Source organism: Chironomus tepperi, unplaced genomic scaffold (assembly GCF_022539635.2).
Source record: "Chironomus tepperi strain 1889 unplaced genomic scaffold, CSIRO-AGI_Ctep_v1 contig_219, whole genome shotgun sequence".
Classification (NCBI taxonomy): Eukaryota; Metazoa; Arthropoda; class Insecta; order Diptera; family Chironomidae; genus Chironomus; species Chironomus tepperi.
The window spans coordinates 2,252,358-2,359,418 of record NW_027226341.1 but is presented as its reverse complement, the minus strand read 5'-3'; the positions used below and the strand labels follow the sequence as shown (position 1 = coordinate 2,359,418).

General features: G+C 30.7%; 12 protein-coding genes and 1 long non-coding RNA gene across 21 annotated transcripts in view; 6 read left to right on the top strand and 7 right to left on the bottom strand.

Moving 5' to 3' along the window:
- The window catches only part of LOC139090784 (coiled-coil domain-containing protein 170), a 5,522-nt gene extending 4,148 nt beyond the window's left edge, over window positions 1-1,374 (bottom strand). Inside the window, exon 1 of the mRNA XM_070640607.1 lies at window positions 901-1,374. Coding sequence (XP_070496708.1) covers window positions 901-990 — 90 coding nt within the window. The 5' untranslated portion in view covers window positions 991-1,374. The remainder of the gene's footprint in view (window positions 1-900) is intronic.
- Window positions 1,375-6,363: 4,989 nt separating this feature from the next.
- LOC139090615 (galactose mutarotase) lies at window positions 6,364-7,970 on the top strand. The gene is made up of 5 exons (XM_070640393.1): window positions 6,364-7,020; window positions 7,081-7,325; window positions 7,398-7,497; window positions 7,560-7,769; window positions 7,833-7,970. The coding sequence occupies exons 1-5, from the start codon at window positions 6,439-6,441 to the stop codon at window positions 7,911-7,913; spliced, it is 1,218 nt and encodes a 405-aa protein (XP_070496494.1). The 5' UTR covers window positions 6,364-6,438; the 3' UTR covers window positions 7,914-7,970.
- A 6,105-nt stretch (window positions 7,971-14,075) lies between these two features.
- Window positions 14,076-15,540, bottom strand: LOC139090805 (aquaporin-like). The gene is made up of 4 exons (XM_070640632.1): window positions 15,138-15,540; window positions 14,854-15,076; window positions 14,613-14,665; window positions 14,076-14,554 (listed from the first exon to the last, which is right to left on the bottom strand). Exons 1-4 carry the CDS (start codon window positions 15,396-15,398, stop codon window positions 14,336-14,338), a joined length of 756 nt encoding a protein of 251 aa, XP_070496733.1. The 5' UTR covers window positions 15,399-15,540; the 3' UTR covers window positions 14,076-14,335.
- A 193-nt stretch (window positions 15,541-15,733) lies between these two features.
- Window positions 15,734-17,069, bottom strand: LOC139090806 (aquaporin-like). Its single transcript, XM_070640633.1, has 4 exons — window positions 16,574-17,069; window positions 16,294-16,516; window positions 16,184-16,236; window positions 15,734-16,122 (listed from the first exon to the last, which is right to left on the bottom strand). The coding sequence occupies exons 1-4, from the start codon at window positions 16,826-16,828 to the stop codon at window positions 15,934-15,936; spliced, it is 720 nt and encodes a 239-aa protein (XP_070496734.1). The 5' UTR covers window positions 16,829-17,069; the 3' UTR covers window positions 15,734-15,933.
- Window positions 17,070-26,395: 9,326 nt separating this feature from the next.
- Window positions 26,396-30,939, top strand: LOC139090825 (uncharacterized). The gene is made up of 3 exons (XR_011544461.1): window positions 26,396-26,512; window positions 26,581-29,877; window positions 29,980-30,939. It is a non-coding gene; the product is annotated as an uncharacterized lncRNA (long non-coding RNA).
- Window positions 30,940-33,663: 2,724 nt separating this feature from the next.
- On the bottom strand, window positions 33,664-37,275 carry LOC139090614 (putative inorganic phosphate cotransporter). Its single transcript, XM_070640392.1, has 7 exons — window positions 36,933-37,275; window positions 35,516-36,051; window positions 35,340-35,453; window positions 34,893-35,277; window positions 34,592-34,824; window positions 34,105-34,124; window positions 33,664-34,023 (listed from the first exon to the last, which is right to left on the bottom strand). The coding sequence occupies exons 1-7, from the start codon at window positions 36,937-36,939 to the stop codon at window positions 33,828-33,830; spliced, it is 1,491 nt and encodes a 496-aa protein (XP_070496493.1). The 5' UTR covers window positions 36,940-37,275; the 3' UTR covers window positions 33,664-33,827.
- Window positions 37,276-39,751: 2,476 nt separating this feature from the next.
- LOC139090582 (putative inorganic phosphate cotransporter) lies at window positions 39,752-43,226 on the bottom strand. The gene is made up of 10 exons (XM_070640342.1): window positions 43,002-43,226; window positions 42,879-42,943; window positions 42,303-42,480; window positions 42,113-42,238; window positions 41,944-42,048; window positions 41,849-41,889; window positions 41,674-41,787; window positions 40,849-41,003; window positions 40,355-40,793; window positions 39,752-40,287 (listed from the first exon to the last, which is right to left on the bottom strand). Exons 1-10 carry the CDS (start codon window positions 43,030-43,032, stop codon window positions 40,078-40,080), a joined length of 1,464 nt encoding a protein of 487 aa, XP_070496443.1. The 5' UTR covers window positions 43,033-43,226; the 3' UTR covers window positions 39,752-40,077.
- Window positions 43,227-45,182: 1,956 nt separating this feature from the next.
- Window positions 45,183-51,186, bottom strand: LOC139090581 (putative inorganic phosphate cotransporter). 2 transcript variants are annotated; one of them, XM_070640340.1, is made up of 7 exons: window positions 50,991-51,186; window positions 46,957-47,216; window positions 46,781-46,901; window positions 46,650-46,724; window positions 46,188-46,588; window positions 45,958-46,126; window positions 45,183-45,899 (listed from the first exon to the last, which is right to left on the bottom strand). In XM_070640340.1, exons 1-7 carry the CDS (start codon window positions 51,022-51,024, stop codon window positions 45,433-45,435), a joined length of 1,527 nt encoding a protein of 508 aa, XP_070496441.1. In that variant the 5' UTR covers window positions 51,025-51,186; the 3' UTR covers window positions 45,183-45,432. The 2 variants fall into 2 exon arrangements, with proteins under 2 accessions (XP_070496441.1, XP_070496442.1); XM_070640341.1 differs by lacking the exon at window positions 50,991-51,186 and adding an exon at window positions 47,328-47,345.
- A 2,160-nt stretch (window positions 51,187-53,346) lies between these two features.
- Wdr81 (WD repeat domain 81) lies at window positions 53,347-60,494 on the top strand. The gene is made up of 4 exons (XM_070640469.1): window positions 53,347-54,002; window positions 54,063-55,203; window positions 55,266-59,499; window positions 59,566-60,494. The coding sequence occupies exons 1-4, from the start codon at window positions 53,790-53,792 to the stop codon at window positions 59,798-59,800; spliced, it is 5,823 nt and encodes a 1,940-aa protein (XP_070496570.1). The 5' UTR covers window positions 53,347-53,789; the 3' UTR covers window positions 59,801-60,494.
- A 4,969-nt stretch (window positions 60,495-65,463) lies between these two features.
- On the bottom strand, window positions 65,464-69,122 carry rt (Protein O-mannosyltransferase rt). 2 transcript variants are annotated; one of them, XM_070640383.1, is made up of 7 exons: window positions 68,639-69,122; window positions 68,074-68,589; window positions 67,814-67,979; window positions 67,610-67,745; window positions 66,512-67,549; window positions 66,234-66,448; window positions 65,464-66,059 (listed from the first exon to the last, which is right to left on the bottom strand). In XM_070640383.1, exons 2-7 carry the CDS (start codon window positions 68,418-68,420, stop codon window positions 65,580-65,582), a joined length of 2,382 nt encoding a protein of 793 aa, XP_070496484.1. In that variant the 5' UTR covers window positions 68,421-68,589; window positions 68,639-69,122; the 3' UTR covers window positions 65,464-65,579. The 2 variants fall into 2 exon arrangements, with proteins under 2 accessions (XP_070496484.1, XP_070496483.1); XM_070640382.1 differs by having other exon boundaries at window positions 68,074-69,122.
- Window positions 69,123-69,584: 462 nt separating this feature from the next.
- On the top strand, window positions 69,585-94,531 carry Rgl (Ral guanine nucleotide dissociation stimulator-like). Of its 6 annotated transcripts, none has more exons than XM_070640400.1 (8): window positions 69,585-69,845; window positions 72,876-73,563; window positions 89,723-89,827; window positions 89,930-90,074; window positions 90,136-90,752; window positions 90,914-91,066; window positions 92,697-93,286; window positions 93,349-94,531. In XM_070640400.1, the coding sequence occupies exons 2-8, from the start codon at window positions 73,537-73,539 to the stop codon at window positions 93,869-93,871; spliced, it is 2,160 nt and encodes a 719-aa protein (XP_070496501.1). In that variant the 5' UTR covers window positions 69,585-69,845; window positions 72,876-73,536; the 3' UTR covers window positions 93,872-94,531. The 6 variants fall into 6 exon arrangements, with proteins under 6 accessions (XP_070496501.1, XP_070496500.1, XP_070496499.1 ...); XM_070640399.1 differs by having other exon boundaries at window positions 89,927-90,074; XM_070640398.1 differs by lacking the exons at window positions 69,585-69,845; window positions 72,876-73,563 and adding exons at window positions 75,927-76,147; window positions 85,837-86,546.
- A 3,191-nt stretch (window positions 94,532-97,722) lies between these two features.
- On the top strand, window positions 97,723-99,151 carry LOC139090577 (peroxiredoxin-1-like). Of its 2 annotated transcripts, none has more exons than XM_070640335.1 (4): window positions 97,723-97,874; window positions 98,058-98,171; window positions 98,358-98,548; window positions 98,611-99,151. In XM_070640335.1, the coding sequence occupies exons 2-4, from the start codon at window positions 98,087-98,089 to the stop codon at window positions 99,064-99,066; spliced, it is 732 nt and encodes a 243-aa protein (XP_070496436.1). In that variant the 5' UTR covers window positions 97,723-97,874; window positions 98,058-98,086; the 3' UTR covers window positions 99,067-99,151. The 2 variants fall into 2 exon arrangements, with proteins under 2 accessions (XP_070496436.1, XP_070496437.1); XM_070640336.1 differs by having other exon boundaries at window positions 97,765-97,874; window positions 98,067-98,171.
- Window positions 99,152-99,522: 371 nt separating this feature from the next.
- LOC139090760 (microsomal glutathione S-transferase 1-like) lies at window positions 99,523-100,241 on the top strand. The gene is made up of 3 exons (XM_070640576.1): window positions 99,523-99,812; window positions 99,872-99,964; window positions 100,028-100,241. Exons 1-3 carry the CDS (start codon window positions 99,565-99,567, stop codon window positions 100,128-100,130), a joined length of 444 nt encoding a protein of 147 aa, XP_070496677.1. The 5' UTR covers window positions 99,523-99,564; the 3' UTR covers window positions 100,131-100,241.
- Window positions 100,242-107,061: the final 6,820 nt, after the last annotated feature.

The following is a 107,061-nucleotide window of genomic DNA, read 5'->3' as shown; positions in this document are numbered from 1 at the left end:
AATTGCAATTTTCCAACTTTTTCTGTCACTTATTCACAAAGTTTTGGGAAATACTTTTGTAAATGCATTTTCTTAAATTTCTCTTAAAAAGCCAATTTTTACTCGAGGAAAAATGCTCAAGAGAAAATGTGATTAATTGCTTAATAAGGAAGAAAAAAGCTTCAACACTCTTGATCAATGTGAAATTCAAACAATGAATGAAGGAATTTGCCTTTCTTTTTCAATTTTAGGGGCAAAAAAAAAAAATTGAGGAAATAGTTTCGCATTGAATACATATAATCACATAAAAATGAAGCACCAATACATAATCAAAACAATAAACAGGAAGAAGGAAAAAGTTTGAAGTTGTATGAAGTTATTTCCAAATACATAGGTAGAATTTTTTATGCTTCGGTTTTTTATAGGCACTAATCGATGTAAACAAACTTCAATTGTTGCTAATATCAACGAAAACTTCACTATTTAGCATAGAATTTTGAAAATAAACTTCTTAGTTTTTGCACTATGCCATGCTGTTGAAGATTGATATTGAGATCACTGGTAATGTAAATTGGATCATTATGTGAGATGCACGATTCGCTGAACCGCATTTTTGACATAAAATTGGGTTGCCCTTAGGGCAATTCCCGTCTTGGCGTAAAACAACGACATTTGCCTATACGAATATGTTGTGCTGAATTGTTACTTTTACATTGAATCTAATTTCATAATTTATTCAAAATCATTAATTTCCATCAATAAAAGTCAGTCCCAATTTTTTCGCGAACATCCTAAAGCGTCAGTTTTCATTTAAAAATCACAACTTCACAAACAATCCAATGTTGATAAATGTAAATATGATGAATGTAGGTAGAGTTGCAAGTAATTTGAGGATTTAATTTGATCGCTCATGTCACGCACCTTATCCATATTTTGGCATAAAACATCGAAAATTTCCCAATCCTTTTCACTGTTACCCGTTCCATCGTCATAATTTGTCTTCATCGACATGGCTTTTTGAACTTTTTTTTTTGCTTAATTTTTTCAATAATTTTTTAGCACTACAATTTCTCTTATAATTGCACCACTTTTATGACCTTTTCATTCACTTTATCATTGAAATTTTATTCCAAATAGCACTGAGTTAAAAATAAAAGAATTCACCTTGTGGATTCAATTATTTCATTGATGCACCAATGTGAACTAAATAACGATTAATGAATGACTAAAGTTTGGGAAGTTTTTTTAAAAAGAAGAATACGAAGAAATGCACAATACTTTATGTCTCCTGAAATTGAACAGTGTGTGTCTATTTAGTGTTGGGGCTTCTCTATGGAGATTGTGTTTAAACTACGTCTAAAAAATTCCTTTTTTTTTATTCATAAATGTTATCGAAATCCATCAACCAGGAATTCGAAACAAAAATAAAGTTTCTCATGTATTTACTGTTTGTAGATATACACACTAGGAAAGGTTGCTGAATATTAAAAAAATGCAGTTCATAACTTTTATTTTCAACGTGCAGCATTTACATACATTCATGCGTAATCGATATTATGACTTATAAATTGCATACACAAAAGTTTTGCAAATAAAAATTGGCATTTGGTAAATGTCGGGAAGTTCAAAATGTTATAAAGGGCACTTCCGATTTTCTTCTTATTACACAAATTATTAAATGTGTTATAATGTTGCATGATATCAAGCCATTCTTGTCTTGTATTTTAGTGCGTTTTGTGATTTCTCTTTCATTTTTGTCATTTCTTGTTAAATCGATTTCGTCGTACTCCTTTCGTATATCATAATTTCCGTACTATGGTTTTATCAATTTCATTTTCCTTTTGTTGTCGAACTCTTTGACATGAAGTCAAATTATCCTTGAAATGTCATATACATACGCAAAATGACTGAAACTAAATTAGATTTTATCCGCAATGGAACTATGATTGAGAGGGTTGAGAACAGAATTGTTGTTACTGTCTTGGGAAAATTAAGGTCTTCTGTCAATTTTAATTTTATATAACATGTTTAATACTTCTTTGTATATGATTTTGTTAACCTGAATTTTACTCGACAGTTAATCAATGTTTATCCAGAAAAAAATTTGTTACACTTTTCAACAAGAAAACCTAAAATGTCAGGATAAATTCACAATTTTATTGAAATATTGATTAAATCCTTTGTTTGTGAAGCATGGTAGGAACGATTTTATGGAAAATAGTATCAGGTGATGGTTACAGAATTTTAAAGGAATAATTGAATGACATGTGTCATTAAAAATACTCGAATAAAACAATTAATCATGCAAAAATTCGGTCCGGTCCGGCATGAATCTGATTTTGTACCGGATTTGGTTTTAATACAGCACATTGACAGAGGTACTGTCAGAGGTTGACTTTGTAGATGGTTAAAGATGATGAGGACAGGTTAAGAATTCATAGGAGGAAGCTGTTGACAGAGACATTTACTATTGGTCAGTACAGTCAGCGAAGTAGCAACAGATTTGTGCTATTTAGGATAGTTTAATTAAAGTTTCAATTTAAAAACGAGATCAACAATGTTAAGTTTTTATTAAATTTTCAATATTTTTGTTCGTCATTTTATTTCATAAATTAGGGTGTGGTGAAATTGTTCTACATCATTATCAAATGTCTAGCGTTCTCTCGTTAGCATCAAGTGTAATAAAAATTCTATAATCATCATAAACATGATAGTTAGTGCTGCTATAAAATATATAATTCTCCTATTATCATAAAAAAATCTGCAAGTTTATGCAATTTTGTTACATTACATCTGAAAAAGCAACTGAAGTTGGAGTAAGAAGAAGAAATAGTTGAGCACATAAAACTAAGAAGCCCTCAATGAACGAAGAATACAGCAAAGGATGAACAACTTTTTACCTTTTTTACATTTCTCTTTTGCTCATCAATTCTTTAAAATTTTCGAGTTTCTTCATTACCTGCGGTCGAAGGTGCATTCTTTCGATATGTTGCTGCTGCGTACCTTATTTTTCGTTCAAGAAATGCATTCATGTTGCATTTTATGATTACCTAGCTGCAACATTATCCTACTCAACGAGTTGAAAGGGAATTTAAGGGCTTTTCTGGACAGTTCACTGACCATTGCTCAATACAGTACTCACAAAAACATTTTCTTTGAGAATATTGTGAGAATATCTTTCCTTAGTCCCTATAACAGCAATAAACGAGAGGAAAAAAAGTACAAGAGAAAAAAATGAGAAGGAAAAATTAAAAAGTGGGTGAAGAATTAAGAAGCTCGATATAGTCTGAGGGTTCATGCGATTTCTATACATTTTTTTCTTTTTCATTTAAAGCGCGCATTGTGTTCGCGGCACTGCGTTATAAAGAAGGAAGAGAAAAAAAAAAGTTGAAAACGACCAAGAGTGATTTTTTATAAATTACGACTTTTGTGAGTTTCTTTTTCTTGTCTTCTTTTTTTTTCGTGTCGGTGGAGAAAAGAAATCGACTTCGGATGTCGGACGGCATGCTTGCCTAATACATTTCTGCTTCCATTGGTCAAGTTTGACTCAAAATCTACACCGTATATCATGACCAGTCGGGAGACTTTTTGTGTTCCATTCGCCATCAACTATGGTATAATACTGCTTAAACCAATAATAAGTTTTGAATGAAATTTGTTTAAGCCCTAAAATTATTATATTGGATATATATTTTTAGGAAAAGAAAATATATGTATCAATGTAATTTCTCCTCTCCTTTTTGACTATCATATCTCTCGGACATGATTTTTCTTGTCATTATGGGCATGCTTCTTATTTAAATTAATTTTCATTTCCATCTAAATGAGGAAAATTTTTTGTGAAGATTAATATAATTTCAGACATAGAAAGGCAAAGGACAAGAAATAAACACAGTCAGTGAAATTTCATTTTAATCAGATATACCAGCCGTCGCATTCGCAGACAGAAAAAAAGAAGCAAAAAAAAGTAATAAAAAAGCAACAACAAAAGGAAGAGAAAAAAAAATTCATTTTAGCCAATGTGCGACTTTGGGTGAAATTGCAAGCAATTTTTTCATGATTTCCTGTTTCAATTTATTTAATAAATATTGCATTTTAACTTTTCTACGCTTATTTTTACCAACTATAGAGTGTAATGTGTACGATTTTATTGTCGAAAATGAAAATAATATAGAAACTTTTATACTAACTGCTTTCATTTTAATAGCCAGTGAGAGAAAAAGGATCACTGTATACAAAACTATTTAAGTATAAGAATAAAAGTTTTTATTCGCATCTCCCAAAAATAGTTTTTTAAAATCGCAAGTCCGAGAAAATCATGAAAAGTTGCAGTCCTGTGGTCACAAATTGCATTAAACTGCATTTTGCTTGAAAGTTACCAGCTTGAGTTGGCGCTTCTCTCACTTCGTCTCATAATCTCATCTCCATATACAGTCTCGTATTTTTTTATACACAAAATTCAGTGTGACTTGTTTTTGAAGCAATTGCAATTGATCAGTACGGATCCATGTACAGTGAGAATATTTTTGCATGCAGGACATCACAATAATTTTGTATTTTGCACCTAGTTCATATGTGTTTTTAACAAATGCATTTCGAATAATCTTTCTGAACAGACACACACATCAAATGCATGAGAAATGAAAAAAATTATTTTCCCGCTCTGTACATTCACATATTCATCGTTCATGTAAGCCTATTATTTTGTACATTCAAAAATTTTAAATAATGAAAAATGCTCGCGAATGTCGAATATTTACATGAGAGACAAGACTATTTCAAATTGGTTAGTTTTCGAATTACGCCAAAAAAAAAATCATTTCTCACTGAAAAGAAAATAAAATTTCTGATGTGTACTGAATAAAAACTCATCGTATTGAATATACAGTCAAGTTGTGTGATAGATGCTTAACTTTATGTGTGCTTGGTAAAAGTAGCAAACTGGAGACTCGCTCTTAAAAGGAATTACATTCATCAAGTCGCATTATTGAGACATACGGGGATTCGGTATGCGAATCGGATGTTTAACCATTACAGAATAGTAGTTTGGATCGTTTATTCGTCATGATTGGACTTTCCAATAACCAGCAATATTAAGGCATTTGATCTAGATATTATAGCTCAGATAATAACAAGATTGATGTCGAATTCTTCGACTTTAGTTATGTTTCAGCTTTTAGCACTTAGTACATAATAATTCTTAGAGAACTCAGCAACTTGTTTTGATTCACTTGACATTTTTTCTCCTTTTACTTTCCATTCAAGTGAGAGAAAATTCGTAATGTCCAACTTTTCTTCTAAAAGAAGTCAAACAGATGAACATGATTATGTGCTTCGTGCAATATCAACATCTCGAATATAATTGTCAGTCTAGAAGAAGGAGATATCCATCTACATTGCTATTGGTGCGATTTTGAAAAACTCAGTATAACGAGGGTTAGTTACATACTCTCGGAAATTATTTGTTGATTCCTAATAGAAATAGTCGAATCAGACTATAAGAATCATAGAAGGAAGAGTAATCTCAATTTAGAAAATCGAAATGATTTGCTATTAAAATATAATGTCTACATGTATACTTTAAGTACGAAAGATTGTCAAATCAATACTTTAATATCTAATAAAGGAGCAAACATGCCAATTCGGAAAGATGGAGTCATCGTACATCCCTGCGTATAGTTCAAGTATATGAAGTAATACTTGTGATGCGATCGAGTTTTGTTCATTTATGAGAATTTTCATAAAGATGTTCTTGTTCATTCATTTGTAGTGTAATTAATTAAGAAAAGCTATCCTCAAAGTGAAGGTGGCAAGGCATGTACGAATAAAAAACGATTCTTCATCGTCTTCTTCCAATTTCATTCATCTTTTATTAACGAAACGTTTAAAATTATTTTTGGTGTCAATTATTCTGAAGTAATAAGTAAATTTGCAATTCTGCTAATTATCAATTAAGAAATGATAAGGAACATGACGACTTTATTCAAAAACTATATTACAAAATAATAATTTCCCATAAATGTTTCGATGTGTAGTAAACAGTAATGAAGATTAGCTAATTCGAGATTAGCCGACAATCTGTACTAAATCAGTTAATGTACCGCTAAAATCTCTAAGAATCTTCCTAACGTATTTTAATAATTTGAATTTAATAATACCCGAACCAACTTATTTTCGTTCGATGTCGAGCATATACGTACAAAATTGTAAATGAAAACTTTTTACTCCATACAGAAATAAAATGTAGTAAGAATTTCATAGAGTAGAAAAATTCACACATACAGTCGTGTATTGAATACAACTATAGAATTCTTATCGTTTTGAATTTATTTGTAGTCAAACACAACGAAACTGTATAAAAGCAACAACATACTGAGATGAGTTTTTAGTTTATTGTTTTGTTGACATTCAAATAGTTCAGTTCAATTTCTTTTAAAATCCTATTTATTTTTATTAAAAATGAGCGGAGTTTGTCTTAAAGTTGATGGATTCGGAAGTGTAGAGAATCCAATAACTAAGAAAATTGAGGATATTGCTAGATTTACGTGGCAGAATGAAAACGGAATGTGTGTTCAATTAATAAGCTATGGAGCTATTGTAACATCAATTAAAGTTCCTGATCGCGCCGGTCAATTAGCTGACGTAGTACTAGGTTTTGATGATATTGATGGATATCGAAAATCCAATAATCCGTATTTCGGTGCACTTATTGGACGTGTTGCAAATAGAATTGCTCGTGGACAATTTGTTTTGAACGGAGAAATTGTCAATGTTGCTAGAAATTGGAATAATAAGCATTCCTTACATGGAGGAGTTATTGGATTTGATAAATTCAATTTCAATCATTATGTTAAAGGAAATGCAGTTTATCTGACACATCTCTCACCAGACTATTATGAAGGCTACCCAGGAGCTGTTCTATTAACAGTTAAGTGTGAATTGCTTAGTGATAATAGTCTCAGTATGAGTTTTAAAGCAACCACAACTCGTCCGACCGCAATCAATTTAACTAACCATTCATATTTTAATCTTGCTGGTCATGTAAGTTATCTCAATATTAAATTTGATAAAACCTACATGAAACTCTTTAATATCATTTAGGAAACTGGATATACAGAAATATATTCCCATGTTATAAGCATTAATGCTGATAAGATTACAGAGACTGATTCGGAGTCCATCCCAACTGGAAAATTACTTGATGTTGGCGGAACTCCATTTGATCTTAGAATTCCAAGAGAACTTGGTCCAGCGATGAAGAATTTAACTGGACCTGGTTATGATGATAACTTCTGTGTTAATATTCCAAAGAGTGCTAATGAACAGCCAGTTGTTTTTGTATCACGGTAAGTAGATTGATTAAGATATCAATAGAAAGTTCCTGTATTATGAAATGTTTGCAATATTTTCCCATACAGAGTAATTCATCCAACAAGTGGAAGATATCTGGAAGTGTTCAGTAATCAACCAGGCGTTCAGTTATACACTTCAAACTTCTTACCCGATCCCTGTGGAAATGTAATTTATACACTTTATCAGTTAAGTATCAATAATGTCTATATTTATATTGCCCTTATCAGATCAGTCCATCAGCGTTCAATAGCGAAAATTATTATGAAGTCGATGGAGTATTGACTACAAAATTGGAGAAACTTAATGTTCAAATGAAGGATGAAGTAAAATGCTTAGACGACGAATCTAAAGCTGTTATTGGAAAAGGAGGCGTTCACTATTTGAAGCATGGTGCATTCTGCTTAGAAACACAAAAGTTTCCTGATGCTGTACATCATGTAAGTTTAATGATAGGAGTCTTTAAGATCAGATTTATTATGACTTGTTTTTCAATTTTACAGGACAATTTCCCAACGACTATATTGAATCCTGGTGAAGTCTATAACCACGAAGTCATCTTTAAATTTGGAGTTGATGCTTAAAATTATATCCACTTGATTTTGTATCTCTTTATACCAAATACAATATTATATTCAAATCCTTCTATGTTTTATTCCAACACCTTCCTTGCAGTACTTTTTAAGCGCGACGTTATTATCAAAAAATTTTCCATGAGCAAGACAACATTTTTTCCTGGTATAATTTTCACACATCATACGTAACGGGTAGAGAAAGCGAGATAGAATTGATGAGAAATTTTCCATTTACTTTTATTTTTCTGCGCTCTTTCTCTTTCATTCGCTATCGTTGAATCGCATTTTTTTGTGTTCACTTCCATTCAGAATCATCGCAAAAAATTGTCTGGTTGCTGTTTTTGGAATATTTTTTCCGCTTTTATTTCGTTCAATATGGGACATGGAAAAATGGTTTTATATGAAAATGTATGTGGTTTGGTAGTATAGTAAATGTACATGCTTAACTATGCTTGCCTGTTTTCGAGGTTACAGAAGATCGAATGGGTTGAAAAATTTTCTTTCCTGTAAATGCTTTCATTCAGTAGCATATTTCCTGGGCGTAGCATTCTATGTAAAATATGGGTTATACTGTAGTATTTTACATCACTGAATGTTTATCCTCTATGAAAATGTAAAACGGAAAGAGGATAAAGATGTCAAATTTATAAAGGGTTGTAAGTATCTGTCGTACTTTTTTTTTGTAACAACGCATAATACGCAAGACAAATTTAAATGAATAAAGGAAATTGTAGGAGAAAATATTAAGGAGAATTTCTAATTAAAACAAGACACAGCGACAAAAAATTCCCCTTAATATTTTAATTGCAGACAGCACAGAGAGGAAAATGTAGGCAAGTGGGTAGGCAGGGAGAAATTTTATGAATAATAAGGAGAAAGGCATACAATTTGGTTGATGAAAATCAGTGGAATGAGTTCTGTTTTACACAAAAAAACAAGAATATTTTGTTTTAATTAGAAAAAGGGCAGAGTCTTTTAATTTTTGGTGGAGGAGGGAATAGGAAAAATAGAAAAAAGAACTTCCACGAATTTATGAAGCACTAGTAAGTAATTATCATTTTGGTAGGTTTAATTAATTAAAGCAATTAAAACAAAAGAAATGGGTACGAAATAAGAGTGAGATTTTTAATTACTATTCTTTTTATTATTATTCTAAGTATAAAAGTGCTCCTAGATTTCCTTCTTTTCTGATATTTCCTCACATTATACGAAGAATTTCACCTGTTACGCAGGCATCAATATTTTTTGTGTTTTTAATTTCTTCACTATTAATACTTCTTGCCTTCTTCATCTTCTGTTTGGATTTTTTTGTCTTCACTTACCCGCGCTCTTAAGAAGCAAATAAACGGCTAATGGTAGTATTTTCAAATCTCATGCGATCCTATTAGTAACATACAGACATTAAGTTTGACAATACGAATCGCAATGCGCACAATACGTTAATATTCTCCTCTCTCTATTCTCAGCCAGTATTTTTGCCAATTCTACGCTTCATTTTTCTTGTTGTTTTCCACAAGTTGGGAAAATTCTCATGCTGCTTGCATACGTTCTGTTTTGGTATGATTCATTTTCTCATTTTCACGTGTATTATAACTCGGAAAATTCTTTTACAATTTTTTTCTGTATTTGCGTATTTTTCCTTTACTCTACAGCGCAACTAAATGCGTCACATGAGGAAATTTTTCCCTCTTTCTCCCTACTTTTTTCTTTAGTCAATTGACACAGTGTAGATATTTATCGGTGGCGCAGTTTGTAAGGGAAATGTGCGCCACAAAAAAAAAGGCTACATATGAAATAAGGAACGTTTTCTTGCAACATTTGCCTACATAATAATTTTCTACGCGTTTGTAATGACGACTTTTATTCTACATGCGAAACTCAATCGTTCTCTGTTTTGGGATAGCGCGCTCTTCCACATTCTTATGTTAGCCTTGTTGTCATCATTTCGCACGCAGATGCAAAAAAAGCAAAATTTCACAGCGTTGACGTTGATTTTCACTATTTAAAAAAAATATTACAGTCAAAATGTAAGGTTTGGAACGATTTTTGTTATAACTTACTTTTCACTTTAAAAACGCATTCTCGTCGCTTTGAATATGAAACTTTGCTTCGAAGCATCGCGATGCGGTAAATATCAGCGAAAACAACGATTTTATGAAGCGAAAGTGACAGAAAAACATGAAAATGTGAACACTCAATGTTTTGATTTTTATTATTTTCATTTTGTGTCCAGTGGAGCTTTTTATGATTGAAAATCCACGGTTACTCAGCTGGTAGAGACAAGAAACAACTTTAGTCACGTTGTTAGTCTTAAGAAAAAAGTGGGGATGCCAAGTAAAAAGAAATCGTTACCACAAATGTTATATTTTGAGCACAGAGTTTCATTGAATATTGAACTTGACATTACTTTATTGAATCATTGGCAATAGTAGAGGATACATTCAGTCTGATGTTATGACCAAACACAAAAGAAAAAAAAAATACATTAATTTGTAAAATTTAAGAAGAAAAATAGCGCAAAACTTCTCCAATATTTCATGTCATCCAATGAAGTGATATACAGAATGCCGTCCTAACAAGCCAACGTCACCGCAACGTCGACACCTTTTTGTGGATGCTTGTCAAGTAAGATAATAATAAAAGAGGTAGATTGGTCGATGCGACGTTGCGTGTGTATACAGTAACCAATAATACACATTATAGCAAAAACATATTGAAACCCGGGGAGACCTCGCATGTAAACTTCGCCAAGGCAAGTGGATTTTAAGAGCAACGTATTCGGCTCACATGAAATTAAGAGTTTCGGCTGTAAGCAAGCGCCATATAAAAATGCTGTAAAGCCTTGAGTGGTCGATTTGTGAAGTTCAATGAGAGACCTTTACATTTTTTTTTCTACATTCAGTAATATATTCGATGGTTTAATGTTGACGTGTGTGCTGTCTATCCGTGATTGTCATTATAAATAGACAAGCGCGCGCAATGGAAATGGAAACAAAACATAGAGAGGGAGAGTAAACAGAAAATTCTTTCCTTGTCTCCTTTTCATTGTAAAAAATCAACCAGTTAATACGCCATCGCGTAATTTTTTTTTATTTCTTTGATTTCATGAAATTTTGAGGAGAAATAAAAAAAAAAACTTGCTGCCTATTCCATGCTCCAAATCATATACTTCTCTCTTTTCCTTCCTCTCACTTTTGCAACATCCATAGATAATATGACGGAGAAGCAGAAAATTTTTGTTTCATTCAATGACAAGTGAAAATGGTGAGACACGTTTTGTGAATCTACAGATCATAACATCCCATAAAATCAGCACGATATCAAAATTTAAATGCGATATTCTCCATCTTTCTATGTATATAAAAAAAGCGATTTTTTTACTATTTTCTACAGTTTTGCCACAGAATGTATAAAATTGACAGGAATAAGAAGAACGTAAAGATTTGCGATAAATGTTTTTTTTGGCGCGCATATTTTTTTTTCATATTTGTGCAAATAAGATGTGCTCCATATTCTTCCATCCGTGCATCTTACAAGACTGAAATGATGAAATGGTTGTGGACACCGTGTGGAATGGAAGAGAGAAAAACAAAATTTCTACAATCATATATAGACATAGATATTGTCTCGCATGTATGTACGAGATGTTTCTGCATTTGAGTGTAAAATTCATGTTGTTGGCCAAATGATGATCATTATCGGCACATTGCAATATGTGGGATAAAATGAGAAATTTTCATGGGATCCTATTGAAAATCATACGTCATGTTATATTTTACTTTGACTTTCTTCGAAGCAAAATGATTTCTTTCTATCTTTTCCTTCCTTCCCCATACATATAGTTTCTTACATTTTATTCCTCAAGTCTACTGCCATCTCATGATAACAGCATTTAATTTGCTGTGTGTGTATTGTAAGTCATGATAGGTCAATTTTATCTCTTGTTATCATTAGTATCAATCATTATCATAATCATTATTATGATTATTATTATTTGTCATTACTATAACGATGATGAGAAAGATAAAGAGAGAAGAATACCCGGCAATTTAATTTTTAAAGCGAATGAAGGGAAACTCATCATCATCAATAATCACATCTGTCAGTGTATGTGTTAGGTAAAGTGACTGACTGACTGGCTGACTAATGATGCTTTTTTTTGCCTTCTCTTTCTCATTTTCTGATGCAGGAATTTAAAAATCCACATAGGATACGTCAGTTGCTACTTCACTCATTAAATGACTTGCCATCAAGTGATTTCTACATTTTTTAATGATTTCCATTGATGTTGATTGTGCCTCATTCGTGAAACGCTTTTAATTTCACCATACGAATAGGCGCACATAGAAATGCGCACTATTCTCGTTGACAGTTTCTCTCTCATTCATATTATTGATGTTGATGTTTAAATGGAATGGAATATAACGATGATTACAAATGAATATGTGATGATGAGAATCATTAACAGAAATATACTTTTTTCTCACTTATTATCTCGTGCTCTTTCACAGTCTATCTCTTACTCGCTCTTTCATCACTCACTCATGTTGAAAAAAAAAATAAGCTCCAAATGGATGTAGTTTCTTTCTGTTAATGATGATGAGATTTTAATTGAATTTTTATGAACTCTTTTTATCCTGTCGTAATGATGTGAAAAAATTTATTTAAATTATCATTATCATCATCATTATTATAACAGCAAATGGTGACAATGACGTTGATGATAATTGAACCAACTTATTTAATGGATTTTAAATCACTAAGGAATGAAATCTCCTTTTCTTTAATACTATATTTATGTTTAAAAAACTTTATTTTATAGAAAGATTCATTTTAAGTCGTAGAAATTTCGTTTATGCAGGTTTTTGTTTCCTCGGAAAACGCTTTTAATTTCACCATTTAAATAGGCGTTCATAAACACCTGCAACTTTATTTTCGTACATCTTTGGAAGCAAATCCTCTTCTTTCTGCCATTTAATAAATAAATAAAGACTTTAAATGTTAAAAGGCATTAAAACAATCATTTGTTCTTGCATTAGAATCAATTATTTGTCATCAAACAAGATATTAAGGTCCAGATTTATCTAAATTATAGTTTTGCTTTGAAGGGTGAGCACTTTACTGGAACCTTTTTATATGGATTTGAATTATTTGGAATAATTCTAAAAAGATTTTAAGGAACTGTAACTTTTTTTGCTACCTAAATTATGTTACTTAATTAGATAAATTTTAATTAATTGGATACAATAGAGGAGGTTGAACCCTGTGGATAATATTTAAATTTAGAAGAATTTCTAATCAAGAATAAAAATTAAAATTCACCAACGTTCTCTTGTTTGTGGGCGCGTGCCTTTACATTGAATTTTTAATGATGATGCTCATTACAATTGAGGTTTTAATTCCTTTTAAGAGAAACATTCCAAATTTAACATAATTTCAAAGTAAAAGTAATCCCGATTTGATCATTAGTAGGAATCATAAATCTCATTAACTACGCATCAATCCTTTATTTTTAAATATTTTACTGCTTATTTACCAATAAATTAATTAAAATTCTCTTATATTATTCGATAAAATCTATCCAATCAAAATCGTAAGAAATGAACATATTTTATTATTGTGAGCCATCAACCATTTTACTAAATGAAAGTCAATGTGTTGAACATGCGGTTGCTCATGTGAGCCTAATGAAATAGTGAAACTGAAAGCGTTATACTCTTATGAGTGGCGTAAGAATGAACAAAAGTATTTTGAGGTATAAAACAGTATGAAAATATTTCTGCTGTTATTTTTAGATGAGTTAATCTAAACTTTATAGATCCAATTTGTGATGAAGTGCCTGTTTTAAAGTATATGTTGAATCGGATGGTTGAATTGTAAATAAATAAAGGTTCAATTTAATAATAAAAGAATAAGAATTTTTCAAGGACTTTTGAAATTACTGTCATGAAATGAACCTTTTCGGTGTTAATCACCTATTGTATATAGGCACTTAAGAGGTTTTATATGAATAATTGGGAATTTCTTTCAAAGAACACCGAAATTTATCATCAAACCTTTTCTTTAGATCTCCTTTAACAATCTATAAATACTTTCAGAATTATTAAGTAAATCATAATCAAAGCAGGATGTGGAACAATATTCTTAAACGTTCAGTACGTATGATATGAGAGTTTATATGATTTATATAATTTTATTTTAAGATATAGTTCGAATTTACATGTTTGTATTTGTTAGTTCTTGACGTATAAATAGCATCTAGAGAACATTAGTCTTCCTTAGAATTTGACATGCAGTTAGTCAAATAATAACCTGTCCACTCAGGTAGGTTTTGAATTCTTTGATAATGTGAGAATAATGTTAAAAGTGCAATAAATAAATGCAATAATATAAAATCAGAATGGAGATGCAGAGAAAAAGTTTTAAATAATTTAAGCATCTTCCTTATTATTATCCTCACTAACAACATTCTTTATAAAAACCTCTGTCTTCTCTTCTTCTTTATGAAAAGCATATCTAAACATAAGAGTGGCCGCAAGTCCTCCTGATGTTGGAGCTGCCCAAAACATCCAATGATTTTCCCAATTCCAATTATAAATAGCCGGTCCAAAACTTCTTGCTGGATTCATTGATCCACCTCCGAAAGTACCCTAAGGTTTAAGTAAATTAGTAAGGAGATTGGTTTTTTTAAGGATCTGTAGGTCTTACCCCAACAAAAGCGAGGACAACTACACAAAATCCGAACTTTAATGTGAAGGCATCTGTAAAAGACAAAAGTCATTTGATAAAATCAATAATGCATTTATTAAATAATATTTTCGCAGAATTGATTAGATTAAGTCAACAAACGATAATTAATAGTATACATATCAATCACGTAACACTTTAAACGTCCATTATTGACTTAAATCAGCTTAAAATCAAATTATTTGGCAATTCAATGACTTACCATGAACATGCTTATTTCGAGGATCCCAAATACTGCAAACGACAAGAACAAGCAAGAATGAAGTAATAAATTCAACGACAAATGCTCGTCCAACATCTAATCCAGGTTGATTAACGCAGAATCCATCAGGATTTTTAATATATTTATCTTCAATTGAGAGTCGGACAAGCCAATATCCAAAAAGTCCACCGCACATTTGTCCAACAACATAGAGCACTGAAGTCTAATAAATAAAATTAAATGTTTATAATTTTGTTAAAATAATCAGCAATTGAAATATTTACAAAGATATCAACACGTTTGTAAATCAGTGCTGCCAATGTAACTATAGGATTTATGTGAGCTCCTGACACACATATAAAAATGTTTAACGACATCATTACTGCGAATCCAAAACATAAGCATATTGTCAAATGTGTAGGTTCAAATCCTGGAAAATTGTCAACACATCCTAAACAACCAAGAAATACAAGAGTTGCAGTGCCGAGTAATTCGGAAAAGAATAATGTGATATACGTAAGAATTTTGTGTTGGCTTGCAATCATCTTTGAAAATTTTCTTGAATTTTAGTCGACTTTATCCACTTTTATTAGTCCAATCTTCATGAAATCCAAAGACCAACTGATGTTCTGATGACTTTCAATACAATTTTTGGCATAGGTCGCAAATATTCATTTCAATTGAGCCCTCATATACTCCGTTATCAATAAAACTCTTTCTCTATGTGTTGATTAATTTCTAAGTATAGATCGTTCTTATATTCGTTAATAAAAAAGTATATTGGATAGATTATATTGAATTATATTAAATAATGAGTTTGACGTAAAGATAATCATGGATAAAATATAATATAATTCATAATTAAGTGGCTAAGCGGAGATTATCATTAAGTACACTTCACAATTCGATTTTATTTAGTTCTTAGTATTACAAGATTTACTGGTATATTACCCAATAAATATAATTCATCTTGCCCAATACATTTAATGAAACACATTATGGAACAATATTACCTTATGTAGAAATTAAGAATGTAAAATAACATTTATTTAATCTCTTCCAATTGTTCTTCTTCACCACCTACGCGAGCAACGTCTTGACCTCCTTTATACTTTTCGGGTTCAATGAGAACTTTTTGAATAAAATCGATGCAGCAAAGGAGCCTGACATAGGGCCTACCCAATAAACCCAATGATTCTTCCAGTTTGAATTGTAAAATGCTGGTCCAAAACTTCTAGCAGGATTCATGCATCCACCACTAAAGTTTCCCTTAAAAATATATAATAATTGATTACTAAAACTTTAAAGGTCACAAATATTTCAATCTTACAGCTATTAGCACCAAAACAGAAACAGTTAATCCTATTCTTAAAGAGGCACTGTCTAAAAATAAAATAAATATTCAGTCATTGATGTTTAGTATTAAAAACTTAATTCAACCTTGAAATCTTTCGTTTTTAGGATCCCATACTGCACATACTACACACATCATAATGAATGTGATGATAAATTCTATTATTACAGCTTTTCCACCGTCAAGGTGCGAGGAATTTACACAAAAACTTTCAGGATTTGATAAATAATCAGAACTAATTAAGAATCTTACTACTGCATGACCAAAAACACTGCCAAGTAGCTGAGAAATCACGAAAAGTATTGCATCCTAAAATATTTACTACAAATTAATTATAAGAATACAGAAAATGATAATAAAACTTACAGCACAACTGATCATTCCAAATATCAAGGCTCCTAGTGTTACTGCAGGATTTACATGGGCACCAGAAATCGTAGCAAAACTGTTAATTGACACCATCAATGCAATTCCAGCAACAAATGAAGCACTAATAATTGAAGGCTTATAATTTTCTAAATTATCGACACATCCCAAACAGTTAATAAATAATAAAATTCCGGTTCCGATTGTTTCTGCGATAAAAATTCTTCCCAATCTCACAAACTTTTCACTTATCATTGCTAAAGCTTTACTTGGTACTTTTAAGGAATATAAACAAATCTTTAAAATAAACTTTTAACACAGAGTCTGAAGTGTTGAAGTGATTCGGAGTAAAAAATCATTGAAAAAGTTTGTTTAGCGCATTTTTGAAGAAAATACAACTTAATAATACACTTTGCTCGTTCAAACATTGTAGACAGCTTAGATTTGTTGCAATAGATCCATCACATCAAGTTAAGACATTTTAAAAGCTTTAAAAATCACATAAATACGATAATTAATGAATTTTTGATTCCACCACAAAATGTAAACTCAAGGTAAACTACTTTTTGGTGAAAATATTTAAAATTTTCAAACCCGTTAGATTTTTTGAATTCCAAAAAAACCGTTAGCATCTTAAGTATTTATAAATTCATTATATGAAGTTTTCTGGATGCTGTAATGTTTATTGAAAAGTTTTATGGAGCCTACTGGATCTTACTTTAGGCCGAGGAAGTGATCTCGCATTATTGGTTTTTACTTTAAGCCGAAGATGTAACCTGGAATCATGCATTCAAAATTTGCTATTGATTTACATTAGTTTGCTGACCAATTACTGATGGCTGCTACATAAATGCGTTGAAGTCATTTGAAAAGATCGAGTACTTAATTAAATTTTTAAATCATTTCTCAACTTATTTAAAAGATAAAATATATCTTATCATCATTGAAGCTATAAAGGCAACAAAGAAAAGATAATGCCCCACAAGTGGAGACAAATAAAGAAATTTTTATTGCTCACAAGTATATCATGGAGAAAACATCTATTTTTGTCACAAGAAGTAGAATTAAAGTGAGTACCTAATTGTTCATTAATTAATGCAATTTTATCATCCAATACTTTATGACTACTAATTGCTACCAATTAATTTCCTATAGCTTATGAGTCTTCTGCTTATATAGGTATTATACATAGCTTGAAACAGTCACATAGGGTCTTTAATGACAATTTTATTTGATGTCAGATTTTTAAGGCAATAATCTTATGATGTTTCGTGAATTTCTCATCACATGACACCAACATATGCTCACTACTGATTCTCAGAAGTCACGCTTTACCTTGAATATGACTAACGTGCTTGTCACGGATAAATTCAGGACATGTCAACCCGAATTGCACAAGTCGGTTAATCGATTCTAAATACGCCACTCGGCCGATAGAGTCACGTCAACCTGGAGCCGGATTGTTGATCGATTAATCGTTTTGTGGTATTCGAACAAGCAATATGGTCAAATGACAATTTAATGACAGCTTAATTGTGTTTTTGCATTCTTTAATTAAGAGAATAAACGTTCATGACAAAGATCAAGAATCATTAATCTAATGTTGCCATGAATAAATTGAATTAAGGAAAATAAAGCCTCTGAATAAATAAAAATACCAAATTCGAAAGAACTACGAAATAAATTTATCTCGAGTTGATTCATAGAAAAGCTTCAGCAAAGCGAATAGCCAACGAAGAAGATACAATGGAAAAAAGTTAACAGTTATAAGTTTTTAAAAAGTAAAAAGCAAAGAGGAAAGGTGAACATTCTGTTTCCATTGTCTATTTAAAAGTAAGAAAGAGAGGAAATGAAAGTTGCAGCAACAGCATCATCAAAAATGAGCTCAATAAAAGATGTTTGCCTGTTCCTAAACTCGAATTTCTCTCGGATGCTGGATCAAACTTCATCTTTTCTAAATATAAACGCAATGAAATTTAAGAAAAAAAATCTCATCTCATCTCGATGCTGTACAGCATTTTCTATTTCATTTTACATCTTAGTGCTAATCTTCTTCATTTCCAATTTTTTTATAAAGTAACGAAAAGAAATAGAGATATATGTGAGCAGAGCTCTGTACAAGCGTTTTGCTTTGTGCTAAGTGAGGGAAGCACTAGATGTTGCTGTGTATGATGAAGAAGAAAATGATTTTTTTTTGCAGCAGAAGCGAGAGAAACAGCTTTATTTGAATCCTCATGCTTTTCATGCATTCACTTGTCAATAATAATTTCTCCTGAATTTTTTTGTTCTGTCGTCTTTTTCTGATGTGATAAAGTAAAATAAAAAAAAGTTAGAAGAGGAACAGCAACAATCGGCATGTTGTGAAAAAGGCAGAAAATGATTTTCTTCTCGTTCTCTCTTCTTCCTGTATGTATATCTGTGTATATGCCATAGACATTTTTTCTTTCCTTTCTTTTTTATCCACGATCCAACCATGTTCATACGTATACTTCTCGAGTTAGAGGAAGAAAGGGCGACAAAAACGGAGAAACGAGACGGTAGCGAGCGGGAAAAGAAGAGAGGTCACATATCATCAAAATATATATTTCTTTCATTCTTTTATACGGACACGCTCTTCTTTTAGCGCATAAACTAGAGTTGTAAATATTGTGCTGTATTTTTCATTGTTCCTTCACAATTAACAGGCTTCGAGAGATTTTTGGTATCACTACTTTTGTCTGCTACTCAATAGCATCATTTTTCTGTGCGATTTTTCCGATTAATATTTTATGCTTCTCCGATGCTAATATATAGCTTCTTTTTAAAACTTTTTTTTACAATACAAGATTTATTTGTACTTTTATACTCGACTATTTCTTAAAAATAAATGACTCAATAGTCGAATCTAGTAGCTTTAAATGCTCTTCATTGACAGTCAATTTTAAATAGTTTTAAAATCATACATAACCTCCAATCCTTTATTGCTTTCCGATTTTGAGTTAGGATTAGAATTACTGATAGAGATGGAGGAAGCATGGCATTTGGTATTGGTAATTGGCAGACGAAAGCCAACAGGCAAAGAGCATGCTTTCTGGGTACAGAAATACCACTTTGGTACCTAAAAGCGGTATGTCAGGGGATAGAGTCAACTTTTTAGAGACGTCTAAGGGAGGTCATGGATCGCAATTGATTTGTATGACCAGCGAACTTCGCTATTCAGTAGGCTCACTACCAGTAGGTATTAAGATTAGAATTTCAACCATCAAATACAGTTTCCAAATATTGAATATTCAATTATACTTTTGTAAAAATCCTTGAAAATTTAAAAATTTAAATGCTATAATAAATTATTAAGTACGCTAAAGGATACAATGAAATCACTTAATTTTGTAATGTATTGTGGATATTTCGGTGTTTTCTACTGAATACTAATGAAATGCGTCATATACTGTCATAATCAAAACACAAACAAATAATTTACATTTAATAGTGAGACATGTAGAAATAAGTAGGATATATAATTATGGCAAAAGAAACACGTATAAGAGACACAATGCCTACTAAGGATTCATGAAATAATTGTAAAAGACTTTATTGCACGAAATTTTGAAAATTTAAATACAAAAACAGAAGCGATATTCATTTAGATTTTGCATAGTTGTTAGTAGAAATATCCCCTTTACACTAGTAACCTTGTATAGTACTTGTCGGTGATTTTTTCAATGCCGCAACAGCATCAATGACAGTATTAGGTGAACATGAATTTATGAATAAATTAACGTGAGTTTCTCAAAAAACGATCGTAGCGCGCTTTTTTCCTACTGGCTAAGCTACTCATCGATTACACAAACCCCGAACATTCTCATCGATGTGGCGCTGCGTTGCAATACGAAAAGAGAAGGAAGAAACAAAAATTATCTACATGGAAACTTTTCCTCGTTCGGCATATGAAATTTGCGAATGGTTTAATTTTGTTTTTTAATAGAAGAGGAAAAAGTCAGTGGAGTTGACGTAGACACAAAGTATTGCCTCACTCTGTGCTCTGTGCGACTTTAACGACATCGGCAGAAGTTTGAATTTTGCAGGAGGAATGAGAGTTTTTAGTTATTTATAACAAGAGACCAGAATAAACAGCAACGCATTGCCTTTGATGTAGAATTTCGTATTTTGTTTTGAATTTTTTTAAAAAATAAAAGATCGTTCATTGAGGTCTTTTTTTGTATAGGCAGAGAAAAGTGAAAATTTTCTGTTTGTTGAAAGGAAAATCGACAGGGAAAATTTCATTGAAAATTTCTGTGATATAAACTATAGAAAAATTTGTATTTTTCATTTCCATCATCACATCTAGCACACATATTTATAGAGATTTTCATTTTCTGCTCTATCATAGATCCTTCTTCTATAGATTTTCACTGCGAGATATGAGAAATTGGAAAATGTGTTTTCCACCTAAATATATTTCAATTACCAGAGGACAAGAAGTTGTGGACGATCTGAGAATTTTCCTATAAAATGTGTGTACGTCGGAGGGAAATCCATAAGGTGGTTGCTCAATTTTGTTTTTTCGATGTATAAATAGAACCATCAGAATAGAGCACAGAAGCAATCGTGCGCACGACGACTGTTTAATATCATAAAATTTGTCTCTCCTGCAATGTTCCTTTTAAACCATAAAATGTAATACACTTGAATGTTTACATGACATTTTCGTATTTTATTTAAATATTAATGAAGATTTTCTATACATATTTAGACTTAGGGATAGTAGTCATACTGAAAATCATATACGATAACGAATTATTCCAAAATAACAGACAGCCTGATATAAACAATAATAGCGTAGGGTTTATAGCACACAGCGCATGTGTAACATCTAAGTGGGATTTATTTTAACATTCATATACGTTCAACGACTGATGGTGTCATTAACATTATGATATCTAAAAATAACTACCCCTCTCAGTGCATTGCTGCTGCTTTTTCATATGATAATATAAATATTGAGGAGGAGGAGGGAAGGTTTCTGATTTTGTGCAGGAAAATTCTTGAATCTGTCAGGATTTATGCTAGGTTGGTAGAAATCAACGGAAAGCTATTCAATGTCGGAAAATTTCCTCCTCAAAAGGAATTTCCCACTTACTCAATTTTCACATGAAAATTTCCTTTCACATATTTTACGACAAAGAAGTTTTCCTTATAGAAGTAAACCACGCCGCATTGAATGTACAATTCGCTTACAAGAGTGTACAGTGAAAATCCAATAAGAATTTTCCCTCCCCAAAAACGCTATGACTGCTTTTCCATCCTTGCAACTTTTCTTTTTATTCTTCATCGCCTTTTTTTTTAAAGAAAAACAGAAAATCTCCAATGACTCATTCAGACTATCATAATTACCAGGCGATATTGCGAGAAATACCAGAAACACAGCATTAAAAAAAATTAAATTTGAAACTGTGATTCGTCATTTAAAGTATGGTAAGGTTACATATGAGGTATTATATTTATAAAATAATACACATGTGCCATATGCTCATATAAAAAATAAATATTCCTTTTTGTCCTATACGCAACATATACTGTAAACATAAGCACTGTATGATGCAAAAAGTTCATTCAACTCTCGACAATCGTTTAAAATGTATGCCATGTGCGCTGTCTGTATAATATGAGACAGAACGATACATCCGATTATATGAGAAAGAGCGAAACAGAAAGTAGCTTGTGAGGAACGAAGAGAAGCGACAATGTGAGAGAGAGAACAGAAAATGTTAAATGAGAGCTGCTTGCATGTTATGTTCTTCTATGAAATTAAATATAGCGGTGGGTTGCTCAAAAAATAAAATTTTTCTGTATGGGAACGTATTTGAAATGAAAAAAAGTTGCGGATCACGCCCACCCAAAATATCTCGGCGCTCCGGCTCTTTATGTCTTTATCAGTATATGACCAACTTGTGTATTCTGCTTTCTATCACATTGGACTTAAAATGATGATATCTTTAGGCGCTACCGCCTTAATGTCATTTAAAAAAGCAGCAATATCTTTTTGCTAAATTTAGTTTTTCTCTTGTGGACTGAATGAAAGGAGCAAATAGTCTATGACTAATAATATTAATTTTTATAAAATAATACATTTTCGTGCGTTATTTTTTAAAAATTAATTTTTTTTAAAGAACTTAATAATTCAAGTCATTGTTAATGAGAAAGGAGGGAACAAAAAAACACGCAAAGACAAATTATCCGAAAATGGAAATAAAGTTGGTCAAGGTTCAGTGAACTAAAAATCAATGTTTGGTGGAGCTTAGTAAAAAATATGATGTTGATGATAAAAATGTCGTATTTAATGCTGTTGGATACGCTTAAAAAATTTACTTAAATATTTATTAGAAAATTGCATTTGACACATGACATGCCTCCTTTTTCCTGCATATAATTTTCTCATAAGGTCAATTTTCTCTTCATACCATAAGGATGATCCCGAAATATGAATGACTATACATCCAATGATTAGCTTTAACAAATTAATATTTTTAAAGGAGGCTGATATTCATGCAGTATTAAATTTTTTTTATATGCTTATTGTTATTGTTATTTTTTTCGCACAATACACACCCCTCAAGTTTGAAATTCAAACGCGTTAATGTGATTTTATGACCAACCGTAAAATATTTTTTATATTCTTTATTGCTTTGCTGTTGGCTTCATTGTAGCAATATATAAAGAAGGTAATTTACTTTCGACCTTTTAATGCTTAAAGTATTATGAAATTGGGCGAGAACATTGGAAATGTAATCTTATTCCTCATTCATTAATATATTATTTTTTTGCATGCATTTCATGATACATTTATTTTAGGGTGATTTTTCATACTTCCAATTGTCTGTTATAGTCTAAAGTTTGTTCATATATTTATTTTTGATTAAACATTTGTATTTGTGTGTAAGTAGGCGAAAGTGTGTTAATTGGATCTTACAAGCCGCCCCTTTTGAGAGGAGTTTATTGTTGTTTTGAAACAAAAAGAATAAAAAAACTTTTTTAATAGTTTAGTTTCTGATAATGAGAATGAAAAACTTCCTTTCAAACATTTTCAAGCGGCATCGCATTTCTGACAGAATATGATGTTTAAATCTATTCCACCTATTATTTTTGATGGTAATAAATTTATGGTATTAGGTATTATTGAATTTTATTGTATTAGATGTATGTTGTGACGTACATCAGTCAACAAAACAAGTAATTCCTGATAATTTGTGTGTCATGCTTGAAAGCTAAAAGCGGATTGTCATAGTTATAAGTTTATGAACAAAGGTATTCATGAATAGATCAACCCCTAACAGCCACGAAAAAAGTTTCAAATTTCAAAAAAAGAAATACATCACATTATTGGAGGTTTCCTCCTTTGCTGGCAGCAGAGAGGAAAAAAGTTGAGGAAATATTTTCAACCCTCTTTTTCCCAACTGGCAATTTGCGATTTTTCTTCTTCTGCCCTCTTTTTCCTCTCTCACTCTCTCGCAGTTTACTGTGGAGGAAGGATATATGTGCATTTTCATTCAGCAGTGCTAGAGATGGGAAAGAAATTTATCCTCCTATTCCTCATGCTGCGAAATGCTTTTTTTTTCGTTGTTGAATACCATAAAGTGCTTGATGCTGTGGTATAAAATAGGCTGTGTTTCGGAACATCCCACATGAAACAATGCAAAAATATCTTTTTTTGGTAATTTTTTAAGCAATGTGTGTGTGTCTGTATGATCCAGCATTATCAAGTAGAATCAAAAGTCATCAAAAATATGATTTCGTGCGTGAACTCGCTACATGCTGTAAAATTTGTTAAAAAATTACTAAATTGTTATTTTTGGATAATTTCATGACTGTGACATAATTTGCGAACTACTTTATAAAATCAGCCTGCAAATCAGACAAAGCATGTGGGAGGGAAAATCCGGTTCTCTTCTCTGTTCACTCCAGTCAAAAAGAAAAAAAAAATCATCCTTCCTCTTTTCATTCTTGCTCTTTTTTTTGTATAGCATCATCAGGCCGAGAAGACGAGAGACACAAGAGGAACATGAAAAGATTTCCTTGTCGTGGCCCTCTCAATCATCATCAACAACAACATGCTTTTCTTTCTTGACTGAGTTTGTCGGTCTCGAGTATATAATAAAATATATATGTATATACGTGTGTACACAAATTTCACAATTCTCTCGATTTTCCTTCGTGCCTAATACCGCGATATTATTTAAAATGTACCTCAAATTATTTTAATTCATTAGAATATGATTTTTTACACTACAAAATAGTTCCTTTGCATTTTTTTCATTCTTTTTTCTTTCTCGCTTACATTTTTTTCACATTTTTCATATAAAAAATACATTTCAGCAGTTGTATACAAAAATCATATGTACAGAACAGATCAACGTAGCAGAGTTTCCACGTGGAAATGTGCGCGACATGCCCAATGTTAAATGTAACGCCTGAATTTTTCATACATTCACAGTGTGCGTCTCTATCGTAGATATGGTGAAGAAAAAAAAAGTATTTTCTGCTATTGCCACTTTGTGCCGCACATTTTGTGTTTTATGTTTTCTTTTTGTTGCTATACGTTTCGTTAGGTTTCCGGCGACCCCAAAGCACACACTTTATGCTTGCTTGTTACACCCAAATATGAATATGACTGACAATAAGATTTTGACTGAGAGATGTCATAGAATTTGACATGGAAAAGGCAGTATAATGTCAGACAGGCCATATAGATGAAGTGCCATATCAATTCTTGATTATTTTTGATTTTTTGCTATTTTTAAAAATCTAAACAAACTCTATTTGACTTTAATACCTTGCTATATTCCCCTTTACAAATATCAAACAAGAAAATTTCTCTGGGGAAAAAGCACTAGAAGCGCAATGTTAAACACCCACTGCCGCTACGGTCGCATTAGTCTACAAAGAGAAATTGTATTTTTTTTACATTGCTTTCGTGAAGAGAAGGAATTTTTTGGGAAATTTTCAGTTGTTCAGTTCAATGTATGAGGCAACAAGAAGTTACTGCACACTGAATATCCACTGAACAGTCTTATTCTCAACTTCTAATTCTACCATCTATGGGATATAGTAACATTAAAAGAACACTTTTTTATAATTTTATAGATGTTCATTAACATGATTAAATTAGTGATATGGCAATCCTGAATTACGATTTTTGTGATTTATTTTTATATGAGGAGAAAGTTTGAAAAGAAAGTGTGATTTTATTGTGATCTACATGACTTTCGTAGCTGAATGACTTGTCATATAACTTTTAATGATTATTAAATGCTATTCACACCATTTAAACATAAATATCCTTAAAAGTAAGTCAATAAGAACCCTTTTAAAATGTCAAACAGTATAATATATTGAGTACCAAAAGGCAAACAGCTATTTCACCTTTATTACCTCCTGTTAATTTAGATTTAACATTATATGAATTTTGAGTGTGACTGGACTGAATTTTTCATTTTATGGTGCCGTTTTGTGCTACTACTAGTCACTTTTCGTATACGAAATCAGTTGAACATCTGAGAATTTTCAAACTTCTCTATTTTGTTATAGGATGGCACTGGCTTCCAATATACACTGTCGTTTCCCATCGCACATAAAATTTTCCCATGAATTGAACACGACTGCACATCGGCCCCCTATATGAGAGCAATGTCTATACAACTACGACGATGAAAACGATGGTGTAAAGCGAATACGACTATAGCGTATCGTTTCGTATGCTTGTGTATTATATTATATTATTATTTTTTGTAGGATGGAAATGCTACTAATGGTTGGATCATGGATGAGAACACACAGTATTTGTATTGTGAACCTCCTTTTCGTCACACGGTCGCAGCAGCAGTGGGAAAAAAGCTGGGAAAATTTGTGAAGCTAAAATTTATTTTATATTTGAAATACTAGGCACTCATGACTTGACAGCATGTAATTTAGTCACTTCTGATACAACGAAATGGTATAGTAGATTATTTCATATAATTTTTTTTCTTTAGTTCTTCAGACTTGATCGTAGATGTCGCTTCTGTTTCACATATCCATTGAAGGAAAATATAAATTACTAGCTACAATAATTACAAGTGCTTAAAAAATTTCTAATGAATTAACAAAAGTCTTAAGAGGCGCGTAAAGCTCACAATTGGAATCCCAACATTCTTAACATTCTCTGCATACCAAACATTCCATAAATGCCATTCCAAATTCCTCATATACAATGGAAAATATGTGAAAAATTCCCACTCGGTTTTCTGCTTTCCTAAACAAACAATTTGCTGAAATTTTCTACACAAAGCGTTTGGAATTGCACTTATGCGACAAGTTGGTGGCTCGACATACAAGTACGTGTCTATACTCTATCAAAAATTTATCAAAACCACGCCTTTATAATAAAAGTACAGAAAGCACCAGAGAGATTTTGCCTTACGAGTTGGGGCGAGAATTTTTCTGTGTTCATTATGGTTTAATGTGCTGAGGCGGGAGACATAATTATGTGACGTACAACACATTTTTCTTTCGTCTGGATTCTTTTTTTTTTTGAAGGAACATTTTCATGCGTAAGAGGAACGAAATAGTGGTAAAGGCATAGTCCTTCCTCTTTTGTCTCACTTCAATGCTTACACACACACTTGTGTTTAATAGTATAGACAATTAGCCTTTTCTGGACTATAAAATTCTTGACTATTTTAAAACTATCCAGCATAAAAGTTGAAAAATACTGCATTTGACAACAAAAATATATAAACTGAAGCCAAATGCAAACCTGAATGTGCTGTCGCGTCTGCTTGCTTGATGAAAAAAGTTGATATAACCGCTATAAAACAAAAACAAATGTTGTGCGCGGAAAAAACACAGCGAGCAAATGTATGTGAATGAATAAAAAGTAAAAAGTTGCTTCACATTTTCATTTTTTCGATTTGGAGAAATACTTGTGAGAGAGAATTTCATTGTTCCTTTTTACGGATTTGCTTTTTATTATTTCCTATTAATGTTTTTTTAATATCTGAAAACTGACGCTAGCACAACAAAGCGTTTTCTTTTTCTCATTGTTGCTTGCTTATTTTTATCGTTTTTGTACTGATACCTCAATTTTAGACTATGTTCTATGCCGTTTTATGCTACGTTTAGTTTATTTTATTTTAACAAAATAGTCGATGATCCCAGCTGATCCATTGAACGGAATCGATTTTTTGGAATAGATTGGCAATCTGCATATGATATCGAATAGATAGAGAATTTTATGATTTTTCAATAGGAAATCATTGAAACTAATTTTACTAAATTCTGTGTGATGTTGTGCAAAAAACTGAAAATTAATTTTAAAACAACATTTTAATTACTGTATGTAAGTGATATCCAAACATAAGTACGAACATTTCAGATTATTCTTTATTGTGAATCTATTTTAGTTCATATATAAAATAGAAAAGTACCAACTTGTGGATTCCATGATACTTTACAAAAAGGGTTATCAGTGTGACCTTCAAAATAAATACAAATCCACAAATGTCCATTTAAGTTTCGCATATATTTAACATTTTATTTCATAATGAAAAAATAACATCAAACAAAAAAATCAACAAAGAAAAAAGAAGCGAAAATAAAAAAAGAAAGAGAAAAGAGTGAGTAGCTTTCATTCGACCTCTTGGATGTTTTGCACGCCTCATACTGCATGATCGAATATAATGCAGTCGCTAGATTTCTTCAGCTGCCGCCCAAAAGGACGAGACCCTCGTAATGACGAGACTTGTCCCTCCATTCATATTTTGAGCACCGCACAGCGTCAAAGCTCTATTTTTGAACTCCTCGTAATTTCTGATCGAAATATTACGTATGAGCTGATGGGGTATTTCCCTCGTCTTGCCATGTGCTTACTTTACTTGCGGTAAAGCGATGGAAGTCTCTGTCTATAGACGAGTCTGTTTGTTGTGAATTCATATAATTGTACAAAATTGTGTGCGCCTCGGATGAGGAAAGTATCGATGTTGGTACATGAATCGTATGTATACAAGAAATACAGTATGGCAATGAATGTACGATACGTTGTTAGCACGAGATATATATTTATAGTTATAATGGAGAAAAGTTGGAAGGAAGTAAAAATAGAAATAATTTGTTTTTTTGCTCTACACGTCTTGAGTTACTGTAAAACTACTCATTTTTTAAAACAAAATCATTGAATCTACCAGGCGATCAGAATATGCTGAACATCGTTTGATTTTAATTTCTTTTTCCGCTTCTATATTCTTTTTTTCTAATATTTATTCAACTTCGACTCATTCGTGTATTCATGACAGTGTTATTACTTGCTTGTTGTTCTTTCTTCTCGTCATTGTTGTTGTATGTCGGTATTTTACTTTTGTTGTTGAATTTCACAATTGTATGCAAAATCAATTCAGAATATTTGCATTTTTCCATGCATTATGAATACCTACTTTAAAATTAAAATTAAGACTACTGTAAACAAAATTCGGAAATTCCAATTAAACATGTCCTAAGCACACAACTTGTTTCTCTGTTTTTGTGAAATTCTATTTGTACGCGCAGCCGATTTATTTAGACATGTAGGCAGACAGATGATAATGGTAGACAAACACAAGAATAAGTTCTTGTTACTATCAAGTTTATTGACTGTATTAATTTCACTTTATACCTACTAATATTAAAAATTTTACTAATATTTAAAAATTCAAAGATTTTGACTCTATTTTTAGAAAATTCATAGCACAAAAGTTATATTGATTCTATACATCGCTGTTGTGTAATGTATGATATGCGCTGTGGAATATTATTGAATGAGTGAGTGACTAAGGTGTGTAAGGCACATGTTACGATACAATAAAATTTTTGTGTGATGGTGATTCATGCTTCACACATGTTCTTTTTAAGAGAATATTTATTATTATATGACTGCACACGCATGTGATCAGAACTCATTTTTCATTTTATTTAAATTATTTTAATAAAGGTTTTTGATCTCTTGATTTTGTATGGGAATTTAAATTAAGTAAATCGATATTAGCAAATATTAGAGACTTTGAATTTGAGTCCCTATATTTAAGCAGGTTCTTATGGACGACCATTTTTCAAATAATTTGTAAATTTAGGAATATTAAATACTATTAAAATGCCAAGTTCTAGTGAACGTCAAACGACCGAATGGGTCAGCAACACTTGAAGAACTTGATAATAACAAACAATCAAGACCTACAAAACACAACGTAATTGGAAAATTCATAAGATATATGACGATATTTTATAGCAGAACCTATGAATGAGATATACTATGCTTAAATGTAAATGCCAATTCTCCTACAAAACTGCAAGTTTTTTCATAGTATGTAAAAATATTTCAAAAGGACTTTAGCATTTACTCCCAAAATATTTCAATGTTATAGAAGCCTCAAACTGGAATACAATACAATAGTGTGTAGAAAGACGATGAAATGTTTATGCTAACTACAAGGATATTTTCAAACACGGAGCAATGCTCACTAACAATATAATATAAAAATACATTAAAATGTTCATATAATGTTCGATATGTGAATATAATGTATTTATTGTGTCACCGAGAACTCTGTATAAAATACACATGAAAGTGATTGAACAGGAACTCAAAATATCCCGCATCATCACAACACTTTCCCAAAAAAACATCATTTTACTGTATGAGAAACATACAAGGCACAAAAATATTCAGTTAGTGGTGGCCCTGAATCCCATCCATATATAAAATATAACATAACATACGAGCGGATCGTTGCTTATTGTACGTACGAGGGGGACAATACGGCACACACAAATATATATACATATAAATGAAACATACAAAAAAAAAGCAGAAAAAAATTTGCAGGCAAATGATTTGGATGTGAAGCTAGACCGTGCGCGCAAAGCAGTAGTATGAAAAGCTGATATGTAGTAGAAGAGGAGAAAATAAAATGTAAAACAGAATAGAATGATGTTATTTCTGCTTTTAAATACAAAAAAATTACAATACAATAATACTACGCAGTTGAGACAATCAAAAAGCAGAATACAATGTGAGAAAGATGTAATAAGACACTTGGTATTATTTTTAAAAAATATACATGCTCGTATGAAGTATTTAAGTAAAGAAGAAATTGTGTAATCTAATGCCACAAACAACCATAATCATGTGCAATAACAAAAACAACAACGAACTCACCTACAGAACGAATGAAAATTATAAAGACGAAGACAAGTACAGAAAGAGAGAACGTATGTTCCTCTACGAAAAATACACATTTCCTTCTTGATTGTGTGTTTTATCGCACATATTATTGAATTATAACAAAATATTGTATAATAATAAAGAATACTAATTTTATTCATTAAAATGTTTAATAGTAGTTACTTAATGCCATACTGACTGATATTACAACTTTAAACTTGTAATTTAACTTAACAGACAAAGACCATACTCATGAGTATACTCACTAAAGTGACTAAATTGAAAAATAAGTCATCACAAATTTCCTTAATACTAATTTTTAACCTAAGTAAGTATGACACAAGTATGCAGATTATATTGTAGAAATTAACCTAAACTTTAATTAACCTAAACATATGAAAAAAACCTAAATTACAGCCATAAGATTATTTATAAGGAGTCATAAGAAACTGTAACAGTCAAAAAACATGATCTTTGAGAGGAATCAACTTAAATACACTCTGAGTGGCCAAAAATAGGTTATAACTAGTTAATGTCCTGTTTTTGACTAGTTCCAACGTATTTTTGTCCACTCGAGCACTAATTGAGCATGCTCATGAACGTTGCTCTCAGTTTACTCTGTTCTAATCAACATACTCATTGTCTGCTAGAGCAATATCTCCTTATGATATGTTAATACTAAGTTTCCTCATCCTAAATTCACAGACTTCGAAAAGATGTGATGAAATGCTCAATATGTATTGAACAATCCTCAACATATTCTTAAAGGACAAAATGAAATCTAATCTAAAATTTGGATTTTAAAATCAAACACAAAAAAAATTTAAATCTACGAGCATATCTGATTTCAACAGATAAAAACGATTGCCGCAATCGTCCTGAATCTTTTCATCGAACATATTCGGGGTATCATAATAGTATGAAAGGCAATGTTGATCGTGACTAGTGTCAGCAGCAAACGCAGAAGCATACGAAATAGTAACATACTTTGTTATCAGGACTACAAATACAGAAGCAACTATGTAAAATACAAAAAGGAATTCCCATACAGCACACACTGTGTCAGTGACGTAGCAATGTTGATGTTATTTTTCTTTTTTATAGTATGGGGGTGTGAAAAATTTTCCTGTGCCTTCGAACTCTGTGTGAGTAGCATTTTCCCTCCTATATTTTTTTCTACTGTGAGAGAAAAAATGTTGCATATTACCGCATATGTTATGTGTGAAGAAGGAAAAAAAAGAGCAACAGGAATCCATTTAAAAACCAAAACGAATGAAAAAAGTAAAATAAAATAAAATTTTCCACAACATGTCTCATGTTTTTGCATGTAAGAAACCTAATCAAAGGAGAATGGCACGAGGCACAAATTCTTCAAAATATATTCAGTAAATAGGATCACAGAATATATGAGAGTACGGACGTATAAAGGATATATTTTTGTGTTGGGATATACGCAAATGTTTCTGTGTTGAGTTGAAAAAAGGCGGCAGGGACAATACATATCGCATGTATGTGTATATATGCAAAAAATATGTATACATTTTGGTACTCATATATATGTGACACACATAAAAGGATATGTTTGCAGCATAAATGCGAACATAAAAGGAAGTATGTGAGGACACTTTATACATGAAAAAATGTTCTATACATGACGAATACACCAGTTCCTTTTTTGATGTACTGTACTTATGGTATGCGTCTACGTAAGTACGAAAATAAATACAAGCGAGTCAAGTGAACAAAAAGGAATCTTTTGTTGTGTTATGAAGCGAGAAATTTCATACTTCTGAACATTTTCTCTTACTTGCGATAAATGGAAGGAAATTTAATACAAAGATAACTTTCCTTACAGTGACTGTACATTTTTATGAATTCGGAAGAATATTATTTCTATTGAATTTGATAATTCCTACAATTATAGACATTTAACTGTAGTTAAAAATGCATCATGTTAGGATGGGTGTGAATGACACAATTCTAACAGAAACCCAATAATCCAATTCTTGCTGTATTGAAATTCTAGAACAAAAATACAACATTTAATATTTATACATCATATATGTATGTTCTCGTTGTTTGTAGATTCACTAAACACTTAGTACTACATTCTGTACATGTATCTACCAATAAAAGTAAACTAAAAATGTGGAAACAACCACCGAAAAGAAAATTCAACAACAGCAGGAATAGCTGTAAAAAAGCGAAACAGAAGTAAAAATTTGCTTCAAATACACTAAATTTTTTTAATAATATACATATGTATGATGTAAGTCACTAGGCTTCCATAATAAACGGCACGTACATATACACGCGATAGCAAAACGAGACGATGTGACGGGCCTCTGTGTAGAGGTGCGGGATTTTGCTCTCTCTTTGTCTGTGTCTCGGAAGAATTTCATCGAACAGCACAAAAAATGAAAATTTCATCTAAACACATCTATAAACATTAATACACGAGAGGGGATGCGTTTCAGACTATTAAAATACATTTTCATAGGCATGGCTCTACTCTTACTATCCCAAATTAATATATTTAATTAAGAACTGTAAAGCATTAGTACAAAAGTCCATTAGTAAAGTCAAAACTTTGAAAAGCAATCCTTTGCAAAAAAATACGAAATTTAAAGAATTTCCAACCACTGCTATATATATAAGCATTTTCCTATATACATAAATGAAGTTACTACAACAACTACTAAAGCAAAGACATGCATTCGTAGATGAGGATAGAATAAGGAACTTTCCAAAAAAATGAGTATGTAGAACATCCAAAACAGAAAAAAATACGTCACAAGATATAGCTACATACAAAGAGTTCTTTTTCTCTATTACAGCTGTTGTGCCTTTGTGAGTCATACATGAGTGTGAAAAAATGAATCTGTTGTGTAGTTTTGTTCATCGTGAGTTTTTTTCTTTATTTTTATACAAATACACAAAAGTTTTCTATATATAAGTGGAGTAGAAAAATATTTTTTGTATATAAAACTACGCAACTTAGAAGCTCAATTTCATTAGTAATCAACATTGTTATAATATGGCATTTAGTTAAAAGTTTTTAATAAAATTATCTTTGAGTTCTTGATTTGATTCATCTGACTTATTTACATGACCATTCTCAACACCATTCGTATAGCTGTGTCTAGTGGTTGAGTCATTCCATGACTGAACTTTGCCATCAGCACAAATGAAGTAAAATATGCCGGTTGATATGAGAATTCCAAAGGCTACCCAGAATACAACTCTGATGATTGATTATATGAAAAAAATTAAAAAGACATATTTAGTTAAGGATCGATATTGTGGTTAATGCATTGATTCTTACCTCCATTCTAAAATGGTACTCTGAAATTTAAGTAAAGAAAAATGTAAATTTTTAGAATATTATAAACTAAATTTTGCTTAACTCGAAGTTTGTCTGATTTCAGGTCCAAACAAGCAGTAAGTAAGGTTATAAAGTTCAATGATTTCATATTTTTAACGACATTTTGCTTATCGCTTGATTTGTCTTAGATAAGATTTTATAGATGTCTAGAAAAACTATAATTATCTAAAGAAGTAGGCATTTAGAACGTAGTTAAGATTAGGGAGGGGGAGGTGAGGCACTTGAATGTCAAGTTCATGGAGTTAATAATCAAAACTTGAAAAATGTTTCAAAACAACAACCAAAATTATTTAATTCCTAGATGATACTGATTAATGAAAAGAAGCGTGCTTGTTATCACTATTGACCTACATTCTGACTGTTATACGATTCATTGAATTTTGAAATCAATTAATCAACTTAATTGTAATAACTGATATGAACTTACATTTGGTGTTAATAATCCTACTGCCATTGGTGCTAAAATGCCCATTATGCTGCCACAAGTGTTAACAATTGCAGTTATTGTTGGTGTGTAGTTTGGACTGAGATCCATACTGTTAATTCTACTATTATCTAATCCAGCAAAACCGGAAGCCAATGAGAAGAAAATCATAGCTTGAAGTCTATCACATCCAGAGTATGAAGCCATGATGAAACAAAAGGCAAGACCAAAAGTTCCTAAATGTGAAAATGTCAAAAATTTAATAAATTACGACATTTAACAAATTGTATCAACTTTTGCATACCTGTTGTTGTAAAGAATCTTCTAGTGTTTCTGACACTTAAAATTTTCTTATTTATACAGTAATCGCTTATTAATCCAAAACCCATTGCAGTGAAGAAATTCAAAACTTGTGGAATTGAACTGTATAAACCATTTTTCTCTACATCAAGTTTCATGACATCAGAAAAGTATTTTGGTAAATCGGTAGTCATCACATAGAATGAAAAGTCCATTCCTGTTTGACTTATGATAACTGCCCACACTGGAAGACTTGTAATAATTGCTTTGAAAGGTGTTGGTGGCAAATTGGTGTCACGCTCAAGAATACCGATTTCCTTGCGTAAATAATTCTTTTCATCTTCCGAAATGAATTTGTTTGATTCTGGATCTTTTGAGCAAAAGAACATCTAAAATTAAATATCATCATTAAATCTTGCATTAAAGTGACAATAAAGTAAGGAAAACTTACAAATGCAACACACCATATTAATCCAATAATGCTGTATATATAAAATGCCCAAGCCCAAGAATCAATGTGCTTTAACAGCACTCCTGAAAGATATGTTGATAAAATGGATCCAAGCTATAATGTAAAACGTTAAAATTAATAATGAATTTAATTATATTTTCATAGCAAATTTATACCTGCATTCCACTTAGCACGAATACTCCAAGTGTTGTTCTTTCCCTTAATGGAATCCATGCTGCTAGGAGCCCAAAAACTGCTGCGTAAATGAATCCCTGACTTAATCCCATGATTACACGATTGATAATCAATAATGTTGATCCACCATAAGTTATTGATGCTGGGGTCAAAAAGGTTAAAATACTTGTTGCTGCTATTCCAGCTAAAAACGTAATTTTTCCTCCTAACTTTTCGACAAGCATTCCACCAGGAATATGAGTGATGATATATCCCCAATAAAATGATGATAAAATAACTCCTTGAACAGCTTCACTCCAATCGTAGGATCCTCTTCCTTCGAAATCACTATTCGAATCGTCGGATATATCATTGTCTGCAGGACATACATCACCTCCAAGAATTTGACTTGATGAATAGTACTGTTTCTGAACTATTTGTGTTATGGCAATGCTTAGCAAATTTCGCATCATATACTCGCAAGTGAATCCAAAAAATGCCATAATGGCAAGATTTATTCGTTGAGGTAGACATATATCTAGACGAAAAAAAAAATCCATATAAACATTTTTGAAAAAATTTCCTGTAATCTCATTTAACCAAGCTAAACATATGAAGAAGACTTTGTCAAGGAGTTTTTGAGGCTTCGTCAAATCACTTTTATTAATAACAATGGAAGCCGTCTCCATTTGGTATCAATGTGGCTGCTTGTAAAGACTTTCATTTGGTATAAATAAAATATCTAAGCTAAGCATTAAAAGCTCCATCGATGAGCCTTATATATTTGCGTCGCTCGGGTTATACCAGTGGTGAGTAACCTAGCAGGAAATGGCATGAACCGTAGGTCTTGTGCGGTTTCAGTCGAGGCTTACCACCAATTTATACCGCGAAAAATAAAAGATTGCTCAACATTGGATTAGAGTTGGATTAGGGCATCATATTAATCTTTTAAAACAACCGGGAAAAATTTGAGAGTAATCGCAATTTTCAAACCCATTCAAAACTTGAAAAGTGAGAAGAGAAGAATATTGACCCAAAGAGCATAAAATGTTTACATTTTAATTATCTGGCGGTTAATCTTCTCTAAATTCAAATACTAGGTTTAGCATTAGAATCGATTTGAAATAAAATATTTTGGACTAAATTCATCACAAAATGTTTCAGTCACTATAAACTACTTGTTTGATGAATTCAGCCGCCAAACTTAAATTGCAGCACTTTTATGAATGAAATAATGTAGACGCTATATTAAGTCATATTGCTTCTTATTTCATGATTTAAAATAAATGTTAATTGATAATAAATTGTTTATTAATCACTTTTTCACAGCGATTTCCAATTTTTTCGTTCAGCCACGCGGTTAAAATTTATTTTTAGAAAAAAGTGTGAGTCGATGTTTCTTCCTATTTATATACTCACTTGTCATTTTGTTTCTCTTTGTGTGTATTTGGAATTCAAATCAGACTTTTTGGAAGATAAGAGATTTAATTGCAAACAAATATCACCGTAATTAAGAGCAACGAAAGAGTTGCTTTTTTGATTAAATAGTCAACTATTTGTATGACTGAGCCTATTGACAATATGCCTTCTGATAAGTAATTAAGCTCAGTGGTCACATTCACATCACTATCAACTTGAATGCGTTCAAGCGAAGAAAAAATCCAAGATTAAAAATAAAAAATCGAGCACGCAAGTGAGTGAAAAGATTTTCAAATTTTAAAGCTCAATCCTTGGATGATTGTTGACTACTGGCATGCAACAAATGTTTTAGCCTAGACTAAATTTACTTTAATTCTCACAGTTTCAATTTCTTCTCATGATTGAAAATTTTCATGAGAAAATGTAAATGAGTAAAATACTTATAATCAAAGCACATGGTACATACTCAACTCATTATCATTATTTGTATTAGTATTTTCTCTTCGCTCATTTTTCATGATTCCTCTCAAACATATTCACGTTTAGTTACAGCTGTAATGCAGTTTTATACAATCAGCTGATTGTAACTTTGTGTATCAATATTATTGTCAATAGGTGATGTCTCGCCTAGATAAAATACACTTGAATCGTTTCATGCCTAAGTACTTATACTCTTAAAAACGTAAAACTTTATAATTAATGAGTTACTCAAATAATGATTATCACAATAATGAATAACAGTTAGTATGTCATAAAATGAATTTATTCAAGACATTTCTACAAACATGTTAATTACAATTAACGCTTAGCTGGTACAACTCCATCAAGTATGAAAGGAAGAAATTCATACAACTCACAAAATTGGGTTTCTATGGGAATTATGTAAGAACTCGAAGTCGACTCAAATCTTATATGAAGTCGAGTTGACTTTTCCAAACAAAATCCGAGTCAACTTCGAGCTCTGGATTATATTATAAGTCATCTTAATTTGTAATCTCACTGTTGAGATATTTCAGCTAAAAGGGGCGGGACTTAAGAAACTTTACCTTATCAAAATTACCTAAACAAAACAAAATCTCAATTTGAGATTTCTCTAAACTAGAATGACAAATGTTCATGATTATATTAATTCATCTTGTGACTTTTCAGCTAAAATTTAATAGAATTTTTCAGAAAATATTGCAGCATGTCTGAGTATACTCCGTTAGCATTGTACCGTGGTACATTGATACATTGACACTGTTTAAAATTTAAATATTTTTTTCTATTAATACTTTGTCATCAAACATAATCTCGATTAATAATTAGAACAGAAACAAATCAGAAGTAAAGGAACATAACAAAATACATGGATTGCAAGAATTTTTCATACGCACATTTTTAATAAAATATTTTTCACCCTCCCAATACACATAGGCAAAAGCACACAAACAACTTTACAAAAAAGTCTATCAGGACTTTTTTTTCGATTGAAGTAGTGGGTTTTGTGTATATATGTAAATTCTATGCTACCAATTCTAATATCCTTCATTCTAAAAAATTGAATTAAATTTTTTATTTAATTAATTTATTGTATAAGATCTGAGTAGTTATATGAGATGCACCATTAATTATTTTAATGATAAATCTGGTAGAAATGAACAACATTTTTAACAAAACATGACCAAGCATGCTCGTATGTATTTAGGAGATATCTGACACATGTATGAAAGAGAGTAGAACTTTCTGTACATAGATAAAATGGAAAGCATACAAAAACATGATGTTATGATGCTTGCTGTATATATTATTTCATTTTCTTTCTTTTTTCCACAACAGTATCGATGATGGCCATGTTATGATGGTGGAGAAATGCGGTATGTGTACACAGAAAAAAAACGCATCCCTTTGTGCGCTCTCCGTGTATTAATGATGTTTATAGATGTGTTTAGATGAAATTTTCATTTTTTTTTGCTGTTCGATGAAATTCTTCCGAGACACAGACAAAGAGAGAGCAAAATCCCGCACCTCTACACAGAGGCCCGTCACATCGTCTCGTTTGCCATCGCGTGTATATGTACGTGCCGTTTATTATGGAAGCCTAGTGACTTACATCATACATATGTATATTATTAAAAAAATTTAGTGTATTTGAAGCAAATTTTTACTTCTGTTTCGCTTTTTTACAGCTATTCCTGCTGTTGTTGAATTTTCTTTTCGGTGGTTGTTTCCACATTTTTAGTTTACTTTTATTGGTAGATACATGTACAGAATGTAGTACTAAGTGTTTAGTGAATCTACGAACAGTGAAAACATACAAACATGAGCACAAATAATCGTGTTGTGTTATTGTTCTATACTGTTTATGTGTCATGCTCATCATTTTAATGAAAGATACAACTCATGTAGCATTTTTTTTGTATCACGTGTTTACGTTGCGTTCCATACAAAGCAATTAGCTTTTCTATGCGTATATACGTTCTGATTATGTTGTATTTGATATAAAATTGATTCTTTTACTTATTTCTTTCTCACTTCTTTCCGTGTGTCTCTACATCTCCTTCGTTATGTGTAATATACCAGTTCCTTTCGATTTTACGATTTTATACACAATTCTTTGTCTTCTTATTAAATCATTTCTTTCTTCGTTCTTTATACATTTCACTTTCGTATATCGGAGATACTCAAAGCAAAATGTATATATGTACTAATAATCACATAACATTAGTATGAACGATACTATCAAATTGAATGTAGAATAATTTTTTTTATATTAGTGAAATTTTAACACTACAGCAAATAATAATGAACTACATAATAAACAAAAAAATACACACGTGTAAAGCGCACACATCTTTTTTTATTTCTATACATCACTCATTCATTTAGTCATTCATTGATCCACAGAGCTTACACTTTATTCAAGCACTTATAAACACTATCCTACAATAAAAAACTACATTGATAACAACTAGTTATGTTTGTTTTGGTTTTGAAATTTACATGAGATATCAAGTGCTTTTATTGAGTTGCTTATTTGCTCTTGATTTCCTTTTATAGAAGGATTTTGATTGACCAAAGTTCATATTTCTTTTTACATTTCAAATGATATAAAACATCACTTATTAATAAATTTAATTCACCTAATATTATATTTTCTATCGGCTTATTTTGTCTCATTTTTACTTCTGTACAAGTCCTTATCACCAGTTTCAACTGACGAGCTTTCTTCTGGAGTATCCCATGGTTGTTTCTCAGCTGAACCCCAAATTAGATAAATAATATTCGTAAATGTAAGAAATCCACAAGAAATATAAAATACATTTCGCCATTCCGAAATTGTGCGATTTGGGGTTATTAAACCAATAATGTAAGGCTATAAAAAATTTAAAATAATTATTAAATTACGATCAAGCAATTCACACTTCACATCAATCACTCACATTTATTATTCCTACAATGGCTCCAATTCCATTTGTTAAAGCCATAATTGCTCCTGCAAAATTTGGACTTAAATCTAAATTGTTTGCCTTCATTCCTGAATAATAAGCTCCCATAAAACCCATAGCAATCGTAAACATGGCAACAGCTTTCATCCTATCACATCCACTATATGATGCAATTACTAAGAACACACCAGGCACTGTAAATGCAAGGGTTGTGAAAATTTTCCTTGAAGTTGTAAAACTGATCCATTTTTTCGTTAGCATCCAGTCACTAATTGTTCCAAAGAATATAGACATAATCCACATTGCAATATAAGGAAGTGTTGAGTATAGACCATTTTCTTTGATTTTGAATTTCAGAACATCAGCCATGTATTTTGGAAGATCTGTTACTACAGTAAAGTAACCGAAGCTGTGTCCAATCTGTGCGATAACTCTGAAAGTTGTTCATGTTAATAGAGAATGAACTACATACCAATTGAGTAACTTACAGTGCTATCATAGGTACACTTGTGCAAATTTTCAACCATGGTGTCTTTTTGATTGCTTTATCCCTTGATAGTTGTTGAAGCTCCTTTTTTAAGTAAGTTTTCTCTTTTTCGGTTATGAACGGATGTGATTCTGGGTCTTTGTAGCAGAGAAATTCCTAAATGTAAGAAATAGTGTGGTTAGTTCGGCTATCCCAATCTAATTTATATGAATTAATTTAAGTTAAATATGTTATATCACATGGCAATTTGTTTTTGTTTTTGTTTGCACAAAATATTCCAAGAATATCGGGGAATTCCATAATTAACACTTTATTATTTTAATCATTCTTTGCGTATATGCTAAATGTAAATGAGATGTGTTAAATAGCAAATATTTAAATTGATGCAAATTTGAGGAATGCCACGCGACAAAAGCGTAGTCAGAAACTTTTCAGAGGTGAAATTGAAATATTTTGATTTTTCTCTCAGGGAGGTTTTGACTCTCAGAGGATACGCCCCTGTCACATGTTGAAAATGTAGTATCATTTTCTATCTTATTAGATTGTTGGCATTTAGTCATAAACTTCCACGCCTAGAATGTATTTTAAATTTGGCTATTAACAATCATAGAAGTTTTTTTAGATTTCAGAATGTTATGGTTCACAAAGCAGTATAGTGACTTCATCATTAATAATCAAAACAGCATATTTTGATTGGCATAGTAAGAAAATATTTCACCATACCTAAGCATATTTAAACATGTTGCACCATATTTATATTTCACCATAATGCTTTAGAACATGACAATATGATTAACCACGTGTTATAAAAATGTATTATACTCACAAAAAGCAGGAACCATGTAACTCCAACAGTTCCAAAAAAGTAAAAGGGTGATGACCAGCCTTCAAAACGATCAATCAATAATCCCGAAATAGAGTGTGTTAAAATGTTTCCAATCTATTCAAAAGTTCAATGATATTAAAATGTCTTTAGAAATTGAAAGAAAAAGTATAATAACCTGTGCACCACCGTATACAAATGCTGCAGCCTTCGCACGTTCTGAAATAGTTTGAGATAATTTATGAAAATAAATGTTAATCAATTTTCGCAAACCTTTTGAAGGTATCCAAGCTGATAATAAAGTGTTTAAAGCCGGAAACGTTGTTCCTTCCCCAAAGCCCTCTAAAACTCTCAATGCAATTAGCCATCCAGCCCCGCCTATTTACATAACGTAAAAAGAAATTTGTAACTTCAACATAACACATTAAAATACTTTACCTACCGTATTGAATTGTAAGAGGCGTCAACAAAGTAAGAATTGCTGTTGATAAGATACCTATAGACAATGTGTATTTTCCACCATATTTTGCAGATAAAATTGCTCCAGGTATATGAAGAAGTGTATAACCTTCACGCAAAATTTGAATTTATGATGAAATTTTAGACAATTTTATTTGAATAAAATTTCTTACCCCAATAAAATGCGCCTAAAATTACACCTTGATATTCTTCTGACCATTTGTATCCTAGTCTTTCGTTTGTAAATTGTTTGTCATCTGATGGACATGTATCATCAAAAATTGTACCATTCTTAGCTGCTCGATATGTCATTTCTGTTATAGCAATGCTTAGGACATTTCTCATTGTGTACTTTAAAAGAAATTAATTTCAGGTTTAAACAAATATTCAAATATTTTTGACTTTATAGTTAAAGTTTAGATTTTTGGTAAAGCTTTCTGTAGCTATACAATTTTCATAATTCTGATGAGAGTCTGAGCAAGGTTCTGTTTCACTTTATAAATTGTTGTTTCACTTAATAAGAAAGATTCAAATTGAAGAAATTCAAAGAATTTTAATTACACCATTTAATCACTAGACTAGGTAATCCAAACAGAATTTCAACTATTTAAAAACTTTAACTTCTAAATAACTTTCAAAACCTTCATGTAAGCAGAATTATTTCAACATACAGTTTGAAAAAAGTAATTAAATAAGCTTTAAAATTTTACGAGCACTTAAATTTTTATTCATGCTATTTTCGTACTTACTGCATTAATTACTGCAAAACCTCCCATGAAAATAAGAATGAATCTAGCCGGTATCCAGCTGATTGCTAACAAAATATTCCAAAATTATTCAATGCTTCGAAATAAATTTTAAACTTTTCTTACAATTTTTTAAAATTTCTGTAGGAGATTTCATTTTTATTAACACTTAAAAAACTACGCACAAGATATAAAATAACAATATTCTTTTAATCAGCACTTAATATTATGTCTGTTGTTCTTGATCTGATTCTTTTATTATTCTTTCAACTCGAAAATGCTTTCATTGTTTCTCAACGATCTTCACACTTTAAAATATCTATTACAAATGAGCAGAGAAAACCGATCAGTTAAGCTTTTATAACTTATTTGTAGGCTTAGCGTGTAGATAAAAACGCAAAACAAACTAGCTTGTCGGCTTTCAGTGAATGATTATTGGCATGTGATATCAAGGAGGAATTTCCTTGCTTTATGCAAAAGTCAGATGCTTTTGGCAAGTTTAAGACTGTTCTGTAAAAAAGAAAATAATTCTTGGGTTTGGAAATCCCCAAATTATTTTTATTTACATATTTAAAGCTTATTTTTGCACATTTACTCAGTATTTTATTTTCACGGCTGGAATTCAGAAGGATCTGTACTGAAATGACTTTTTTACAAACAAGAAACAGATCACATTGATATGAAATATTTAAACAGGTTGTAATTACATTAGTTATTATGTAACAAATAATATTCTTAAATGCACAAGGTCAGTCGTCTAAATATTTGTCTATTGCGCCATGAAGAAATTATGCCGACGACAACAAACTATTAGCATAATCTATAGATATTTATAAAAAGGTAAAAAATGTCTCCGTTTGTGAAATATTTTAGCGCATTATTGGCAATCTGTTTTGTTCATGAAGCGTCATTAAACTGCTAATTTTGAATATTTGAATGTCAAAAACTTTTACTCAGTTCATATTTTTGATAGACAGTAAACGTTATTAAATAATGACCTCTAATGTTTCCTTAACAGATGCATCAATACTTACTTTATTTCAAATATTTCAAGTTCATTTTTTAAATAAATTTTGTTGCGTTTCTCACTTTTAATTTTCATGATTTATATCGACAGTGAGGGGTCGTTGATAAGTAAGGCTGAAAATGGGCAATTTTTAGCCACTACCTAAATCCTCTCTAATTGATATAATACCTATTTTTGTTCATACGATTTGATTGTATCATTCCGCCTTAAGTCGAGCCTTCTTTTTCTAATAATATAATTTTCTATTCAGAGATCGGAATCATTTTTGAAATTGACGTATGGAAACGGAAGCCGCCTAATCTGGGAGCCTTGCAGGCGGTTGATGTCTTCTTCGTTTGTGTTATTCCTCCTCCATCTCCTCCCAAAGGCAAACATAATAAGTGAACAATCCTTTTGTAAAAAGAATTTATTCAAAATATTTTCTCAGTTATGCTTGACTGCAACAGGAATTGGTTAATTGTGAAAAAATTCTCTTTAGCACATTCTTAACTTTAAGTTATTTTTTTATTGGTGTCATTTTATTACGAATGCTATATTGTGAGTTTATTGTTAATTAACCAGTATTAACATTCTGAGGTGATCTTACTAATTAGTACTTATAAATGCGTATATTTAAATATTAATTTTAAACTTGCAGCTCACAGGAATTCCCTTTATGAAACTTTTTTTACGTTCTAAGAAAAATTGAAACAAGTTTTTATATTTAAAGATAAGGAATATATAGAGCTTAATGAAAAAAATTTGTAGTTCATAAAATTTGCTATAGATGGAGGTAAAATCAATTCATTGATATGCTTTATCTAACGTATGTTTTTTTTCTCAATTTTAGAAAAGGTTCTGATGTGTTAGCTTTAATTACAAATAAAGCAATCAGGTAAGTTGTAGATTACATATTTTGTGATCCTCGAGAAGTAGTCGTCATGCCTATTTGGAGCCAGACATGTTTTATTTGCTATTGACATAAAGCTTAATTAATCTGCCCAAAATCAAATTTTGAAACATTTTAAATTTTGGAAACGATTCAGCTGAAAAGTTTAGTTAAAAACTTATAGTTCAGAATAAAAAGTTTTCATTTTCTAAAAATATTCTATGTTTTATTTAAATTATTTGTGTTAATAGATAATCTTCTGACTTCAACATGAAGTATTTTATTAGTATTCCAAAATAAAAATCAAAAATCATTTAAATATGCAATAAGTTTTTATATTCATTTTTCGGTTTTTAATCTCAAAAGAAAATATTTAAATATTTCAAAGATTTATATGAATCAAAAAATGGCAATATTATAGAGTTTTGTACTTAATTAAAATACGGGATTTCTATGCTAAATATAGGAAAATGTGTTTTAAAATTTCAATACATAGGAGCTTATTCAATTCAAATTTAACTTCTTTCCAGAGATATTTTTCATGCAAAGTTAAAATTATCTCAGTCTTAAAAGCATCTTGGTCTTTTCACCTCTCATATTTATAATATTAAAAAAGCTTAAAATTTGTTATTAAATGTTCAGCTCTTTAATTTATTCTATATTCATGACTCATTCTTATTTCCTTTAATTGGTAATAGTTTTGGTTTTTTTGCTTCATTGTGATTTGCTTCACTATCAGAATTTGCTAAGCTTTCTTTCGATCTTTTTAGTAGAGCAGGATCATTGAATGGTTGGATTTCTCCGGAAGCCCAAATAATATAAACAACATTGGTAACATTAAAAACTACAAAGGCAATCCAAAACACAATTCTCCATTCATAAAGTGATTGATTTGTTGTTATTACACCAACTAAATATGGTCCAACGAATCCAGTTGTAGCACCAATTCCATTTGTAATTGCCATCAAAGTTCCAGCATAATTTGGTGATAAATCTAATGCATTTACTTTCATGCCTGGATAAAAGCCACCCATAAAACCCATAGCGAGGGTGAATAAAATAACTACTAGCAAACGATCACATCCAGCATATGATGCAGCAACAATCAGACATGCGGGTCCAAAAGATGCTAAAATATATAAAAATTATTAATTCTAATTTTCAATGTTAAGCAATGTTTGTATTACCAATTGTTGTATATAATTTTCTCGAGTTAGTAACATTCATCATTTTTCTGTTAATCATCCAATCACATACGAATCCCATAGAAATTGATGAGATCCACATAAAAGCATATGGAAGTGAAGAGTACAAGCCATTTTCTTTGATTGGGAATTGCAAAACATCACTCATGTACTGGAAGAAAGAGCATTTAATATTAGGCTCAAATACATGGCAAATGACAATTAAAACCTACTTTTGGCAAGTCAGTTGCCATGATGAAGAAACCAAAATCATGACCAATTTGTGCACAAACAAGTGCCATCATGGGAACGTTTGTAAAAATGGCCTTCCAGGGTGTTGGAGCTAAAGTCTTATCTCTAGAAAGTGCTCCCATTTCTCTTATCAAATAATCTTTTTCTTTCTCAGTGATGAATGGATGTGACTCTGGATCTTTGTAGCAAATAACAATAAAAATAAGGAACCAGATTATAGCAAGAATACCGAAGAAATAGAAAACAGATTCCCAAGTATCATAATAATCAATTAAAACGCCTGATAATGCAGTTCCAATGATAGTTCCTACTTGTCCGCCTCCAAATACAAAGGATCCAAGCTTTCCTCTTTCCTTTACAGGCACCCAAGTTGCAAGAAGTGCTTAAATTAAAATATTAGTCAAAATATATCAAAAATATTGAAATTAAAGCGATTGTCTTACCAGATAAAGCAGGGAATGTTGTGCCTTCACCTAATCCTTCAAGAAACCGAAGAACGATCAACCACGTGGCTCCGCCTGACAAAAAAGAACAGCTTAAAAATTGCCTAAGTTACAATGACATTAATATCTACCCCAATTAATAACAACTGGTGTAATGAGCGTAAAGATTGCTGTTGATAGGATTCCTAATGCGAGTGTATATTTGCCTCCAAATTTTTCAGATAAGAGACCTCCGGGAATATGTGTGATAACCTATATTTTTGAAATAATTTTAACTTTAGCTTTTGCAGTTACAATAAAAACTTACATATCCCCAAAAGAAGGCACCAAGAATAATTCCTATTTGTTCCTCGTCCCATTCAAATGTACCTTTCCCACTGCTTCCACCAGAACTTCCACCTTCGACTAAACAAATTCCTCTGTCGATTCCATCATCGATAAAAGTTCTGTTCTTCTTTACTGTCATTTCTGTGATGGCTACATTTAAGCAAATTCGCATAGTATAAGCATTTACTATTGCCAGAAATCCCATAATCGATAAAACGACTCGTTGAGGAATTACAAAGCCTATAAAATTGATAAAAAAAGAATCAATAAGTAATTAATCATGTGCCAAAATCAACAAGCAATTAAAATGAGTTGATAAGAATTGATTTGATAAAGAAATCAATACTTGACAGAATCAAGTTGATAATTAGTATTTAATGACAACGAACTTGTAAACATTATTTATTGCTTGATGTATCGTCAGCTGTTAGTGAGAATCCAATTCAGAACTGCTTCAATTTTTTTTAAACGTTGAATTTTGATTGCTTTAGTCCAAAAAAAAAAAATTGCTAATAAAAACAATATTTAAAGCAATGTTAACTATGACGGAAAATACAAAACACCGTTTTTTTGACAGACTTTTTTTTTTCGTAAATATGAATATTTTTACTTCTGGCATATGAAGGTAAATCTCTCACCAAGCAATATTGCCAGTTTATTATCTCAATCTAGCACAATAAAATTTAATTGTTTAAAATCTTCAGCTTAAGATACATATCATGTCAAGTGGTGATAAATTTTTCAAGTGTCCAAGGATAATCGCTTCAAGTTCTGATATTAAGAATATGAAGTACTTGATTGGTGCCATTACCGATTTAGTATTGATTCATTGGTATATAATTGTAGGCAATCGGTTACCACCGGCAGCATTGAGCTATTTATAAATCCAATTGCAATTTGAAAAGTTAATGCGATCATATTGAGGATATTTTTAGACATGCTATTTGCTTTGAGCTACTTGAATATCCAAGAGAAAAGAGGTTTGAGGTCAATACACTTTCAGTTCTACCAACTCAATTTGTTAAGGTTCTAAAGACTAGAATCTATATTTTGCTCTTGGTTCAATCATGGATTTAATTGGAAATCGCTAAAAATAAGTTTATGAATCTGGATGTAACCGTGATATTTACTTCTAAAAATAAAAAAATGATTTTATGGCACTTTTCAACATGACTTTTACTTTTTGTGAATTGCCCATGGAGGCAAAAATGTCTTATCTGTCCATCAGTTTTATGATCCCAATAAAAAATCTTGAGTAGTTGATAAACCAACATTGACAACAGCTTTATACTTGAGCATTTCCACTTTGAAACCATAGCTATCGAAGTATCTAATCATATCTCCAATTATTGTTTCTGCTGTGTTAAATCATTGCACATTAAGTGATGTATATATTGTAAAATTATATATTTCGACTAACGCTTTGGAATGCTTGAATGATTTAAATCTAATTTCATTGCATGTTGCAAATTTTTTATTGGCTTTTTTTGTGCTATAATTTTCAAGGTCAGAGATTTAAGTAATTCAAAAAATGCTAAAAATATGATGATTTCATGATAGTTCTTTCTTGGTAAGAATTTAAACGTAAATATTGTCAAACTCTTAAAGAGTCTAAAAAATCGCATCCAATTAACAAATATCTCCTTTAGCCACTTAAAACCTCTTAATAGGTTAAACATTTCATTTATTATTGCTGTATATTTTAAGTAAAAATCATACTCTGTACATTCACAACATCTCGATAAAAATGAAAAATTGTACCGACATGTACAAAGACATAATATTGAACAATTGCACCTGTTTTTAATTAGAAAAGAACATAACAGGCACCGAATTTTTAAGCATGATGGACGTAAAAGAGGAGACAGATAATTGAAGAAAGTCTTGGAAATAATCGATGTATGTACAAAATACCAAAGGGAGATTGCACACGAAAAAAACTGTCTTGTAGTTAATAAGAAGAAGTATGTACCTATTGCGCTCATGATATTTTAAACTTTTACTTTGTGTCATCGAACTTGTCTTTTTGAAAAGTTAATAATTGCATACTGGTGACACAAGTTTATGAAAGGGTACAGATAAAGTTAACAGTTTTCAGCAATTTTTATATAACTTTGGATATTTCGAATCTATAGGAATAGTTTCATTGACTTTTCAAGAATTTTATGAATAGGTACTGAGTACAATCTTAGTGTATCAAAGAATTATTAAGTGCACTTAATAGTAATTTAATATTTTTTTCTAACTTGACCTTGGGAACTGGAATTTGCACGCTCAAAATGGTATTAACACCTTTAAATTCCAAGAAACAAAGTTTCTACAGCATGGAAAGAATAAAAAATTTTATTGCATAAAACTTAGTTCCATGTATTCGCAAGTACATAGAGAATATGAGAAAAATTAAGTATAGGCACTCTATATATTTTTTTCATCTTCTTTTGCACTTTTTTATCATCGTTTTTCAATGTTTATTTAGCTTTAGAGTCATTATTTCTCAATGTCGTGCATATCTCGGAAATATAAACATTTTTCCTTGAATAAACTCAATTTTAGATATCCTAACTCTTCCTTCCTATACTCTATCATCAGCGATCACATTTTTTAGTGTCTAATCCTACATAAAAACCACAAGAAGTATGAAAATCACTCTCACTATCGGTAGTGTCTGAATGCTATTCAATAACCTGATTGTTTCTTTTATGTCGTAGCAAAATTGATATGATAAATTACAAGATAACTTATAAATATTTATTTAGCGTAAGCATATGAATATTGCGCAAATATTCAGATAAAACTTATTGCGTAAAAAAATTGTCTTTAATGCTTTTATTTGTTCTTTATCATAAATTTACATTTTGTGAAAATTTTGCCATGACCCAGTGCACTATGCTAAGATATTTAAAAGATTTGTATCCGATCAACTCAAATTTTTCTTGGCAGTCAAGTGGCAGCCACATGACATTCAATTGTCAATTTGTATGACAGTTAACATGAGAATTGTCACTTAAATGCCATATGGTAGTCACTTGTTTGCCATGATTAATTTGTGTCAATCGGGTTTATTTATCCTTCGCAAAACTACGACATATTTATTGATTTCGCACGATGATGAGTTTAAAAACCGGCATAAACGATCGTTTAAATTACAGATGATTAAAGTGTAAAAGAAAGAAGGACAATATGCACAAAAAAAACCGTTTAAGACATCGCGAATAGACAATGATCAATTTGTCTTTAACGTGCGACAACACATCTCAATGTCGATGACTTTCGCAAAACGTGATTCGAAATGATAATATTGGCTATTCATATGCAATTCCTCTCTTTTAATCAGTTTATTAGCCCGCGATTTGACCGCGATGGTCAAGTTTAGCTTTGTTTGTTACCTTCAATTTATGATTTGTTGTGTGTAAATATTTAATCCATTTTACATATATTAACTCCCAAAATATAACTTAACAAGACAAAGATCTAAGATTTAAGGTGTAAATTAAGTATTCCCGAGGGAATTTCCAGAATTCCTTTACGAATTTCTTCTTCTTCTACTATTTAAATAATAATCCCGAACAGACAAGGAGCATGATTATTAGGTGAGCATGCTCATTATCTGTTATGAAATGACATGTTCGCAAATGCAGGAAGTAGAGATGTTCCGTTAAATTTACATTCTTGTCATGTTTTTGATATGGAATAAATTTTTAATTTTTAATTCAAATTATTATTGATATTCAGTCCAAATATGTAATTTTCTTGCTGTGCTGCTTGTAAACGAAATAAATTGAAATATGCCATTTTTATGAAAGACATGAAATTGAAATTTATGAAAAGAAATTGAAAGTTTTGCATAGATTCATACATAGAAGAAATTATTTATGCTGCTCATAAGTGTCTTAGACACTGATTATGAACAAAAATTGAAAGTTGAGAAAATGTTTAATTTTTATTTTTGAACTTTTTTAATTTTTACACTTTTTATGTCCATAATTGTTTGAGAAAAAAAAAATATTAACTCACATTTTGCAACCTTTTTTTGCCAATTGATATACATGGTAAAGCTTATTATTATTTAACAATAAATTTTAAACCACTTAATTCCTTTTTTCAGAAAATATTTATCCAAGGCACAATTTAATTTAATATTCAATATTTAACAACAATTTTTTAAGCAACTAATATCACAAAAAATTAATTTTTTACTGCTTTACTCTGTTAAAGCTCAAGACGCGCCAGCGACTGAAAATAAACTAAAATCGTTTCATAAAAAGTGGTTGCAATTTATATTCACTACGTTGATGACCATGTTAAAAGGTAGGAAACTCTCTAACTCAGCAGTAGCTAGCTAGCTTGGAGAGTAGAAATTCCACAAATGTATATGTGAGCATTTTTTTTTTTTTGAATCATATCTATAAACAATGAAAATTCTCAAATTGATAACAATACAATAAATGAAGCAATTTGTAAACGTATTGCTTTTACATTCTGCAACAGAGTGTTTCATGATTGATTGGAGAAAAAAATTTCACTCTGTTGCATTAAAAACGTTAAAAAGAGAAAAGTAAGTAGAGAGAATGCTGGAGAATACGCAAAAAACTGATATTAATTCATGAGAAATTTGACATTCATGTAAATTTGATTTTTTTCCTGTTATAGCTTGACGATCAATCGACATATAAATCTTGAAAATGTGTCGGTTATTACAATGAATAGTCACACTACCAAATTTATACTCAATACTTCATCGTATTTTTTTTTTATCACTCAACTACTTTAAATTGTCACATTAGAGTAATTTATGATAGCTGAAATAGCAAAATCGACTTCAGAAAAAATCCGCGCTTAAAGCACGATTTTAGGCAATTAAATTCGATAGTAAAATTTTAGATTTGAACATAAAATTTTGATAGAGTCACGTGCGGAAATGAGCAAAAATAATTTATTCACTCAACCTGCATTTCTAGCATTGACAGTGACATAAATGCAATTTTGCGATGCCTTCACAAACGTTATGATGATTTTATTTACTGTTGAAGATTCATCATGAATTTAATTTTTTTTTCAATAAAAACTCTAATTCAATGATTTGTCGCAAATGAAGTAATTAGTTGGTTTGCTAGAATTTTATTAGTAGATGTCAAAATGCAATAAAAATTTAATTTTTGTCGTATTATTACCGATTTATACAAGTTCAAATGCATGTAAGTTGTGACTTAAAGCACATGTTTGGTATCGAAGAATTAAATTGTTGAGTAAGAATCGAGGTCTAGGCTAAGCATACAAACTTGATTCTTGAGTAAAATTTGATAATTCTTTAACTACAAAAATTGTAGGCATGAGATACAGTTCAGTCTTCTAGAACATTCATCATGATTCAAGAGCCGTAATCAGGAGAACTGATGGGTTCATGCCGGAACAAGATAAATTTCAAAAGAAACCACATTAAATTGAAAGCATAAATATGATTAGAATGAATATAGAATTTGAAAATTTTAAGGACCCCTTTACGTCTCCTCCTTTTCCGTCAGCACTTCTAACATACATTTATTCCATGTGAACAGAAAAGTCAACTATTTACTTGGAACAATTATGTCCGTTGATAACATAAGAATTTTTCATTCTCTTTCATATACCTTCATTTAAAAAATTCAAAAAACAAGTTTTTAATGTATTCTGTGCATTGTCCATCCAGACATGGTAAATTGTATAATAATACAAATGTACATTGCATATGAGATAATTTCATATTTCATTGGAGCGAAATGATAAGAAAGAAACATTGTGTCTCATCTGTACATATGTATGAAAATGAGAATGAAAGCAAAATATTTAATAATCATTTTAAGATTGATAAAGTCGTGAGTCTGTAATTTTTTTTTTGAACAGTTACATTTTATGTTGACTTTAAATTAAAGTTTATATACTTACTTTGATTCGATCTGTTTGGATGAAGTAAACTAGTTGATTCATTTGACTCACTCATAGTTATTTAATTAATAAACTATTCAAGAATACACAGATCAATATAGTGATGATAATTGAGTGATTTTATAGTCATATTGATTTTAATATTTTCATATTGCGAAAGAAAACGTAGAGAATATTGTGAATTGATAATCACATTTAATTTAATTAATAAAGTGTAGAGAAATTAAAATTGATTCGGAAGTGATTGCGAATTAACATCCAGCTGATTATTGCAATTAAATAATTCGACACAGCTGTTTATGGGAAGGAAAGAAATTAGTGCATGTTAAAAGAAATTTCTCAAAATAGCTTCTGTTTGATTTTGACCTTTAAATTTGACATTATTAAAATTGCCTTCACTAAAAATATTTACTAAATTAATTATCACATCCCAAAAACAGAATAAGCGCAAATATATGTCATCCAATCTTCAATAATAAGTGAAATTATTACCGCATATTTAAGTTTATGATTAAGGCATGAAATATTAATTATATATTACTAAATATAATTCAGGTTGCCTTAACATTTATTAATTGCTTTTTCACATGATTCTAATAAGATAATCAGCTGATTAACACAAGGTTTGCGTCAGATTACATATGATTTTAAAAACCGGCAAAGAAAGAGAAACATTAAAAATTTCAAATTCTGTAACGGTCGAAAAAAATTCAAATAAAAAATAAATTTTTGCAACACAAGAAAAGTTTCATTAAACCCCTGGAAAAAGTGTAAACAAAAGAAACATTTTTAAGATATTTTTTTCTTTGTTATTTTAAACTATGTATTACTTTCAAAAGTGAATAGACATGGCATGAAAGACTTACAAATTGTCATTATTATCAATTAACAATGGAGTACATTTGCCAGGAATTAAGCATTCCAAGAAAACAAATTAAAGAAACTAACACGAAAAATCGCTTCAAATGCATAGTTCATAAAAATTTTCTAAAAGTCTTAATTAAAAGTAAGAAAATTGTGAATGCTCGCACCTATCCTGGTGCGATTGATGAATGGCCACAATCAAAAGACTTAGGATCAAACTGGGAACAAGTTTATCTTGTGGTATGCATAAAAAATTATCAATTTTACAAAAATTTAAATTAATAGTTTATTAAATTTTAGGCACATAAAAAATTCAACCATAAAGTGATTCCATTGCAAAAGTTTAAAAGTGATGCAAGTGATAATGAATTGCCATTGACATATTCCCAGCAACTGTATCAAGTTCAACAAACGAATCACAAATCTCTGTGGAAAAATGCCAACAAAAAATATTCCAGTGATTACCAACAACAGAATGAGTCTAATGGCAACAATGGCAAGCAATTTGTTGACAGCACTTTGGTTCCATATGAAATCGCGCTTCGTGAAGTGATCACACGAATGTATGGATGTCCAATCATTCACTATAAACTTGATAGAATTAAAAATGACTCAATATCTGATGATATAACATTCAATTGTCATTTTGATGTAGAGATGCACCACATAAATCAATATCCATTACTTGGCGCAATTGAATCAAATTCGCATTTTTATTTGATTTACCAAAATGTCATTGAGAATTCGCTACTGGATTGCATAAGTTATTCTCCAGGAATTCTAGAAAGGAGTTATAATAAGAATATGTTTATTATCTATCAATTGATAAATCTCCAAAAGTCAACTCATGATAAGGGACTAGTGATAGGCGATATTAATCTTAGTGATATTTATTTAACAGAAAATTGCTTACTACGTATTATACCAAAATTAGAATCGAATCTAATCAAATATGAACATAATGAAAGCACCGAAAATGAACAATTTGAATCGACATCTCTTCAACTACTCTCAAATCCGGAATTATCACTAAAAGATTATTGTCAAATGTGGTGCACAGGTCAATTATCAAATTTTGATTATTTAACAATTTTAAACAACTATGCTGGACGTAAAATTGATTCTCCTGATTATCATCATATTATGCCCTGGGTAACAGACTTTAATTCTAAAAATGGAAATTGGAGAGATTTAACAAAGACAAAGTATCGATTGACAAAAGGCGATGCTCAACTAGATATAACATACCAGCATATTAAAAATAGTGCTGAAAATTCAACAACTCCACATCATGTATCAGATGTTTTGTCTGAAATTACTTTTTATGTCTATATGGCTAGAAAGACACCAAAAAGTGTATTATGTCGACACGTCCGTCCAAAATTTGTTGCTGCTGAATATCCAGCTAGCATTAAAAGACTCCAAGAGTGGACTCCTGATGGTGAGTTTCTTAACTTCATACTTCTATACTTCATTTATTAAATGATATTCATTACTTTTCAGAATGCATTCCTGAATTTTTCAATGATCCGTCAGTTTTTAAATCTATACATGAAGACTTACCGGATCTTGAAGTTCCAGTATGGTCAACTTGCCCCGAAGATTTCATTGTTAAACATCGAGAAGCTTTAGAGTCTCAATATGTATCTGAAAATCTCCATCATTGGATTGACTTAACTTTTGGCTATAAATTAAGTGGCAAAGCAGCAGTAAAAGCGAAAAATGTTGTATTAACTCTTGTGGATGATCATCAGAAACTTTGTCAACGTGGAGTAATTCAATTATTCACTTCACATCATCCGCCAAAACAATTTAAAAATCCATGGTTTCAAAAAAATCCACCACGAATAAGTTCATCGGAAATGAGAAGAAGATTAACTAGAAGTACGGATGATTTATCAATGGATAATTATTATGCTATGGAAAGTACTACGTCCAATACCCCTCCGACAAGGTTATCTGCCAGTCCAAGAAGATCATCTTACTTACCTTATCAATCTGAATCTATTGAACGATCACCAAGTTACCATGCAAGTGCTCCACGTGGCATGCAAAATATCATCATCTTACCTTCTAATTACAATCCACTTCATCAATTAAAAGCTGTTGAAAATATGGGAAATTTTATCTCAAAAACATTCTACGAAAAACCATCGACAAAACCAAAAAAGTTGAAGCAAAATTGCTTAGATTATCCGTTGACATCATCATTCCAGAATTATTTATTTCAACATTATGAGCAAGAGTCAGACAATGCATTCACAAATATGATGTTCTTGGAAACATACGAAGCATCATTGAAAGATAGCAAAATGTATCAAAATTTCAAACAAAGAAAACAACAAGCATTAAATTCAAAGAAGCATTTCAAGCAACTAATGCAAGAGAATAAGGTAAAGGAATTGAAAATAATTGGATGCATTATGATTGAATTATTCATGAGTCGAAAACTGAGACCATTGCTGAAACAAAACCAATTATTTGAGGAACGATTTGAAGCATGTAAACTGCTTCTCAAAAACGATGAAAATCTTATTCCTGATTGTGTGCTTTATCCGATAAAGTTATTATTTGGAATGGAAACTGATGACGATACTCAAATCACAGCTTTAGGTCTGCCACCACCTTCTGCTAGTCAATTGCTTCAACCAATGCTCTCTAATATTTTGATTCCTTTTCCTGATAATTTCTTCAAAATTTATGCTGCAATCAAATCAATATCTCAGTTTGAATCGTCTGTAAAAATGTTGGAACTTTATTCATCATATGACTGCGATGGTAAAAATTGTGAAAAGTTTGAAGTTCAAGATAAAGCACGTGTTGCAATTCATCGAAAAATTGCTGAATGTAAAGTAAAAGCATTTTCAGTTTTGAGTGAAGGGTTATTGGAACCATCAGGATTTGAACGACTTCATGTAGTTGAGATTTTACTTCCACATATTATTGACATGTTTCAAAATGAAGAAACTGGAATATTATCAGCATGGTATTTATTTGATAATGTCGCAACTGCTATTGGAATCGAAAATACAAAGAAATATCTTCTGACACCGATTTTGGGGCTTTACGATGTACATTATGATGACAGAGCAAACTTTTTCAATTCAAGTTACGATTCTACTATAAGATATACAGCAACATCATTTCGTAGCAAAAAAGCTGTCAAATTGTATCATCACAGCTTTTTATTGAAACTCATTGTTAGATTCGGTTTAAAATGTTTCCTCGAGAATTTCATTTCAATGTTGATAGAAGCAGCAGGTGGAGCAAAAGATTCTGAAATTGAATTTCCGTATCACATTCATGACTCATCACAATTTGAAAATCAAATGTCATCAAAAGATTTTCAACCATATTCAAATGACTCAGCAGCAGAAGGCTCACCAACATTAGTATCTCCGGGGTCAAATGACGATGAAGATGATAAAACAATGGCTTCAAAGCTTGTACAAGATGAAATGTTTGAATTTGATAATGATGATGCTCAGACTGCTGATACTGATGCTGCAATAGCAAAAATCATAGATCAATTTGACATTAAGTCTGAAACAGGTTCAATTGATATAAAAATGGGTTTATCAGAAGCTGACGAAGCAGAAGAGGAAAATTCTGATGAAACGAAAAATGACAGTCAAAGTCATTTCTCATTGGGAGGAGAAAAGTTAAAAATAATTCCAAAGAAAATGGATAGTCTTGATCCTAAATCGCCTACAATTCCAATACCTTCAAGTGTTTACAAAAGAGGAATCAGTGTTGCTTCAATTGGTTGTGAAATTGGAAGTCGAAAAAGTAATGACTCCTTTGATATTCTTTCAAAAACACCTTTGGATCGAGATGAGTCCGTTAGAAGTAAGATTGAAGATGCAATAAGTGATAAAAGTGAAACAAAATCTTATCGAGGACGTTCAAAAAATCGTCAATCGAGATCAACTAGAATTTCGGAAATGAGTACTGAAAGTCTTTTGTGGCTTTCACACCGACTTGGGCCTGTTTTAACAGCACGTTATGTGACGAAAAATCTATTGAAAATGTTAACACTCTGTTATGTTTCACAAGAAAATCTTTTACCAAGCACAAACCCAAATTTACCACAGAATATTGGGTTTTTCTCGGTTGCCGATGGTCAAGTTGTTGGTGATGAAAATGCAACAAAAGTTCTCGATTGTCTAACAGCAATATCAGCATTATTTGGTGAACATTTCATACTATGTCAATATTTACCCCATGTTACCGAGCTTATTGCTCTTTGCAAGAAGAAAATAACAACAACATTAGAAGGTGGACTTATCAGTTGCATTCAATTAATTAAATTTGTTATACCATGTCTGAGTGATGCAACAATTATGGAGCAAATGCAAGACAATATATTGAAAAATATTATCAAACCAGTGATTCGACTTTTAAATTCAACACATTTTGCTATGCCTAGTGGATTTTTAGCTCGTGGAGTTTTGGCTAGAAAATTAATAGATTTATTTTATGTGCTAACTGTTAGAATTGGAACAGAAATAGCTCGTGAACATTTATGCATTCCACATCTTCAAAGATTTTTCCTAATTTTTGATAAAGCTTACGGATTTGAAGATCCTAATGACTCAAATACTGAAGACTTACGTGAAAAGGGTCTTGAGGAATTGAAAGAAGTTTTTACTCCGTCACTCGCTCATGCTGTTTACTTGCCATTTGTAAGACAATTTGGTGAAAATACTATGAAGCAGACTGTTAAGAATCTCATGTTAGTGGTTAATTTATGTCATGAACATGAAGTGCCAAATTATTCAACAGATACGGAATCAATAAAAGTTCAAGAACCTTCACATCTTACTTCAGATCATGTTGATTCACCACATAGTTTTGGTACTAATGTTTCAATTGTCGGAAATAGACTTGATTACCAAAATAATGAACAAATGAAAAATGATCAGTCTAGCATAATTGATCAAGTTGCTTATAAGTTACAGAATGTGACTTCAAATCGTCAGCTAAAAGGAAATTGGCTTGCATACTGGACAAATGAAATTGGAAGGCATGAAAAGGATCAAAACTTTAACCTTAAGCAAATTAAACTCCAAACATTCTCGGGTCATACAAATTCAGTCCGTGGAATTTTGTGTCTTGATAATGAAAATTCCTTTATGTCAGCATCAAAAGATAAAACTGTAAAGCTTTGGTCATTGAGAAGTGAAGGTGATGGATCAAAGATATCTCCTTGCCAATTTACATATACCGGTCATCGAAAATCCGTTCATTCTCTTGCCTTTTTAGAATCCATGAGATTAGCTGTGTCATGTGATTCAGGAGTTCATTTGTGGGACCCATTTGTTGGTGCTCAAGTTAATCAAATTGAAGGTCAAAAATATACTCCAATAAGTATTGTAAGAACTTATCCTGGTCCAAGTAGCTTAATTCTTGCTGGAACAGCCGATTCGACAATAAAAGTCATAGACTCACGAATTGCTGATTATGTTCTTGAATGGAAACTTACAAATACACCATCAGGCTCTGTAAGATGTTTGACTGTTGCGCCGAGTGGAAGTTGGATTGCTGTAGGACTTTCAGCAGGACAAATAATTATGCTGGATGGAAAAACAGGAGTAATTCAAGCATCTTGGAAAGCAAGTGAGGGTGAATTACTACAAATGCAAGCACCAAACGATGCGGAACTTATTACATCAAGCCTTGATAATTCAATAAGTGTATGGAATGCGCAAAGCGGTTCATTAGCTTACAATTTACGGTAATTTTTATACATTAGTTTCAACTATTGAATGAATATTAAGCTTTCAATAATTTAAAATTACAGGAGTCCAGCAGAGCCAGCGCATTGTTTACGAATTAACAATGATGAATTAATAGTCGGCACACCAGCAAATCGAATAGGAGCTTATAACTTAATGCAACATGATCATCCATTTAATTTTACAAAATTAAGGTCAGAGGCTTTCAGCAAAGGTGTCCTAACAACATTTTCATTGCTACCATTGAATAGACTTTTACTAGCTGGCAATGATAGTGGAAATATAATTTTGCTGTGTTAATTCTTTAGTTCAAGTGATATACCTAGAATATTTAAAATATTTTCTCTATTTGATTTTTTTAAAATCTCAATTAAAGTAAATTCATGATATTTATTTAGATTTAGGCAAGATGTAGATGTTGGTTTGAACAATTTGATTAAAACTATGATGCTGATTGAGAATAGATTGAAATTTCCATTTTAATAATATGAAGTCTAAATTAAAATTTTATCAAAATCAACAGAATTAATAATAAAAATTATACGTAGTCTCATTGTTCGTTCAGTTGAACGAAGTTCTATAGCATAACTAAATATTGATGAAAAAAAGCTTTGAAAACTCAATCATTGTGAATACAGAACATTTTATGTATTTATAATTTATACAAAACAAGACAAAAAATATAGAATTAAATATTTAAAAGCAAATATGAAACATTTTCATATCCCACATATTAATGAAAAGTTACTCAGAAGGAATTCATACGAAAATCTACATTATCGTAATTATATTTTATAGTAAAATTATAGAAAATTTTTGTTTACCTACCAAATTCATGCAATAATAATGAAATTATAATATTGTAATGTTCGCAAATAATTAAAAATTATGATACAGATTTCATTCCTTTATCTAATTTAATTTTGCAATGTCAATAAAAACGAGCAAACATACCCAAATTTAGATAAAAAGTTAGTGTGATTTTTTTCTTTTATAAACCATGATATTACACAATAAATATTCAGAAGAAAAGTAGAAAATTTTCATTTTTCAATTTTCCTTTCCATCTTCCAAAAGAGAAGAAAACTGTCAGAAAATGCTCTCTTTCTGGTACAAAAAATATAAAAGATGAAAAACGAAAACACCAAAAAAAAAATGTTTTAAGCAAAATTTAGGTCGCACACAGATGAAAAGTATTCCATCGTTGCCGCTTCTCTATTAACTTGCCTTAATGCCAATCGTTATTCCTCCACTTTCTTAGCAAAATTTAACCGATATAATTCGAAACTTACCCGGCTCTCATAAAAATGTGAAGCTATATACAACACAAAACCCATAGAAAATACAAAACCTTGAGCTCAATATTTTCATTTCAGCATTGAACTTGAATTTTTTTCCTTCATTTCGTTCATTTTGTATGAAAGTTGTGGTATAGCCCAATGACGTCGTGTCATTGCTGGTGCTTTGTTATAAAATTCCCCTTCATTGTTACCTCGAATTGTGCTTAATGCTCTCAAACATCAACTACCGTACTCAAGCGACATACATTATAAAGTGGAGGATTCTCTTTGCACCTTGGAAATATTATGTCATTGAGTTGAAGTTACTAGGAGCACATGAAAGTGAGCAATTTTATTTCTATTGAGTGCTCGATTAACGAAGTCTCGTATAAAAAAAAGCGTCTGCAAATGTATATGTGGCAAGTATAAAATTCAAAACATGTATGTGAGCATACATCACGTTATATTATGGCTAGACATCCATTGAGACATAACAGCGACGAAAAGGTTTCATTCTCATTATTGGAAATCTTTACCCTCACTTCGAATGCTTTGATCATCCCTCAATAATGAAAATAATTTTGCCAAAAAATTTTAAGAATAATGATTTTTTTAAAAAAAATCTTTATCACTGAAAACCTGCATTCATCCGAACCGGATGTGAAAAAATTCTTGGATTTCTTCAGCCGATAGTAGTCCCTCGATATCCTCAGCCAACCAAGTGATCATAAATATTCGCAAGACATCAAGCAAGCAAGCAAAAGTATAAAAAAAAATTAAATATATACATGTGCGGCAGCTCTTTATGTGGCCGAAAATAAACTGCAAAAAATAGCGCGGCATTGTGCAACAACAACAAAGAGCTAAATCGCTTTGCTGTGTGTTCACGGCGAAAAAGTAGTAACATGCGAAGAAAAAGATGAACAAGATTCGTTAGTCGAAAATATACCGAAATAATCAATTTTACTAAAATCATTTATAGTTTTTGAGTTTGTAGAACTTATGAACCCACATGCTGGAAATAATATTTCTATCCAATCATTTCCATCATTTCCTTTAATCGAAAATAAAACAAAGTAAAACAAAAACAAAAATTGAGAAAAAAATGTATGCACTTCTTAGGTTTCATTGAAGCTTGTTAGAATATATTTTTGGTTTTGTTAAAAAAATACTTTTGAATGTTTCATCGATACGAACGACTGTATATTTCTCTTTCGAAACACAGAATTTGCTCTTCTTTTCAACTAATTTTCATATCGTTTCTGCTTTATCCGAAATGCAAGAAATATAGTTTCATGACGAAGCACTTGAATGTTACTGAGCATGTGAATGAGACGGTTGTTGTGTTGCCTTTTTTATTTCACATTTTTTTCTTTACTCGAGAGAAGAAGGAAGTGCGATTCATATCTACTTATTATGTTCAATATAATGATGTGGTTAAAATCCTTTGTGAGAAAGAGATGAGAAGAGAAAGAGAGGGTAAAAGATATAAAAGGAATAAAGGTTGAATGAGTAATCTGTTGCTATGAAATTTACAAAAATTTTGATCTTGGAACTTGAAATTTAATTCCATTAACGAGAATAAAAATTCAAGGAAAATAAAAAAAATTATCAATTTAGCTTTAAAAAATCGTTTCCGTTCCTACAGCAATTTTGAAATCAAACATCACTGCTTAAATATTTTTAATAGTATTATTCATGCTAACTGCCTTCAATTCATATCAATTGTAAGTTGATGCAAATAGGCAACCATAAAATCTGAAGCAACAAACTAAGTAAAAAGTTTAAGCTTACGCTAGCTGATTTTTGACTAATGCAAGCTATTCAAGTTAAAATGAAAGTTTCTCATGAATGTTTTCAAATCACAAAATGCTTTTTTTGAAGCATATTGGCATTTGAAGTTTTTGCAGCTACGCTTATTGCTATAAAATAAGTTGTGAATACACTCAATATTCGTACAATAATATATAATATAAAAAATTAAATTTGCAATAATTTCACTCTTAAAATGAATGCAATATATGATGATTGCTTGTTAAGTTGAGGTGGACCTAAAGAAATATTTCATCCTCTTATCCTGTAGAACCCTTAATCTTTGAGCAAATTATAAACGCCTAAAGACCCTGCCACTGAATATTATAAAAAATAATTTACTTTTTCTTGCTCGGATTTTAAAATCTTAAGAAGAAGAAGAATAAATTTCTACAAAGGGAACAGAAGATCATCAAATGTATGAACAATCGAGTAAATTTTTAAAATTTATAGTTAAGTAATTTTCATTGAAATAAACAGGCATGAATGAAACTTTAAAATAAATTTAATTGGATGATATCATTGCTATTAAACTTTGTATCAGGATGATATATTTTATTCGCATATTGAATTTTTTAAAGTACGAACTGAGTTCAAATTGATTGAATTAAGAGCAAAATATTTTGTGGATGGACATGACTTTAAATTCCTTTTTTTTGGAACTGGATATAATTTTATTTGATTTTTTTTTTTTCAAATGTAAAGCTATCAAAAATTTAATTATTGACGAATTTTAATTTACATTCTAATTTTAGTATCAGTAAATATTACCAAACGTCGATTAATATGAAACTTTTCGTAATATGAAATTTTGAGATTATTCAAATAAACTTAAAATAAATTTAATAATTTACTAATACCTTTTTGCCTAAAAACAACGTATTTTGTAGAACATACACTAGCTGGTAGCTAGTGACCAAAAGCTAAACTGTTATAAAATACGATTTTCGACATAAAATTCAATAAATATCAATATTAATCAAATAAAGTATGTATACAACTATAAAGGACTTTAAGTTGGACATTTTGAATGAATCATTCCATAATACCTGAATATTAACGTCCATAATATTTAAAAATAACTTAAAATCTCCGAAAAAAATATTTTAAAAATTCTGAAAATGTCTTTAAATCCCAAAAGTTTAGTTTCCAATTCTTTTACAAAGTAATTCTAAAAATAATCATTTCAGCAACAACCATCTTAATATTGAGTACAATTTTTTGAAATATTTACGTGTGTGGAAATAAAGGAATTAAACCGAAAAAAAAATTGAGAAGAAATTGAAAACTGGAATAGTTACTCACAGCCACAATGTTTGTAAACCATGACACTGGAAACAGAATAGTACCATTGAGAATATTTTTTCTTTCTTCTACAATCAGTTGAACAAAGACGATGCCATTTTTCCATTCAATACATAGATTTGAGACTTGAAAGTGAGAAGAAATCGACTAGATACTAAAATGTGTATGTAAGGGAAGAATGTAGCACTGTCCTATTCCATGCAATAGCAATATTATTCTTTCTTTGTTGCTTTATTTAAAATGGAAAACGGATTTTCATAAAATGAGAGAGCAAAACCAACAAATTTACTAGGGCATCATGACATTCTTAATTCTTATTTCCTTCCTTTATATCCAAATACATTGTTTCTTAAAATTTGAATATCTTTTCAAGTTTTACATACCCAAAGATCTTCTTTTATTTATTCTTTCTATTTCATTTACGTCTCGTCTCGTCTATGCTTATAAAATGAGTCAGTAGTAGAAAAATAATTCAAGTATATTGAAAAGAGAAAGAAAGAAAAATGTAGTTTCTGATTTCATGTCGGTTTGTTTCATTCTAACTTTATAAAATATCGAAAAAAAATTTCTTTCTTGTATGTGCGCCTTCATAAAAGTATGATAAACTTTTGCTGCAGAATTATTTTTTTAAAAAAAATTCAGCTCCACAATTTTATTGATGTCTGTTAAAAATTTATGTTTCCACATTTTCTACCCATTGGAAAAAGATAGCTCAGTTGAAGTGAATGAATTTCCTGCACACTGTGTCTACACATTTTTCAATCCTATGGAACGCGCGAAAATTTTCATAGTGGCAGTTATGGGAACAACAACGAACACTTTTTATTCCTTTACTTATTTCGAATACCTACAAAAAATTGAAACACATCAAAGATATAGCAAATGTATGAAGTGAAAGGAAAACTAGTTGCTGCTGTTTCATGCGCGCTTAATATGTTTGGTGTAGAAAAAGTCTCTGCTACGGACCGAAATACAATAAGAGACAGTTTTTGGAACAAAATTGGAAGGGAGATAGCTTGCTATTGGATGGAAAATAATTTTTTTTTCGCCTTTTTCTTTGCTAATTTAAAAACAGACGGGACGTAGTTGCACAAATAAGCTGATCGCCCCTTCATTTCAACTGTGTTGCCTTTGATTTTTCTGCTAACTCACTGTGCTTATCGTTTTCTGTCGCATGCTATAAGTTAGACGAATTATTATTATTGTACATACATGGTTGCTTCAGGAGAAATGTGGCTTCCATTTGTTTCAATATTCCTTATAGTTTGTGTCATTTGATGACGATCTTTTCTATTTTTGGGGAGGTCCCATGATGGACAACAGGTGAAATCTTATATTTTTTAACAGGTTCTCAGCTTCTTTTCATTACTAAATTTATATTTTTCATTTTTTTTCCTCTGGTCCATTTTTACACATAAAAAAGATGGACAAAATATGATTTTAAATATATTTGATAGCAGTTCTACATAGAACTCCAGTGAATCGAGTATGTGTATTTTTCGATTAGTCTTTTCATTGCTCAAATCCAATTTGAGCATTTCGATGGTAGAAATAAAACATTCAGTATAAATAAAACAGTATTCAATAAGTTTATTTTTCATGTCTATTTTATACATTTTAGTTCGTTCCCATTTTATTAATAATTTATCTAAAGGTTGTAAAGGTATGAGTATTATAAGTACTTATGAGAAAATAAAGTCCCATGTGTCTTTCCATCTTAACTGTAAGATTGTCTCCGATGTCAATTTCGTGCGACCGTAGCTGATGGCGAGAAACGTCTGAAACACATGAAACACATAAGCAAGCCATACAAGAACTGCAATTTTGTACACAAAAATCATGAAATTCTGATTCATTTTTCTCAAAATGTCATAAACGTGTTCTACGAGAGCACACAACAGGCAGATTTTGTAGATGAGTGCTGGTAAGTAGTTGTGCAAAAACAGTGTACGTTCTACGAAAAAATATGGCGCAAAATTGATAACGTAACCAACAAAAAGTATACATCCGATGCTTTCAAATTTTATCCATTCCTGTTCGTTCAAATCATTGATTTGTCGACGACGTCGTAGTAAGTAGAAAACCATTAGCGCGGCGTAAACAAAAAGAGAAATTGTGCAGGAATACCATAAAGCAATGTTGCCAAGGAGATGAATTTGTGCCTAAAAGAAAAACAGATGTGAGAACTTTAATTTTTGATAGTTTATCTCGCTTATGATAGTATATAGTTCGGTAGGAAATAGGTCAAATAGTTTTTTTAGCAGCAAAAACATTTTTTCGGATGTTTTTTGTTATAAATTCATTCTTAAAGCAAAAAAGCAATTCAGCATTCTTACATTTGTATCTTTTTGATACCAATATGCAATGCCCTTTGACATCAGAGGCCATTCAAGTGGTTCCGATGAGTACATGTGATTTTGTACAGTTTCACTCTGCCAAAACATTTTTATTTGAAGTTCACGGAATTTCTGCCAAAATGATAATTGTGTTCGTTCCATGGGAATCATTTCAGATTTCAACAATTGTCGTTCACGCTCTTTTTGATCCGATGCTAAAAATGTATCGAATAAAAAATTAAAATATTTCATAATGAATTCATTAAAGTTGTACATACACTTTGTATATCGATGTTCTTCAACATTAAAGACTGAATCAGGATGATTTAAATTTTTATCCGCTGCTACTTCATGTTGATTATATCCCCATTGGGGTAGTTGGCGTCCAGTAAATCTTAGTGCTGTATTGGATGTAACATGAACAAGTCTCACATGTGATTTAATTGCATGCCACACATCACCCTCTTCCTCTTTATTTAAGATTTCAACACGCCATAAAAGTTGCCCCGGCATTGATATATTATAATCAATGTAACATGAGACCTCTTGAGATTGTGGTGACATGGGAGCTGCAACATCATGCGAATTGAGTGCACGACTTGTTAATCCATGAACTAGTTGAATTTCATCTCCATGTTTTATATCGTCTAGCTCATCACCAATTGAGAAGTCTGCCTTTGAGGGCCTCTTGACAATCCACCAATTGTTTACATCCTTGAAACTGTAGCATGTCACTTGCTGTTGATGAGAAGAGCCTCTTTTATCCTCATACTTGACTGGATAGACATCAGCATGGGAATGAAGCCAACATGGTCGACCATTTGTATGCCTTAATGTAATTTGTGATCCATGAACAACTTTGAGTGGCTGTCCATGTGTTATTGATGCAAGACCTCCCTCAAGTGATGCCTGAAAGGCACTTGTCATCACACTATCATGTGGCCCAGCACGATAGAGAGTATATAAATGAATATAGAATATTGATAGATAAATTACAATCGGAAGGCCGATTAAGATCAGTCCCTTGATAAATGTCTTAAAAAATAATTTAATATCCGATAAATTTTGATTCCTCATTTCACTCCATATATGTCGTGCTATAAGAATCATGCCGAGTACATATGAATAGAACCCAACATATTTTATACTCATTGAGAATGAATAGAAGGAGGCAGCAAGGATGCCATTAAGCCACCACTTAATGCTAAAATATTGACTATCGAGAAATCTCAAAAGGAATAAAAGTGCTGAGGTAGAGAAGATTAACAACATTGGTTCCATTAATATGAATCTGGATTGTGTCAAAAGTGCATTATCTAAAATAAATTGGATGTTTTTAGGCTGATGTCATGAAATATTCTAATCGATTATGTTACCCAGAACAATTAGTAATCCGCCCATTGATGCTACCCATTTGTTGATTTTTAATTGTAATAGCAAATTATAAATTACAGGCACTAATAGACTTCCACATAAAGCTGGTACAAGACGTAACCAAAAGATTGGTACATTCTGAAATAAATTAAAGGAATTAAGTCTCTAGATTCATTAGATGTAAAATGAGAATTTTTTAATCGCACCTCAGTGTATTCGCTTCCGATTTTATTAAATGTATAATTTCCATCATATCCAGCGAAATGTGCGACACCAGCAATAAGTTGTTTTCCCAATGGTGGATGTTTTTCAAAGAAAAATACATTCTTCATGTATAGGGAAACATACTTTCCATAATGGAGCTCATCAAAGCTGAAAATTGAAAGAATGGCAAAATGGAAAAAAAGAGATTTTTTTAAAGAGATACACAGAGGATGAAATGAATATTTTATAATCTCCATCTTACACAATATTTCGTGGCTCTGATAATCGAAAGAATCTTGTGACGATGGCAAGTGTAAACAGAGCAATGGACATGGGGTCAAATTCAATTTTGATTACAAAGTTTGAGTTGCTCTTGTCATTTGTGGTTACTTCAGATTCTTGTTGAATTAATCTTTCATTACTTTTGGGATTCTCTGATGTCTTTTTGAGTTCTTTTGATTTTTTTATATCTTCTTTATTTTCTATTTGTTCTGTTCCATTTGTTTGCACTTTTGCCGTCTTTTCTGAATGTTCAACTTGTGCACTTTTTTGTTTTCTATTCCTAACTATATTTTCACAATTTTCCGGTGCTTTCATTTCTGTTCCCATATTTTTTCATTCAGAATTGCACAAAATTCAATAGCCAACTAGTAAATTCTTCACAAAAATGATTTGATTCTTGTTGGAAAGTTGGATAGTATGATGTGTAACGGTATACGATCATGATTGTATTATTTTTGTTAAATTTAACACTCACACCAACTTGATTTAAATACAACTTAAACTTGCGTAAATGTGAATGAGAAAAAAATAGAAACCTGTCTTACCTGTTGATTTAGTGAATGGAATTTTGCCTCGTTTATTAATTTTGTTATGTCTGACTGACTTAATGTTGAAGCATTTAAATATTTATTTAAATTAGACTTTGTCCAAAAATACAGTGCTGCAACCTTCGACGAACTATAAGGTACAGCCAAAAACTGTAGGCCTACACATCAAAAATGCAAGAAATGTAGGTCGGGAGTTCTTATTCGAACCCTAATTTTAATGTTATATTGTTATTTATGAATTGACTGTTAAAAGGTCAACTTGATGCTGATAAAATTCTGTACAAGGTAGTGAAAAGAATTATGGTGTGTTTCAGCAATGTGATGTGTTCCTAAGTTAGACAAATAAACTACTACGATCCTAATCAATATGATAGCTATCATTGAGGCTATTCTTACAATCCTATTTTTAAGCAACTGTTTTGTCTTTGTCATGAATAAATATCACGATCGATAATGACTTACAAGGTTCCAAAATAGTGCATAAGTATAGCAAGTGGTCAACCCTAGTGTGTCATTACCCTAAATTTGTTTTGATGGTGTAGATGTGAATTCTTAAATTATATTGACAAGGTGACACTGCGGTACCAATTTAAAAATTCAGTAACAATTGCAGCTATAGAATAGAGTTCTAAAATTTATTGCAAAGGTATTTCATAAGAAAATTGAATTTAAAGCATATAATTTAAGCGTTTCTTGTATCCACATCACCAAAAATTTGTAAAGTTCCATTGATCTTTTATGTGAATTAATAACAAAAGAGAGAATCATATGAATGTGTTTAATAACTTTAAAAGTATTGGTAAATAGTTTTGTTTTTTAAAGTAATTTTGTTCCAACATTGTATTTTTTTCCATTGGCACTGCTGATGTGTACAGTAAGTACACATAAGGTAGAGAGTAAAAAACTGGTTTTTGCACCTCTTTCTTTTCTTGTTTACCATTAAAATCCATTCAGTTGAATTTTGGAAAGCGAAGTAGCTGAGTCGTGCGTGATTTTTGCGAGTGCTTGCTTTTTGAAGAAGAATTTTTTCCTATAAAACAAAATAATTACAAATAAATGGAAATGGTGAAACGTAAATAAAAATATGTAGTATTTTGTAAGCTGGAAAAAAGTGTCAAAAAAGCAGTGATTTTAAGCACCAGACGAGGAATAAAATAAATAAGATATTAGCATTTAAAAAACATCCTTGTACGTGCACAAAAAGGTAAAAAGAAGTGAAATTGGAAGGAAAATTATAAATTTTTTTCGCGTTTCGATTTCTTTGCGTTTTTGTTGTTTTCAAGTGGAAATTCCTAAGAAACTATTTGGAATGCATGTCGAAGTGAAACTTTAAATTTTTTTTATATATACACAAATTTTTTTCACACACAACATTCATCATATATGGAATGCTGATTTTTAAACGTGAGAGTAAAACAAACAGACCTCATCACCATCATCTTTATTTATAAGCTTGAAACAGAATGATTAGGCAATTGTTGATGTTGCTACTGCTGCTGATGCTAAAATAAATATGGCAACATCTTTACTGCTGCTTTTGGTTACGAAATAAGTTTCATCTTGTGATTTTGCTATAGCTATATAAATTACATGATGGGAACGCAGTAATTTCTATACGTTTAGCCTAGAAAAAAAATCTACATCTTGCATCCGCACGTCATTTTTAATTTCAAGCTGTGTGGTGAATAAAGGCACAAAAAAAGAGGAATGAGAAAAATAAGAGAAGCAAAAAAATGCGAAATGACGAAATAAAACAATAACTATGAGTGTGGAAAAAATAAATGATTGATGAAGTAAATTCGAATTCGCATACATATTCAGCAACTGTATGACTTTATGGCAAAATGAATTATTAAATAATTTCATTTATCACAAGATGTACTTCTTATGAAACTGTTATTTCTGTCTCATGTTGAATGTAATTACTCAACTAAAATTAAATTTTCATGTAGTCATTACTTGTGGATTGTCGCTTTACTTGTTTTCTGTCCGCATATTAACAAGGAAGTCTTAGCTGCTACGGACATTGGTTTTGTTTAATTGCTCATAAAAGCACTAAATCATAATTGAATAACTCCTTTACCGAGCGACACAAATGAAGAAGGCTAAGCCATGGATGATGCTTTTGCATTTGGCGGCCATATGGCTGCTTCTTCATTTGTGTCGCTCGGGTTTGAACTGCAAACTAAATTTAAATTTTGACTAAAATACATGCAGTGCCTTAAACTTTGTAGGCAAATGCAAAATTATTACTCAATATATTTAGATCAAGGCTCATAGACTTTCTATACTTTATGTTTTAACCTACTGCATTTAATATTTTAGTTTAAAATCGTTATTTTCTGCAGCACTTTTAATTTGCTTTTTAATATTTTAAAGCACGATTGGATAGAAAATTGTTAGTTATCAATATGAAGCAGTGCTTGCTCAAATGATTATAGCTTTAATTTAGAAAATAAATGAAATCGTAAAGGAAGTGAAAATTTTTAACATTTCAATATTATCCATTTTCCATAACCATGAGATAATTGACTTTTGCATGAAAATATTCAATTTTGTAGATTTAAGACTAATGCCAAAGTAATGCAAAAATACAATAGTGTTATTAAGCGCCCACTTTTTCATAATAATAATTTTCATCTCACTGTTAGCTCAGCTTATAGTCGTCATCGTCACGTCGCCCTCGCAAACACTATTATACATCACGTTTTATAATTATTGCTGAATTCACATCATCTCAAGACCTTAATTGAAACTTTTGGTTGAAAAATTTAATATCTACTAAAATCATAAAAAAGATTCTGATCTCCGCCAAAAATAATTAGTTAAAAGCCTTGGAGTGTAGGAAAAAAACATTCAAAGTCACATTTTTATATTGTATTCTAAATAATTGTATGTATGTATGAGAGTATTTCTGATTTGAAATTTAAATTACAATTTGCACTGTGAGTTGTCACCAATGTTTAAATTTATGCATTCTTTTTGAAATATCACGTATTTGGCTTTTTGTTACATTAGCTAATTTAAATGCCAAACATGAGGTACTAAAGTTTTTTGAGATTTTTCAACATCACTACTAATGAAATCTAGTATAATATGTTAATACTCCAAAAGTTATGACTTGAAGCTGGTTATGAATTCTGAAAGTAAATTTCAGCAGCTTTAATTTTAAGCTTATGATAATAATTGAGTAATTAAAACCAAACAGAAAATTCACCAAAAATATCCAATAATTCTTTTATAATAATGAAATCTCACATTTCTTTGTTGCAAAAGCATCATAAACAGATTTGCATACTTTCTTTTAAAAGCATTCAATTGCAAGTAGGACAAAAGAGATTTTAATGGTTCAACATCCAAACAAGTTATCAAGATCTTGATTGTCATGTGTCTGGTTTCATTACCGTTTTTTAAGGTGCAATCACATTCATTATCAAACGGATATAAAGTTTCACTCAAGCAATTAAAAAAGAAAAAGGTCGTTTCCTGAATTTACAACTTTGCTTTTAAAGTTCAGATATAAAATAAATTCCAATTCAAAGTTTAGTTCAATTTTACTATACTTGACTGCAATCATTCTCCTGTGCGGAGCTAAGGATACAACAAAAGGCTTTCCATTTAACTCTGTTGCTGGCTCTGTCACCTCACTTACTTACTTCGCTGGTCGTACAGATCAATTGTGATCCATGAACTCCTCAGACATCTCTTAAAACTGAGTCTATCACTGGCTTCCGTCTGCCAATTACCGATACCAAATGCCATGCTATCTCTATCAACAGCTTCTCTCCAGTTTGAACAAATTACCTGTTTGCACATTAAGCTGACATTCTTTCATCACTGTCTTGCGTCAAGTAGCTTTTGGAGTTCCTGGTAAACGTTTCCTTTGTAGATTCAAGCCAAGAGCGGTGTGGCAAATTTGTGTTGCTATCCCAGCAATGTCATTTCCTCTGGCATTTTTCTTAGGAAGTAGTTCAATTTGTCCTTTTAAAAATAAAAATTTAGATTGAAGATTCTACTGAAAACAGCAATTCTGCTTAACGCCAATTAAGATCTAGAAAAGTAGCGCTTCTTGAAAACTGTACAGCATAATTGATTGCTCTTTTATAATGGAATAACAGTTTTTGGCGAACGTGTTTTTAAATCTATTTTGAAAAGTACATAAACAGTCTACCTATTAGCATTTCTAATTGTATGCTTAAAAATTTAATAAACAAATATTTTTTTCTCATTTTAGGCTCATCATCAGCAGTTTAGTTTAAATCACTGTGGATATATAAAATAATGATTTTGGATACCAAAATGCTGTAGTAAAAATCCATTAGCAATCAAGTATTAATGAAGTAAAAAATTCAAATGCAATGAACCATGGAATATATGGTGCGGTTTAATTAAAAGGAAAACTGCTGGATATCTGTGTGAAAATCGAAATTTCTAGTTTGAGATAAAATGCAACTGGCAATCAGCAGTCAGTGAAAGAAAGAAGTAAAAAAAAATAGAAATTAAATTGATAAGTTGAAATGATTTGTTGTATGAAATAGGTGTAAAAAATTTTTGCCAAGCACAACAGGGAAAATTGCTGGCTGTTGAATAAGTGAAAGAGAAAAAAAAGCAGGAAAATTCATTTTGAATTTTACAACGGAAGTGAATTTGAATGGAATGAAAAGAAATATCTTTGTGAAATAATAATTTGTTTCTTGCTCAATTTAACTTGATGTGCATATGATACAATAAAATAAGTACTGCATATATACATATATAGGCACATCAAAAAGAGAAACAAAACAGTGCATTTTGTGAGAGAGTGAGAAAAAATTTGTGAGAATCGAAAAAAAAGGAAATAAAATATTATTTTGTGTTATGTTGCATGACGCAACGATGACATTTATAGGAGAGACATGAGCAAGGATGCTGCTGAGAGTTTGGTATGCTTCGTTTATTTTAGCCTATAACATACAAATATTTGACCATTGGAATTTGATGATACAATTTTTGTTTATATTTGATAATCGGAATTTTTATGTATATTTATGAAAATTGTATAAGCATAACAAAGCCATAGTCAGTCGCAAATCATGAAAATGCCTCCAAGCTTTTTGAGGAAAGAGAAAGTTTGTTATTTCATTTGAATTTTCAAACAATTTTACTGCCGACGACGTAACAAAAAGAGTCAACATGATAAGCGGATCTAATTATGATTGCCCGATTTAAGAGACACACAATGAACATGATTAACCCAAATAAGCTCATGATGTGGTCTTTTTGGCAATTACTACTTGATTGCATTTCTTTTCAACAAATCTGTGCCTGCTGTTATGTGTTTGTTATTTTTGTGGTACACATCAATCGAATTTGATAAGCATCCGATGCTTCCAGTTCCAAAAATAATATTTACAAAATTCTTTTTGTTAAGACAAATTTTTGGGTCAATGAACTCATTTCTTGCATTATTATTCTTTTCTTTTTGGGATTTTTGGATGAGAAATGTTGTAAATCGTATTCCATTTTTTGATCAAAGCAAATTGTTAAAAAGAAAAGAAGTGTGAAAATGTTCATGAGAACCCATAAAAACTAAACTTCGTGACGAGACGTTTTGAATCATTTCAAAATTTAATGAGAATTGTAGAAATTCATTAAAAACTAAACTAAATGAAGAAGACTGTTCTTCATTAAAGGCTCCTTCAAAGGTTAGAAACTAAACCTCTTTAATTAACACCAAATGGAAGCTGCTTTCGATTGGCTGTGATATGGCTCGAACCTTTAAAACTTCTTAACGAAAGCTTCTTCATTTGTGTCGCTCGGGTTTATATTAATTTTGTGACAGATATTTTCAATAGTTACACAAAATGATTTTATTATTATTTATATAAATCTAGATATAAATCAATAAGAATGACATTATGAAATGATTAACATACAAAAATGCTGATTATGCATTATTATCTATAATTGAAAATTAAAATTGACATAAGTATTAAATATCATTTAAAATGTTTTGCATGAGTTAATTTGATGTTTAAATGTAATAATTTTGGTTGTGATAACCTTCAAAGGTTAGAAACTAAATGAATTATCATTCGAAATTCTTCTAGTTATGTTCCATTAATACAATTGAAGACAGTATAGTAGAACTAGAAATCGACTCTAATTTTGTACGGAAAAGTCGAATGTGTTTTACCTTGAGTTGATTTCTTTGTACAAATTGATTTCGGAATGCTCGGAATGCTCGGAAGCCTTGCTGCCGACCTTCAGACAAGGTGTTTTGGATAGGTTTTTACTTTATCATTTAACTTACTTATCCCGGCACATAGCTTGCTCGGTAGCTATAATTTTAGCGATATCACCCAATTCCCCCTAAAGGAAAATCCAGTCGAATAGATTTCCCATCATAATTTAAGAAAATTAGAATTTTTCACCAAAGAATCTAAAAAGTTGAAACTCTGCTCGTGTAGTTTGGTCACAAATTCCATTAATAATATAATTGTCTTCCTGAATTAAATTTTATATTTTAAAAATTAACTCTAGAACACTAATGGATTTTAAATAGATCCATTAAAATTTATCAAATTCATTGCTTCCACTGTGGGACGAGGAGCATTCGTACATTACAAAAATTTGCACAGTATATTATTTGATTAAATGCCATTCTTCTTATTTTGCTTAGATTTTTGCACATTTATTCAAAAATATTTGACTTCCTCATACTTAATCGAACTTGTATTACTACATCAAATACTAAGCAATAGTTAAGTCGTCTGTTTACATTTTTTTATGCGATAGACAACAAAAAATCGTCTGCATTAAAATAAATCTAAACGAGTATAAATAACAATACATTTTTAATTTATTTTTGGTATTCATGCATATATGTATATATACAGTAGAAAGAGTAAGAAAAACTGAGTTTGAGTGAGTGAGGAACGAAGAAAGAAGACCATACACATGTAAAAATTTATCCAAATGAAAATGAAATCATTCAAATGTAAAAAAGTATAAAAAGCTTATAAGTTAGTGTGTGGCACACAGTCGCATGTTTTTTTTTGTTGTTGTTGCTCGAAGTCAAGTTTGTCGAAAAAAAATATCGTCAAAATTAGAATTACCACAGAACATACACTGAAAACAATGACGCAGCTAAATGACGTCACTTGGCATTCACTCATCGTTCAACTACTCTATAAGCTGTTTACACTCTTTACTGTGTGCTGTATACGATATAATTTTTTTCACATGTTATTTTTTATTATTGTGACCATAAACAAACTTTACTCAGTATGTGAGTGAACGTCGGTAGAGAATCTTCATTAAAAAATTTATTGTCGCTTGAAAGTATATTTATGCGTGATATTTTGTTCATTTTCGGTTCACGTGCAGTAATATGCATTAATGTGATTTTGATTTATTTGATTAGTGGACATTTTTACTATTTTAAATAAATTAAATTGAATTTAAGAAAGCCACAAAAAGTGATTTTATTGTAAAAAAGAATTAAAAAGTGAAAAGTCAGTTAAGGTAGAAAATTGAAGACGATATATACCTGACATAAAAAAATATTGCTCGTTTGCATATTCTGAAAAATATTAATATTGTTGTTGTGTTTTGCTGTTGCTACGGTTCATTCACTATCTGAATTTACTCGTGAATATCAAAAAAATATTTAAAAATAAACACGAATATAATATGAAGTAGTGGAATTTAAAATGTCAAATTTTGTGGATGGAATATAATCTCATCTTTACTAATGATGCGCTGAAGACATAATCACGAGTGAATAAAAATACGTTATAACCAGTTAATGGCAAGTTAAAGTCCAATTGATGACAAGTTCTAACGTATTTTTGTCCACTCGAGAATTATACTAAATTTAAGTTTTATATGGAAAGACATTGAACTTTTTCTTGTTATTTTATTGATTTTTTTTCTTGTTTTGTCATAAATAAGAAGTTCTAACCCGAGTGACACAAATGGCCCTCTAATCCACCTCAATATAAAATCCAAATTGAAGCCGCCACAATATGACACTCAATTATCAACCAAACGGCACCCACATGAAGGTGGTTTCCAGTTAGTGTTAATAAGAGTTCGTAGTGAATCCTTCTTCATTTGTGTCTCTCGGGAAAGGCTTTTAATCGATAATTATTTCAATGGATATTCAAAAATCAAACAAAATTAAGAATGTAGTTTGAAACTACTAAAAAATTCCAAAATCTAGAACTTTACTCTACTGTTCAAATATAGTTCATGAAATTGTGACTCATATGATTGTGTTCATATGAGATAATCATGAATAACTTATTTATGTATACACAAAAGCATGCGATGATAAAAATCGATAATTTATAAATAACATACAGTAGCTGTATTACTATTTCGAGCATCAGAAAGTGTAGTGGCTTATAATAATTCTAATTTCATGTTGTTATCGGAGCATAGACGAGAGTTATTGTGCAGGTTCATGGTTGTATCTACATATATGCTCTCAAAATACTACAATAATTTGACATTCAATTGACTGCTCATGGACGAGAATACTGAGAATTTTTCTATATTTACCTTCGTACGTTGTTTTTATAAAGATAACTAAGTAGAGGGAATTTAAAGATATCCTAATACTTAGTCATTGTTTGGAAGGCTAGCTATCTACTTGCTTTATATTACAAATTTTTGGATTCACGTAGTATAAGCCTAGTTACGCTATTTCAAAATTGAGTCAGCCCATGTACATATGTCTATTAAGCCTATATTTAGACATTCATTGTTTGTAATTTTTATCATTTTTCTATTCACTGCACAAAATCCCTTCATGTTGACGACGACGAAAAAAATGAAAACAAATTCGCATTCAAGCGAGAAAATAAAAATATTGTAAAATTTCGAATCAATTTGTTTACCGTGTTGTGGCTTCCAGCTATGTCATATAAATGTATATCATGAATTATTTAATAACACAATTAATAAACCAAAGAGGGAAAAAATAAGTTGAGAGGTAAACGCAATAGGAAAGTTGTAGGGAAATACGAAAATGTTTCATCGGACTTTCCCAATATACAATAACAATGTTAGGCTCTAAAAGGTTGATAAAAAATGTCATGGGAAAATTCAACGTCAAACCTTTTTTTCATTGAATTGGAAGTACGTTTCAATTTAATTAAGTTTACATGTAAAATGACCTAAATTGTAAAAGCTCTAATATGGTTCTATACGTACATTAATCAATTAAGAACTGAGCATCATATGACACATAATTTGAAAACAAAAAAGTTAGTTGCGATTTACTTTACAAAAGATATCTAACAATCTATGACTCATTTTTCACCCGTTTGTTCATGGATCAAATTAATTATCAAAATTTTCATTCTAATGAATTTGCTAGTACTGATTCATAGAATTTCTTAAATGGAATAACCCCACGACTTTAATTTATTGCTATAATCAACAAGGTTATGCAGAGGGAAGAGCTATAAATATGTATTTAAGCACATTGGTTTACTCATTTATTCCCAATTAAAATGATGAATCAATTAATTAAGCTAATAAATTCAATTACACTTGATGCTTTAAATTTTGCAGTTGCTCGATAAATTATTCAATTAATATATCACTTTTTGTAGAAAGATTACTTCATTTAGGAGCAAAATGATCATAAAGATTCAATTGGATATGCTTTAAATTATTTAAAACTAATTCTAGGAACTGAACTCATTTAAAACTAGATGTGTAAAACTTTTATGTGTTAAAAAGCCTTACGGTCGTTGCCCTGTTCCTTTGAGGTCATTGGAATAAAAACACATTATGTCCTTTTATTTCTCACTTCCAAATTATATAGCCTGCTCTGTGACCTGAATGTACATTGTTGTTTTAGTTAGTTAAAAGAGTTAGATATGTTGCTGTTTAATGGCATCACCTTTCCTGTATACAATTTTGTAACACTCAAATTTAAATGTCAAGCAAGCAAATGGCTTTAATAATTTCAACAATATAGTCATTATGACAAGTTCAGAGACAAAAGTTTTGGGGCGTGCTTCGTTTTGTAACAGTTCAAACTTAACAAACATGTACATTGTCGTATCTTTATTATTTCATTTTACTGTCAATACTGATAAATTATTGAAAAATTAATTTACACCCCAAATATGCCAAATCGACTTTACGTAATGAATCATCCAATAAGCCAGATACATAGTAAAGCATATCTGGTCTATTTTTAATGTTTGAAAAAATCTGTAGGTCTGTGGATTTCTGCTATTCTTTGAAACGCATCCCTTTGTGCCAGCCTGAAGGATTTTTGGTATGCGTGGAGCTGCGCATCCGATACATTTATGAATCTTTTTACCAAGAGGTCAAAATTAATGTAAATTTGTATTGTAGATAAGTTATTTTTAAAATGAGAAGGACTAAAGGCATAAAAGATAGTTTGTTTAGACAGGAAGTTATGTAAATATTTAGATAAACAAAATATTTCAAGACTTGTGTGATTAGGTCAGCTTCTCTTTCTTATTCAAATATGCAGCTGCTTATGATTAGATCTAAGATTTCTCATGATTGTCTAAATGTAATTCTAAAATATTTGCTGGATTTTGCATGGAAAAGTCAGTTCGAGTCGACTTGTCTAAATGCAAAATTCAAGTGTACTTTAAGCTCTGAAAATTACAAATGGAACCTAATAACCTGTTTCTTTATCAGACTCTCCCCGATTTCAATGTGTAACCAAATGTACGTACAGAAAAATTGCGTTCATAAATCAATTTTTTACTTCCCATAATATTAAATGCACAGCAACAAATTAATAGCATGGGGATATCCGAGTAAAGTGGTTTTTTCTCAAAAAAGGTCGATATTAAAAGCTTCTCATTCAGTATTGTTTTTTTCGGTTTCATTTAAAGTGCATTTTGATTCTTAATTGGAATTTATTGCTGGAAAATGGAATTATTTTTTCCTGCACATATTTTTCTCTTCTCATATTTTTTTTCCTTTTTGTAGATGCAGACTTGCTTTTTATGTTTAAAAGTTCATTAGAATTTATTGACTTGTGTATGCTTGCTACTAGCGAGCTTTTTGTTTGCATGAAATAGATCTGGGCGATGTGATCCCGAGATTTTCATGCCGGCCAGGTGGGGACCACATGTCATCCAAATAGCAATTTTTAAAACAGTTAACATGAATATTCCCAATTGGACATAATTTGTTAGCCACTTGGATGCCATTAGTAATTTGTCTCGATCGGGAATAAAATTGCAATTAAAATTGATATCACAAAAATGAGAACTAGCACATAAACTGCTAATTAAAGTCAATGTATACAAGATTAAGATTAATTTTTCTTATATCAAAGTTATGTGACATAGCCCAGCATCCTGAACTTTCATTAGTACTAGCAGATGTGCTATCAATAAAACTCATCTTATGTGGAGCAGAAAAGGGATAAAATGGAATTTTTTAATTTCATTTACTTTGAAATTGATTGGAATTAAATTGAGAGCATCAGAAGTAGATTGTGAATTATTGCTTTTTAAAGTGTAGCTTATTCAATGTAACAGAATCTTAATTACCAAACATAAATTATTCCACAGATATTGTTACAGGAACGCTGATAAGAGAAAGTTTTCCATTTCCATTTAGCACTTCTCTCAAAGTAATTTATGAGGGAATAAAAATTTCATCCACAGTTTGTGAATTTCCCATTCGAAATAATTGAGAATTAATTAGCATTTCAACAAAAAGCTTTTTTCCATTAAAATTATTTTTGGAGCATTCAAGCACGGGATTGTTATTTGAAATATTTCTCAAATCTACAAATAAAAATTGTTTTTCATATGAATATATACTTTTTAATGAAATATTTAAAATTGAGTATTGAGTCCCGAGCGACTCAAATGAAGAAGGCTCTGGAAATTTAAAGGCATCATTCCCTAACAGGCAAAGAGACCGCTTTTAGATACTGTAGTAGTCATTCTGTACCATGAAAGCATACTCTTTGCATATTAGGGACTGGTAGCCGGAAGGACGTCAAATTCAGGCTACTTCAACTTGATGTTGATACAATAGGGATAGCGTAGCATATAGACTTCAGTGATGTGGTAAGAAGGCTCATTTGTGTCACTCGGGTAGTATGAATTTTAATATTTTCTGACCTAATTTATCCAACAATTCACACTCAACTTGCAAAAAATTGATGACATCAAAATTCAACTGCTCATCAATCGAAAAATTTAAGCAAAAAAAGCTTTAACATTTCTAAAAGAGCAAAAAACATCCCCTTGTAGGATGTGAATTAAAAAAAAAATAAATTGACATTGATAGCACTTGAAATTGATGTTCGTTCCTCCTTCACAATTATAATGTGCTTCACTTGTTAGGGAAAAAAATATGTCATGTCAAATTGATGATTTAAGCTTCATAATGCTTGGTAATTGCCAGTATTGGCATTTGAATTTTATTGAATTACAGAGATACGTTCCAAATTGATATTTGATGACACAAATGTTAAAGTTTTTGATTTTTTTGATTCAAATTTTATTTAATTATTGAGAAACTTTAAATATGACTTCAACATGATTTGGACTAGCTCATTCCTTATTGTAGAAACTAAAATCTTTTATCTGCAATCTAAAATAATCATATTATATCGGGATCTTTTTTTAACGACTTGCTATAAAATAGAAAATGATTATTTTAAATTGAAAAAAAAATCTGAAAAAACTGAATAATAAAAAGGAAAAGGATAAAAGTTTAAATCGATTGACAATCAAAAGCTTACGAATGCCAAATGAAAATCTGATTAAGAGAAGCTGAAATGGAATTGAAAATCAAATCGAATTCTTTTCATCATTGAGATTGTGTAAAGTGTACTTCGGGTGAGACTTCTGCTTGACATACTTGAGAATAAAGTGCAGTGTGCAGGATCAACTTGAATTCCCTTTTCTTCAATTTAATGATTTCCTGTTAAAATTCTCTACATCTCCTCTCGTTAAATACATTTTTTAAGGAGTCGTTCAATTATTACGTAACGCGAAAAATCAATTGTGATCCATGACCTTAGATGTCGCCTGGAGTGAGCACTATCGTAGACTGCCATTTACTTACATTTCCAATTACAATTCTTTCTCTATCGACAACTTCTTTAAAAGTCTTGATTACATTCAAAATGTTAAGCTTACAAAATTTGAATCATCATTCATACTAAGTTTTTATCTGTTCCTTTAGAAAACTTATAAATTAAGTTTTCAACTCACTTCTAAAATAAATCTATTAAGGAAATTATAAAATCAAACTTTTATGACAGTTGGAAATATGAATTGAATAAAAGATTGGTAGTACAATGGACGATCATCTGCTTTTCGTATATGTTCATGTTCTCATTCATTGATTTCATAAACTTTTTTCTATTCTTCGATTGAGTCTTTATTTCATCACAATGTTGAACGTTCTTTGTTTTTAAATTCGTTTTATTATTCTTCAATTTTTCATTTCTTCTCGATGAAAGCCTAATGACTTATTTAGCTTATAAATTCCAATAAAAATCTATTAGGCAGAAAATATCCCGTAATTCTTTATTATAGACACGATGACAGAAATTTAAAGTGTTTTAGGAAAAAAAAAATAATGTTTTTTATACTATAATGCCTTTTGATTTATTTGAATATTTTTCGCTAAAATAGAATAGAAAATTGAAGTGGAAATTGAATTTGACTTAAGTTCAATGAAATGAAAATATTTCTCGCATTTCTTATTTTGAAAAGTAAACAAAGAAGAGGAGAAAAAATTTTCAACTTCTAGGGTATGTTTGAGTATGAAGAAAAGCCCACTCAACGTCTTTATAAATACGAGAAAAAATTCATTGAATCGTAAAATTAAATTTCTTTGCTTACTCACCACTCTTGCTCTAATACATATCATTGATTGCAAACGCATGTTAAGAGCGGATCACCTTCAAGCACAATAAAAAAATAAGGATAAACTCTGATAATATGAAATAAGTAGATATCAAAAAGTCAGAGGATGTAGAACGGAATTTAAGTGAAAGTAAACACAATACAAGACGACTTGTTTACCTTGCAAATATTTATACCTGATATTTCCCCTTACCTTTTATATTCATGCCTATTTTTCGTGCATTCAAACAAATATTCTCAGAATGAGAACAAACAATTTATTGAGCAAAAAAACTTTTTCTTCATCAAAACATTCCAAATAAATGAAAAAAAATCCAGTTATTTATAATCTCTCGTATGAGAATCGAATAAACTTCACTTCAATTTCATGCTCGAATTTTCTCCATTTGTTTCTATGTCAACAAATATAATTAGGCAGACAATTCGATATAAATCTCTAGTTATTCTCAGACAAAGAAACAAATACCTAACAAAATTTGCATTTTTAAATAGTTGAGAAACAAAATGTGACTTTGTAGTCTGAACAAAATATGTTCATCGAATTTGAATCATAGATTCGATCAAAAGAAAAAGTGAGAGATTCTTTAAACTTGGCATAACATCTTATTACTTATTATGTAATGCTCTTAGGGAGGGGATATTTTGTAGGGTTCAGCAAAGACCCACAGGCTTTCATTTCCTGCGTGTCATATCAGTTCTCAATTGCACTTTATATATAGCCCTGCAGTTTTGAATTAACCCTAGTATTTTTGGATGAACCATGGGAATTTTGTTACGAAAGGAAATCGATTTGTTGCGTTACGTAATAACTGAAAGACTCCTTATTTGACGGGTGTATTTGTAAACGTCGTCTTTATGATGTTTGGATTATATTCTGCAAAATAAAATAAACTTTAAAGGAAAGGAACTAAACACATATTTTTATTAGCAATACTTATTAAAAGATCAAAGCATTTTTGGTTGCTAAATTGTATAAAAAATTTTTTTTGCAAATCTTTAAATGTTATGAAATTAAAAAGCTATGAAAATAGACTTAAATAAACAAGCTTAATCAGTCACTTTTTATTTAACGAATAAAATTCAAAGCTCGAAGTCGACTCGAATTTTGTATGGAAAAGTCGACTCGACTCCATTCAAAATTCGATTTAATTTCAAGATCTGATATAAGCTTTTGAATGTTTCATAATTTCAATATCAATATTTTTAATTTATTCTAATAAGAGAAAATTGCAATATGCATTAATTTGCACAAACTTTGATAATTGTTATAGATTACATTAAATGGATGTTTAATTAGATTTGTATGTTTGTAAACAAACTTTGTAATTGCTATAAATACAACTCTTTTCAATGCTATTATTAAATTTTTAAAGCATCATATATCATCAAAACTTTACATAAATGAGATTAATGGCATAAATTTATAATATTCTTTAGTTAAACTGAAAAGTCTATTTCCTGCATAATGATAAGTAATACGATAATGTTTTTGGTATCAAATAAAATTTAATTCTCAACCCAAATTATTGTCTTAACTTTTACTTTATACCAAAAAAATTATTTACTTTCTGGTTTTCATGTTATGCTGAAAAAACAATATAATGATGATGATGATGGCAGCACTAATCACATTACAATGAAATATTTCAAATATTTTCCTATTTTCTCTTCTTTTTATTTCATCTTTCGTCTCGTGACACCTCAAGCTCACTTCACTACGCAAACAGAAATCCGCGAAAATTAGAATGAAAACAAAATGTAACTTTATGTTGAAAAAGACGTGGGTGTACGTATATAGATGAATATTCAAACGTCAATATTAATCACGATTTGATGACAAATTTGAGACTTGTCTCTAATTATTAACAGCTTATTTTGGGGCACTGATTCGTTTAATATTATCAACTTTATTATCATAATTTCACCATAATTATGAATGAATTTGGAGATTTCGGAGAATCACAAATTAGTATTACATCACGAAGCAAACACAGATCTCTCGCAATTGAGATTAAAGCATGTTTATGCAAAGTGAATGTTTCCAATATCAATTTATAAATTCATAAGGTGTTTATAGTAATTAGTCATCATTACTGTTTACATTCGTCAAGCATAAGAAAAACAAATTATCACACCAATACCCATTCACAAATTTTTAAGATTACTTGCTTCCGTAATTCAAAAATAAAAATATTTTTGTTCATTCGTTTTCTTACTCATTAGTAATGAATACTGTTTGTTATTAAATTTTATGTTCATGCTAGTATCATATTATCATAACAAAAAAATTTTTCATCATAAAAGTTGTGACTGTAATGACAAAATATATACAAACAATAATTCAAGTATCAAAACATATTCATGCTTTGAATGAATTCGATGTAAAGTAGAATAAAACTCAAATGATTCATACTTTTGTAGTAGAAAATGAGAGTTGTGTAAACAAATATTTTATGCTTGTGGTTGGGGGCTGTTCACTTATTACGTAACGTTATTTGAGGGGAGAGGGAAGATGGTTGAGTTTTTGTTTAGCGTCACACAATTACGGATGAGGAGGGAATAGTGAATGGATTTTTTGCATTACGTAGTCAGCGAATAGCCCCATAGAGATTCTTTTCTATATCTTATGAGAAGCATTTAATATAAATTATTGCCAATCTGAAGAACTTTACAAATATTGATTAAAACATTCTTAGTAAAATTCTTTGATGGAATTTGAATCCAAAATGTCAAAAAATCACTTTTTTAACTCGGGTTATGAAACTTAATATTTTTAGTTTATTCATTGGTAGTCAAAAATATTTAGTTTTTATTCAAATATTTGCTTATGACATAAATGCTTTGACTATATCACAATAAAAACATTTCTTGTGATGTAATATTAGTCAATCAAAGTATAATCACAGCATTTGATTATATGCATATGAGTTCATTAATATTTAAAGCTTCGTTAATTCATCGAAAAGCCAAATTAAATTTTAAATAAATAATAAAATGCTAAAAATTTAAATTTTAATATTTTTAAGTAAAATGAGATTAATCAATGATTCCATTTAATTTTAATAAATTTAAAATTTATTAAATCTGATTTTGACATTCTGTAACCACATTTTAAAATAGTACTTTATTTGTATGAATTTAAAAATAAGTAGCAACAAAAGAGTAACAACATTTTTTTTTAAAAAAATTCAGAAGTGCAAAAGTGATTGTTTTAAAATAAACAAAGCCTTAGTCATACACATCATACTTTATCTTTCATCGTTCCAATTAAAAAATATATATTTTGAACATTTTTTTTCACTCATTTAGATGAGTCTACATTCTCATTATTTAAATTCATTCTAATTGTGGCAAATGCCGCCATGAAGAAGAATAAAAGAATCACAGAAGAGGAATGAAAAATAAGGAAGGAAAAGAAGTAAAAGAAAAGTACACAAAAAAAATGTTTTTTAAAATAAAGAAGGAAAAATCTTTTATTTTACACTTCACTGCTTTGTTGAACATTCACATTTTGTTGGCTATTGTGTTGTGACTTAATGTGCAAATAACGAGTGGAGACAAAAAATATATAACAAAGGTAAATAAACACACAAAAATAGCAACCAAGTGAAGTGAAGTGAAGTGCGAGTGATAAAAAAAATCTGTCTATTGCTTGTAAAAGTAGGAAAAAAAAGCCACAAAAAATGTTTTGCCCTAACAATGAGACACTTCAAAATATCACCGAGAAAACAAAGTTGTTGGCACAAAAGTGCTCACAACAAATACGCGTAACAACATTTTCGATGGATTCATCAAATGGTCAACAAGTGTCAACATTTAAAAGTTATTTAAATGAAAATCATTCAGATGAGACTCGAAATTTAGACAGTCCACTATCGCCGACAATAAATTGTCTCACTGCCAATATAACATCATTTAATCGATTAATTAAAGAACGTTGCAATGCAATATCATCATATCGATGCAATACATTACCAAGAACACGACCAAAACGAAACACTACAAAATGGTACATCAAAGTAAGTCTCTAAGCTGACAAAATTTTTTGTTACTTTCATGGTAGCATGAATTGACAAATTAATTGTGTCCATGTATGTTCCTCAAGGTCTCTCTCGTCAAAGATTCTCATGACCTAAAACGTTTTTTATTGATTTTTTATATAAATTACTTTTAATTGAATTATTCAAGTGTCCAGCAAATTAGACCTTCCTCTTCATTTAAATTATTGTATGCGAAAACAATGGAAATAAGGAATTTAAAGCAAAATTCAATTGACATGCTTTGATGAAGATCTTTTTGTATCTATCCATCTTTACCTTCACAGCTAACAGCAAATTATGCACGCTTGTATTAAAACAATTGTGTCTCGCATTAATATTTGAAATTCAAATTTTTCATACAATTTATATGACCGACAAAGATGCTAAAAAGAAATTTATTCTATTTGTGACTCATAAGAGTATTCTTTAGAACTTCAGACTGTTGCTTACTGATGTGTTTACTCTGATGTGAATTTTAAATTTTGAATCATGAAGAGTTAAAAATATTAATCTGTACAGCAGTTTCTTACCATTTTTCCTTTATCCTCGACGGAAATAAAAATATGTAAATTGCTCAAAAATATTAAGTCAAAAATCATTGGCTATGAGAAAAAAAAACTCATCAAGGTAATTTAACGTTCAAAATGTCAAGAACACAAAAGGTTAAAGCATCTTCAAAAATGCTTCTGCTAATGGTGATTCATTTTACTTCACATTGTAATTTTGAACATTAAAGTCAGGCTCAGTTAGACTTTATGATAATAATTAAACTTCATGTTCAAAATTTACAATGAATTTGAAGAATAATCAAAAAAATTGAATATTTTATCAAGTTCGTTCATAAATAATCGAATAAAAATGGCAATGCTGAATCATTTAAAAACAACAAATGCGAATGAGACTGAAGAAAACCTCAAAATGTCCATTTATGTGCGTAAATCGTTCATACCAATAATTAATATTTCCATAAATGATGCAACAATGAAAGTCTGTAATATTTTGCTTCTGATTGACTTTAAGTGGAACAGATTATAAATGTAATTGCCATAGTATGTATTTCAAGCTTGAAAGAACTTTAAGATTTGTTATGATGATTTTTCAATTTATTTCTCATTTTATTGCCTGAGAATAAATTTAATAGCTACGTACTTTTTAAAATATTAAATGTTTTATTTTTATGGATGTATACAAAAAATCAAAATAATTGAGCATGGGTTTTAAGAATTCTGAAGCATTTCCTAACAAAGATATTAAAATAATAAACTGCTAATCATCAATTGTTGTTTTTGTAATATGTTTGCTGTTCATTTCATTGATGTCTATGAAGTTGTAGAAAAGTTAATGGTCCGTTTTATGAGCCTTTTGCTTGACCACTGTTACATCCCCGAGTTGACAAACATACGTTAGGACTAGTCATCAATTGGGCAATAACTTTCCATCTACTGGTCATAACAAATTTTTGTCCACTCAGAATCAGAGTCGAAGCAGCTTGGTCCGCTTCAAAACATAATCATTGCAAGTTCAAAAATATGTAGTAGAAACGTGGCTCTCAGACTTTTATAGAATACAGCAATAATATCAAAGAAATGGTTCTGATTCCACCATAAATGATCTAAATACTTACCTGAATGTTTTTACTATTGCATCAACTTGTGGCTCTTCAAATACTTTATAAATCATTATTTTATTCAAAAACTGTTCTTTCAACCATCACAATTTTCTCAGAAAATTATTTTCATTAACAAAAGAATAATGGAAATAACTTGAAATAGAAAAAGTAAAATGGAACCATAAAAATTAATTAAAATAATAGACTTGAGAAAGAATCATTATTTAGAAGTCACGTATTTCAAAACCGTATTCAGCTGTTCTTTAATTTTTCATCCATTTTTAAACTTAGGATTTTTAGTCTAGCCCGATCGGCACAAAACATTCAAAGAAAACAATTGGTAGTCATATGACGTCCAAGTGGCAATTTTCATATTAATCGTCATAAAAGTAGCCACTTGGATGTCAAGTGACCTCCATTGTGTTGCGATGAAAAACTTGTAGCCATTTCCACGTTTCATACTTTTCTTCAAATATTTCAATGTAAATTTCTATGCAACATCTATTTTATTCTACATAAATGAACATACTAAGTTGTACTCTTGTTATCACTTCCTGCAATGCTTTGTCATACCTTCAAAGTAATTCTTCATTTCATATTCTATTGTGACAAAAAAGATTTGGAATGAATATGATGACAGAAGAAAAGAAAAATTAAGTGTCTTGATGTGCGTTTAGAAAATGGAGACATTCCAACAATATCTCTATTATTTCCATTAAAATGTTTCTTCTTCAATTGCTTCATAAGTGAACTCAAACTAATTGCAGAAGAGGAATTAAGTTTATTGTGAGTTCAAGTTCATTTTTTCAGAAAGGTATTAGACCAGAGTGGACAGCTTGACATAATGTCAAGTTAATAACTAGACCTACGGTCTAATGATATTATGTCCGGAACGTTCCACAAGATTTGTCATTAGACGACCGCAGATCTAATTATTAACTAGACATTATGTCAAGTTGTCCACTCAAAAGGGCCGTGTTGATATAAATCATAATTTAGCATCAAATGTTGATGGACAAATTCTTAATATTCGAAAACCATTCTGGTCTGTAATGTTATTCAAATTTTACCAAACTTTCAAATCCATATCTTGTTATTGCTACCTTTGAAAAACATGAAACACTGCAACTGGAGCAAATTTAATGGCTCGGAGAGAACCTCCAACCGAGCGTAAAACAATTATCTAAAGGTTGGAAACATGGAGCATCTTTGTACTTTTTTGCCTTTATTGTGAGACAGAAAAGGGAAATGTATAAAAAGTTTTTCTACTCTTTTTATTGCTGCTACCTTCTATGCATTTAAAATAGAATTACGAATTTTTATCCATTTCACTCCGCCTATTTATGGCTTTTTATGGATGTCAAAAAAGTTATAGTAAAGATCATAAAATATTATACAGAAGTAAATATTCTTGGGGTTGGGATGAAATTTTTGTAACTTTCAATGGTCAAATATGCTGAAATGTATTGGATATTGACAAAATAATTTAATTATTTATTTATTTCTATTTTCCTTACCTTCCAATTTCTTAATTGAATACCAGCAGCCTACCTGGCGACTTTGGGGTGAGGAGCGAGATAAAGATGCCATTTATACAGTTTATCTGAAAAAGGTTCGATATCATCGACCGACACCTAGTGTTATTAATGCTGTAAGTCATCAAAAATTTATTATCAAACTTTCCATAAAATTGGATATGACATGAGTCTATTAATGCTACAACATGTTTAAACTTTCTTTTGACTCACAGCAGAATGAGAGTGACGACGAAATTTCCCATTTGGAATGGGAGACAGTGCGTGTGAGATTTGTGAAAGCAGCAACTTTAGAACGTCTAGTCGATGCATTAGTCACTGACGATGGAGAGTTGGAAAGCACGTTTGTTAATGTTTTCCTCGGTAAGCTAAGCTGATTACATTTTATTAAATTTTAATCATATTAATGTTAATTTTCATTCAGCTACATATCGAACATTTACAAAAACCGAAAAGGTTTTGGAGCTCCTGCTTAAAAAGTTTGAGAATCTCAGTAATACAGATGCATACAAGAAAACTCTTATTTCCGTTTTACATTTATGGCTTGATGCCTATCCAGAGGATTGGGATGACGACAATAGTTTACAAATATTGCTAACATTTACCTCCTCGCGATTACCGAATTCTAAACTTCATATGAAAGCTTTAACAAAATTTACAGATAAATTAGATAAGTATTCGCGTGTGCCACCAATTCCATCGTGGAATGATCCAATGACATCACATTATCATAGCATGCATGATTTAACAGATCATTTTAATGGTTTATGCCTCTCACCTGCATTCCGCGGGACGCCAAATTCTCATCTCCTCACGACATATCGCTTTCCAAACATTTCCGTTAAACATTTTGCTGAGCAATTAACACGAATGGACATGGAATTATTCAAGCGATTGATTCCACATCAATGCTTGGGTGCAACGTGGTCACATCGTGATAAAGGTGAATGCGGAAGTGTTGTTGCAACCGTGGCGCAGTTCAATGCTGTTTCATATCGCGTTATATCAACTATATTAATTGAACCAAAATTAAAATCACAGGTGAGTTTATTTGCATAAGTTTCAGGGGTCATTGAAGGGAAATTAATTTGCCTAAAATTATGCAAATTATTGACAAAGATTTTCCGATAGGAAAACAATTAATAACACATGACCGCTTCATTTGATCTTATTTTCGGTTTCTCTATCCATTTTCTCGGTAGGAACGAGCCCTTCTCATTTCCACTTGGATTGATATCGCACAAGAATTGAGATTATTAAAGAACTTTTCATCATTGAAGGCCATTATATCCGGTCTACAATCTAATTCTGTTTATCGACTTAATAAGACGTGGACGGCTCTTTGTAAAGAAAAGGTAAGAAATTTTGTATGAATATGTACAGTTCAGATCAGGAAGACGATACAAAAGAAAAGAAAAATTTAATTTCCGTACAGAGGATTTTTTTATTTCTTTTTACTTACTCACTTCCAATTTTTTATTTTATTCTTGTATCCTCCTGCTCATTCACTTTACTTCCCTTATCTTATTCCTTTCCTTCTCATGTTGTTACCAACAAATGAAAGCCTTATAAAGGTAACAATTTATGGTTATTAATTTTCATCATGACAAGGGCATGAAATTGAAGCTTTTTTTAATTTAGAAAATGGAACAGACGAGATGCTATAAGGGGCATAAATGGGAGTAAACGAGAGAAAAAGAAATGGTAAAGGTCAAGTGAAACGAAATAATAGAAGTGAAATTTTGTAAGATTATTGTATTAGGGATGCAATTTATGATGGAGCTTCCAAGAAAATATTCAAAAGTTTCTAATTTTCTCAAAACAGAGTTTTTAAACCATCAGCTTTACCTTAAAAATGGGAAATTTAAAACCTTCAGAAAATATAATTTACCTTTTCATACAATTCGTTGAACAAATAGCTTCTTTTTCATGTCCTAATTTATGAATAATAATCATGAAACTTATATTTTGTGTTTTCATTACAAAAATTCAATTTCCATCGTTCATGATGATGCAGAGAAGATATACCATTGGGGGTCGTTCACTTATTACGTAACGCTTTTAAGTGGGGGGTGATCATGGAGATTCCTTTGGTTGATTCTTTGCCATGGAGATTTTGCTACGGAAAGGGGTCATAAAATAAAGGTTGCCAGCTACAGTATTGGGTAGCAAGCGAACGTCCCCTTGAGAAAAATATCAATAATATCAATGGATAATTTTCATCAAAACCCCAAATCAGTTTCCACTTTAAAAACTTTTACAATCAATTAATGATTCCATAATTTTAAAGCACTTCATTATCTTAGATTTTAAAGCTCTTCAAGCTTTATTAAAAAAAAATCTTATTAATTTAAATAATTAAATGAGATACTTATAATGATGTTGGAATGAAATTTCATGCTTATGACACAGGTGTTGTTTTGCACGACAGATGATTTCATTTTAAAAAGCAAGGGAAAGTCATTTTTTTAAATAAGAAGAACTGCTTGAACCCAAACACAATTACGCTTTTTGACTCATGAGCAGTCTAAAGTATCTCAAAAATTGAGCCTTCTCAATTCTATTGATTGAGTTCGCGAGCGACACGAAAGTCATATGGACGCCATATGTAGATGGTTTCCATTTGGTATTGATAAAAGAGTTTTAACGGAGCCTTTAAAATTCTTCATTTCTGTCGCTCGGGGTTTACTCAGAAGCATGCTCATTTAGGTGATTATACTTCAAGTGTACTCATTGTCTGCTAGGCAGTGATTTTTAGATTCTTATTTGAATTGTTACAGCCAACGAAGGATTTACATAAATAATAAGGTTTTCATCCCTATTCTTCATTTTTTTTATCATTATTTTTCCCTATGTACTTTCATCATCATAAAACTTAATGAGCTTTTTCCTTTTTTCATTATTCTCACTTTTGCACCTTCCACTAAAAAAAATATATAATATTCTCACATTCTTTTTACTTTTTTCCATTATTTTCATACACAGTTTGAGTTGTTTAATGAATTGGCGCGAATATTCTCAGAGGAAAATAATGCATCAGCACAGCGTGAAGTTCTATGGAAGGAAGGAACAGCAAAGTTTGCAGACACTGTTGGGGAGAATGATCGTCACTTGCAGAAAGCATTTCAAAAGCAAAATACGTTCATTAGTCATGGAACAATACCATATCTTGGGACATTTCTCACTGATTTAACCATGATTCATGCTGCCATTCCTGACACAATCCCAGAGAATTTAATTAACTTTGATAAAAAGAGAAAAGAATTTGAAGTTCTAGCACAAATAAAGTTACTTCAAGGTGCTGCAAACTCATATCATTTACCAGACGATGCACTTTTCGATCGATGGTTTGCCTCGTTACTTGTGCTTGATGAACGTGAGGCACACAACATATCATGTCAAATTGAAGTTCCACCTCCAAATCAGCTTCATTTCAATCAATCTTTTGATAGTTCTAAAAAATTAAACACAACACATGGTGGTTCCGGTCATCGGAAAAGTGATTCTATAACATCAAATTCTAGTAGCGGAGCTGGTTCACAATACCTTTGTGACATAAATAATTTAAGTTATAGGTAAATATTTGCTTTAAAATTTATTATAAATTGGAATTTATGTTAAAATTTGTTCCTATTAGTTCACGGAATAATTCATTGGATCGGAATACATCACCACCACTAAATACATCCTTATTATCAGCTGCAAGCAGCGTTTCATCATTATCAATGGAATCAACAACCTCAGGTAGTCAAAATCACAGCATTAAAACCCCAATGAAGAATTTATCAAAAGCTTCAAATCACGAGCTCCCATCACATATCAATGCACAGCTTTTACCTAATTCCCCTCTCTTGAAGGGAACAGTTAATGGATCTGCTCCAGATTTTTACATAATTAAAGTTACGTATGAAACGGACACCATTGAAAAAGATGGAGTTGTCTTATATAAGTCAATTATGCTTTGTAATAATGAACGAACACCAACTGTGATTCGAAATGCAATGATAAAATTGGGATTGGAAGGTGATCCAGATAAATACACGTTATCTCAAGTCCTTCCGGATAAAGAACTGATGTTACCATCAAATGCTAATGTCTATTATGCAGTCAACACACAATTTAATTTGAATTTTATCCTCAGAAACAAAAAGGATGAATAGGAAAATTGAGTTTTTTTGTGTTTTGTATCATATTTATAGGTCTACTTCAGAATCTTTTTGGGCTCATAGCTCTCCAAAGAATTCCAATTATAAATTGAACTTCCACTAGAAATCTGTAAGGATTTAATGTTTTAATTAAAAGAATCAAAAGATTAAGATGCAAATAACATACAAAATTTAATTTTTTCCAGGAGCTTTTGCATTCAATTCTTTAACTCAAAAATTTAGTACTGTATTTATTTAATTTATAGCTTTAAAAATGTAAATTTAATGCAAAAAATGATCGTTTCTTCAAAAAGGACTGTACTCAAATTATAGGACAGTAATTAAAAATACTAAGCAATTTTATAGTCTATTAGATGTTTGAATTTAAACTATGGTGCTTTATAATAAGCTCTCAATATGTGTCCATTAAATTTTAATATCTTGTTCGATTTAAATTTGTGAACCAAATAAAGATTTTCCTCGAAATATTGATGAATCTCAAATGAAACATATCATCACAATTATTCAATTTAGTGACAATAATTATAAAAAGGAACAACATTTCAAAAATATCAACGGGTTCGAATTAGATAGATATTTTACTTATAAACCTGAGTAGCACAAGTCGGTTAATCGATCTAAAATCCGGCATCAAGTCTGCGTGACTCTGGCTTATTACCGGCACCAGGTCGTCGTGACTCGTTTGTAAATTCGAAGCCACTCGGAATTTATATGGAAAAGTTAAATTGCGTCGATTCGACTCATTAAAAAATTCATGTCGACTTTGAGCTCTGGTATCAATTAACCAACTTGTGCAATTCAGGAAAAATTTGACTTTTTTGAGATTCTCATTAATATGTGAATTATTGTACTTAATCTGCTGTAATGTATAATTCCTTCAAAATTAAATCGAGTGATTGCATTGTTGAGATTAAAGTCTCTCCATCTCTGTTTCCTTGGTTAATTATTTAATCAACTATAAAGCATTTTCAAACTATTCAAAGGTTATGATGTATGTGATTAGTGATAGTAATGATTTGATCGATGAATTATCTTTGCGTTTATTAACAGAATGAAAATTAATTGCATCATGTTTCTAACTCACAACATGAGATGTGCTACATATTAATTATTCATTTTGGCGTGAATCATGCACATGGATATATATAGAATAATAATGATAAATGAACCGAGTAAACATTTATTCGAGACTGGAAATTAAGTTAGGTGCTTTTTTTCCGGGAAAGAGGAAGAAAAAGTTTATCATTTCAAATTTTCCACAAAATTTAACTATGCATGCATGAGCTTACACATGAAATTTATTAAATATGAATACAAGCATAAAAAATGGGACCAAAGGAACATCTTCATGAACATAGAATTATGTATAAAGAGAAGAAAAAAAATTTGGTATAACAATTTTTCCAATTATACATTGAGCAGATACATACGATACAATATATATATAAACTCACAAAATGTCATGGATGGAGAAAATTTATAACTTTCGAGAGAAAATAATAAAATAATATTTAAAACTTTTGTGCCCTGTGGAGTATCTCAACATATATAAAAATATCAAATTTTTTTATATACATGTAAATTATGCTCCTTCTTCTTGCAAAATATTATTAATGTTTGCATGAATGAATAACTATTCAAAAAGAAAACATTTTGTATAAAATTTGTATTTATTATGTAATAAAGATTGAAAAAATTGTTCATAATATTGTATATTTACATGTTGTTTTTACTATTAAACTTAAATTTAAGGATTCTCTAGACTGAGAAGAAGAATTCCTTGCCTCAAAATTTGTCGAGACTGAGATTTCGAAGAATTATTTCTCTTGTAGTCTTGATCTCGAAAATTCTCAAAATTCGTCGAAATCGAGACTTCGGAAAACCCTAGTTGGGTAATCAAAGGTAGTAAAATGTGATTAAAGATGAAAAATATAATTTGCTGTTCCAATTTTTCATTCGTTTGATTTTCAAGTTTTATCAAGGTTTTAGAATTTCTTCACATCATCAAAGTAAATTTATAGAAAAATTTTTCATCTTAAATCATCAATTAATTAATGTAGAACTAGAATAAAACCCCACCAAGCATGAAAGAAAGATATTAATTTAACGATTATCAGGACATCCATGGGATGCATGTATGTAACTGTAAATTTCATAATTAAAATTCCTACATCTGCCCACATCCTTCATTGCAGTAGTAAGAGAAATAAAGGAGTAAAAGTGCAGTAGTAAGGGGTTGTACAGAAAATTTATAATTTTTACATATGTCATTTTGCCATATAGTTGAGTAACCCCCGATGGCTCAGTGTTAAAAGAATGCGACTGTAAATCGAAAAACGTGGGTTTGACTCCCACTCAGGATCTGTTATTGTACTTTGTCTGTCAGATCAACAAACAATGACTTAATATTAGTTCCTGTCGTAATTGATTCATTAACAATCACAATGAGTCAAAAGTTACACTAGGTTATTGTACATCATCGCTAATTAAATATACATTAACCTTTCTAAAAATCACAAAAAAATACATAATTGTTCCTTTTTCTTTGCTTATAAAGCAAGTCACAACAGCATTATTATTCAGATCGTCATCAAATAAGGATGGAACTAGTTACTTTGTTCCTTATAATAATTACAATAGAGACAGTAAAATCTCACAAAGTACATTGCACGGCAAATTCAAGGATCTTTAAAGAAATAAAATTAGTAAATGATGCTTTAAACAGTAACAAATCAGCATACTTTATAGTTGATTATGGAACTTTATCAGAAAGTGAATTAAATGAAGATGGATATTTTCATGGAACTAAATCACAATTTGGTAAAATATCTTATATGATTCCGACAGCATTGATTTTTTTAAATGAAACTATAGAAAGTGACATCACATCTCGTGCCTTAACAAATATTGGAACCTTTTCGGAAATAAATTCTGGATACATTGAAAATAATTTTACCACAAATATATTTTGCATAATATTTGAAAATGACTGCAAGGAAAGTAATATTAATGCGGAACTGATCAAAACATCAACACTAGTCATAACAACTGAAAAACTCAAAAGTGTTTATTTCTTGATGGTATGTCATGTATCAAATCAAAAGGAAGGGATTGAAGTTCAAAAAATGTTTTTCATAATGATAAACAAAAGTGATCAACATAATTTTGATCCTTACTCGTACCGAAATAGAGTCTCAATGAAGAACCTTGATTTTGGAGCATTTGAAGTAAAAGGATATGAAGTTTGCGACCACTTGAAATATTTTCTAAACTTTTGTGAAGTTCTTGAAAAGACGACTAGAATTAATAGTTCGGTACTGTATGCTGTTGTTCTTATTGGAATGTATTGCTTGGTTTTTATCATGTTTGGGTGCTTTATTCATTTCTATCAGAAATAAAATGAAATGTCAATAAAATAAAATTAATAAAATTACGACTTCTTGATATTACTCAGTATTGCACTTGATTGGCAACATTGAACTAGATGTTGGAAATCGACAGACGAAAGCTAGCGATAAAGGCAGCTTTAGGCGACATGATCCTATTGGATCCGTCCCGAGCGACACAAATGTAGAAGACTCCGCCACAGACCTTGAAGGCTCCGCTGTACCACTTTTATTGTCACCAAATGAAAACTGCCTAAATTTGGAGTCTATATGAACTAAAAAAGGATAAGCAGTGCCTGCAAAATTCCGTGGTAGAGCCTTCTCCATTTGTGCCGCTCGGGCTTATAATTAATTTAAATAATTTCATGTGTCCAGTTCTTTTAACATTTTCCATTTAAAAATTAAAGAGCAGAATACGAAAAAGTTCGTTTCTCTCGCAGCGCCAACGAGAGCGAATTAGAAATTCAAAAAAAATAGTTGTGTATGTGTTGGTGAATTTGCTCATAGACTTGGCAGTATCTTTATTTACATTTTTAATATTTTAATTTTTGAGTAGATTTCGCACTTATTTACGTAAAATAATTATTTCAATCATCTACCTCAAATATTAGGTAAGCATAAAGTGTCAAGTATATCAAAATATCATTGAATTGATATGAATTTATTTAAATTGATGATCACAGAAAATTTGATTCGTGGCAATATTTAGCTAAAAGATTTACCGGGTGCAAATTCTTCTTTTTCGAGTTGTTTTGTTGTCTGAAAAACTCAGCAAATTCACTGCAATTTTTTAGTTCTTACAGATAAGTGAAATTTAGACATCATGTTTTTGAAGCACATTTGCTTGTTGTCTGCACTAATTGCACTGGTTTATGGAAACGACGGTACATGCTTTGCCGCTCCAAAAGGTAGGTATCAATATTGAATTATCTGTTGCTATTATTAAACACAATGGAAATACGACAATCAACCAGTTCCAAAATTGCTTTCTACAATAAAGTCATTAACAAACCTATTAATAAAATCATTAACAAATGTTTTGTTGCTGCTAAAAATAAAAATTTAATTTCAATTGTATTCATTTCTTTATAAAGACGTCTATCCAACTGACAAGACTGCAGGAACTGAACATCACCTTCAATACACCAAAGCCATAATTTCATTCCCAGCACCCGATTTCTCAGCAACTGCTGTCCTTCCAAATGGAGAATTCAAGACAGTTTCATTGAGTGATTACAGAGGAAAATACGTCGTCTTCTTCTTCTATCCCCTCGACTTCACCTTTGTATGTCAACATTTACTTAATAATATTTGTCTGTTTCTAAAATCCTTTTATCCTTATAACAGGTTTGTCCAACAGAAATCTTAGCATTCTCAGACAGAATTGAGGAATTTAGAAAAATTAATGCCGAAGTCATTGCTGCTTCAGTTGATTCACATTTCACTCATTTGGCATGGATAAAGACACCAAGAAAACAAGGAGGACTTGGTGAAATTAACATTCCACTCGTTAGCGATTTGAACCATAAAATCTCTAAGGATTATGGTGTCTACTTTGAAGGACTTGGACATACCTTAAGAGGACTTTTCATCATTGATGCTAAGGGAATTTTAAGACAAATTACAATGAATGACTTGCCAGTAGGCAGAAGTGTTGATGAGACTTTACGTCTTGTTCAAGCTTTCCAATATACTGATACTCATGGAGAAGTCTGTCCAGCAAACTGGAAGAAAGGAGCACGTACCATCATTCCCGATCCAGAGCAGAAATTGAAATATTTCCAACATGATGGTGAATTGTAAATGATTCTGTAAAAGTGTTTCGATGTTTTTGTGAAATAATTTCTTGTTCTAAAGATTTTTTGCACAATAAATGACAAAATATTAAGGATGGATTTCTCTTAATTATTACAACTTACAGTTTAGTGCATTTCACGGTGTGTCGTGTATCATATTTGGAAATTCATGCCATACAGTGACAGAAAACATACAATGCCACAAATTGATTAGAAATTGTTGACTTCTGTTATCTATTCCAGTGGTGTGCAACCTGTGTGCCGCGGCACTTTATTGTAATGTCAAAATTTTTGGAAATGCCATGAAAAGTATGCCGTGTGCAGTTTTGGTCCAAATATACCACCAAGGTGTGCCGCGAAAGAAAAAGGTTGTCCATCACTGATCTTTCCAATACAAATAAACAATGAAATGTAGGCTGATATTTCGATTTCAGATATCATGACTTAGTTTTTTACTAGACATCAAACTGTTAAGACTTCAAGTGCAATTATTCCTAGAATTAAAATGGCAATATTTACTTACGATAATGTGGCTCTACGAGTTTACATTACATGGGGAGGTCTTCTCCTTATAAAAATGTTACTCATGTCATTTCTAACAATTATTAATCGGATAAGAAAAGGAGCAGTTGAAAATCCAGAAGATGCAACTGGAAATTTTGAGATCAAGAAAGACGAGGATGTAGAAAGAATGAGAAGAGCTCACTTAAATGACCTTGAGAACATTCCTGCATTTCTATTAGCAGCATTAATGTAAAAACATGATTTCTTTAGAATATACACATATATCCATAATTATTCTCTACATGCAGGTATATCATAACGGATCCTAATCCAATTGTTGCTTCATGGCTTATACGAGTAGCTGTTCTGTCAAGAATATTCTATACGGTTGTTTATGCCATGTAAGTTCCCAAAAGACTTTGATTATGTTTACTTTTTCAAAAATGTTTTCTTTTTTTAAACAGATATCCAATTCGTCAACCAGCACGTGCAATTTGTTTCTTTACAATGCTTGGAATAACATTTTTCATGATAATATGGTCCATGACTGTATTTTTCCATTACTAATCTGTTATTAAATATGTGATATGTGTTGATAAGGATATCTCTAATATGTGCAGCTATAAATAGGTTTTAATACTGTAAATAAAGCTTTCTCAGGTTGAATTGAATTAGTATTAAAAATGCTTTTTAATGCATAATCTCACATCCATTTCCATAAAAATATTATTACGACTTTATATTGAAATATTTTTACAATTATGAAATTGACTACAAAAAAATTATAACGGCTATCAAAAATTTAAAAGCGTCAAATCATAAAATTCAATATATCATAAAATCAATATTTTCACAGATCTAGCTACCATGATTCCGTCATATAATCCTACCCGACAGCATTTATGATGGCTGCTCATAAAATATTAAAAATGCCATAAAAAAATGAATAAAATCCTCATAACTTCCTTTCCAATTTTTATTTTTCTTCATGACTTTACATTCAAACACTTCAGCATCACTCTCATGCTTACATATCGCTTTCATACATCTCCGAAGTATTCATAATCATGGAATGTGATATGTCACAGAATATTTTACTTTTTTATTGTTATTTTTATTAAATTGCTTAGTAAGCAGAGCTTTCCTTTATTCATGTCTAGAATTCCTTAAAACTTATTCTGCATGTATTAAAAAGATTAATTTGGAATTTAATATTGTTCACTTGTCAAAATTCAATTCTTATTTTCTTTATCTTACAAACACTATGCGACATATATCCAATGAATCGTTTCAGTAATTTTAAAATTCCTTCTCTACATATCCTAGATACATGAGCATTATGTGGTAAATTTTGCTAAAAAATCCTTCAATTTCACAATCTTTGTGTTGTATAAACGTCGACTAATATGTCAATGCAGCGCCTTTTTTCATCTGTAGGAAAGCTTATCATGCACGAATGCATACTACTCGAGTTGCCAATTCGTATGAAAAAATGAACATTTATCCCACATAAAAATTTTAAATTAGAAAAAATGAGACAAGGATTTTGAACGTATCGATATTTTAAGAAAAAGTCAGACTTTCTTCCTTCATTTCCATTTTGTTTTGAATGATATTTCAAATTAGGAGGAAACGAGAATTGAATTTTTTTAAGTATTGAAAATAATTGAAAAAGAAAGAGGTAGCTTTATCATTGGCTGAATCCTTAATGTCATGACTCGGGAAATGGAACTTGTATCCAGCTAATTTGTTCGTTAATCTTTAATAATGGGTTATCATCAAAAATGTGTACTACACAAAAGTTGACTTGTTATCTTTAACATTTCAATTATCAGTGTCACAGGTGGAATGCAAGATAAGTTGATAAACTGAGTAATAAATATTTTACCCTTGAACTACGTACTGTGGGTCTTATCGAAAGGTAAATTCACATATAATCCAAACATATTCACTTAGTAACTCAATATTTTTACATGAACTTCAACCTTCGTTTTATGTCTCAAAACTAGATTTTACACATTCTGTATTTTTCAATAATTTCCAATATTTATTATTGTTCGACATTGGCGCATGATGTCTAAGTTTAGTGTCCAGCATGAATACTTGAATCGAAACAAATTTCACTGATTGCGTGAGTCACGCGGCGTGACAAAACAGCATATTATGGATTAATTTGTAATCCACCAAAAATCCGGATTCAGTATTTTTGACATGATTCTGACTTGGTTCTAGATACGGTTTGAATCATCCACCACGCCAGAATCACGTCAGCCTGGTTTTTTGCATTAACCGATTTGCGCTATTCTGAGTGAATCTCGAGTGAAGAAAAAGTTAATAAATTGGCAAATAAATTTAAAGTTTCCAAATCATGGAAGATTTTTTTGACTCAAAAATATGCAAATTCACTTTTGTGTATAATGCATCTTCAATCTTGTTATTTTCGTCCTCTTGAATGCTATTTTTCTATTTTTTTAACTCTCTAGTTTCCCACATATATTTTTATCAATCCCTTTTTTCGAGTGAATAGCATTTCACATACAAAAGAGAAATATATGAAGAAAATACAAACAAATAATCTTGTTTCAACTCTTTGCTGGTAGTTTTTTCAATGCAAGGAAGAAATTTTCGTTTATATTTGCTAGCACAAAAAAAAGTTTACTATGAGAAACAGGAAAAGAGTTTCATGTGATTGCTAAAATAATACTATGGGGGATTATGGTAAATGTTTCCGTGTTTTCTATTTTTTTTTTCTCAAAAACTAACAAAAAAATTTATCCAATTTTCAAACTCTAATTCCTTTCATTTTTTTTGCTAGTTTACAAAATCAGAAAAGTTGGAACTGTTTCTATTCAATTGGGAATATCCACATGGATCCACATGAAAATAAACAAAATTAGTGAATTTTACATTTAAAAGTTTCAAAAAAACAGATTCACAAAATTAAAACTGGATTAAAACATTTAAATTGTTTGATAGCCCGAGGGACACAAGTGAAGAAATATCCACCATGGAGCTTTTAATGCTCTTATTTTCGGCAACCATGTGGATGTCATCCGAAATTTGTCGTCAATTATCTGTTTGTAGTTGATAAAAGAGGACTAGCTGAGCCCTTAGAACTTTGTGGATGACCTTCTTCATTTGTGTTGCTCGGGTAGTGTTCATAACAATTGAATAATCGAAAGGAACTAGATATCTTTTAAATTAAATTGAGTGAAATTGAGATTTTTTTAATAAATCCCAATAGCATTTTTGTAATTTACGATCTTATACAGACCATGCTGCTGTCAGAATACAAATATATCTGAAAACCAAAATGTTGACGGACTCGAATGGTTTTTATAGGTCAATTCTTCTTAGAAGTATATCTCCTAGAAATACGATTTTAATTGCATTCGTATATTTCCAGAAACTAACACCCCCAACCTCCTTTCTCTCTCCCTTCATCAAGAAATATCTTGTTACGCTTCTGATGTAGACATCTAAATTCATCTGATTATAAATGCTTATCTTGCATATAGGCTTAAATACAGACGTTTCCTTCATTACATCTTTCTATCTGACTTGAGTATTTGCCTCCATGTCACATTACTTCCGTGAATAACAGAGAGACTTGTTGGCAAATTTATAAAATTTTCTATCTCATCATCATAGTGAGGAAGGGGGAAAATCATCGGTGAGATAAGCTTATTTTGTATACTATGCTTCATGTTAAAAACATTCATTTCTCGTCGTTTGCTCATTTCGGCAATAATACTAGCACGATTATAGTTAAATCTTCAAGTTTAATTATATTATTTTAATTTTGGTAGATTATTGAAAGTAGATGGAATAAGCATTAAAAATAATTACATACATGAATCCATTACTAGCTCAGATAAAAGGAATCTATATTTGAGCGTGCAAAGTCAACGCTTAAGCAAGCAAAATGACAATTTTTCACTTCTTATCTTTCGTTGACGAGAAAGTTTAAACGAATTCATCGAGATAGAGGGTGAAATTCAGGAAGGAAGGATGAGGGATGAACAAGCGAAACACTGTAAAGCAGGATTTTTCTAATAATGAAGATGAAATTTATCTTCATCGTTTATTTTCATGGCACCTCTAAAAGCCTTCAATTAATTTCCTTGACTCGGGTGTCATTTGGAATTTTATCATCGTAAGAGTGCTTATTCTATTAAGCAAGAAAAAAGTTTTCTTTTTTTGTATATAATTTAGAATTTAAATTCCACAACCGACTAAATTATCATTAAATAGACTTCATGAATCTACTCCTTTAATTAAAAAACTTCCATGATGAAGAAAAATCTCTTAGCATTTAAATTTTCTGAATGAATTATAATGAATGGGGGGCGGGAAAATCACTTTCCATTACCTTCAAGCAACTTTTTTGTATTTAGATCTGAGAGACAAAATTTTCATTTGATTGAAAGCGAAGAAAAGTTTAGCATAGCAATGACAAGAAAATGAAACATTTTTCTTTATTCCATGTTTTTTTTACAGCATTTGTTACTACAAATAATACCGAATGCAGATAAAAAAGGTGTTGAAATGAAAAATTCTCATTTTAACTTTTATACTATATTTTTTTGTTTTATTTCTGCTTTAACATTTTGACAGAGATTCTCAACATAGATGAATATGGAGAAAGAACAATATGCAAAAGCACAGAACAAGATTCAAATTTTTTTATGTACATTATTATTTTTGATTGTATATTTTTAGAGAAAAGTATGTTACAGACTGATGTTGGAACTGATTCTTATGGGGCTGGTGTATTAACAAATTTGATTAAACAAATTGCTCCTGAATCTCCTTTAGCATCAATATAGGACAGTGCAGCAACATCATCATTTTTCAAAGCAGGATAAGTATTTAAGATATCCAGAGTTTCTTCACTTACGGCCAAGACTATTTCATGCTCAGGACGATGTGAAGAAAGTGTAATCAAATCGTAAAATTGTGTTTGTATTTCTTGAGGAAGTGACTCAAAAGCCGAAATTATTTCAACACAGCCTGAATCGCCACCAGCAGAAACAGCTAAATGAACGTAAATTATGGATATTTATATCAAATATGGTCAGAAGCAGAGTTCGAAGTCGACTCAAAAATTAAATGGTGTCGAACTTGAGTCGACTTTACCATACAAAATTGGAGCTCTAAATAGAACTATCTAAGCTTACCTGCTACAAACATAGAAATGACGAATAAACTATAAACTTTTGTATTCATTTTGAGACTTAAAAACTTGAAAGGACTTTGAAGCTTTAAATGTTTTAATTTCACACTGAATAAGTTTCTCCTAAAACCCTCTTCTTTTATATACATTTAGAAAACTTAGAAAATTGCGAAAGATGAGCTTGTGCTGATTTTTTCAATTTTCGTTCGCTTTCATGTCATGTGATTTGAAATGTCATTAAAATTTCAGTCATGAAATATTTTAATTAATTTTTAGACATTTGTTGTTTTTATTTCAGAAACTATTTTGTTACTTTAAATTGTAAAATAATCAGCAGTTCGATTATCTCAATATTTATCAGAACCAGGGGCGGATTTTACCCTCAAACTTCTCCCTTTTTTCTTACTCTCACTTCTTGACCCTCAAATTCCCCTCTTTCATCAAAATATTGTCGATCCATTAGTCCTCACAAAAAATTTCTGGCTACACCCCTGATCAGCACAGTTCAAATACTTGTCCACATGACGATAAAATGGAAGCCCGAATGGACAACTTGATAAGATGTCCAGTCAATAACTAGACCTACGTCCGACTAATGGCATATTTTATGAGATGTTCCAGAGAAAATGTCATTAGTAGAATTTAAGTCTAGTTGCTAACTAAACATTATGCCAAGTTGTCCACTTGGGAATATTGGTGAATTTGGACAGGCTTTGATTTCTATTTCAATCATTCCCCTCAGATTTAGCTTGAATTGTTCTGAAGTATAGCAAAAGTCCTAAATTTTATTTTTTAAATGAGCTCCAATTCATCTTGATTATTTCTGATTATTCTCTTATTTCCAAACATTACATCATTCATTTTTTTAATGTTCCATTCCATCCTTAATTGCTGCTCATTTATCCAAATGTTTATTTTCAAAAGCAAAAATTTACATAACAGTCCGCATCTTAAATGCTCATTCAAATGAATAATTTCACCATAAAATCCAAGATGAATACTTTTTCATAAACCATAATTGCTAATGATTTCGTTCTGAAGAAATCCGCAATCTTGTAAAGGAAGAAAAAAAAAATCCTTTTTGATGTTTGTAATTAATTTTTTACAGCATGAAAATATTTTGCTGTAGCTTTGGTACTTGAGAAAATATTCATGGTGTTTTAATATAAATGAAGGATATCAAAAATAATTTTCAAGTGATGGAATCAAATTATTGATAATTGAAGCGTGAAAATATTATTTGCTTAAATCGTGAATAAGCAAAGAAAGATAAAAGACATTTCCAGCTGAGCTACATACTTGCATTATAAATCGATTTTTTAATACAAAAAATGTTCAATGGAAATTTTTGTGGATGTGGAATGTGCAGGAAGTAAATTTTATGTAGGAGTATTTATTTAACTTCAACTATTTAGTTCAGTGATGGGCAACCTTTATATTTTCAAGGCATACGGTTCATGACATTTTCAAACATTAAAGGCGCTAGTATCACTGATTTAGGTATTTGGACGTACTCGAACCTTCGTTTGTCGGTTGCCACTCGTCTCCAGAGGCCTTACTCCCACGCTGTCTATATTAGGCTCAATATTCCAAATCCCACTCTTCTCAATCACCACACGACAAAATATATTTCTGTTCAATTTAAAGTCATTTGATAAAGTTAAGTTTTTCTTACTATTGAGGTTCGACATCTCATATTCATCTATATATTTATATTAGACATCTCTCCACGCAATTGCTTTCATTTACACATTCCAGCATTTCAATTCATTTTTCTTTCTTTCCTTTTTGAATGTCGCTTTTTTGTTATGTCTCCATCAATATTAAATTTTCTTTTTTAAATTTTCCAGCATTTCTCACTCGTTTTATGTTTAAAATGATTCAGCAATTCCAACAATGAGGAAAGAAAAGGCGTCTTGATTTAAATAAAGGAATGAAATGCGTCTGTTTGCCGTACTAAGCTCATACCACTGACTTGTCATGCTATTGCGTATATAAGATTCTTTATCTTTTTATGATGAAATTTTACAAAAAAATCCATTCATCTTTTTCCATTTTTCTTAAAAAGTAATTTGTATGAGCATTCTCAAGACATTTACAGCCTGCCTTATTTATTGAAAATCAATAAGCATACTTCCAGTCATTTCCTTTTTCACATTATAATTAATCATTGATTCGACAACACTTAATGTTTTTAGGCAGCAATTTAAGCGTTATTTCGGTATTTCTAATTAACATCTCGCTATTAGTAACATTTACTTTCTGGAAATAAAATTTTAATGTCATCACGACTTTCTAAGTAGAGTTTTACAGTAATTATAT

Coding starts and splice junctions, on each gene's coding strand:
- LOC139090615 (XM_070640393.1), top strand. CDS start 6,439: ATGAGCGGAGTTTGTCTTAAAGTTGATGGATTCGGAAGTGTAGAGAAT. Junction 7,326..7,397: donor CCAGTTGTTTTTGTATCACG/GTAAGTAGATTG, acceptor TTTCCCATACAG/AGTAATTCATCCAACAAGTG. Junction 7,498..7,559: donor TACCCGATCCCTGTGGAAAT/GTAATTTATACA, acceptor TGCCCTTATCAG/ATCAGTCCATCAGCGTTCAA.
- LOC139090805 (XM_070640632.1), bottom strand. CDS start 15,398: ATGATTGCAAGCCAACACAAAATTCTTACGTATATCACATTATTCTTT. Junction 15,077..15,137: donor ACAAACGTGTTGATATCTTT/GTAAATATTTCA, acceptor TTTATTTATTAG/ACTTCAGTGCTCTATGTTGT. Junction 14,666..14,853: donor TCGAAATAAGCATGTTCATG/GTAAGTCATTGA, acceptor TGTCTTTTACAG/ATGCCTTCACATTAAAGTTC.
- LOC139090806 (XM_070640633.1), bottom strand. CDS start 16,828: ATGATAAGTGAAAAGTTTGTGAGATTGGGAAGAATTTTTATCGCAGAA. Junction 16,237..16,293: donor TAAAAACGAAAGATTTCAAG/GTTGAATTAAGT, acceptor TTTTATTTTTAG/ACAGTGCCTCTTTAAGAATA. Junction 16,123..16,183: donor CTGTTTTGGTGCTAATAGCT/GTAAGATTGAAA, acceptor TATATTTTTAAG/GGAAACTTTAGTGGTGGATG.
- LOC139090614 (XM_070640392.1), bottom strand. Junction 35,454..35,515: donor TCGTGCTAAGTGGAATGCAG/GTATAAATTTGC, acceptor TTTACATTATAG/CTTGGATCCATTTTATCAAC. Junction 34,024..34,104: donor AGTACCATTTTAGAATGGAG/GTAAGAATCAAT, acceptor ATCAATCATCAG/AGTTGTATTCTGGGTAGCCT.
- LOC139090582 (XM_070640342.1), bottom strand. CDS start 43,032: ATGAAATCTCCTACAGAAATTTTAAAAAATT. Junction 42,481..42,878: donor GTTTTGCAGTAATTAATGCA/GTAAGTACGAAA, acceptor TTTCTTTTAAAG/TACACAATGAGAAATGTCCT. Junction 41,004..41,673: donor TTACATGGTTCCTGCTTTTT/GTGAGTATAATA, acceptor TCTTACATTTAG/GAATTTCTCTGCTACAAAGA.
- LOC139090581 (XM_070640340.1), bottom strand. CDS start 51,024: ATGTATATCAATTGGCAAAAAAAGGTTGCAAAAT. Junction 46,725..46,780: donor ACCAGTTGTTATTAATTGGG/GTAGATATTAAT, acceptor CTTTTTTGTCAG/GCGGAGCCACGTGGTTGATC. Junction 45,900..45,957: donor AAAATTATATACAACAATTG/GTAATACAAACA, acceptor TATATATTTTAG/CATCTTTTGGACCCGCATGT.
- Wdr81 (XM_070640469.1), top strand. CDS start 53,790: ATGGAGTACATTTGCCAGGAATTAAGCATTCCAAGAAAACAAATTAAA. Junction 54,003..54,062: donor GGGAACAAGTTTATCTTGTG/GTATGCATAAAA, acceptor ATTAAATTTTAG/GCACATAAAAAATTCAACCA. Junction 55,204..55,265: donor CCAAGAGTGGACTCCTGATG/GTGAGTTTCTTA, acceptor ATTACTTTTCAG/AATGCATTCCTGAATTTTTC.
- rt (XM_070640382.1), bottom strand. CDS start 68,420: ATGGGAACAGAAATGAAAGCACCGGAAAATTGTGAAAATATAGTTAGG. Junction 67,980..68,073: donor TCAGAGCCACGAAATATTGT/GTAAGATGGAGA, acceptor TTCAATTTTCAG/CTTTGATGAGCTCCATTATG. Junction 67,550..67,609: donor CGGATTACTAATTGTTCTGG/GTAACATAATCG, acceptor AATTTATTTTAG/ATAATGCACTTTTGACACAA.
- Rgl (XM_070640395.1), top strand. CDS start 86,211: ATGTTTTGCCCTAACAATGAGACACTTCAAAATATCACCGAGAAAACA. Junction 86,547..89,719: donor CTACAAAATGGTACATCAAA/GTAAGTCTCTAA, acceptor ATTGAATACCAG/CAGCCTACCTGGCGACTTTG. Junction 90,075..90,135: donor GTTTGTTAATGTTTTCCTCG/GTAAGCTAAGCT, acceptor ATTTTCATTCAG/CTACATATCGAACATTTACA.
- LOC139090577 (XM_070640335.1), top strand. CDS start 98,087: ATGTTTTTGAAGCACATTTGCTTGTTGTCTGCACTAATTGCACTGGTT. Junction 98,172..98,357: donor ATGCTTTGCCGCTCCAAAAG/GTAGGTATCAAT, acceptor TTCTTTATAAAG/ACGTCTATCCAACTGACAAG. Junction 98,549..98,610: donor ATCCCCTCGACTTCACCTTT/GTATGTCAACAT, acceptor TCCTTATAACAG/GTTTGTCCAACAGAAATCTT.
- LOC139090760 (XM_070640576.1), top strand. CDS start 99,565: ATGGCAATATTTACTTACGATAATGTGGCTCTACGAGTTTACATTACA. Junction 99,813..99,871: donor TTTCTATTAGCAGCATTAAT/GTAAAAACATGA, acceptor CTCTACATGCAG/GTATATCATAACGGATCCTA. Junction 99,965..100,027: donor TATACGGTTGTTTATGCCAT/GTAAGTTCCCAA, acceptor TTTTTTAAACAG/ATATCCAATTCGTCAACCAG.